Genomic DNA, 144,179 nt, shown 5'->3' with positions numbered 1-144,179 from the left:
TAATTTTAAAAAGCATAAACATGAATTATCCATTAAAAATAACCTAGCTTTAAAAAAATAAGGTTAGTATCATGGGGTTATAAGGGATTTATTCATGTGTTGACTCACAGAGACACTAGTAATTAAGGGATTTTTCATGCCTTTTGTGCAGGTTTATAGGGTTGTTAAGTGGAAATTAATGGAAAACTTCCCGTCTCCCTTAATTTTTCATTAAATTATAAAGTAAGGAGTCAAGATTAAGGGGGTGTTTAAGGAGGTTTCGATGAGCTCTCCTCCATTAATAACTCCCTTAATTCATTTTAGGGGGATCTTGCATGAATTAAGGGGTGAATTCATGTAAATGAATGAAAACGTAAGGTTATTTTAACGAATTACTCGTTTGTAGAGACCAGAGATCAGTGGTGTGTTGGCAACATGATGCTGCAACATTATAATGGTCTAAGTAGTGGCTCTTCAGAATGAATAAAGGCCCAAGGTTTTACTCCACAGGGCCAATATTGGGCTATTCTAGCATATAAATCGACCTAGATGTCACCAATTCATATTCCATCGCACATGAAAGCTCCAATTACTTGACCCTGTTAGCCAGCAGCTTCTTTATGTGCAGGGCTATGGGTCACAGAGCACTAACAAAGCTTGGCTCACTGACCGAATTATAACGGAGCTCGCCACCCGTGCTTAGCATGTTGCTGAGTATCACTTGCCATTCATTTGGACGCAGTGTCCGAGTGTATAGCTCCTTGCCTGGCTCAACTGTGCCCGCTGCACTAGCTTGAGGGTCGGGGGAATGACATGTCATTTTTGTTCCGAGCTATACAAAGTGGAAAACATGGTCCCTCTGTGTCCTCCTCCCTGACCTTACTGTTCTGTTCTCTGCTGTACAAATGCATGACACATCTTGTTGGAAGCATAATTAGTACTAACAACAAGGCAAGGTATTTTGTCGGATTGCCTGTATTCATTAAGGCTTATTGTGTGTGTTATGCACCAAAAGCAAGTCCCCAAATAAAAGAAGACAATGGGTTGATATTGGGATTTAGACCCATGACAGTATGGTTTATTTAGTCCACATTTAAGCCACGGACCCCCGTTTGATGAGATTTTGTCTCTCTGACCCAAATCTGAGAATATTTTTATTGTCAGATATGATTTTGTCCAGAATTCCATGACTATCTGTATTGTAGGTAGAGAGATAACAGAGAAATTATGATCAAAACAGTCACTCTTCTACATTCTCTAATTGTGTTCACTTCTTGTAAATGAACTGGAAAAAATGAAATGGATTTTCTTTTGTGTTTTGAAATAAACACAAAAGAGCAACTTGGAACTTGTGATATTGTAACTGTTGGTGAAAGACAACAGACAAATTTTGGAACAGTGTACCCATCTCCTACTTGCTTCACACAGATATCATTTTATTTTCTAATAAGAATATGGACAGTGTTACAGAATGAAGCTCATTGAAAGTGCGCCATGGAAAGCAGTTTGTCTGTTTGTTGTGTGTGTGGTTGGAACAAGCTTATGTGGTTGCCAATGAATGTACTGCATCTAAAGTCATTTTATTTGCCAAGTCATTTCATTCCTTTTTCAAATGTGGCAGCTAGCGTGAACTGCTCACTTGTCATCCATGCTTGTGCATATGCTGTTTCTCATGCTTGAATGGCTTAGGTTACAGTTGTTTATTATACATATACAAATATTATATATATTTGTACACTCACTAGGAATGATCATTATCAGTGGTCTTTTAGAAGAATTATGCATGCCTGTTTTTTTGCAGGTGATAGGATATAGGCTATTTTATGCTTAATGGATATAGGCTATTTTATGCTTAACCTGGACCTCCTCTGTGCACTTTTGCAAACACCAGTGTCATAACTCTCGAGACCAGTGTCCCATATTCGTATGCAGTGAAATTAAGCTGATAATAAATAAACAATACTCATATCAAATTCAGTAATTATTTTATACACAGAAAAAAAAAAACATTACACACAAAAAATCCTATTCTCTGCAATGCAATGTCATTTTTTGTCTCTCTGGAGGTGGAGGGTTAACACTGTTATTCATGTTCATCTGTATGTGTAGATGTGAGCATGTGTAGATGCACGTATATATATATATATATATGGATGTATGTGAATGTGAGCATACAAGTCTATGTGCACATGCATGACTGTGCGTGTGCATGTATACAGTCATATACTGTATATTTATACACTTATGTAATGAATCTGGCTTCTATCTTCTTTTTTTTATTATAATCAAATCACTGCCTCTGCTGCCTCCAGTGAGAACTCTGTGCAAAGCTGATGATCTTGGCTTCATCGGCAATCATCCAATTCAGATATTTAAACCACACTTAGTTGTAGGCCTGCACTGGATCAATACATCAGTGTGTCAGACTCTCTTGGTTGTATTTCTGCCTTGTAGTTAATGACAGGCAGTGAGAGCCTTTGTCAAACTGGAACATGTGGGAGTTTCAAACAGCTTGGAATGAACTTATTTCTAAATGTCAGTTTGAGCCCAAATAAGAGAAATCACATCAGACCTGACAGCTCAGCCTAATTTATGGCTTCATTGCATTTTAGAAAGTTATATCATCAGCTGTATTCTTTTATATGGTAAATAGGTAATTCAATAATTAGGAAAACTCTCTTTAGATAAGAATTCATCAATAAATTGTTTGGGTAATTACTGACAGTCCAATGATGATTTTACTAAAATGATTTCCTTTTAGTCACTGTGGATGCTCTAAACTAGTGATTCTGAACCTTTTTCTTATCAAGGACCCCTAGTTTAGTCCACATTAGGGCCACAGACCCCCCCACAGATGCAAATCTGAGAAGATTTGTATTGTCAGATATGATTTTGTCCAGAATTCCATGACTATCTGTATTGTAGGTAGAGAGATAACAGAGAAACTATGATCAAAACAGTCATTCTTCTACATTCTCTAATTTTGTTAAATTTGTGTAAATGAAATAATGCTGAAGTTTAACAATTCATCAATTCGCTGGGGACCCCCTGGAACCCCCTCAAGGACCCCTGGTGGTCCTCGGACCCCACGTTGAGAAACACTGCTCTATACTAAAGCCTCATATTGAGTGGAAAATAGATTAATGATATTGTACGTAATAACTGATATAGCTAAAAGGTCCGCATACAAGTATTGGTCTCGAACTTGGTCTCGGTCTTGTCTTGCTCTCAACTGAGATGGTCTTGACTACAACACTGGCAAAAAAGCTCTGTCTGTTATGTTGTCCGTACACATCTGCACCATATCACTGACCAAATTCATCTCTTTTTGGCTGTATAGCAGAATACATGTAATTGGAGTATAATCTTAAATTCCTCTCGAGGGGGCCCAGTGATTAAATTCTCACAAGACAGGCCAGATGTAGAGCTGACGCACGCCGGTTTTCAAATCGCAATCGCACAAGCAGAGGCCATGTCGAGGTCACGCATGCTTTGAAATCAAAACAATGTGCACGGCAAGCAGAGGATGATTGGATCGTGTGCTCGTTAACCTATGCAGATGGAGAGTTTAGCCGTGCTCGGTCATGCCCTTTAATGTTCTCACTTTTTTACCACACTGCACGGTACCTGATAAGTCTCACTTAGACGGGCTAGTACACGATTTCACCTGAACTACTGGGGCAATGTTTTTGCGAAGCCTCGTTTGAATTGTGCATTGGCTTTCTAAACAGGCAAGACTCGCAACTGTAAGCCCCTCAAAGTACATCCATATTAAAGATTGATGGAAACAGGTAGCTGTCTAACATCAATTAAGATAGTATTGCTTGAGGTGTATTGACGAGATGTAGTCACAATTCAATATCTTGCCTTTCCAATTACATAGGGTGATTTGTGAGCAGAGGCATCCCCCAAGAACACGGGAGCGTATCTATGTTCCTAGGGTCCTATGTTCCCCAGGTCTACATATGTGCTCTCCCAGGGTCCTATGTTCCCAGGGTCCTATGTTCTCAGGGTCCTATGTTTAACCCTAACCCTAACCCTAACCCTAACTAACCATATTAAGCGAATACAGAGCTGGGGAACATCTTTCTCAGGTTCCCATTATGTCCTATATAGAGCTGGGTAACATAGGACCCTGGTAACATAGGACCTTGGGATCATAGGACCCTGGGAGAGCACATATGTAGAACTGGGGAACATAGGACCCTGGGAACATAGGACCCTTTGTCATGTTCCCATTATGTGCCATATAAATCTGGGGAACATAGGACCCTGGGAACATAGGAACGACTCCAAGAACACACTAGATGTGTGTGTACACCTTGGCTCGACTTTCCTTGAAATGACTTCACTGCAGTGTCAAGGCGGGCCTGGCTAGATTAGAAAGATTAGAGAGGGAAGAGTTTATAGATTGAGTGACAGGGCAAACACTGGGATGGTACAGAGCCCGGACTGGACTGACAGAAAATTGGCAGCGAATCTGATGTTGATGGAATTAACGAGATCGGTCAGGGGGGCAAAATTGGGCTTGGCGAGCCGGTATGAAGGGGCTGAAAATAGTTTGACAGATATGGGAGAGAGATGGGGATGGAGATGGTGAGAATCATTTGGCAAAACAGACAGACTACTAGGACATATGCTCTCAAGTTACTGTTAGAGATATCAAGAGAAGCTTTATGTCATGACTTGAGATAATGACTGCTCATTATCCATAAGCCATTTTGACATGGTTATGGACAGTCACTGAGGCTTCAACATTAAGTCAAGGACCCATTTAGGATGGCATGTTAGCTCTCTTAGAGTTGGTCCAGGTTGCAACATATGTGCAAAATATTATGGGGTAAAATATTATGGGATTATGAGGTTGTGTAATCACGTCCAAAGGTCTATGAGGACTTCGTACATCAGGAGAGGATGCGCTCTTCCTTGTGGACATATGTCACAAACAAGTACCATTCCTCTATTACAACTCACCTTGCATATACACCCATGGTGCCTTGATACTGAAGAAGTTATCTTCCTTTGGTACAGTCGCATTAAGTCACATCCTGTAATAACCATGCCTCACACATAGTACAAGTAGGTTCCCCCTCTGTCGTTGACCAGTGTGTCTTTGCGTTCTGCTTGTAAGCATTACTCATTGGCTAACTGCCAAGCTAGCATGTCTGCTGGCAAAAGCAGAACTAGCCATGCCAGCATGCCACTAGCATTCACTGTGAGAACTGTCAGCGCGGATGCAAATGGCCTCCAGAAGAGACGAGCGCAGTGTCTGCTCCATGTGTCTCGCCCTCAGCTCATGTTAAGCAGGCTGTAGCTGACCTCTCGGCCTGTCCCCCACTGAGCTGCAATTAGGAAAACCCTGCAGAAGAGACAGTTGCATCGTCTGCGATTTGGTCCCCTGCTAGCGGAACCCTGTTGAAAAAAAGAAACCTGTTTGTGCGGAGTGAATTTTAACCGCGGTAAGAACCTATTTTTAGCACTACAAATGATACGTTTAGGGAGGATAGGACGCTGTCAATCAAGCTTTCACATCATCCCTTTCACCTTTGTACCGACATGGATCAGAGTTTCTCCAGGTCAGTGTGCAAGCATGCCAGGGGTAGCAGCGGTAGACATAGGTAGACATAGGAAAAGCAAACAAAGTCTTGTAGGGCCCAATAAAATAATAATAAAAAAAAAATCTCTCATTTTACAAATTTTAGCCATCAAAAAAGTATGTGTGTAAAACAAGGCAATCCCAGTTGTCAGTGGTTTCATCCACTACAAAGCAGAACTTTTTGCTAAGGACTTTGGTCATATGTGTGTCAAAGGCCGGGGACTCCTCCTTGTTTGCGAGGAAAGGACACATTCATTCACTCTGCATGCTCGCTTATTCCTACTCAGGGTCAGGAGGAATAGAAGCAGCTCTGTGTGTGACAGACTGACACCCAAACAAACCCCACCCCCTCAAGTTATTTTTAGTTGAACATGTTTTCTCCACGATTACATGCGTACTAATAAAACACCTGACTAATACTGAAAAGATTTAGAAGGAAAAAATATGAATGTCAAATGCATTACTCATGCCCGAAGTGGTAAATGTGCTTTGGATTCAGGAACATCCAGCAGAAGAATCTTTCTTGTTCAAATATTTCCTTAACTGCCCTAGGCCAGAGAAAATAGATGGGAATAAGTGAACTGTGTGGTTCTAATTTAAATGTTATGAGTTCATTGTTGAGAAATGCCGTCATTGGAGTGATAACATTGCTTTTAATTTAATGGGATTTATTTTTCTGTTTCAGTATGATGTTTGTAATGATCTTAGGGTTGTGGGATGCAGCTAAACAGCATTATTATCAACAATTTTCAAAGTCAAAAATGTTGTAGATTAAAAGGACTAGAACAAACAAATCAACAATCAGGTATAATATAATAAGGGAAGAATTGTTCTGCTGACTCCATTAACATCCATAGCTTGTAATTCAGTCATTCAGCAATATTATCAAGTCAAGTTTATTTATATGGCCTTTTCTTCACAAAGCTTGTCTCAAAAGACTTTACAGATAGCAAGCCTACTTAGCTCTAACTAATTAACAATCGATCACACACACACACAGCCGTACTAAGCACAACCCACACACTCGGAGCAGACATTTAGCCACACACACACTCATACAGACAGCAGACAGACAGTCAGTGTAAAGATGCGGACAGACCCAGAGGCAGCCCTGGATTCCCAATGGCTAGTACCTATATCAATGCTGTCTAAACTAAAGAGTCTGTGTCTGGCCTGAACTAGACAGAGATAGGGTTGGTCAGCAAAATCAGATTGATTCATTCATTTTGACACATCGCCCTTAAAATAATATAAATTTGAGTCGTATTACCAAATAATTATGCTACATACACTACAGAGAAGCCCCTGGTGTATTTGCAGTGCTATAATATACTGTATGTGGTAGATATTTTTGTATCTTGTGTAAGCTGTTCTAAGTTTGGAATGGTAACATTGTAATATGTATGCACTGTTTAGTTGAAATCCTGTGTACATATCAGGTGGTCAAATAATAATTGAGGGACCACTGGAAGTTGCCAAATGTGATACACTGTGGTTTAGCAGCCCCACGAGGATTGTATGAGTGTGTATATTTTTTTTTGCAAATTTACATTTCCCTGAGGTGGGAAAAGAGAGACAACAAAATTAAATCCTCCTGTTTTTCATGTTGTAAATGAACGGTGAATATTTAGTATAGATCAGAATTAATCCTGAAATGCTAAAGACAGACAAACAACAGCATAATCCTCATTTCCCTCTGAATGACTGCAAATTAACCCAGTTTTCTTCAATTTCATGTGCCTCAGTAATATTTGCTAAATATATATATATTTTTATATTTCTTCATGCTGTGATGCTATGTTGCAAATCATTTTCTATTCTGTTAAGTATCTCTCTTGTATAATGTAAAATGCCACCTTTACAATGTTGTCTGCAGCCTTTTTATATATTCTTAAGAAAATATGTACTTTTTAAACATAAATTGAAAAATGCATGGATTGCTGACACATGGCAGGCTAGAAGCTGGATTCCCTTAGGTTCCCTTAGTAATTCTTTTATTATTTTTCTTTGAGAGTCATAGAGATCTTCATAACATACAGTGTGCGAACTGTATTTCCATGCTGCAGGGGGCACAGTACTTTACCATTTTCTGATGAGAAAAGAAAATTTATGACGGCTACAGCAGAAGAACCTGCATGTTCAAATGAAAAAATTCAATTGCAGCATCATACCCCGGAGATACAATGTTACATTTTCAATTGCTTAATAAATCAATTTTATTGCCTGCTGTTAGAATAACTAGTGCTGGATACCTTTATTCTGTTTTAGGCTCAGAAAAATTGATGATATATTCATACTTGGGTGTACGTTTGATGTCATGTTCATTTTAAGAACTAAATAAGATTGCTGTTCTTTTTTTTTTTTGGCGGTGTTGGCAGCTCAGTCTGACACTTTGCTAAGGCCACCACTGAACACAAGATGAAGTAAAAACTCCCCAGAGGAACTATTTTGAGCCTTTAAATCCATTTCTTGTTACATAGAAAGTATTTTGCTGTCAATATGTGAGATGGACTTCAGAATCATTTGTTCATTTCTTCAAGATAGAACTTTAATAACCCCAGAAATCTTCAATGGGGTATTGAGTTGTTACAATAAGCAGTGAATGCTATTATTATGGGTCGGTTTTACCATACACATTTATACAAATGTGTTCTTAACACTTAAATGGAGCCACATTTTTACTGAAGTAACATTTTAATTATCATCCAACTGATTTTCATTAATGTTTTAACCCAATGCAAATTATTTATTTTATATATTCATGCCACTGGTCATCCAATAACAAGCATACTTTATTTATTTATTTATTACATTTTTTAATTTGTAGTTATGATACATTTATTTGTCCTGGATAAATTAATATTGAGCCTGCCAGTCTGTGCATGGGTGCAGATACTGCATAGATTACTACCACAGTCAGTATTATTTGTGGTCTAAGATGCACAGTGAGCTGCCTATGAGTAAAATATGTGGCACAATATTTGCAGCCTTAGGCTTTGGTAAAGTATAGGCTAATGCTTTCCATTCAATTATTTAATGATACTGTTGTACAAGTCATCATAGAAAAAACACATATACTGACATACTGTATATCATACGCATTCCATTTGTCTGTAAACAGGATATCTCAAAAAGTTCTCAACAGATTTGCACAAAATTTTGTGGAAAGATTGGTCATGGGGCAAGGAATAATTGATTAACTTGTCATACCAATTGGCCAAAGGGGGGTGTGGTGGTGGGCGTGGCCTCTCACAAAAAGACACAACATACCAACGATTCACGTCACACCATCAAACTCTGTGGCCTATCAGCAGACAGAAGAAGAGGCAAACCCTCCATTGTTGGCCCAATCAAACAACATGGGGGCACTGGAGAGCTCATTTCCAGTTTAGACATAACTGCCCTCTTAATTTTTCCTAAACTTGGTCCAGTGGTAGAAGGGCAACACTAATGACCACTGAACAGATATAGTGCCGATTGGCCATGTGGTGTTGTAACAATTGGCTAAAATGCTCCATGAACCATAAAAAACACAACATAATTGTAGATGATACCTGAAAATGCTCTGTCTCCATTTCATGAAAATATATGTATTACCTTTTTAAATGCCACAAAATATTGCAGAAAACCTCTTTTTCTAACTGCAGATTTTTGACAGGTGATCCACAGAATTCGTTTTTTTTTTCTGTGGAACGTTGGAGGGACTAATTATATCGCAATGATAAATATTACTGACGGAAGTTTCTTTCTTTACTTTTGCAGGGAACATCAACATTAAAACAACTTGATGGAGAAAACTAGAAGAGTCCCTTTAAGATGACACGCACAGACCCGCCTGACATACTGGTATCAACTGTGCATCAAGATATAAAAGTGATCCCCACTTCTTCGCACTACAAGTCCTTGCAACCCTCCAAACAATGTGATTCCCCAACTTACAGCACACTGGAGGACAATCAAAGTAACGTCAATAAGAGGCACTGCCGCACCTTTGACTATAAGTCACTGGAGTACCCAAAATCTCACAAATACTCAATGGAGTCCCCATACAGGAGGGCTGATAGGCATGCAGCCAATCCAGATGTTGCCTGGAATGCCTTGGGCCGCCAGCAGAGATACCGCTTTTCTGCTCCAGACATTTTCAGCCATAGGATGACTCCTCAACCAATGGGTGCAGATATGGCCAGTGAGGTAGTTGTTCCTGAACAAAAGAGAAGGACCAGGTCAAAAAGTGCCCCTCGGGTCCAGACCAGTCTCACTCCTGTGTCATTTGAAGGGTCCTCGTCTATGGGGAGGAGGGGCAGGGAGGCCCAAAGGGCACCAAGGGACCCTCACTGGAGACCAGAGGTGTCACCGCGTAGGGAGTCCTCCTATGTGGCAACTAGGGCTCATATGCATGAAGTACATCCCATTAAGTTGCAGCCTCAAATGAGTGATACCAGCAGATATTCACCCCTCTATGTTGCAGACAATTCGGAGGATGGAGGGCTGGACAAACCAGCCACTAGCCCTCATGTCAGGTGTCGGGTGGACATCAAACCTGATGAGGCAGCATTACAACATTCTGGACGGAAACAGGCAACACCTCAAGTGGACATACCCTGGCAGAGGTACCACAGTGGGGGAAGTAGGAGCCTTACGGTGCCACGCTATTTCTCCTACTCTAGAACACCAACTCCCACTGACTCATTTGGTGCCGAGTGCAGGCAAGCATACCAGTATTCCCGCAGCATGCCAAATAGTTACCCACAACCCATGGAGATTCCTTTGCAAAGAATGCCTTCACCGGGTGATTACTATGGTAGGGAACGTAGAGCTCATTCCAGTCCTAATGTGCCAACCAAGTTCTTTTATGCAGATGACCCAGGGAGATATGTTACTACAGCCCCTCCTCAACCAAGTTCGTACTTTCATGATGATCGTTACATGCCAGGGCAAACCATTACACCCAAAGTACAATATGTGCAGGATCCAAGGACTCGCATGGTGCATGCTGTAGCAACCAGACCCTATTTTACTGAGATGGAGCCTTACCCATACACGGTACAGGCTGCATATCCTAAACCCTACACAGCAAATGAGCCAGGGCCGTACATCATCCAGACACCCCCAACAAGAACATTTTATGGAGATGATCCAAGGACTTATCAAATCCAGACTGCCCCGCCAAGGATTTTCTATCCCAGTGACATGTATGCAGTGCCACCAGAGCATCATATCCCCGCAAGGGCATATTACACAGAGGGACGAAGACATGCTCGAGTTGTTCAGCCACAAACAGATGACTGGTATGGCTCAGATGCATCTGGATATTCCACCAATCCTGCCTCTTATGTATCCCAAGTCACTCCAACCAGAGTTAGGCAAGAGCCAGTGTTGACACCCTGGTATGCCAACCCATGTATGGAATCTCAAAGAATCAGCACAGATTCCAAACCTTACTCAAGGTCTTGGGACAATATTCTCAACTCTCGTGTAGAGAGGGAACAGCCTCTTCCTGTTCAGCGGGGTCAGAGCTATGACAACCTTCTTGACCCTAGGAAGCCTGCAGCAACAGCCACAGATGACAAGCCACAACCAGTGGTAGTCAATCTCTCGAGTTCACCAAGACGCTATGCAGCCTTATCCATGTCTGATAACTCCTTGATTGACAAAAGCCCAACAGAGACATCAAAGAGCACTACCAATAAACTGTGGTTTGTCACTCCCGAGATAACAATCACTGATAATGACATTCGACCAGGTAACCTTAGCAAGTCTGAAGGACGGTCTGCCAGTTGGGACATTCTGGACTCTAGAAGCACTGGGGCTCCAGAAACCTCTCAGCATGACACCATGTCTTGCTTTGCCAGCTCAACCAAAGAGAAGACACATGACAGCGCCTCTCTACAGCAAAGCCTTGAACAACTTGATGAACTTCTAGCAGACCTTGTGACTGACTACAAGCCACCCAGTAGAAGGGCAAGTGAGGATATATTGGATCAACTGAAGAAGTTAATTGATGAGGAAGAGGCAGCATCCCTGTCCAGAAAGAGCTCAAAGGTAGTGTCAGAGGAACCAGCTCCTCTTGACAAGCAGCCCACCTCAATAAGAATGAATCCTGATGCTTTCCGAGATATGGATGGGAGCAGTGATGCAATGAAGAGTGCAGATGAGTGCTCCCCAGACCAGAGCCCAGATGAAGATGATACAATGATGTGTTCGAACAACAAATGCCGGAGGACAGAGACCTTGTTTAATGCTTGCCTGTACTTTAAATCTTGCCACAGCTGCTACACCTACTACTGCTCCCGTAACTGTCGCAGGGAGGACTGGGACATTCACAAAGAGAGCTGCCTGTATGGAAGAATTGGCAGTATATGCCGTCATATCATCAAGCACTGCCGGGAGACAGTTGAAGTCCACAAAGCCTTCTCCCGCATTGCCAAAGTGGGCTTCCTTTCCCGGGGAAGAGGAGTGCTCTTCCTTGGTTTCCCAAACCCCGGGGCATCAAGTAACTTTCTGCAGTATGGCCTGGATAGTCTCCTGATGTCCCCAACATACCTATCCCTTCGAGAGCTGGAGAGCTTCAAGGACAACCTAGGGGAGTATTGCAAGGAGCTACAGGAGGCTGGTAAGGAGTATGACCCAAACGAATGTTTCCTCTTGAATGTATCCATTGCTGTCGGTGATCAATTGCCTGACGGGCCGTCACCAAGGAACCAAGCTCCAACTGTCAGGAAATATGCCAAGGTAGCACTGGCTTCCTTTAGCCCTGAGAGAAAGGTTCACAAAAAAGAGAGCGACATGGAAACTTTGATCCTCACACCACCCCCAGGCACTGCGGATATCGACAAAGAGGGGGAGGAAGGCAGGAAGGCCAGGGAAATCTGTTTTATCAATATACAACGGGAGTTAAGGATTCGAGGGGTTTTCCTACGCCATGAATACCCACAGGTGTATCAGCAGCTCTGTGAGTTTGTGGAAAGTAACAGAAGGTTCACACCCACAACTATTTATCCTATAGACAAGAGGACAGGTAAGCAGTTCATGTGCATGATCATGGCTGCCTCTGAGCCTAGAACACTGGACTGGGTAGGCACCCCCCATCTCCTTGATGACATTATTTAAGTGCACCTTTTGTTGTAAATATATATGTATAGAAATACATATATATTGTTATACATATTTATATATCAATCCGATTATAAACATTTGTAGATAAGTATTTTGTTATCAAAAAGATATATATTCATGTCTGCGTGGTCAGTGTTATTCAATATTAGAATATTGCCTGTCAGATGCAGAATGAGTACAGTATATTGTTTATTTATTTTCATCTTTTGAACATTTATGTACTTTTTCCACCACATGAGTCATTTCTCTGTAGCCTGGTCATTTCCTGTTACAACACTCGCATTCTTTTTGGCGGGGATTGTCTAAGCTCACATTTTGGTATTTTGATTTGTTTTGAAATTACTAGCAAATACATCCTTTGAAACTTAGATATTTAAAATGAGATGTTGAGTCCATTCCTGTGAGTGAGTACAAAGTGACTATTTTTCATAAGTGATTTTAATGGCATATCATGCAGAAAATATTAAACAGCTATTATTTTCTTAGCTACATGAATACTTTCTATGCAAAAAATGCTTAATGGGTTAAGTACCACATTCCTGTAAAACGAGCTGTTTCTGTTATATATTATATTATATTATATTATATTATATTATATTATATTATATTACATTACATTATATTATATTATATTATATTATATTATATTATATTATATTATATTATAATAAACAAATATTTAAAGAAAGATTTTCTTGAAATTGAGATAAGATGTTAAAACAACTGGTGGCGACGTAGATGCTGTAAGAAACTGAAAAGTGAAAAAAGGACACGTGCTAATTGAATCGTCAAAAAATAGGCCTTAATAGGCCTAAATAAGTCTTACTGCTGCATAGGTAGGAATACTGTACTGTAGGTTACGTTTTTCCTCTTAACTGATTCTAATGTCGTGCGTTGGGGACAGAACTAATTCAATAGTGCTTTAATGTTGCTTGGCAGAATTACTGGAGCAATACTGGACTTGAAGACAAACTCCACAATGAATATTGAAATGGTGCCAGTTATCAGCCACACAGTAGGTGTTGGCCTGTACTGTTCAGTTTGAAACACTGTGAATAGTGAGAGTCAGATTTTCACCTATTACAAAAACAAAAGCTGGTACGAAACCAAGAAACCATGCAATTTCCTATAAAGCTGAAGTTGATGAGTTGTATTTTTAGATATATTTACAAATTATAATATATGAATTAGCAGCTGAAGTTATTGTCCTTAGAACAAGGTGAGCCAGAGTTGGCACAGTAGCTATATGGTACATAAATGCTTGAAGAAGACATTAGTTGTGTATTTGTGCTGCACTAGGTTTATTACATGTGTGATTTATATTGTCCTTTTTGATTTAAGAAAATCAGAACCTTTAAAATGCTAATCAGTTGCAAAAGCTAAAACCATTTATCAATGCAACTTAGCCATGTTGCCTCATTCTTTGTTATTTACTTAGTCTAACTGGAATATATTGTATGTTTGAAAACCCTAATATCCTGACAAGTTCAAAATATTTTGACTGACCCCCTTGACAAATGACTCCGTTAACATATCTGGATGATGTGGAAGATGCATTTGTCAGCCAGTCTTCAGTAAAGGTTGAGTAAGCTGTTTTTCCTTCAGTCATAAATCATTCTTCTCTGTTCCAACATTTTTACCTTGTAATATCAGGTTTCCATAGAACTTTGTCCTATGGAACCTGAAGCACACATATTTCAAAATCTATTTCATTGAGATATACTTGTTTGGCTGACTGGATGTACTGTACAGATTAAATGAAAAGTTGTTGGCTGCATGTGATTCTATTTTCTATGCTCTGATCTAATTTTATCATGACATTGATGATAATGACTTGCTTGATGATTTGTGAAAGTAATTGAAAACTAGTATACTATGTAAGAAAAACTAAAGAAAAAAGTGATATTTTCCATTTTTGTCAGCCATTCAAGTTAAAACAAGATGTGACAAAGGCAATGAAGAAGACCTCACTAAAAAGTCTAGAAAATCCTGTTATTGTATTTTTTATACTTTCAACAACATATGTGTCTGAGTGTGTCTATTTATAAACCATATCTAATAAATGGAATGGGAACTCTGGCTGGTGCTCTCTGCCTGGTTTTTAGTTGGACATGCAACAACTGTGTGTGTGTGTGTGTTAGAGAGAGAGAGAGAGAGAGAGAGAGAGACTCAAATAAGCAATGAACCCCTTTCAGTTCACGCTTCTGCTAGCCAAACAGGATTTGGACAAACGCACCAGGGTCCTCATCCAAAATATTAACAGGCAAAGCAGGCCAAAACAAGCCAGCCCAATCCTTACCCTTGAAATTCAGCTCATCCAGTAAAGCCATTGTTGATATGCTGCAGTTAGGATAGATAAAAGGACATGGTAGACGTAGGTAGAGGTGCCTGTGGATGGGGTAAGCTCGGTACAGGACATCAGTGCCCTTTAGTTACTTCAGGAGAGCAGCTGAACTGCAGGGACGGTCTATACAAGGGGAATGAATAGTGCAGTGTGTGTGTGTGTGTGTGTGTGGACATAGAATGTAGGTCATGGCGGGTGAAAGGATCCGAGGCAGAAAAGGCAAAGTAGACCAGGCCTCATTCTTTTGGCTGGGCATCACACTGGTCCTTTTAACACATTTTGACAGTCTTGGCAGTCTGAAAGTGGACTGGCTCGATGTTTTTTTTTTTTTCTTCAAACAGCTTCCCTTCCCCCATACATTCAACTTTCCATTGCTGCTGGAATGGAATGAATGGATGAGTCCTACAATGAAGTTAACCCATCCATAGCAAGAGTGTCTCTCTACATTGGGTTCCATAAGCATTGTAGGAGTTAATCCATTTGAGGAAAAAAATCACCTGAAATCGTTAAAAGTACCATGATTTTATCAGCCAAATGCTTAATAAAAATATATATATATATACTTTTTTTTTTGTTATTGATCATGTATGTGTTATTGATCATTGTGTGATGCCAAAACAACAAAAGTGCATTGCTCACTCTATGCTCCATATTCAAATCATAACCCATATATTCCTCAACATTTGACTACAGAACATGACGTTTCCCTTCTGCTGTCATTCACAGCTACTCCAACTCAAAGTTGATCATTTCAGGAAATGTTTTGCTGTTGACCTATTCACAAACACCTACAGCATTTTCAGGAAAAATCTTGTTGCTGCAGCATTTATTATGTGATACAAATAAATAGATAAATTAATACCCAGTATCTCTTGGGGCAATAATCCCTATTTTTTCAATATCAGGACAATACACCTCACATTTTCCTTGGCACTCACCCCTTGATATTTGCCTCACAATACATAGGAACTGAATAGGTAAGTAAGTCCAGTATGAAGTGAAGAATGAAAAAAGAGGCATGGAGACAGATTGAGAGAGGGAATATTTCTGGGAATTAGGGGATATTTTGTGGTTCATAAACAGTTACCTTACCATAGAATAAAAACACAGTCAAACAATATTAAACAATTTACTAATATTTATTGTTCAGTGGTATTGATTGGATGCTTCAAGGCTATAGGAAAAGCAATGTTAATTTAAGTAGTATTCCTCTTTGCTAAAATCTTTCTCATATATGTGTGTGTGTTTTATATTATTCAACTCCACCACCTAAATGCAAAAAAAGTGAAATTAAGATTAAATGCATACATACAGTATGTGTGTGTATATACTATATATGGCTGGACTCGATTCTGTGCACTATAAATAAGCTCTAGGTGGTGCCAATGAGCATCATTGAACTACCTGCCTGCAACAGTATACTGTTATTGTGTACAACATAAAGACATAGAGCTACCTATAGAGTCCTGTATTGTTTCAAATATTTTGTATGATGATAAAATTATGCTTTTAGTTGTAATAATCAATTCACACAGGTGTAATTGTATCAAGCATCCAGTTATATCAAACATACAGAAACACAGTTTATTTACTAGATGCATATATTCATATTCTTATATGTGTATACAGCATCCTATATACCAGCGGTTCTCAACGTGGGGTCCGGGGACCACCAGGGGTCCTTGAGGGGGTTCCAGGGGGTCCCCAGCAAATTGATGAATTGTTAAACTTCACCATAATTTAATTTACAAGTGAACACAGTTAGAGAATGTAGAATAATGACTGTTTTGATCATAGTTTCTCTGTTATCTCTCTACATACAATCCAGATAGTCATGGAATTCTGGACAAAATCATATCCAACAATAAAAATAAAAATATTAGATGAAAAAGGTTGAGAATCACTGCTATATACAATTTAGTTTCAAATAGAAATAAACACTTGAGATGACTTTGCTGTAACCCAGGATCATTATAAAAGCTCCTCAAAGTTTCACACCCTCACAAAATGCTAATCTCAGCCCAGACACATGGCAAAGCCATTTCGAGAAATTTAAAGCAGTCTTACTGTTCCTGCAATCAACCAAACTGTCGTCTGTGATGTTCTCACAATGGAACTCCTACGACAAGGTGACTTGTTACTGCTGGGTTTGAGGCAATGATTGGACTAACCACTTGTAAAAAGAAGGGGATCCAACCCATACCAACAAACTCTTGTCATTTCCATCACTCATTGTGTGAGAGACATTATCTCTGTTTTTCTTCCACCTCCCTTGTGGCAGTCATATTAGCCTTGAGGGCCAGAGTTGATTACTTGACATCATTAGAAGAAGCATTCTAAGTCAGTCCACTGACTATGGATCAAGAGCTGTCAGTTCAGGCTCGGTGTTAATTATGAAGGTGAGCTACTGACACATTAAACCATGTGTTATTATGCCTTTGACTATCCTGGCATGTGTTGGCTTGGAGTAATGTTATTGACCACAAGATGGCAGGCTTGCGTTTTGTGAAAAGCTGCAGGCCTGCCTCTAAGAATATGGTATAAAACAAAACAAAAAAAAGTCACCAAAAGGTTCTTGTTTCCACGGTATCCATCACTGTGTCTGGATAGGCCAGTTTGAAAAATAGAAATTAAATTTAAGAAAAGGGAGTTGCATATTTGTCATATAATGTAGTACAATGAAGGTAACATAATATCATACATCTGTTTTTATTTTCAAGCAAGAATGTACAAAATATACCTTGAAAACCTTCATAAAAAGCAAGTGAACACTAATAGCTCTTTTTTGGCTTTATATCTGACTTATATCCGTCTGACTCCTTGTGACCATGCTAAAGATATAATATGAGACAATAATATAAGACATCAATCCTGTTTATCTTACTGAGTACAGACTTGCTTTCATGATGGTCATGACTTAGATTCAGTTTCTCTAATTTACAGAAATGCTGCAAAGGCTTTGAAAATAAGCCACAGTCATTAACATGAAATCCTTTGGTTAATTGAAAGGCAGTGACAACGACTCTCGGTAGGTGGTGTGCTTTGGGAGCGACCCAGAGAGCCAAATTGCTAGAAATACCATTAATATTTCTTAATTTGCAACAGCTGAATCAATTACCTGATGTCATTTAATTTAATAGTGGTGACAAATAGGGCTGCATCACAATTCATCAATGAGGCGCCCACTGCTGCTGAAGCTTGGATTCATTACAAGTGTGTGTGGCTATTTTTTTACTGACAACATGTGAATCAAAATTGACATTGACAGTGCAGCGCATATGCTCCATACTGGCACATAATACATATCAAAGCTAAGCACTGTGACTTAAAGAATGTGTATCAGAAAACATGACATGTCATATGCAAAGTGTTTGGAGTGAGTCTGTGAAGTGTATATTGTAGTCCATAAGCCAGAGAGTCAGTCATGCCCACTTGGTATTAAAGTGGATTTTATATTAAAGTTATGCTTTCAGAGTAACATATTCCATCCAAGACTAATACTTATACACCACAGAGAATTATAGTGAAATCTTACTACACTGTAAAAATCCATTAAATTCAAATTAATTCAAATGCAAGACAATAGGCTACAGCTGAGGATTTAAAGAGCATTTCAAAGGAATACACCATACGTTTAATGAATTAATGGATCAAACTTAAATCAGCCATATACAATCTGTGATATTTCTATCACAACAAATTATGGAGGGTATTATTAACTGCAACAAAGGGTCAAGTAACAATGACAAAAGCCTTTTTTTTTTTTTTTTTTTTTTAGAATAAAGGTTATCACACCTTGGGAATAAACTTTTACTTTCTAACGGTGAGAGTTGGAGAGTTGTACAACTTGAGAGAAGAAGCCTGAAGACTGAAGAATACCTGTAGTGTCAGCCATAGGATGGCTCCAGGGTATAATATGTGATATTAAAGAGTTAAAAACAGACGCCACTTAGCTGTATGCTGTTTCTGCTTAATTTCTTATCTTTAAATTGTATAGGAAGCAGGTGTATGGTATTAACTGTCTGAGTCTGAATATCTAGTTCTATATGTTTGTTTTTGTTTTTCCATAATTTAAAAGAAATGTACTCATTGAAAAACACCCCTCTTCTTGCTACAATAAAAAATATTTTAATCTTGAGTCATAGCTGCCATTCCCACCCCCCTATTCTGTCAGGCTATAGTACAGAAATAATATCTGCAATACAAAATATAATGCATTTGTTTGTGTGTACCTATCTCAAGGAACATTAGAACAAACTGTTTGTTATGAAGGCCTTTGCAGCAATATTCTGAAATTGACCCACTGGAGCGTTAGAGGTCACCAGTCAAATTCTGTTGAACTCATATGAAAATTTGAAAATATGACTGGCAGACAGATAAGATTCTATGCTTTACAGCTATATATGACTTCGCCATATTGTTGTGGTTTAACTTCTTGTATACCCACCATATTTGTAAAATTGTGGGGGGAAAAATGAAATAAATGGTAATAATGGAGAGATAAAAAAATGAGTGACAGCACATAGAGTTACGTTCCAATACAATCATGCATTTTCCAGCACCAGGGACATACTCTAGACTTTAACCAGTAGACAAAGTGTTGATAGAGAGAAACCCGTGGAATAATAAACACCAGACTGGGGCCTCAGAAAGAAGAGAAAACAAACGTTTAATTTTCTTGTCCTGTTGTATCTCACTATATCTTTATGTTCCCTCCAGTCTCCTGACTTGTCATCATGCATAAGGCCTATGGCAAAGGTGTTTGACAGATACTTTAGCTTTCAAAGCCTGGCTCATAGGTAGTGACAAAGATGGGAGACACACAAGTTTAAAGAAAGACTAAACTTACTTACACCAAAGGAACTACTCACAAAAACTAAAATGTATGCGTACGATAAGTCAGTCTGATCAGTAATGAAGTAATGTGTGCTATGGGGGTTGTGATGCAAGACCAAAAACACAATGAAACAAAGCCACAGTGTGAGAATGCGTGCAGGTAGAGGAGGTCTCGCTTGTGCGTTCTTGTGTCCTCCATGACGCGTTTTTCGTAATACCTAACCGCTGAAGCACGATTCTAAATCAAAAGAACGACAGAACGGAGGACTGATAGAAAACCCAGAGGTTTCCGTGTCAACCTCAAAATATCGAGGATGCATCGGATGGAGACTTGACCAACGAGAACAAACTGAATGCCCCAAGATTCATTGCGACAATGGCGAGCAGCGCTGCAGTCTACAGTACAGAGCCAGTTAACAGGTAGGAAAATGAACAGCTGTGTGTCTTAATTAATCAGTGTGCGATGTGAAGCACACAGTCCATCTCAAACTGTCAGGAAGCTTCTCTGTACTTACTTTCTTCAGAAGATCGTTCGCCCCAAGACAACGTGGCAAGAACGTTCTCCACAAGGACACAAGTATCCACTTGGGAGTTCTTGGATTTGATAATCGGCCTGACTGTGCCTTTTTAAACCTGAGGACACGCCGGGCCCAGGTGTGTCTCATGCCACTAATGACCCCGTCTGCTCTGCCCGCCGGGCCCCTGCAAGAAGCAAAGACGACACAAGACAGGACACCAGGGGACAGAGCGGAGTTCGTCACAAGACGTCCCTTCGCATAAGAGAAACTTGTGGGGGGAATGTTAACTAAGGATGTTACCGGTCTGTATGTATGTCAGTACGTTACATAAGGTTCTTATTGTTGTCATCTGATAGTTGTAACAGCCCAATATACTATAGTCAATTTGACAAACATCATGGCAGACCAACAAAAACACAAAAAAAGACGTTTAGGTGCACCGATGATCATCTTTCCCTACGAATCCCTGCATCATCGAGATTCCCAGCCAACGTAACATTAAGTTGGCATAACAACCAATGCCACTCAAAACAAAAGCTTTCATTAAAGACTGTAGCATTGTTAACGGAATAATACCATGATCCGATAGAAGCCGAGGGAGTGTATTGCTTAGGTACACTGTTGTTAGAGATAGGTGAATCTTGATCTCTTTCTGTCCTCCTCTGCCCTCGGGGTGTTGCCTGTGTTTGCACTCCTATGCCACTGCACCACTGCATGCTCACTGAACCATAATCTCACTGGAGAGACTGCATGTTTCCTGCAGATTCTGCCCATCTCAGCCTCTCGGTAATAGCGGTGTGTGTTCAGTTTGGCGGAGGAGTAGAAACAAACAGTCCTTCATTAAGTGTTGCTGATAAAGCCTCCAAAAATGTAATATATCAAAAGTGAAATACATACAAAGAATGATTAAGCTAATGACCAAGCAAATGACCTATTGGGAAAAAATAGACCTTGTCATTCAAATGATGTGTTGTAGCAATGCATATTGAGGTGATCTTGGGTCTTGGTGTTCCACAGGAAACTCAGTATTTTCAAACGCAATCAGCGACGTTTCAATAGTGGACAGTAGCCAGCTGTATTGCTTGCTATAGCATTAACTGAAAACTATTACTGTTTTCTTCCCAAGGGGTTTCCCTCAAGTTTCAACTTTGACCCACCTGTAACCTTGTTTGCTTTCAAGTCCCAGCAATTGTTAAGTGCCCCATCATGACCAATTGATGTAATGCATACTTTCAGGATTTATAGGTTACATGAACAATTTAAAATATATTTACGAGACAAATTTCCATAATTTTTCCAAAAGATAAGGGCAATTTTGTATTTCCCAACACCTTCTCAGGTTTCAAGTTTTAATTTTCAAATTCCATTCCTAACCCTAACCCATTTAATAAGGCGGTAATAAATTTATGGTGTTTTTCACTTTTTTTTTTTTTTGCCTTGTGTGTTGGCTTTATTTACAAAAACTGTAAATGGAGTGTATATTACTTTATTATGTACCTGCATTTGTTTATATCAGTTAGACTTTCTCTACCTTTTTTTCTTCATAACTGGGCTGTGATCTCCATTCTCTCTAGTTAATATACTTTGTTATGTTTACAGTGTTTTTCTTCTCTTTTCTGATGTCTCTACATGTTTTTTTTCTGTCATTTCTGTGTGTTTTTATGTTGTATTGTTATTTTTGTTAAGTAAATAAAAAAATAAAAAAATAAAAAATAAATAAATAAATTGAAAGCCTGGCCTGGTTCACTCTGTTGTTTTACATGCTCCTTTACAGCATCCAAACCAAGTGAATCTCTAATCTAACTCATCCCTACAATATTCCAAGCTTATAAATCACTCAATTTCCAAGACACACGCCTTCTATTTGGCTGGAACAGTAGACAAACTGCGACTTCATCAAGTTTGCAAGGTGGGGAGGGAGTACTTTCATAGGGAGGGGATGTAGGACAGAGCTACTGTCACAGCTGCTTCTGACGTCACTGAATCACGGACCTTGCCGGGCTTATTTTCCTAGGTGGTAACTGACAGAGCACTTCATGTTTAGAGCTCCCCAGAGTCCCGTTCATTAAACATCACTTACACGCCACCACTGCTGAGAAAAGCGTGAGGAAAAACTCACACCTCGTTATGGCTCCCTGCAGCCACAGAGTCCAAAATAGTTCTGAGTAAGCATGACAGAAATAACAATAGATTTGACAGGAGAATGGGAGAGATGGGAGAATTTTCAGATGGTGGATTTATATTTTGAAGTGTGTTTTTTCTATGTTGGGTATGCAAACCTAACCTACATAACATTACAGTGCAGGAGGAAGAGGGAATTCAGTCACATCCTCAGAATGTCTTGGTGATTACATATCTATAATACTTAAGGTCTGTACTGTTTCTCCTGATTTTAACTCAAGCACATGATCAAAAACAAGTGAGAAAGATACGTGATATGTCATTGTATTAACATCAACAAAATGTTACAAAAATGTCATACATGTCTGATGGGAGACAGCCTGAACAAATATTAAGATCTGTTTGAAAGACAGTGCTTTCATTTCCTTTTCCATACTCACAAAATAGAATGCAGATAATCAGGGATGGGAATTTTGACTATTTTCACTGACCAAGCATACCCTGTTGCTATACATTTTATGCAGGGGGGGGGCTACAAAGCTAATAGTCCAGACACCAACAACCCCAGGGTGCTCAAGGCGTGCGCTGGGCAGCTTGCAGGAGGGTTCCAGCACCTCTTCAACCTCTCTCTGAGGCTGAAGAAAGTGCCCCGGCTGTGGAAGACCTCCTGCATTGTCCCGGTGCCCAAGAAAGGACGTCCCAGCGCTCTCAGCGACTACAGGCCAGTCGCTCTTACCTCACACATCATGAAGACCTTTGAGAGACTGGTTCTGCAGCACCTCAGGCCCCTGGTGGGCCGCTCCCTGGACCCCCCGCAGTGCACGTACCAGGCCCACATCGGAGTGGAGGACGCCATCATCTACCTGCTCCACAGAGCTTACTCACACCTGGAGAGGCCAGGGGGCGCCGTGAGAATCATGTTCTTTGACTTCCTCCAGTGCCTTCAACACCATCCGGCCTCTCCTGCTGGCGGAGACGCTCTCGGAGATGCAGATAGATCAAGACCTTGCGTCCTGGATCACGGACTGCAGTACGTCCGGCTGCACCCCAAGGAACCGTACTGTCACCATTCGTTTTCACCCTCTACACCTCGGACTTCCGCTTCAACTCTGGATCGCGCCACCTACAGAAGTTCTCTGATGACTCCTCCACAGTCGGCTGCATCACGGAGGACAATGAGGACGAATACAGAGACATGATTTGGTGGATTAGGTCTGCTGCTTTGGGGGGTTATGTTCTCCCTGACTACAGTCTAATGCGTGTGCAGCAGTGAGCCATAAAAGCAAATCTATTCCACCAAAACCAAAATATGTCATTAACCATTTATAAACGTATTAATATCAATACCTGAGTTGTCCTGACTGAACTGCAACTAGGTAAAGCAAGAAGAGGACACCCAGCAAATATCCAAGATGGGAGAAGAACCTCACCTCTGCCTACATTTATTACTTTTATAATGCTAGCATTGTACGGATTGGTCAACAATAAACAACAAATTGGGTTCTCCATGTCTTGGCACAACATAACGATCTCGTTCCCATCCATTAGTAAGCCCTGGCCATGACATATGATTTCATTCTAATAGGTACTTTTGATGTTATTGGATGACACTTTGCTTACGAAGTGATAATTGGTTGATTTTGAATGGTTTGATGTGAAGGAGGGGCGTTTCTTGAAGAAGAGGAATCTTTGCTCAAGATCCATCCAATTCAGAGGCATCTGTTTTTCCATCTGTTTACATTTTGGCTCCACTCCTTCCAGACCCTTTTTGGTCCGCTAGACTAGGTGGGACACCTTTCTTTGTCTCTCTCCATATTACTATTTTGTTATTAGATTTGACATTCATTGCCTTTACTGCCTGAGCACACTTAAATAAATGTCCTTATCTACAGTGAAAGCAATTTTGTAATAGTTTTATCTCCCATCTGAGGGGACTGTGCTTCTCCTTGAAGATGTAGCAGTAAATGTAGACTTGCTGCTTACATACTAATCCAGCAACCACACCAAAAATTGTTGCATTTTATTCTGGAGGTAACACAAGTCAGTGGGTCATCATAAGTTCTCTGAATAAACTACTTTCTTCAACAAAAAGATGGATAGTAAGGCATATGTATTCCATGACTTTTTTAAGTGTATCCATGGTAATCTGTCCCTGAAGAATGGTTTGCAGCTTTTAAAATGTTCTCTAATTGGCGGCTGGGTGGGGGAAAGTTGGCTTTGTCCTCCTCCTTGAGACTTGCTAGTGCCATAATATAGGTTTATTTCTTGCCATGATCTTCAAATGGCTGAAGAGGATTGTGCTGTTAAATGTCTTTTTTTTTTTTGTCTCCCACTCCGATATTCCAGTTTCATACTGCGTTTTTATTGCCTTTCTGTAAAACTATTCAACCAGTAACTTTCCTCAAGACACTTATACACAAGCAGTGAAATTTGACTCATTGCTGAATGTTTTTCACTGAGTGGTAATATCTATAAGGTTATTGAACTGAATAAATGTCTGTATTGTTGCAGAAATTGAGCCACTGCAATTTGTCTCACATCGATTTGCCATTATTTTGGGGAAAAATTGCTTTATTTAAACTGCTGACAAGAGCGAGCCAAATAGAGAACTGTGTGGAACACATGGCCTTGGCATGTGCAGACCCCCAGTTCCCATTAGAAAACTGAAATTATAAACATGGCTGAAAACAATATGTACATAATGGAGGAAGCGCATGAGAACCAACTAACTGAAGTGGTCTGAATTAGTTCACTGACCACCAACAATACAAAGCACATGCTGGTAAAGACACTCATTATTGTTTTCAGTTTAGCACAGAAGCGATCAAAATAAGTTACTACTTGCTACTTATGTCGTAACATGGGAGATACACTGAAGTTGGGAATTGCAAGGTTACCAGTGGCCATAATAAACTCTATGTGCACAAGAGTAAGCAATTGGTAAGAGGTTATAATCTCAATAAAACTAAACAAATACCAAGACCAAGACTTCTATCAACTCTCCTCCATCATATTTGGGTTGAGACCTTGTGTATAGCAAGACTTGAAGTGCCGTACGTTTGACAGATTAGTCGACTGAAATATGATAAAATATTATGTTACACAGAGGGGAATACATCAGTTTTCTTAAGTATATGCCTACAACCCAACTGTATCTTCTAATCACAGAAAATGATTTCTTCAAGCCAAACTGGTCTTTCATCATGGACATCATGTACATGACAAAAATAGCATATTCATGAAAATTGGTAGAGGCTGGAAGTGGGGTCAAAGTCATATGCACAATTTTATCAATCAACTTTTGTATTTTTCTTTTGTAAGATATTTTGGCATTTTGCTTTATTTGATAGTTGACAGTAGAAGACGACAAGAAACGTGGGAGAGACAGTGGGAGAACAAAACATTTTTTTACCTGCCAAGCATAATTTTACCAGTGAAAATAATTAATATTCATTTTTCATAGCACATCATTTTTTCATGTCAACCTACCTGTTTTCAATGCTATTTCATGTACAAAATCAGGTACTGTGTGAAACATTCAATAAAGTGACAAGAACAGATTTGGATGGGAATAGTTTCAACTAACATTAGGTTCATTAACCATCCAGGCATCTAACTATTTAGATGCTACCGCTTTGCTTAGAGCAACGTAACAGGCAGCCAATCAGCAGCCTGTTTGATAAAAAAAAAGCCATTGTTTTGCTTTGATTTGATTGGCTCATGGTCAGAGTGTGTACAGTGGTCAGAAGGGACATCAAACCTTCGAAAAATTGTACCAGTATTTGCAATCTCTTATCCGTTTTTCTTATATGTTGCTCTCTTAAAAGTTTTCATTCCTAGTATTAATATTTTGTTTAAAATCCTTAAAAATCTGTCATCATCATACGCTCCAAAACTATAGTCTATACTCAGACTGTTAAATCAGTAATCTTCAAGGGTTTTCCATCTGTTTTTAAAAATCCTTGCAACACCATTGCAGCAGAGCAGGTATCAGGGTGTGACTCTCCCAGGTAATGAATTACTATGACCAATTTTTTGTCATTATTTCAAATCCTGCATGTAAATTTGGCATGTACAAACAAAAATGCGCGGGTGTTCCCTTTACATCGCTGTTGTATAGTCTGAAAACATCTTGATGCATACTTAAGGACAGAAAGAAACGGGGATTCAGTACGCAGATTTGATTTATATTCATTTGTCTCTTGTCGTTGTCACATATGACCATGTTGTTCGAGCTATACATATCCATCCTACAGAAAAAGGAGCTTCAATTCATAGGCAGTGGAAACTGACAGTGACGTTACAGCCGAAACCCTCAGTCCAACAATTCTTTTGTCTCTTTTAGAAAAAGGAACATTTAGTCCGTTTCGCGACGTGTCTTCACATTCTGAAAAAAAATGACAAATGGCTGGAGAGAATGTTTTTGCTCGTAGGAGTTTCCGAGGCTAGTACCACCTTGCTCAGCTGACACCGAGAAGCGTCTTCCTCTTCCGTTTCCTCCCGTCGCTCTGTCTCTTTCTGCCATTCCCTCGTTCCTGACTTCCCGTGTCAGTCTTCATCCCTCGTTCCTATTTCGTTTGGCCCCCGAATCCCTTCCGCTCGGACCGGTGTCTCTGGAAGAGACCCGTCAGGCCTCGTCTGTGTGTGCCTGTCCGTCCGTTGCGGATAAACAGCGGCTGAAGGGCTTTGAGTCTCTCTTACTGGCCGCTCTTCTTTTCCTTCTGGAAGCTGAAGCTGGTCCGGCGGCTCAGTTTCCGTTGCTTCTGGGCGAAGTAATCGGCCCGCGAGGTGCTGGCCCGCGACTCCAGGATATAGTTTACCTGAAAGGTGAAAATGGAGAAAACGTCAGTTTCGCTCATAGAATGTTCTAAAATGTACACTTTGATCCATTCATCCTTCCCTCTGACACTCACAGGCCTCCACAATAGATATACTGAAAAAAAATTGGGTTTTTACAGGATCACAATTAAATCACATTTTCTTGATTTGCGATCAGTGAAATCTTCAGGGTTTCTTGTAATGCCCTTGTCATTTTTAGGGGAAGATAGCTTCACCCATCTTGTCACATCCAGTAGGTGTCGCTCAACACGACCATATAATATTTAAATAAGAAACCTGGAGATAAAGCGACCCAGGAACAAGCTCATAAAAGGCAGAATTATGAGCTGGGAGAGTGGAGGTGATGATGACATGGATAATGTTAAGGGATCCATAACGTCGTCGGAGGTGGGCAACTGTGATTTGTGTTTCCATATCCTTTATGGTGATGTAATGGGAGTATGGAGAACAAAAGCTTACTCAGACAAGAGAGGTGTACATTAAGCGAATGTTAAACTTGTGATGATGTAATCGTAACTCAGATTTTGCCCTCTCGCTCTGAATGGGACCCTAGGATTCGACTGTTGGCCCGGAGACATGGGAGTCATCGGGGGAGGCCGGGGCAGTTATTACCCTGCCAGTTCCTGGGTCACACTTGGACTACGTTTCCCAGATTCCCAGAGAACACAATACCAGCTTCCTCTGTAAGCACATGTAAGCGCATTTAATTAGGGGTAAACTAGGGGTAAATGAAGGACTGCATGATAATATGGTCGAACTCTTACCACGGGTCAATAGGAAAGTGTGTTCTTCTGTAGCCTTTACTTGGTGTGTAGGTTGTGCATTAAGTGCTTGTGAAAAACAATTTATTTCCAGTGCTTGCTATGTGTGCGGTACAGGGCGCAGCAATAACTTACCTTAAGCACAATTTCATTGACGGTAGCAGCATCAGATTCAAAGTAGAGAGGCTTGTAGTCATGGTTGCTAAGATAGGTGACCTTAAATATTGCATGACCTGTAAGACAAGGAAGAGAAGTTTGTTAAATGAGAGAGGAATAGACATAACCTATTCACACAAAAATGAAACGTCATGTCCTTTTGGCGGACAAGGACTCATATACACCCATATTCTCCACTTTCCAGTGTTATATTTTATGTCTTGAGGTCCATTCAAAGCTGTGTGTGTGGTGTCATGAACCAAAAACACTCTCAATCCATTTCTCCACGTTCATTTTCCAGCATCTCTCTGAGCCTTACCAAGAACAGGCCGTTTCTGTCGCCGTGTCTTTAAGGCTCATTAATATTAACGACCCCTCTGTTCCGATCGGCTAACCGTTTCAAGAGTGAAACGTGAGACGCCGCGGCCAGGCGGCTACAGGTAGGGAAAACTCTCCGGTAATAAACAATGACAACCGCTCAACCGCTTTGAAAAAAACACTTTGTTAGTCTGTTATTTCTTACAAAAATGATAATGAGCGAACCTTTGTGACGCCACAAAGTTACGGAAGTCCAAACGGCTCGTTTAGAGGCTCGCTTTTCTAATATGGATTGTGTGGATTTAGTTGGCGACCGTGTGTTTTGATACTTTCACCATGTTTAGATAGACCATCCAACTCCTTTATCACCACAGAGGCAAGAGGAATCCTGTTTTACACCATATGGGACTTAATGACAAAGGCTTGGCCACACATTGTAGGCACTGTATAGTACATGCAAAGCTCAAAAACATTTTCAAATCACTAAATCTTAGTATTGACATACTAACCAAACACATCTTACTTCTCTAATGGCTTAAAATAAACACATAAATAACCTTTCAACCTCTCCCTTATTCTTTTCCTAGCACTTCCCTAATTTATCCTTCATGGTCATTCAGGGTCACAGGAATAGTTTGTTGTGTCTACTGTCATGGCAGTATAACTCCTGCACTCCTCACTATTGGTTGCTTGCATTGTTGGTGTTTTTTGAGAAGTTGTGAGAAGTTGGGCTCATCACATTAAATGCAAACGTGAACTTACTGTACAACACCGGCAGCTCTATCTAGAAATAAGGGAAGACTCTCTTAAGCTCATTAGTATGTTAATGCACTCACTCTACTGGAACTAAGTGAGTTGAGGAGCCAAGGGGTCATTAAAGAGAAACGACCCTTGGAAGTAAAGAAACAAGAATGAAAGAGCAAATGGAGACGCCTTTAAAATTCTTCCACAAGCATGTTGACACGATCCACCAAATGTAGAATATCACAGGCCTTTTTTTTTTTTTTTTCAATTTTTCTAATTTTCTATTTTTGATTTTTCTTCTAAATTTCCTTTCTTTTCTTTTCTCCTTTCTCTCTTGTACCCATTTCATATTTCATATCTAACCTTATGCTCTGGACAAGCCATTCATTTTTGTTAATGCATTGCACTGAGATATAAATTAACCAGGGGGCTCGATAAACCAGTGAAGGCTAACATATGCAAATTTGATAATCCCCAAGAGAATTCCATCACTCATATATCACTGAGTCCAATTGGCTACAATCTGTTACAGGGATTTACGTGGTCAGTATTAATTCATTTTTCTGCTTATGCACTGCACCCCAAGAATCATGCATATTGGGCAATACAATCTGGAAAGACAACACGTCAAATCTAAGGGAAAACAGATACTGCTAATGGACTCCCAACAGAAAATGGCTTTTAATTATATAAAATCATATAAGTATATACTGTATATGCACACACGCAAACACACAGTAGTAGCTGGGCTCCCATGGTATATACGGTATAACAACACCATGACCATATCATAATTATAAGTACTTCCTTAGAGACTTTCCAAACACTGCTGAAAATCATGGTGGAACCCTCTACACACTTCTCCATTTCAGTATTCCCCTACAATGGATTGTTAGCAAGATCAGGACCTTATACTTTGAGAAACCCCTTAAGTGGAAATCATTTTTCAGTGATACAATATTATTTTTCCCAGGTTTTTTTTGGAGGGTATTTTATGTTATTTCTTCCAAATGACAGCAAATTTCAAGGCTATAATAATAATAACCATTATTATTATTAACAGCCTAGATATTTGATCTTATTATTACAAGCATTGAAAGAAAATTGCTTAATTTGCTCATTCCTGCTATTTCCAGAAAGAATGGGCTGATTGTGGAAAAGGGAACCCACTTTTGTTTTTTTCTATCCTACCACCAGTAGATTATAGGTTTATAAGTTTAAAAGCTTGTACAATTGCGTTCTCTTTGTCCTTCGATATCGCGGGAAATATTGTGATATTCACGAAATATCGCTATCGTATATCGATAGCGTCGATAGCGTCAAAACATTTACAAAACCTGTACAATAACCGCTTACTGACACTCGTTCTCTCCGGCGGTGCTTGCGGGAGTGGTGCCTGCCTCAGAGTCCACCCAGCCAAAATGACCGAGAATAATTCCTGCAGCTAGCCCACTCCCCACCTATCTCTTGCTTTTTCCTCTGCAAAAATCTCTAGAGAGGTCCCGGGGGGGGGGGGGGGGGGGGGGGTTAGCAGTGGTGGGACCTCATTTTTTTTTTGAGGAGTGGCGGATGAATACATTAGAAGAGCGATAAACACATCTGATGATGCACAGATCGCGACTACCCCCCCCTTCTCTCACTGTCTGCACTTCATCAATCATGACTTTGTGTGATTTGAGAGGCGAGCCATGTTAAGTGCCATATCCACTCAGAGCGGAGGAGAGGACTGGCTGAGGGAGGTGTGCAGGATCAACAGAGCTGCGAAGAGAAAAGCCACTTGATGCGTTAAGGGACAGGAATTTGTTAAGATTAGGTAAAATGTCAATTTGATTGGGCGAGGTGAATCCTCTGGATTATCACCTGAGAGGAGGGCGCTATAATAAGAGAAAGACTGCGGTGCGATACTTAATATGAAAATAGCTTTACATGACAAAAAAGGCAAACTGAATCTTCACTGCATCTGATTGTATTCATGGCATCATGGGTTCTGTCACTTTTTAAATGCAAAAATGTAATCCAGTTCTCCAATGACAGGGCCTTTTAAACACCAAAGAAGCAACAGAGATCATCACCTACAGTTAACACTTCCTTGTCAGTAGTGTTTGGTTTGGTTGCTTTGGTTTTGGGGAAAGCGATTGAGGGGTTGTGTATGGAGTGACTGTTTGTTTGGTGATTGAAAGAACCAAGCCAAAACAGCGGTGTGGCATGAAACTAAATTTGGGAACGAATGAGATGTTCGGGTCTTTCATAGGCACATATGCTTCCCATTTAAAACGAACATTCCCACCCACTCACCCCAGCTTACCAATGAGAAAGTGAGCACTTGCCGAGTTCAGGTTTCAGTGTAATCATGTATAATCACAAGGCTCTCTGTCTACCCTCACCCTCCCCCTGTTCAAATTCAGAGAAATGTCCACTTCAGTCACCCCGATATGCATAACAAAATATAGGGTAGCAAAATGTGTCATCGTGCAGGCCTTGACCTTATAAAAACACAAGCTCAGCCGTGTCACTTTTACTTAAATGCGACATAGTCGTGGCACAGGTTTATTTATCAGACTGAAAAAAAAACTCTGAGCCATGTAAATCTGAACATTTGTGCTCAACTTAAGTCTTGTAATTTTCAGGAGGCGGTGCCAAACCAACAAGAACTCATGACCTTTTCATCAACTATAACTTTTGACATATTTTGACTAACTACAATCATAGTGTTAAGAGAAGTTTTTTTTCTGAAAGTAGTCTAAACAGCCTGCCAACTTTCCAATCTGTAAGCACAATACAGTCTACCTTATTTCCAAGGTCAATTCCAACTACACTGAACAAGCCCATGGGTCGCTTTTATCCCAGAAACAATACTCCTATAGACTAAAATGAAAAATTTAGCAAAATGGCTGCCTTAAACACAGGCTCATTATAGGTACACTCTGGATTCAAATTCAATTTATGAACTTGTTTGGAATCATAACATTAATATGGAAGAATTTGGAGATATAAAGTCAGAATTGTGAGAAAAAGTCAGAATTCTGAGAAATAGTCAGAATTGTGAGATAAAAAGTCAAAAGTGGGAGAAAAAAAAGTCAGAATTCTGAGAAAAAAAGTCAGAATTCTGAGATTAAGTCAGAATTCTGAGAAAAAAAGTCAGAATTGTGAGATTAAGTCAGAATTCTGAGAAATAAAGTCACAATTTCGAGAAAAAAAACTCAAAATTCAGTCGTTTTTCATTTTATTGAGTGGCGGGAATGGGCTTCCATACATTAATCCTCATGCCGCCCTCCATGAAAAGTCATGTAGAACCAGTCACTGGGCTAACTAACACACTCTTATGCTGTACAGGGTGTATGTTTGTATGCAAACTTACACATGCATTGAGTAGTGGAGTGGAGGCATGGGGTGGTGAAGGAACAACCTCTGATTTTTTCTAACAGCAAACTGTATCTCTCCTTTGAACATGGTGCTGAAACAACATTGTGTGAGGGTGGGAGTTTTTCATGTAACAATCTTTAAAGAAACACCTATGTGAGCTTTTATCTACACATGTAAGTTGTTGCTTCACAAATTGTTAAGTCATCCATTTGATTTTTCGGCTTCATGGAAGAGTCTGCAGGTTTTCATTCCAACCAAACACACGCAGCAGTTCCTCCTCTCTGGTTGAAGATGTGCTAATCAATGATATTATATTATTACAGCAGCTTCTACTGTTCTATAACACAACACAGAGGCGGTTTGCCCAATCGTCTGTGCGTATATATATGTGGAAATGTTTGGATGGTCCACTTACTAGGGCTCCTCTCCTCGACGAGGTCGCAGGCACAGAGGTGGTCCGAATCGATGGAGATGGGCTTCTGACGGATCCAGAACTTCGTGCTGGCTTTCTGGTTGGTGACCGGGTCGATCTCCACTTTCTCTCCGGAGACGCCTGCGGGAAAGACGTGTGTCAGTTCATGGACCGGAATGGATTTCATACATGTGACAATCAAAATTGGATTATAAGAAAAAAAAAAAAAAAACACCCACAAGTGCAATTACAACTATCGCTTTTAACCGTACAGTTCACAGACACAATTACAGATGCATGGTCCCCTTTTTACACTGCATAATAACATCATATTCATAAAAAACGATGATGGCTCTTTGGTGTTACTGGCCCTTTTCAGCTCAAATCCTTTGTTTTTGGTGCTTGGGCCACACCACTGTTCTTCACCCTACTGGTACTAGATCTTTTGGGTTGATACACAGTCCTTAACACAGTATGCTCACTAGATGTGTGTGTATTTAACTGCATTTCTGTAAATATATGATTGTGAGAATGAAAGCATAAATGCACTATAAACAGATTAATTTGTCATATGAACATAGTCCTGGTGCCTGAGGTGACATTTATTTTTTCATTCATTCATTCATCATTCGTCTATCCATCTGTCTATTTTCCAGTACTGAAGTCTGACTTAACACTTCTCTGATGAACAACATAATTACAAATAAACTGCTCATAAAAATCATTTAGTGTTGTTTTTTTTATTACTGCTTCTTTCAAAAGCACAGTTTTGTTTTCAATTTGGTAGTTGCTGTTTAGTTTCCCATTTTGTCTTTTTAAATGGCAAAAAATAGCACCTTAAAATTCCCTGAAACAGGGTGACTCGACAGAATGGGGACACCTCAAGCTATTTCAATGCCACCGCTAGTGACAGGTTTGTGTTTACATTGTAGGATACCTCTCTCTCTTTTGATTTGCTTATCAGGCCAGCCATTTGTGTTGTGTGCACTTTGATGCCCTTCATAAAGGTAGCAGAGTTACGGATTACAGAGTCAGACTGTGTGTGTGTGTGTGTGTCATATAGGTGTGTGTGTAAGGAGAGAGAGAAAACACCACACACACTCTATCCTCTACACACACACACACAAGTGCCGGTCTGTGACAGGTATGTCAGCTGTCAATCACACCGCTGAATGTGAGGCATTGCAAACAAAGAGTGATGAGATAAACCCAGGTGTCAATCAAATGATGTCCCCCATTTCCCATGGGGAGTTAGACTGAGCCAGCCAGCCTGCCGCATGGAAGTCTGGGAGATGGCGAGGAGCACTGCTACTTTGACTGAGAAAATGACCTGGGGTTATAGATATCATTGTTAACTAAGTTAACCTAGTCTCCAAAAGTTTTTTAATAATTTTTTTAATTTATATATATAGATATATTTCTATTTTTTTTTTTAATGTTTTTATTTGAACAGTTCCCTAGAGGCTACATTGTCATGCTTAAAATATATTCTGTGCTATACTTAGTCTTAGTAATATTGTATGTACATATACTTCTTAAAATTTCATTCTGCTGATCTTTTAATTTCTTTTTAATCTTTATATTTTTGTACTTTGTCTTGTTTTTCATGTGTACAAATGTGCTCTCTCTGTGTTAATGATTTATGATTTTACTGTTTTTTTTTATGTAAAATTCTGCTGTTTTCAGTACATCTTACTGCAAGCATGAATTAATAAAGTCAAGTCAAGTCAAGTCAAGAGATGTATTTAAGAGCACTGAAATTATGGCCGATCAGTCCTAAAAATTTCCAGTGCTTTACAAATGTAAAACATGTAATTTTGCATGCTACCTGACAAACATTGTCACGGCAATGACATGTAGATGGATGGGAGACAATTCCTCATCTGAACTATGCGTCCTATGTGTATCTTACCAACGGCTAAGCTAGAACATCAGACTAAAGAGAGAGAATTCTGTAATGGCTTTTACATTACAAATCGCTCCAGAAAGGGAATTGAGCCACCAGTCCCCAAAGGTCCTATTCTCACTTCAGGTCTATACATCACTGCTGCTGATGCAATATGGACTCGGTCACTTGTATTGATGATAATGGTTATTAAATTGCCCCTCTTTTTTTTTAAACGCGGCCACATGGAATCGGTTTGCTATAACAAGACTTAATCCAGTTGTGTGACGGAGGCCCTGCTTAATGCAATGTGAGGGGCCAGAATGAGCATTGCATCACTGGTTATTAGAAAAATTTACAAAAAACACTGACTTCAACGAAGAGGATTGGCCTTCACTGTTTGTTTGTAACTGCCCTCCAAAACGGTTAACCCGTTCTGTTTGAGGCGGGGTGGGTGTGGGTCAAGATACCAAAGCAAACCTCAGTCTGTAAATGAGAACATGTCCAGTTCTGGACATGTTCTCAATAACCACCCCTGTAATTTGGCCCATTCTTTTCCCAAGCTGCAGTTAACAAGCTTTATTAAACTGGCAGCACAGCATGACTTTTTTTTTTTTCCATTTGCATCCATTAGGGTCTACGCCTATTCCCCATATCAGGGCGGTTGGAGGTAGATTCTAGTTATTAGCATATGGGGGTAAAGTCTAAGCTGTATTTTTGGAATTATTCAAGCAGCAGTGGGTTTATGGCTTTTAAGAAAAGTGGCTGAAATTACAATGCCTGGTAAACGCCCATCAATCTAAACCGTGAGGACTAACCCTAGACCGAGGAACGTTAGGCGCGGTGAAGGAGGATGAAAGTGTGGGGGTGGAAGAGGAATACGTCCCGCTCTTGACTATGGAGGAAATGCCTCCCGACACCCTCAGTCCCTGCCGTTCATCTGTCTCGGCTGACCTGCCCTTGCTGACCTTTTCATATCTGACAGACTCCAGACACACACACACACACTGCCCGTCAAAAGTATCAATGAAACTCCAGTGTCCCCTTGAGGAGCAGTAGCAAATAACATTACTACACTATTACATATCTCGAGTCGCTAGGGACATTAGAACAAAATCGTTTTTAACCATTTTGGCACTTCATTAGTGGGAAATTATTGAAAACAAAAAATTTGAGGACTAGCAGGGGGGTGGGGGCCAGAGTCTGAAATGAACTTTTTTCTGTACCAGCCAGAAAAAAGAGTTACTGAGGCATAGAGGGTTTCAAAAGTGGGGGGACTTGGTGGGAGTGGCAGGTAGAAATTTTCATTTACCTGCCACTCCCACCAAGTCCCCCCACTTCTGAAACCCTCCATGCCTCAGTAACTCTTTTTTTTAATCTTCCCTGTACCACAGCTTCTTCACTCTTCACTCTTTTAGTTTAATTATTCCTGGAAAATGTCGGAACATATTGGCTACATGCACACTGCCGGTGCCAACCGAATTCATGAATGAGAGTGAATTCGCATATGTATGGTACAGCCGCACAAAACCCCTCATAGGTTTGTCAGCGCGACTTAACGGCACTTTACTACTGCTTTTACCCCCTCTCTATTCACTACCCACTGGATTTAATCTGACATGGCTGACGCAACTGGCAAGATGTTCACTGGCTGACAAAGCCTCTGAAACTCCAGGAGGCCGCTATCTCAAACCAACACCAGGAACTGTGACTGGGTGTGTACGTCCCCTTACTTCTCAGATGAGCATAAAAAAAATAGAATTCTGGCTCTCTGTTCAGTAATATGGGATTTGTGACTTTTTTTTTTTTTGGCATATGTGAAAACGTGATGCTATGTTCTGTGTAAAAACGATGGAACAGTGAATGAGATTTTCGACTCATAGGCAAGGAGATTAGTCAGTACGATCAAGTCCAAAAGTTCTTATATGTTCTTATATAGTTCATATGATCTACATGTCTCAGCGACTTCAGATACAGACTCAGGACACACACACAAACACACACACACACACACTGACACTAACACACTCGTCCCATTCACTACTACACTCTCACTCCCCCTACAATTTCATTTTCTACATCAGGGCAGTTTTCATGCTCTGCATCTTACTATCCACCATATTTTCTTGTCTTTTTCTGTTATGGTCTGTCATCCCTTACATTCTATTATCCAACTCAGTCGGGTCTTTGCTTGTCAGCCTGATTTTTTGTTGTGTATTTATTTATCTATCTACATATCGATATATCCATCTGTCTATCTAACTACCTATTTGTTTTTGTATAGTTGTGCATAAGACCCTTTTTCAGTCTCACCTGCACATGTTTATTAAATCATTATATTTTTCAATTTTGATGTGTCATAGCTGTGCAATTAAACAAAACTAAACCAAACTGTTTTGTGCTTAGTGTTCATCATTTTAAAAATAGACTTTTTTCACTGACCTAGCTGGACGTCTGTGGTGAAACGCAGCTTGTGAATCATGCTGATCTTGAATGACTTATAGTGGTGGCTACTCAGCATGTCCTGGACTGTGGTGATGTCAATAGGAGGGTCCTCTTCTGAGCTCTCCTCGCCCCTGGAGCCTGGAGAGAGAGAGAGAGAACAACCAAAGCTAAAAGTAAAAGAAAGATGAGGATTACATCCACAAACATTGAAAAGGATGTGATTTTCTGTTTTCAGCACAGCCCTTCATTGAGAAATCAAAATATTAGTCTAGAAAAACAGTTTTTATTTTCAACCAATGCCAGTGCGCTTGGAGTGTTTTCTATTCTAGTCACAGACAAACACATGAAAACCTGCAGCCCAAACTATCCTTATCATAGGTGAGCAGAGGTGTGACCAAGTCAACTTTGCTCGAGTCCCAAGTCGGTCTCAAGTCTTGAGGCACAAGTCCCGAGTCTAAATGTAGAACAGCAAGTCAAGAGTCCAGAGTCCAGTATCAATTTAATATATTTTCAATGCAATATCATTTTAATAGGATATAAAAACCCTCACTAAATTCAATCATTCCATACAAATTCAGAAAAAATAATTTAAATTCAGTCGTCTGCTGGAACAAATCTCATCACTTTCAATCTAAGTCATTTACACAAACACAAGATCTCAAGTCAAGACTTTAGAAACCTTTTCAAGTCATCAGAGTACAAGTCAGAGTCAAGTCCCAAGTCACCAGAACCCAAGTCAAGTCAAGTCTCAAGTCTTCTCTTCATGCATCAAGTCTCAAGCTAGTCTCAAGTCAAGTCTCTCTTGAGTCCCCACCTCTGTAGGTGAGAAATAACTGCTCAAACAGTTATATCTACAGCTCCTCTCGGGTTATCAAGTGAAGCTGGCCGAGGGTATCCAGCTGTGGAATCTGATTCATAAATTGAGAATATATGGCGGTGCTGGTGGAGCGGTGCTGACCCGCTGAGATTATACTTACTGTTTTCCCTGACCAGGCAAAACTCCAGGGTGCTCTGGCTTTCCAATGTACAGTCCAGGTCTACCGCCACGTTGGGCTCGGTCTGCCTCTCCAGACGATACATGGGACCTGAGGGGAAAACGAGGCGGTCAGAAGACGGAAACGCCCGGTGTCTCTACTAACAGCTACGCCCGTCTCGGTTAAAGGTTATGGATTTGGCACGGAGACCGCTCTGAGTGTTCTTGTTTTTGTTGCATTGCTCTGTCTTAAACTGTTGCTAAGAAATATTGGTGGATAGACATATAGAAACAGACAAACAAGACATGACAAACACTTTTTATCTCCATTTAAACAGGATCTAACACAGGTTACATTAAATTATCCAATTTTTCAATGAGGAACCAACGTGTTAGAAAAGATAGATAGATGTGACAAGCATTAAAAACTGCATTTTTTAGTTTTTCAGTATAGGTTAAAAATGCTCTAAAAATGCTATTTTTTCAATGACAATCATGATATAGAGGAGAAAAACCTGGTAAAAGTGGCAACTAACTGTCTGCCTTATTAACCTTGCAGAAATGCAATGCGTTCACAGAACAGTTTTGTTGGGCATTTTGTTCTCTGTTCATTTGAAATTTATACCTTCTACTCGTGTTTCCATCGCACAAAGAGGTGAACAGGAAGACAACATTCATCAGATGAGCAGCCACAGAAGAGGAAAGGAGTGGAATCCAGATTTAGTGTGCGCCCCCACACACACACACACACACACACACACACAAAATGCTCTTTGGCTCCTGTCACACTCATCAAGCCCAAGGTCACCTGGGTCATTATTCCTCTCCTCCACCTCAACCCAATCCTATCCCATCCCATCCACGAGCTCCTTTGACGCAGACAAACAAAAGCTTGTATTCAGCCCCGTCTCCCTCCCTCTGTCCGTTATTAGATTCCCAACCCTCCTTCCTTCTTCCCTTTCTTCCCTGTGACTCCCAGCTCCTGTAATGTGGACCTAGTTTTGGGTGACCTCTTTGGCTCTGTGATACAGCATAATGCAATTATATCCCCTCAACAATGAAATAAAAAATACACAACAACTGAAAAACAAAAAAAAAAAACTACCCAAGGAGCCAGCCAAGGGAATTGGCATCAGTTGGCTTTTTTTTATATTATAGTAATGCCTTTACTCTTGTTCGCTGCCATGGAGTTCAGCTCAGGAGGCTACAGGCTTACTGTAAGGGCGTACATGGGTAAGAAATGTGACCTCCGGCAATGGTGCAGCCTTGAGATGATGCATAAGAAATGTATACCATCTCTAAGCCCAAATTGCACTTATGTTGGTGATTCCTCGAGGAGTCAAAGGAGTAGCAGTCAAATGTAACCATTAAATTAAGCAGGAACCAGCGGTATGTACCAGTAATCTAATCCAGCTTGTCCTTCTGGATTGATACATGTTCTGAGAGACCATGCATGGGGTAGACAACTTGTTTGCACTACCTGCGATCTCATACAACGCAATGTTCTGATGACGTAAGGTGGTCCGAAAGTCTATCCAACAGATCAAAGAAGGGAGGGTTGGTAGAGTGAAAAGTCTGAGTCCTTTCTTCACCACAAAAAGGGAAGAGAAGGGGAGAAGCATATCTATAAGAAAGCAGCCGGTCAAAGTAGGGCAAAGACTTTGGGCAATATTTACCCTTTAACTAAAATGTCAGCCCGAGTCGGGCCGAGCCAGCAGCCGCCACGAGGATGAAAAGAGTATGCCTCTGAGCGCTCCAGGAGATCCTCGTCCAAGAAAGGTAAACAAGCGCGACAAACGACATGCTAAAGCCAAAGCTTTACTGTGCGTGGATGGACAGGAGGACGCGAGCCTGACTGTGATCGTCACCTGCCTGAGAAATGCCAATCCGCTACCTGGCTTCATGTCCATTTCCTCGTCTCTTCCAAGGAACGCTGCGAACCGTGATGGTCGTTTGGCAGAGGGGAGGAAGTTGTTGGGAAGGAGGTAAGGATGGGGGGGGGGGTGGAAGAGGGTGAAAGAGTGTGACTAATGGCAGACACGGAAAGTGACCTTTTCGGAGACCTGCCTCGCGCGGCGATCCGTGGCGAGTGGGTGAACCTCGGAAAAGGACAATTCGTGACCTCCAGGATTCAAACGGGCTACGGTCCTGCTGACTAAAAACCACATGGAGAAGGAGAGAAACCGTGTGTCTGCCTGTATGTGTGTGTGTGTGTGTGTATATCTACATGCTTGAGCAAAAAAGTTGGCTAAAACATGACTTGGTTAGTGTATGAACATGAAGAGGTTTCAAAGAGCCCCTAAAGTCTGGAGCAAAACAATATTCACTTTCACTATTGCATTGTAGCTAGGCTTGGGCGATATCCAAAAATTTAATATTGCGATACTGTCCCGTCAAAATATCGCAATACACAATATTATCACAGGGGTTGTTGTTTATGTTTTTTTTGTTTGTTTTTTTGGGGAGGGGATTTTATTTTATTTCTTCCAAATTAGAGCACATTTCTAGGCTATAATAAGTATTATTAACAGCCCAGAAATTGATCTTACTATTCAAGCATTGGAGGAAACAATGGCCATTTGGTATAATTTGCTCATTCCTGCTATTTCCAGAAAAATGGTCTGATTGTGGAAAAGGGAACCCACTTGAATTAAAAAGACACATTTTTCACTTAAACTTGATTTTTTTTGTTTTTTTACTGTCCTACCACGAGTAGATTACAGGGTTATAGGTGCAGGAAATATTGCAATATTCACGAAATATGGCGATATGCGATAATATCGACCCAAGCTTAATTGTAGCCACAACTGTCTGACTACCTACAACCAGACCACAGCACAGGTTTCCACTGGAATTCAATATCCCCTTCTCTGCATTTAAACTACTTATTTAAGTACCCTATGAGAACTAAATGCAAAAATACTGTAAAAACAATCACACACACACACACACACACACACACGCACACCTACCTCCTCCTCTAAGCTCTGGCACCTCATTTGCAGTTCAAACACACCCCATCATCTGAGGCCCAGCCGTCACCACCTACCCAAATGTCACCACAGTTTGCCCGATAATGTGCACAAGCACTATTCAGCACCCGCTTATCTACTGGCACAGACCGAGTCATTTTATATTCCGCCGCAACCTTCCCAGACATCATATTTCACAGCCTTTTAAAGTCAGCCGTGTCTGCTCTTTTCATTCCTTCTCGCCGGGGCGCGCCACAAAATTAGCACCATTGCTGCGTGGTGTTGCCTTAAGAATTTTCAGAATTATAGCCTGTGATATTTCTGTGCGTTTTCAAGTGTTTTTCGAAATGCCCTTATGCGCCGGAGACATCTGATTATGAATGCGTTTGGAGGAAGGGAGCGGGGAGGAGGGCTGTCAGCGATAAGCGCTCGGCTCTTAAGGAGAAAGAGGTCGTCACCTTGCAGAGGACAAAAAGATGATTTTCATACATAAAATAACCATATAGCTACAACCAAAATGGAGTCTGTTCCAGTGAGTAAATCTTGTTTGGTAGTTGTGCAGATTTTTCCTATTTTTTAACAAATAATTTCTCCATGGTGGCATAAGTGGGACTAATTGGACGATTTAAAAATTGCTTGTGTTTATGCCCATGTATGAGAAATAGCACAAAGGTTTGTGAATACAAAGGATTCTGGATAAATACGTCACGTTGGTAGATAATGAAAGCTGAAATTGCCAATACAAGCTGTATTTTGAGTCAAGCTCAGCTCCATTGATCCTATTCTGAGAGTAAATCACTGGACTCTGCCGGCGAGGAGGTAGAAATCGTCACTCGACCACAGCCAGATCGTGAGACCTTGAACTCTTATTGTAAAAAGAAAGTGTGCGTGTGAGAGAAGGAGAGAATGAGAAGACTGGAAAAGAGTCTCACTCTAGTGAGTAAATAAATGATCAATACTTATCTAAATGTAAATGAGAAAGCTCTTTCTTGTTTGGGTGTGTGTGTGTGTGTGAGGGGGTGGGGGGGGGGGTTAGGTTATCAACTGGGCAATTTGCCACAGACATTGGGCCACAACCTAATCACCATCTTTCAGATATGGGTCCTGCACTAGATATAGAAATAAATCCCCAAAACGCCACCTGGACTCACCACCAGACGAGGCCAGGGGCAGGTCGGCCATGCTTGGCTGAACTCGCAGGTTTCTCCCTCAGATTTTGTAGGGGTTTTTGTCTACTATACGTGTTGGTTAACGGCATCAGAACAGAGGGGGTCAATTGGATAAAAATGTCTGAGACTCATTCATTATGAAATTTAATCAAACTGACGCTAAATGCGACTTTTATGAATTCAACAATCGCAATTGCCTCATAGATTGAGCTGTTGTGGCAAACTGAAACAGCCGTAAAGCTCTCAGACTGAAATGACAGCTGATTCCATTTGAGCGCTGAATTACTGGGGCACACTGAATCCCGGTTGTCACAATAAAGGATGGAAGACAAAGTAGCAAATGTTTGTTTCCAGCTTACAAAGCCTCTGGTAAAATAGACTACAGTTTCGTACTCTTAAACCTTTGCTTCCTTTGTAAAGAAACACTTCAAAACAAGAACACACGTATGTAGAGAGGTGATATAGTTGACATCCTAAGTCAGTCAGTACAGGATACCTTTAGTCGAACGTTAGTGCACAACGTTCAAGAAAATCATCCCAGAGCTGTTTTGCGAGGCAAGCCACTCACGACCCTAAGGCAATCTCTCTCTCTCTCTCTCTCTCTCTCTCTCTCTCAAAGTGGCTTCATCTGACCTACAAGCAATTTTCAAGGTCTTTGGTGTGTCCAAGTATGGTTTTGTGTACACTGAGATCATTGCTATTTTAACCATTATCCATTATTACCATTAATCACAAACACATTGCTCGGTCAGTGTTATATTACCTATGCATACACGTCCTAACTAGAAAAAAAAACAAAAAATAAAGGAAACTTGCATTCAAAAGGCATTTAGAAAGCAAAACACTTCTTAACCATTTTTGCACTGTGCCTGTTTGTTTCTGACTATAACCTGGGACACCGCCACTCCCAATGTATTATTACCATACGATTCTTATGCTGTGGGAACAACAATTTACCACTGCTGTAAACAGGACAATCCTTAGTAAAACCTGGCGGGACAGCTGCTCTCCAATTCAAAACGGCACTGAGCCAGCATGAACACATTAGGCTAGTCAGCCTTACTGTCACCAACACTGTCATCTGTTAGCAAACTGCAAATATGGCCTGACAGTACGTTTGTTAATATAGCTAGCTGGACATTTCAGTGTCCCCAAAACAATGTCAACAAAAGATTTCTCAATAGATCGTAAGCTAGGTAGTTTTGTGCCAAAAGTAACCACGAGTGTGATGATTCTGTGTTGGGGAGAGACAAAGCGAAATATAAAAACGTCTGGATAGAGTTCTTAGACTGTTAATCTAAGATGGCACCACTACAAGAATCCTTTTTCAATCTTTTCAATTGTCAAACTCTCCAGTTCTCATCTCAAATTACAGTTGAACTGACATTTTTGCACACGTAAAGGCAAATTCAGGCAACCTTGCGGGGATAATTCAATAGGGGTCGAAATGACCCCCATTGCTAGAATATGGATGCTAAATGAGGAGGTATTCTGCCTCAGGAGACCAGTCACATCATTTTAAAAGGCAGTTGTAGGCAGTGTGTGGGTTTTCTCGAGGTGAAATGAGTTCAAGTTTGTTTTCTTTCAATCAAATGAACAACTGCGAATGGATTGGTGAATAATTGTGTATCAGGTGGTCAAGGCAAGAATGATCCTTGGACGTAGGTGTGTTGCACATTGTCTTCATTGTGAAATGGGCTTTGGAGTGATATGGCAGAAATGGTCATTAAGACATTTTGAGTTACTGGGTCGAGGGCATGAGTTCAGTTTCGTTTCAGAGCTTTCCTAGAGTCAGTACACTTACCCTATTTGGAGCTAACGTAACAAAAAAGTAAAAGGAAGGCAAAAAAAAAAGTAAAAAGTGAACAGTAAAAGAAGTGAAATCTTGACAGCATAACAAGTGGTTGGTGCCCGCCCCTCTACATCTGTTTCCCTTTATGCCACCAGGATTAGTCATCCTCCTCCTTTCAGAGAAGCAAAGCCAGCACGGTCATCACCATTACAACCCCTGGCTGCCTCAAACGCCCTCCAAGTGCGCCTCTGAACGGAAAATCGGACCAGCATCTGGAATAGCTGAGAGGGGAGGGACAAGTTATGTCGCTTGTCATCTCTGAGTTGCAGGAGGTGGGAATAAAATGCTTAATTTCTGTGTTTGTTGACTTAATGACTTTCAAAAGGCTGTTTCTATGGGGTGGAGTGTGTGTATGCCTGTGTGTATGTGTGTTACTCTCTTAGTTGCAATAGAGTTGTGTCGCCTACACAAGGAATAGGAACATAATCTTAAGTGTAATGACCTTATCTACTAAAGGACATTGTAAAACTTGGGCCTACTTTGCGAGTACAAAGTAGGTTGCTACATACAAGCACTGTACTATTTTTTCCAGAGAGAAATGCTTAAAAAGTAGATGCAGTCATTTTATTCATCCCATTTAGTAAACATGTCCCAACTACCAGAGCCTTATTCAAATTTCATGCTGTTAAATGGAACTGCTTTCAGTAGCTGGAGGGTGTACATGCCATCACATTCCTAAAGGCTTTTAGCACAAATTGCATTTATAATGGAAGGACCTGAACCTAACACATACTTTTCTTCCTCGCTGTGTTTGATTGAGTGGACAACTACTGCATCACGGGAGATCATTCTTTTTGTTCCTTTTGTATTTTTAACATCTAATAGTCAGGTGAGTTGATCCATATTCACTCACTGCCCTCACATGAAAACCTCCTAAGTACAGTTTTAACTGCTTCTATGTTTTTACTTGAATTGAGAGGCTACATGGTACTTAATGGATTGAACAACTTTAATAACCAATTGCAAAACTAGAAATAACCGCCTCGGTTGTATGCCTCCGCCAATAAACTTTGTTTTATCATTGCAAGGACAGTCTTTATTTATTGAACATATATAATTAATGTGATTATTAGGTCAACTTAAAGGATTTTGGTGTCTGCAAAAGTAAGTGACAGCACTTCCACCGTTTTTGTAGAATGACCCAAGATCATTTTCTCAGCTACAGTGGTAAGCAAAACTTTATGATGTCACAGTGAAGTTGACCTTTGAACTTTTGGATATAAAATGTCATCACTTCATCATTTTATCCTATTAGACATTTGTGTGAAATTTTGTCATAATTAGCGTATGAATTCTTGAGTTATGGGCAAAAACGTCTTTTGTGAGGTCACAGTGAGCTTGACCTTTGACCACCAATTTCTGATCAGTTCATCCTTGAGTCCAAGTGGACGTTTGTGCCAACTTTGAAGAAATTCCCTCAAGGCGTTCTTGAGATATCGCGTTCATGAGAATGGGACGGACGGACGGACGGAGAAAAAAGTGGACGTCAATCTGAAATAGAGGGATGCAAGCTTTGCATCAGACATTGGCAATATTCAAAAAGATTATTTAAATAAAATAATGATGATTACTACTAATAATCCCAACAAATACAACAGACGCAAAGGTTTTCACTGGTGAAATGAAGCGTTCAGTGCAAGATCACTACAGCTACCACAAAGACGTATGGTGGTGTCAATCCCCACTGCCAGCTGGCCGTACCCATGGGACCTCTGCATTGTGGGATCCAGCCGGAGTATAACCTTGGGGAGAAGGGGAAGGGGGCAGACAATGGGAGAAGACGCCCGCGCCCGCCTCTCTTTATCCGAGACCCTATCATCACCTCAATCACCGGGGCATATTCATTATGTAGATGCCCCTCTCCCTCGTTATGTTCTTTGCGGATCATTGGCTCCCAGCGTCTCGTGAGTAATTCCTCCTAAGAGTTGTTGTTTTCCTCCTCGCGCGTGAAGTCGGGATGCTGGGGGGGGGCCCCCCTCATCGCTAGTTGACATGATCTCTTTCCAGGGCCTTATCTCTGCGCTGGAAGGTGTGTGTGTGTGTGTGTGCGCGTCTCAAGAGTTTCAACCCTACTTTATCAGTGTCCTGGCGTGAGACTCAATCCGTTACGTCCGATTTTTTTTGTATTAAAACCTCAGAGCGCTATCAGATCGTCGGTCCGTTCGGGCGTGACAAATTAAACGGCATATGGCGGCGGTGCTATCGGGGATCGTGGCCCTGATGGCTTTTCTGCCATCGCCCACAGCTGATAGGGGGTGGGGGGGGGGGGGGGGGGGGGGAATGTGCTTTGTGAGAGACTTTCTGCACAATTGGGGGTGTATACACAGACAACTAAGGTCACGCAAAGGCCCATGGACGCACACAAAATGCACTCATTGATTACGATAAATATCTAGGACAACTGATTGACCCGTCCGTGACTTCGGAGTTCACGCCGTTGTCCTTACCCGAGCCTTTTTGCGAGCCTTTCCTCTTCTTGAGCGCCTTCTGGAGAATCTCCTTCATCGTTACCTTCAGGCTGTCCACCGGGATTAGAGAGAAGCCATGAGCAGCGTTTCTGTCACGGGAGAAAGAAAGAGGGACGAGGGAAAGAGAGGGAGGACGAGGGAGAGGGAGAACAAGATGAGAAAGGACAATGCCGGAAAGGACAAGAAATGAGGGACGGATCCATTACTTCCAAAGACAAAGAGAGAATATACTGTATAAGATGACAATAAAACCCATCCTCTGTGGCTCAGTGAAATGAATATCTGATGAGTCTATTAAAATTGACTGTGAGACCATATTTTTTTTTATCCTAAATGCATGCATTGCATTTATCACAATGTCAACATACAACTCACTCTCATTTATAAACCCCACGTGGGACACACTATTTTGGACCCTTAAACCATAGAGCCTCCATTTATGCAACCATTAAAGCTGGTGTAGGTTTATTGGAGTTTTTAGAAACTGTTTCACTGATTGCAATAGGTCCCACCAACTTTTAATCATGACTAGAGATGTAACAATATACTGGTATTGATGCATACTGCAATTTTAAAAATCCACTCTGCACTGAGGGCAAGGAGGAGTGCATAGGTAAAAGAAAACACAGGTAGGCAGTATGATGTTTCTAAATTGTATAATGCCTATTTAGAGGGGCACAGGATTATGGTGGGCCAGATACAGAGTAAGCAACACACCAAAAAGAACTAAGCAGTTAAATGATGAATGGTAACAAAGTCTAAGGTATTTAAAGAGTAACAAAACCCCAACCCAAATCTGTGTAAAGCCTGACATCTAATAGTAAAAAGCATGCTACTGAAATGGCCATCTGCTATTAGCTGATCTTTGGTGCCAGGTGACATCACCATCTGTTGTACTCTATTAAAAAGGTGACATCACCTGGCGCAAAAGATCAGCTCCTAATGATGAATTTGTTTTAACTGTCGTTGAGTGCTTTGAGTGTGGTTTACTTTGCCAGAACAATTCTGATCATGTAAGAGAATTGTTAATCGCAAAAAGCTATATAAAACTGACTCTCAAATCCTTTCTTGTGTAAATTTTCTAGCACTCATTGCATTGTCTCAATGTAAAAAAAACATGGTTTTGGTCAATCCCTCCCCAGAGGATGGCCTCGGAGACAACCACCAATTTCATTCCAGGCATTTCTTGCCCAATGAGAGAAGTCGGAGAGAGAGGGATGATGATGCAATGCAAGGTGCAAGTGTTCAAATAATTATAATGGCAGCCATATGCCAAGACCAATTACTAAGATTACCACTGAAAATATATGGAAGATTCTGGGATAAATTATGCAATTCCCACAACATTACAGAGATATGATTGATGATGGGATTTGTTATGCTGGTTGTCCATTATGTTGCCCATACTCTGTGTCACCATTGTACAATACTGAATGAACACCTAAAGTCAGTGGTAGTTCTTATGTAGAAGACAACTTTCTTCGGACTTTTCTAAAGTTGCAGCAAGAAAAATGACAACAGAAAGATCAACAGCTCCAGGCCGCAAATAAAGGGAGAAAACAGTCCATTCGTCCATGTTTCAAGCAGGATTAGTGTGTGTGTGTCTACTTCAATTTCCAGGCTTCGCTGTCTTTGGAAGGTCAATTGCTTCTGACAGCATCAGTGGCCAGCCTTCACATTGGCTTTGTATGTGCGGCCAAAAAGAAGCGCTACCACTGACCAGCCTTAGGGTCGCGCCGGGAGTCTCTCGGTCCTTCTCTTTCTTTTCATCACTCCTTGCCACTTTCCCTTCTTGGAGGAGGGCAGCTGGCTTTTGACATGTCACATCCGAGAACCCATATGCAAGATCTCTCGTTTTCATTCTTTTCAATCTCGTCTATTGCAGCTCCTCTCTTATTCCATTCTTTTATCTTGGAATCAGTTAATGAGCTCAAAGATATCTGTCACTGCCACTCGAGGCGTGTCTAGGAGTTGATTACCCTCTTGACTGTCTCAAAAAGCCTAATGCCTAATGCCTCAGGCTAAAAATCCCAGTACACCCATATACAGTAATGTATTCAAAATTGAAAGAAAATGACTCATCTTACAGAGAACCAGCCATCTCTGCCCTCTTCAATCGACAACTATTGAGAAACTGTTATTACACGGTATTTGCACGTACCAGCAAATTGAATTTAATGCTTTTTCATGCCACTTTTAAGACCTTTTAATGACACTCTGAGCCCTAACTGGTTATACCATTAAGGCTACACAAAAGCAGTATGTGAAAGCAAAACCAAGCTCAGTCATCAACAACCACTTTAGTGCTTTACCAATGGGAGGGCCATTGTAGCAATGAAAAATAATGGAGTGGGAACAAATCACTTGCACTGATGCCCATAGTGTAAAGCTTAAATGATTTCTTACAAACTGCACAGTAGGCTTTTTGGTCGTTTACCTCAAGGGCGCAAACCATTACTGAAAATATTTATCTTCAAAATAGATGGAAAATCTTCTCATCACTGGATTAGCTAGCTAGCTCCTGTACATCTGTATGTCTACACTGACTTTCCCGCTCGTTTCTCACACTTGTCTCACTCGAAAGTTCCAAAGCAGCCAGTAATGATGCACCAATTTTGTTCTGGCCTGAATCAATAGGTCAGAATTATAAGGTTCCACATAGCCTACAGTATACCAACACAGACACATGCAAATTACTGGCTATGATAAATCTGAATGAATTAATATACAGATGTTTTTAGGAATTCAAATAAATCATTAGGTTGAGTATAAAACCTACTGATAGGTAGGCTGATATCCTACTGATATAGGATCAGTAATATGCACTCTTTAGTAACATCTAATGGTAGACATAGGAACTACAACAACATTGGCAAACGTGTCCTCCTCCACTAGCGATGCTATGCTATCGGCTAACCCAGAGGTCTAGCAGCTCAAGCTGTCCAACAAATGTAAGGCCAACTCGGTCTGCGACTTGTGCATCAGTCTAGACGTTTTCAGAATCCTAAGCTACCTCCACCATTGAAATGCTGTAGCATGTTCCCTCTGGTTTTGGAGTGAGCTGTATTATTGCAGACTTTGTCGGGCTTTTTAGGCTTTGCTGCAGTTCGTGCTTCCATGGTTTGTGTAAATGAGACTAATTTCCGCAACATTTATTTAATGTTTTTTTATATTTGTGCTGCAGTCCATCCAACTGAGGATAAATGTGTTTATTCAGAGCTGAATCATTTCTCTATCATTTTGTTGAGAGAGACTAGTACATGGGTGTACATAGGTACAACGCTGCCTCTCCCTTTTGTTGCCTTTTTGCCACTTACTGTACTGAGGCCAGGAAAGGACTGAATCGGGAGGGAGCAAATGGAGAGACAGCTGTTTTTCTAAGGCTACAGCATGCAAGAGCAGAGATTCGGTGCTAAGCACTAACTAACTGGCCTACCCTCCAGATGGAGAGCTTTAAGAGCTCTGGAGGGGGAATTGCTGAGTAAAGAAAGCAACGGGTGGTAGGCCAGCGCAAAATGCTAATCTCCTGTTGTGGATGTCTGCAAAGTGGAACTGAAGGGAAGCTGCAATTTAGGTTGTTAAACATGCAGGAGTGCATGCAAGCTGAGAGGGGGAACAAGCAGAGAGTTTTCACTCAGAGCTATTTCCAGGCACCATCAAGAACAGCAAAGCTGCTTCAGGGTTGATGCCTCTGTGTTGCCTGGTGCAGGCTAAGTGTAAGGCTCCTACATTGAGAAAAAATGTTGGATTGGACCTAGGTAGACCATTAGTGTGAGAGTGTACCTGTGAAATACAACCACCAATGCTGATATAAGTGAAGATCTGGGTTAGGCACCCTAGACATCCGATAGATCAAACTCTTGCCGAATCTGGTAGGAAGAACATGGAAAACATTCTCCGACAAAAGGTATGCCTTCATTGTGAGTATTTGTTCTTCTTTAAATGCATTTAAACCTCAGATTCTGAAATGACAGAAGATATAGGTTTATCGACAGCCAACGTTGCTACTCCATCACCGCCATTGTTGTTTACTATTCTGCTACGCTGCATCTTGCTTACATCACCCCAAAGCCGTTCTTATCTGGCAGAGGAGGCCCTTCCAAACTTGATTAGCAATTAAAATGAAAAGGAAATTCTTAAAAAGCTCTCTCTGACAAATTAGAGTCCAGTTGTCGTGCACCAGCATGGCAAATGACTTCGGAAATGGATAGGCAAATCAAATAACTAGCAGAAATTTGTCAATTTGAGCTAACTTCTACTCTCAGATATCAACATGTCTTTTGAATTAGTGGAAAATCTCGGCTTGCATCAAAGGAAACTTAGTTCTATACTGTTACGACTTCAAAAATGGAAAAAGTTGAATATAATGGGATAAATGCACTGTGGAGAAAAAAAATCTCCAAGTAAAGTTTCTGCTGGTGATTTTGGTGCAGTGAGAGAGCATCATTTCAAATGAGCTCCAGCACTAGGAGACAGAGGAAAAGATGACCACTTTTTTCTTTTGGCTGAGGTTGCTCCGTTTCTGTTGGCCAAGTTAGTTTTGGAGGCATACAGATGGAAGTCGACAAACAAATACATATACACCAACAACACCCCAGCTGTAGGTTGAGGTTATTCCCCTCAATTCAAACCATGAATTGATATGGCTATTCATATGATGATGACACGCCCTTCTATGTCAATATTTTCTTTAAATATTAAATGTAAGAAATGTATGAAGAAAGATTTTCACTATCCACACTTCTTCAAATATGTGCATTGAAAATGAATACAAACTAAGCCTGACCACAAACTAAAACAAACAACAACAACAAATGCAGGAAATTTCTCACCTAAATCCTCAACCCTGATTTGAAGCCTCTGAAATCAACAATTTACTTAATTGTCCCAGAAACCGCATTATTTTACTTCATCCATTAGCTTACTATGTATCAAAATGTTTCTTGAAGTACAAGAGAAAATAAAGGTCATTTCCAGGCAAAGTCTCCTGCCAAAAAGGAAACTGATACTAACCCCACAATCAAACTATCCCTACTACTGACATCAGGCTTTGAATTACCAAATTATAGTGATGAATATTAAAGAAAAGCCAGGGGAGTATCAGCAGAAGAGGCAGTGGATCACATGGGGACCTGAGGGGGAAGCTGGTTCCTTTGGATTTACAACTGATGACAGAGCCATTTCTCATAGGCCGGGCAAAGTCCCTTTTTCATTATTGGCCATGTGCTTTATTACACACTGTACATTGCTGGAAGAAGTGCCTGAGAGAAGAAATGGACATTAAACATGGGCACTTTAAAATTGAAAACAGAGCCATAATTGCGCGGCGCGAGTAAATTAAGTCAGAATCTGATTGCTCGTCACATATTGGATGGACCCTTTCATTTGAATACTGTGTACCAAGTGCTTGACATACAGAATGATAAAGGAAATAACATGGTTTCATCACTGCAGTGTGGTCATGTCTGGCACGTTTTCATGCACAAATGTTATGAGCAATGACAGTTGAAATCTAGAAATCAATTCTATCAGATAAGAATATCTGATTAAATGTATTTTCCTCCAAAATTCTAATATGGAGTGTATGTGTTGTTCAGTTGTTGCATGAATTTAAGCTGTAATAACTCTTATAGTACATGTGCTTTAGAGATGAAACAGTTCACAACTCACAATTCAGTACACATCTTGTATTAATTGGTTCTACTTTGGTTCATTTTTGGCACTGTAAATTTAGAGGTATAAAACATTATGGTATAAAACACTTTTTGGGATGTGACATCAAGTTCGGGCTGTAAATTCAACCATCTAAATTAACTTAGGCGACAACATTATGATTTTGGAGATATATCTTGTAAGACAGAAAAACCCATGTCTATATTTCATGCAGATATATCAGTAAAGTTATTTGGGGACAGAATGCTGGAATACATTTATCTTATTGCTAGTTTAAGTGCTTAATTTTAGAATCTATTCACATAACCTTCTGGAAACTAAATTCTCTTAAAATCTGTGTGCTTGCTTTTGTTGCTTGCTTTCTATGATTGATACATTTCTGTAGCTTAGTAAAGCCAGATGCCATGAAGTTAACTTCTTGAGTGGTTCAAAAGTTAGTCTGAACAGCATGTTTACACCTGGCTCCATGAGAACTCAATTCATCACATTGACTTTGTGCGTTAAAGAGAACAGGCCTGAAATTAATCATTACTGAGTAGGCAAAAGTTAGAGCAGCCAGGGGAGGCTGGGATTGGAAAATATGAGCAGATGTACAAAAACACCTTACAGTCTCATCAGACAGAGTCAGCACCAGCAACCTTGACCTGGTATTGTGGTCCAACATGCAGTGGCCTGTTTATTTTGTAGAGCACATTGGCCTCAACACAACAACAACAGAACAGTCAACACTTCATTCTGAAATGTTGACTGTTTTGTAAAAGAAAAAGTAGGTTGATTAATTAATGCAATCATTATTGGAGAATCAATGCTCTCCAATGGTGGTTAGATGGTATTACTCACATCCTCACAAATAGGGACTGTTTGGAGGCGAGACCCGGTGAGGAGTATTTCTCAACCAGCGCCAGCGTACTGAAGCCAAACTTGTGGATTGGCTCATTGGAGTCCAGGGGCGGGAAGTCGGTGTCCACCTCGCCGTCGTCCTCCGCAATGTGGAGGCAGTAGGCGTTCACGTTCTCGCTGTGGAAAGGGGTGAAGGGAGGGGATGGGGGGAGGAGGAGGGGGAAAAAGACAGAACAATACAGAATGATGAGAAATGGGATACGACAGAGAAATCGGGGAAAAAAAGTATGAAAAAAGTATGAAAAAAGTATGAAAAGAGAAAGAGAGTGAGTGATTAATGAGCTTGTCTGCAAACAGAGTGATAGTAAACTGATCGTCAATGAAAGTAAATGAAGCTTTGTGGGCCCACAGAGATTTCCTACCTCTGAAAATTCTTTCTTATGGATTCACAGAGAGAAAGAAAGAGATTTGCTTGAACATCAGCGCATGTATGCAACCACAGCAAAAGATGGGTGTGTGAGAGTGTAATGAAGCTGAAAAGTGAGTGGCAAGTAGCTAGCTATTGCTCAATAAAAAAAAAGGATAAAAGTAAATCTAAAAAGAAGGAAACTCGGACTCCATTGCAAAAGCCTAAATAAAATTTAAGAATTAAAAAAATACATATTTAAAAGCATTTTGCACGTTAATTTATTTTGTAACCTGCTATCACCACACTACAATACAGTGATAGATGGTAGATGAGCCACCTTAGCTAACAGGGTCAAAATTCCCCTCATTTATACTCATTTGGGGTGTCGCTTTGTTCCCAGAAGGCCTGGAAGGGTGTGTGTCTTTGAAGCCCGATCATGACAAGTAGGGAAATATTCAAGTAGTGGCTAGACCTAAAACAAACGTATGCAAATCTAGTTATGGTACGGGGTGCTTGGCAGAACTGACTACTTGCTTAATGCCAGTGGTACATTACTTCTGACTGGTGGAGCTGACTACAGCTCTTGCCTCGCATCCAAAATACTATCAGTGTAACAGAAACGGAACAGTAGAACAGCTGTTTGAAAATGGGGATGAAAACTTGCTTCGGGCTGCACTTCAGGAACAAACAACAGAGATCGCATCCATTTCTTAGGCATATCAGTGGTTGTTCTTTACCTATCAGTAACTAACCGCTTTCCTCTGTGTGTGTGTGTGTGTGTGTGTGTGTGTATTAAAGTACTCCAAAGAATTGTGCATCCTCATTGTTATGCAGCTCAGGTCCTGCTTCTGCTTCCCAACTGTCTGCTACCACTGACTGGTTGCTTTATTGTTCCTGTATTTGAAGACTTCCTTTCTCTCTCTGTCTCCTTTTGTCTTTTTTTTTCTCCCTGAACTTTATATACTTTCGGTACGACTGTAGTAAATACTGCTGTTGCATCCCGGAAACCAAGTAGTTGCATTCTTCTGCAGTGGAAAGAGTGAGCTATGGAGACTTTTTTTTTTAATCAAGTGGTATAAGATAAACAACTGTGTGGGAATGTTGGTGGTCACCAGAGGAAGAAAATGGGGACAAAAGTGGAATGTGCTCTAGTCAAGAGTGCCCGTTCCTAAAGTAAAAAAGTTTTATTCAGTTTTATACAGATTTAAGTAAGCTTTGATCAACTTACCATTCTGTCATGAGAAGACTGGTAGCAGTTTCACCTCTGTGTGTCTATTAATTATTAATAGGGATGCACAGATCAATCAACCTGTGATCGAAAGTGGCCGATATTCACTCTAAATATGAGATAGAGGATTTTGATATTTCTTATGACACAAAACCAAACCAACCAAAATAACAAAACAATATAATTTAGAATAGCTCTATGCTAAGCCTATTTCTGGGGAAAAAAAATCAAGGACTGTCTTGAGGGAATAGTTCATCCAAAAATTATTCATTATCGCTCATTATTTATTCTAAATGCCGGAGAATATAATATGGCGGAAATTGACTACACTCTGTGCACATGATTTTACTTGATCCAAGGAATCTATTGGAAAAAACATATTTTGATTCTAAGTCAGTTGGTGAAGAAGAAGAAGAAGAAGAAGAAGAAGAAGAAGAAGAAGAAGAATCAATAGGGTCCTGATAACAGGAATCCCACACAAAACGTGTGTATTCCCTTGAATGTTGGTGTTTAATCATTTCTGTTTGTGTGTGCCTGTATCTATGTGACTGTATGCATTGTGTGTGTACTCACTTGAGTTTGGGTTCTCGTCCTTCACCGGTATACTGCCAACAAATGAGCCCAATGAGATCATGGACACGGGCGTTGGCAATGGTCACCACCATCATTGGATGCAGTTTCTCCTGGGCCATCTGCATTGAGAGGTAGACGTCTATCTTTTTGGTGGCGGTTGTACCTATGTGGCCCTGAGGAAGAGATGGAGGAGACAGTGAGTACGTTTACATGGTCATCAATACCCTGGGGATTACTGGGAGTACTGGGAGTAATCAGCTTAAGGAAATATCTTGATTCCTGCGTTTACATGGTAAACGCAATTTCTCAAATAAACTGGTTTACATGGATTCATTTAATAACTAGAACAGCACTCGGCAGACCTCCGCCAAGGTTTGTGCTATTATTGCTTGTTCGTGAGTCGGATCCGGATCCGCTCCAAAATGTAATGGGTTCTTCCTTGGCCCATGCTACACCCTTCCACCAAGTTTCATGAAAATCGGGCCAGTAGTTTTTCCGTAATCCTGCTAACAGACAAACAAACAGACAAACAAACAAACAAACGGCACCGAAAACATAACCTTGGCGGAGGTAATCAGTCCACATCATCACTCCACTGCATTGCAGCATGTTGTTTGCTTTGTAATTACAACATCCAGGCTACTGCATCTGGAGACTGACGTGCAGTTTGAAAAAGCCGAAAGAAATCTAAAGTGTTTACATCCCCTAATAAATGGAAAGAAAGAGCAGAAATCTAGGTGTGTTAACCGGGTTACGCTTACTCTGATTATGACCTTACCCTATAAAGACAATGAGATAAAAGCTCTCTTATATGACAGTTCCAATATAGTATTGCCTTAATCAGGAAAAGATCAAACTATTAGTGTGCATATAAACATGATAAAACAAGGGAAAGCAACTGTGTGTGAATGAGTGATAGAAAGAAATATATCAGTGTTTTAGCGAACGCAATGTATAATATATAGAAGATTTCTAAAATACACAAACCACTTGAATGCAAACTTGAAAAGCACCTGTGTAAACATTTGTGTATTTTTTTTTTCTGTAAAGCTAATATCTTACTTGGTTTTGAGACTGAAAAAGATCCCTTAAACCGCCATCGCTATGAGTAAAGAGTTGCTAAGAAGAATTTTTCAGAGTTTGGCTCTAGTCAAATTTGCCCATTAGCGTACTATTATTCTCGAGTACATTATAACTGGTTAGGAATTCTTGAGATGCGAAGAAGAAGTGTAAACTATGGCATGGAAGTCCAGAACACATCATCTTCCACCCACTAGCGTATGTTTAGGGCTCTGAGATAGCTTACTACAAGATATTTAAAAATAGCATTTGATTTAAAATATACTTCCTTTGTGTTGATTCTACATTAGTGATTTAGTGATGTATATGGTGATTCTACGTTTAAATATCTATGATTACAAGCTTCAATCTTAAGAAGAAAATTAGTTCTTTTTTTTTTTTTTATCGATTCACAGCCCTAGGATTTATCTACATGGATGTGGAGGGATGGATATAATGTATGGCAGACATCACTAAAAGTAATATTGATAAAAAGAGGATGGCAGAGGTTAGCAAAGTAAAGAACACAATGATCAAATCACCACACCAATCAAAATTTTGAACAACCGAGGGAAAGTCAGGTTGTTTTGTCTGTATCATTTGGATTATTAACAAATACTTTGGTTCCTTTGTGTCTGTAGTCCTTGTGTCTTTACTAGTTCATATGCATACAAGGTTTGAGCATAAGGCCCTGAAAGAGTATAGAAAGTAAAAGCAGGAACTAAAAGGGAAATAGGTCTCTGGCACTAACCTAGAAATGATGCACAATGACAAATCTGCCATGTAAACGGCAACACCTGTCAGGGAATGAAGGAGGAGGCTATTTGTGATGCGCAAGACCAGGTAGGACTTTTAGGGGTCCGGGGTGTGAGGAGGACCTAGGGCTAAATTTAATACATGGCAGCAGCATGGTTCAATAAGCCAAGGCCTGGAAATTAATTTGGCCCCAGGAGATTTTTCACCCAGGTTTCAAAGGAAGGAGGAGAAGACAGAACACGAGGCAAAGATGTCATCTTTCTTGCTTCTCAACAGTAGCCACCAACAAAGAGAACAGAAATACCAGGGATAGGACAAATAGGTCCTGCCCTTAAATTTAAATACAGATAATTCAAGATGATATGGTCAAAAAGACAATTAACACCTTCATAAAGTCATTCCTCAGCCATGGTGGCTCTAGAATGATTTCAGAGTGATTTTTTTTTGGTATGGGAACTCTGAAATACTGAAGAGACGGGAGAGGGGATGAGTATAGGGTAAAGTTGACAAAACATTTCTACGCAGACAATTCAAATAAAGTTTAAACATTTACTGTATCTGTAAGGGCCAGAGATCTTCCATTCAAAACAGACTTCCTCTACCTCAAATAATAAATACTACAATGCTACGGGTGTTTCCCTCTAGATTCAACCCACAAGTTAACTAAATGAATTAACTACCGTCTGACTGGTGATCTTAAGCCCTATTCGCACGGGACTAGTACTACCTGGGGACCTCATGTGATTTAGAAATAACCCCCCCATGTCTGTGTTTCGTGCGGCGCATTCGCACGGGATAAGCGAAGTCTGTATTTTACTCAAATTTGCTGACATTATCCCCCGGATATGATGTCAAGGCTGCATAATAATTAGCCATGTGCTTCTGTTTGCTTGAGAAACGATGGAAGATTTAGTGTGAACAATGGACAGATAAAAAAAGATAAATTTGCCTCAGAGTAGATTAATTTCATTATAATTATTATTTTCGGCTGGCTGATGGAGGACAGAGGCAGATTTCCATTTGGCCAATAATATTGCCATTTATTTACAATTCATTCCGATGTGCTGGAGAGTGGGTCTCCATGCTGTGTAGCGAGATGAGCCTCCTGAATTTGCACCCAAAACGCTGCCAAAACTTTCATTTATAATTGCCAACGCAGCCGCCGTAATTCTCGACCGGAAAAGAGGCAGAAAAAAGGCGCGGAGAAAACAAAAAACCTTGACCCCAAAAAAAAATATGACCCCAAATCACCAAGATGCCGATTCGCACGGGACTAATATTATCACATGACCTCTTATCTGTGTTTGGCGAAATATGGTAGGTAATTTGCGGTGGAATTTTTACTTTACAAATTATGGACATGGCAGATTCACACGGGATTAAGATCACAGACGACCTCTGCAATTATTACAAATTACTAGAGGTCCCCAGGTAATACTAGTCCCGTGCGAATAGGGCTTTACAATGTAGACTCTCTCAGGATGACGACAACATGTAATTTACTACTACTACTCTGGGTCTCTCATTTGAAAGTGACAGTCATAAGTGTTCTTTTACAGCTCTGTGGGGTCCTCCATATATATATGCAATGCTCCTGCTGTTAGTGCTATAGATACTGTACATTTAAGCCGACTCAGCGTTGCAGAGGGCTTCGGGGTGGTTGAATCATTTTCGGTGACTGCCAACGCTCACAAAAGGAAATTTCTATATTCCTCCTGGGTGGTAAGATTTTTCTTGGCGAGGACACGTTCACTAGTGACTAGGAGGCTACTTGTGAAGGAGAAGGGCATGAATGGATGGAGAAAGTACATCAATCAAATCAGTGACTATTTACTGTACAGATATGACTTGATTCATGGAATAGCTGTCATCTTGCTGCCATCCTGCCAATGATCCTAACAGTAGCGTAGTTGCACCCCTTCATTCAGGAGTGCATCAGTGCTCTTAAGTACTGGACAGATAAATTCCCCCATCTGACTGGTGATGCTTTTGGTTAGGCGCCTTTGATTGATCACTGTGTCGTCCAAATTGGGAGACTACCAAAGACCACCCACCCCTACAATACAAAATGCCTTAGTAAGAAAGCTGAACACACATTATATTGATTTGTACCATTATGTATCGTATTTCCAGATAAAGGGACCATCTCAAAAATGTCATTAGGAATGCTTACGTTTGTTTCACCTTCTAATTCTAGGGAGTGGAGAACCACAACATCATGCAACAAGCCATTATTCTGACACTTCAATGAGACAGGATACAAATGGAGAACATAAATTTTGAATTTAACAATGTGTGCAATGATGTTCACAGATGCGCTTTAATTTGTCAAAGTCTTTCTCTGTCCCTTTCCTTTTAATAATCATTTCTCAGAAGATGAACAAACAAATCAGAACTAAAATCAACATCATGCTCGATTGTAGAACTCCAGGAAAGTGAGTAAAAAATGTAATGATACAGTTGGGAGAAAGACTTCATAGTCGTTTCATTCGTAGATGAATTTACTCTTGAGTGAACATTTCTAGAGAGAAATCTACCTCCAGGAAATGCTACCGAAGGAAGAAAGAAAACAGGGAGGGAGGGGGATCCCATCAGTCTCTGCTTTACCTGTCTGCACATTTATCTTAAAATGTACTCTAATTATATCAACGCCCTCCTTGATGCACCCCCCCAAGTGAGATTTGATTACTTTTTTTGATTACTACAGACTACAATGTACCTCCCAACACCCTCCATTAAGAACTGCAGTCTAAATGCTTTTATCTTAAAACACAGAAGGTTTGCAGCATTGGATGAACAGAAGAATAGAATCTAAAGTCAAAACACAGATGTGTTGATTTGAAACACGGATTTCCTTTGCTACACAAAAATGTAAACTATAGAAATGCTTTCGAATCAAATACGGTCAAAACCAAGGCAGACACAAATTAACAATTGGAGCAAAGTCTGGAATAGCTCACCTTGCCGTCAAATTTGGAGTATTCATTGAAGGGGTTGTTCAGCTGCTGGGGACACTGCTCGAGCCGGAGGGAAAGGGTAGATTTGGTACCTGTGGTCCGTGGCCTGTCTTTGAAGTCCCGCTTTTCAAACAGAGACCCAAGGTCCTCCACTGAACAGGAAGCATGAGGACAAGAACAATATGCGGCAAACACTTTTTTATTATCAAGTTCATTTACTGTTGAAATATCAAGCTACTGACAGTTTCCATTAAACTCACAGAAGTCCTTTGAAAACCTTTTCTGGGCCTACTAGGCTTGTTGTGTCTACCAATTGGGCATCTTCCTCAATATTTTTGTCTTTCAGTAATTAATGATTTATTAATACTCAGAACATAAGGGCTATAAGAAAGCATGACAGACTCTAGACATCTGCTCATTATGGAAGATTAAGGTGAATGACGGAAAATGATCAAGCCCTAGGATTTCTGTCCCAGAAAGGCTGCATGAATTCATTACATGCAGATAAAGTAATCAAACAAATAGATAGCCTACAGATCAATGAAGATGTCATATGTTACCTATTACACCATCTGTTGTTACAAAATATTAATACATTTGTTGATCACAGAAAAGCATAGTTAATGTTAACACAAGGTTAACTTCAGGATAACTTAAACATTTATTAAGCCAGTGATTCTGAAATTACCATAGAAAATTAAGTTAAATCTCCTTCACTTTAACACCATGTGGAAAAGCGAAACAAGGTCTTTTCATACAAAGTAGTGGTGGGTTAGGCATACAGCCTTTATTCTTTTAAATAATGCATCGGGAAAAAACTGGCAAGCAACATTACCTGATTGCGAGGATGACCTCTCCTTCCACTGAATGTTTTTGCATTTGATTTGGTTCTGGCGTTCTTTCCTTAGCCTTTCAAGTCTTTGTGCTGGAAAAGACGAAACAAAGATTAATTTCCTGCCACACTCCAACAACCCAAACAATGGCAATGCTTCTTAACAATAAAAGGGTATAGTGACTTGTATATGGTGACTAATGAAAATATAATTGGTTAACATTAGGTACAATAAATTCGCTAGTAAATCACACCATCAAAATACCATTTTATTGCTGTCCGTTGTACATTGCTGTCCAAAAGCATTCACTTTCTCCCAAGGGCTCATGAGAGCAACAATAGGAGAAAAGTTTATTTGCAGTACATTTCACACAAAGAGCAAAGGGCTGGATGGGCAAGTAAACACTCGCTACCATCATGTCAAGATTGTTGCAATGCACACACAGCGGACTGACATGACCCACCCAATAAAGACACAATCACTCACTCAAAACATGTACACACCAATAAAGGTCCACATCAAATGAAAGCATTCATGGTTTTCTTGCTTGCCCTTCATATCTTACCGGCAACCCGAGCTTTCTCGCGCCTGTCTTGTTGGAGTCCTGATGAGACAGCCGCTACACATCAGTTCTCAAAGAAAAAGACTTGCAGCTTTTTTACCCGTAACCAAAACCACGACCAGCACTCCCCCAAACTTACAAAAGCCAAGGGAGCCAAAAGGAGATATGTTCATGACATGATACCGACCTTTGGACTCCCTCCATCACCAAAACACCAAATTTACCATCAAAATTGACTACCCACACATGTGACTTATAATTGTTTCACACTCTTTTTCATTCAAAGTCACTTAACCCTGCTCCCCTTTGACTTGCCACACTTTATTGAAGACACACACAACCTGATTGAAATATAGCATACTCATTTGATGACTGATTTGATGATTTTACATTGATTAACCTTCAGACTTAAGTCTGGGCTTGCAGAAAACCTTCAGGTTACTAAGCCTATGTTATGAAAAACCTATATACAGGTATGCACACATACAAGGAATTTGACTTCGGTTAAAAGCCCCAGCTCCCGTTTCTTACATTCATACATACATAACATTAACACCTACCCCACACATATATACTTCCATACCACGCTAAGACATGTGCACACATAACAAACAAAACATAATTTGTGCCTAGTCTAAAGGATGCACCAATACTGGCGGCACACAGATATTAGGTATTAGAGAATTTCCTCAAACAAATCACAAGCAAAGCAACTTGATTTGCTGGCTTTGTCACACAATCAATTTTACACCTCATTAATGGAGACAAATTGATAAATTTTAGTCAATTTTGTCCAATGACAAAACAAAAAAAAGGATAAAACATACACTTTGTATTGACAGTGTAAAAGTGACATCAGTGTATCCTTCTATGATTTTATTTAACCAAGGGGTTAAAGCAAAACAAAACAAAAATTCTCACGCCTGAAACTTTTGTCAAGTATTAACTGCAATTCAAGCCATCATTTCAAGTCTTTGAAACAAAAATAAATCATCTACAAAGATTGTTCAGCAAATTCAAGACTTTTTCAAGCTTTAAGGTACATAAAGATTTTCAAGCACCTCACTGTTTTACTAAATTACCATTAAATGTGCACTTTTCATTCATAATAAGATTGCGAGTTCTTCAACATCACATTCATTGTACTGCACCGAAATTATCAAAAACATTAGAAACATCAGTGGCATATATTTAGATATTTTTGTACCAGAGTAAATTTCAAGCTAAGTTTTGTGGAGTATATGATATTGATTTGGCACTGACTATAACCTTGCTTTGACATAAATTATGAGTCAACACCAGGGGACAGTAAGTAAAAATACTTCTTTTAGAAGAAAATTCTTTTGTAGAGAGCTTCTGAGAGAGCAGACACAGGCTACTGTTATTGTAACAAACGTTTACACAAATGTAAAAGAGTGCACAAGAATTATTTTTACACTACCCAGTAAAGCTGCACAGTTATGGCTAAAACAATGACCCAGATTATTTAGCTACATATTGTATTTCAAATTATTAATCCCATTTTATAACTAAGCAAGGACACAAATATGGTCAAAAACTAAGATAATGAAAATAAGAGACAAGTGCATAACAGACAAATGGGGTGGGGCCAGAGCTGTGTGTGTGTGTGTGTGTGTGTGTGTGTGTGTGTGTAGAGAGCGGCAGGCAAACCAGGACAGTCTGCGGAAGTGCTAAGTGAGTAGCAGACTGGATGTACATAGACAAAGGAATGCAAAGCAAAATGTGGCATATTAAGAGGATTTTAACATGACATGCCTCAATAGACTAGTTCATTATGAATTGTTAAAAATTCTTTAAATCATTATTTATGATTGGCTCTGGATGGTGGCTGATAACATTTGCCCGTACGAGTCACAGTATGTGTTAGATGGCCGTGTTAAGTCTAACAGTGGGGTAGATTTGGTGGATCTAAACATTAAGAGGTAGCGGGGGAAAGTACCCAAATTAACACTAGTAGTATGGCATTTAATGTATGCAGCTGTACTATGCACAATATCAATTAAGATTGACTATTTTGCTTTATTCAGAGTCTTTATGATGCTAGTGTACTACCATTTTTTTTTATAGTGATGTCATGGTTACTGTTATGGCCAACTCTGCTGTTCTGCAGGCTTCCATAAAACAAAGCATTATGATGAATTTTCAAAGTAAACTTGCAAAGTAGCCTAATCTACAAATTATGGCCAGACAGGTTACAGAATTGACCCATTCTTCCCACTGTGCTTTCTAGCAAATTACACCCTGCTACCATCAGCATAGAAGACTGAACTTACAACTGTGTAGCCGTAGCCTAGGAGCGCATCCCCCAGCAACAAGCCATTCTAATAATGCCCATTGATGACAGTGAAGAGTGATATTGAAACCCGTGATGGATAATAAATTGATAAATAAATAAAATAAAGCTCTTAGCTGCTAAGACCACCAGAGAAGATGAATAACGCCTGCAAGGACAGTTAAGTTGCAGTGTAATTTGCCCAAAAAGTGTGATAATGTCGCAGGATGACTGTCCAATGAATGAATCAGCCCATGTGACCTTTGTTTACAACTCTTGGCTAATTTGTAATAAGGCAGTGTGTGAACCCTAAACAAGCTATATGCCAAGTGCAACAATGTATCTTTTTCTGGCATGCTTCAGACCAAAGAATACAAACTCTAGGTGTGATCACACCTGCCATGTTTAGAGCGGTTGAATCAAATTCTGGAGCGTTTACCCCCCTGGTGTGGTTCGTTTTAGGTTAGAAAATCATTCAGACTAAACACTACACCGTGTGTAAAGTGATTTGTTGCTGTCAGGGACATTGTACAGACATTTTTCCATCTGCTCAGTTGACAATCTGCATATAAGCTTTAGCCTAGCTCACTCATCTTCCTTGTAAACAATACATTATTTACCACCCGGAACCATTCATATTGATCGCTCTCCTCGAAACTAAGAACACCATAGAACGATCACTGGCACTGTCCAAGATCAGCTTTTTGGGGTTGGTACCAGGTGTAGCTGGCTGTGCAGTGATTCAAGTTTGTAATTCGTCATTAAGTCCAACAGAACTCATTATAACCAAGGCATTCAAATGTGGCAGATGACCCTAAAACATTTATCCACCAAAGACAAATTTTACCACCGGCATTTGGTGCCTGGTGGGTGGTAAATTCTGAACCTGATCACCGCCATCAGTGTATTGTGATACAGGGCTCCGTATATTGCGGTGTATTAATCCCCTGAGTAGGTTTGTTTTTCTTTTTACCTGCTACATTCCTGACCAATGAAGAAAAGACATGTGGCTTTTGTTTGCAAGCAGTATTTTGCTTGGTTCAGAGCAGTGTAAAAGCAAATCGGACCAATTGAAAAAAAAAAAAAACAATGTGTCAACATCACGCTGGTGATGCAAATGGACTAAGCAAATGGATTATTAGGTGAGAAAGCGCCCTCACAGTATTCTTGTTATTATGCATCTATATCTAGTTATTTAATTAGGTTGTAGGCTCTAATATATTAGGCACAGCTGCCATGTGATGTCATGTTACATCTTTTGATTAGATTAGCCATAGGTTATAGGTCCGTTTCCAATATGCAGCCTATTACATTTGTTGTCCCTCCTAACTATTTCATCAGCCTGTTTAAGGCTTAAAGCCATCAGCAACAATATCATTCAAAATGGGATATGATACCAGGAGTCCAGCTTGTGTGATAGTCTCATTCAAATTGGTAGCCGCATTTCACACAAACGTCTTTACATTTATTGACTGTCAAGTGGCAATTTTCATTTTTGCATAATGAGTTGGGCCTGCTGTCTCTGCAAAAAAACATAACGTGAAGGCAGACTGCATGGAAGGCACAACACCTTCTGTTCAATCCAAACAGTGCCGTTCTGTGCCGTCTCCTGTCTCAGTGAAATAATCACATCAGTATTTCGGTAATTATGAGAGAAATTTGTTTCCGTGAATTTCAATGCCACTCATGGTCTCAGTGTGTAAATGCATAGTGTGCTACTGAGCACAGACAGGCACGTTCACTCTCCTATGTACCCTATCGACCAGTCAGCTTCTTTTTTTTTGGGCAGACAGCAGAGTGCAGCAAGTTGTCTTCACCACTCTCACCATCCCATGCCCATCTCTGCTCCTCCCCATAGACAATGAATAGAACCTGTTCACTTTGCTGCTATTGGCCACTGTTAATTAAAATTAAGCGTGGGAACAGAGTCCAACACCTTTGCCACAGCTACTGACTTGAATTCAGCTTCATTTGCTTGCTTGATTTTCAAAAGGGCATTGGCATACAATAGGCACATCAATCATTATTAATGTGATCTGAGCTGGAGTCACCTCATAGCGATTATTGACATTAATGACTCAAGTGAATTGTCATCTAACACCATGCTTTCCACCTGTGCAGCAACAACCTGTTGCGTTGCTGCTGCATTCTCCAACACCACCCCGATTTGCCTTGTGCCTCGCTAAACCACTGACCCAGATTTGACACACAAACCCCCACAGACAAACAGCAGAACACGCTTTCTAGCCTGGCCCCCCCCCTCCTCCACCATGGGAAGAAGGGGCGGTCCGCCTTGGTAGAAAGCTTGTCCTGCAAAAACCCTGCCAGACCCTGAGGATCGGCCTACCTGTGTTGGAGCGCCGGCGGATGCCAAAGTCCCAGCTGGAGGTGATGTCCATGGACTGGGAGAGGTCGCAGCCATGATTGTCGCCCACGCTGCTGCCCCCCTCGCTCAGGGAGCCCGACCCCATTGACCCGCAGCTGCTGCCGGGCACCAACGCCAGCTGGCACTTCTCCAGGTCCACGTCTTGGTCGATTAGTACCATCTCACACATGCCCGTGTCGTCGCTGGTCACGTGAGACTGGCGGATGTGGGCCAAAATGATGGCCGGGTTGTCCAAGAAAGCCATTTCTTTTTTAGAGTTTGGCTTGTATAGCTTTGGATGGTTCTTCTTCCAGTCTCCCCCTCAGTCTCTCCCTTTCTTCCCCCTTCCACTCTTTCTGTAAGAGTGTTAAATCCGTGGGTTGATGACGAGGAGTGGAGAGCAGGCGTCCTTTTCTTCTCCTTCTGTGGGTTATTTCCTCTGCTCCATGATAGGAAATGTGTGCTTGCCTGTTTGGGGAGAGTTAAGAGTCATTACATGGTGCAGGCTGGCAACTGACGTCAAAGGTTGGAGTCTCTATAAACCATGTAGTATCACAGGGTTAGGGTTTAAACCCTAACATAAAATTACATTGTATATTACACTGTAACATTGTAACATATACTTAAGTCAAACAACCTGTAACATATCTCCCACCAGGGTACTACATAAGGTGTCTATCATTACAGCAACAGCTGCCAGTCAGTGAGGTTAGTAGGTTAATGTAATGCAACTAGACTATTTTCAACTACAGCAGGCATTCTAAATTCAATGTATTACTATTGCTGATATATCAATATTCAAATATTATTAACTGTGGAAACAAAATTGTGATAATCCATTATGTTTAATCATGTATACATAATTACAGTTAATGTTAGCATGTCAGTGTATGTTTCCATCACTGACTAAATCATGAGTGCTTGTGGCATTGCAGTCTGGATTCTTTGTATTTCATTTTGCAATATTCCATCCTTATGTAACCACATCTGTGACCCCCTCTCTTTGAACAGTAAAATAGTTATTCAAAGCACACTGAGGGAGTATATTTTTGGCTTGCTTGTTTTTTTTCAAATGAGTTGTGTTATGTAAACGTAAATATATAGGCCTACACCTCATGTTGTTGCTTTGCCAATCGCAAGCAAAACTGAAACAACACTAATAGTGATGTTGGCTGTGGGAAGAGTGGCAAAAAAAGGACTTCCTCTGACAACATATTTGTCTATCTTAGAATAAAGTATCAAAAGTTGGAACTGAATGACTGATTTTTTTTTTGGTACTTGATAGCAGCTTGACAGCATCCACTCAGTACATAAAAAACACAGAATTATAACACATAACCCTAATAATAAGTATTAGAATTTAGATACATTTCAAATTTATCAGCCACAAAAGTTTTTTGCAAATCAATCTTTGAACTTTGGATGGGTGAGGCAAAATGTCATGCTTCCCATAGCTGCATTGGTTGAATTCAATGTTTCCAATATTTTATTCAGCCATAATCTGTATAATCTGTAGGTGAAGCAGCCATACTTACAATATTGGCCTTGACACTGAATGTATAATACAATGGCATTATCACACAATCTGAAATCTCTACTGGGCGCTAATTATTGGGAGGGAAGAGCATATTCCTATATTGCATTATATCCCACATATCTGCACCCTCCAACGGATTAGATATGTTGTTGGTAACACAGGTGCAGCTGACAGTAGTGTAGTGGAAGGTGCCCACTTGATAACACCAATGATTTGCCTACACTCACTCACCCTGAAAGCTAGAGTAGGTAGCTGGTGAATGTCCTGTCTCATGGTGCTGTAGATTTATGACAGTGTAGCCTTATGTTTTCTATGGTACTCATTTGTATGCTAGTGTATCATTCTGTTAAACTCTGAATGGGCCTCTATATGATTGCTCATCGTGGATTTTGGCACAAGGGATAGTAACATCATATCCTGTGTATTGCTAAATGTCATTGAACCATATTCTTGTGGGCATATTCATTGTGATTTGGCCAGGTTTTCAGTGATTCGGATTCATTTGGTTGTGTTGTGAATAGACTCACTCACTTTAAAGAGATGCTATTTGGAGCTATCATAAAATCCAAGACTGTTAGGAGAATCATTCTGCACACAAAACCATCTTTGGACACTTGTATTGACCAATAAACACATGCATCATAGTAAAAACCAAACAAACAAAACCTGTTTGACTGCTCTGTGTATTTACACTGTGAACACAAAGCTGTTGACAATTTCAACATGAAGATTGGAGCTGCAAGCAAGGGCAAATCAATGCTATCCTATGAAGCTACGTTAGCCTAACTGAGCAACTAGCATCTCAAATGGAGGCTGGTGCAGCTAACTACTAGGCTAGGACTTCATCTTAGCAAACTAACGCCAGCTGGCCAACCAGTTCATGTTAAAACCATCTTTTACAGTTTCCATGGCTTCATTGCTTAGTTGAAAGTAAGTTAAGCTCACAGAAGGCTTCTCCTCCTGAAGCTAGCCGTAGCTACTGCTAAACTATCTGAGCAGTGAGGTGTCAAGTTCTTCAAATGCATGCTTTGTCACTTGCGCCAGTTAATGTTAACACAGTCGCCAATTCCATGATAAAGTGGCTGACATTTGGTGCCTGTGCTGAATGGCATTACACATCTTCACCCAACAGTCTGTTAACGTTAGTTCACTAGGTAGCGTAACGTTAGCTCACGTACTGAGCTAAATTTGAACCTGGCTACCTGACTCACCACACAGATTATAAACTTAACGTTTAGCTACTTGCTGAAAATAACCTCGCAGCAAGGAAGTTACTTAGCACTGCAATTAAACAAATTCCATTATTGTTATTTCATTTCATTAAGTTTCTCCACTCATTAGAAATGGCTCTGGTCGCAAAAAACTAGTGTAGACCCCTTGGCTAACGTCACTGATGCTGCCTATGGTTGGGCCTGATTGTAGTGCTAGCTAGCTAGCTAGCTGTGGTTAGCTGCTATCATAGCTTGGATAGTTAGTAGACGTTATTTAGAAGACTGTATCCCACCTTTACGCATCCGTCGAGCAAAATAAATATCCACACAACTCCATATTATCTGTGCATTCTCCCAGTAGTGACAATGACCAGTGAGCATAATGCACGACGCCAAAATCACAATAAAACAGCAGGACCATGTAGCTATGTAGCTGTGTTTCCTCTATTGACAGATGCAGTTCCTGTTGAAGTCTCTATACAGACACTATTGTTTGACTGACATCCAGATGCACCAATGATAGTTCAAATTAATATGAACGCTAATCAGGAGACTGATAGTAAGGAATACCAAATAAATACAATGGAAAGAGAAGCCTGCACCTTTGGGTAAAATCATTTAAAGAAGAGAGAAATGCCTTTCTGTATCCAGTTAAGTTTATTTACACAGTAATAAAACACAAATCTTGTCAGTGAATTTTTGGTTGGAAATAATGACAAAATGAACCCTACAGAGATCAAAAGACATAGCGACTAAGTGTTCCAGTGCAGAATGAAGAAATTAATTTAATTAATTTATTAAAAAGTGTGATATCTAAAAGTTCAACAAAGAATGAATATAGAAAAATACAACAATACCAATTATTTACATGAGAATACAAACAAAAACATATAAGCTAATAATTATAAAACATCACTTTTACCATCAATTGTTGACACAGCTTCCATGGTCTCCGCCCCCTAAATGTCACATACTGTCAACTGGGGTGTCACATGAAAATTCCCACATCCCATTATTGTATCCCTACGGAAGAGGATTAGGGCCACATGTTAAAAAATAAAAGTTTTGAGTTTAAAGTCAAAATTCTGAGAGTTCTGAGAGTCAGAATTCTGAGTTTAAAGTCAGAATTCTGAGGGTAAATCAAGCTATAAGAGGGAGTCGGGAGTTAAATGACATTTCTGATGATCCTCTGATTTTGGTGATGATGCCTGGAGAATTTGTAACTGTATTGAAAACATGTTGAACATGGCTTTTCCATCTATGATAATTCTCTAGAATCTAGTTGATGAAACTATAGATGAAAAGCATAAAATATAATTTTCTTCTTTTTTGTTTTCTTTTTGTTCTTTTTTGTCCATCCTACTTTCATACAACTCACAGATTATGATGGGTACAAAATTTGTCTCCAGTAATAAACCTCAAGGTACAATAATAAACTGCATCAAGTTGTTTTAGGGTAGAATGGGTCACATGTGAGTACAGGATATCTCCATAATCAATTATGGACATGACCGTTAATTGTACAATGGCACAAATGTACAAAAGTTTCTGAGCCAGTTGCTCCACATGAGTTTTGAAAGACAAGCTGCTTTCTAGCCAAATTCCCAGCTATTTTTAAGATTGGACAAGTTCACTTTTGGTACCATTTTAAGTGTACAGATAGCAGGAAGAGGAATACCAGCAGTATGGGTTCTTATGAATAAAACACATTTAGTCTTATCAGTGTTTAAAACAAGTTTGAGATTGAGAAAAACAGATTGTAATCTAGTCATGGCCTGGGTTGGAGTAGAGCCAGATGCATACAAGATGGTGTAATCCACATAAAAATGAACATTATAATTATGGGTCAGAGAAATAATGTTATTAATATAGATTGTAAATAATAGCGGACCCAAAATAAACCCATGTGGAACCCCTTTACAAATTTCAAGGGAGGTTGATTTGATATCGTCAGTAACAATAGCTTGTGTTCTGTCAGATAAAATATGAATAAGAGCAGCCATGAGCGAGATCATCCGATCCAAAAGAATGCAACTAGTAAAATGCTGTGATCAGCAGTATCAAAAGCCTTTGACAGATCAACAAAGAGTGTGGCACAATGTTGATTTCTAACCAGAGAGTTAATATCATTTAAAACAAGGGCGGTTGCTGTTACTATACTATGTCCTGGTCTAAACCCTGATTGCTGTGGCTGGATAATACACTTATCCTCTAAATAAGCACGAAGTTGAAAATTAACCAGTAACTCTAGGATTTTGGCCAGTCAAGAGAGCTTCTATATTGGACAATAATTGTTTAAATTGTTAACGTCACCACCTTGCGGAGGGACAACCTGAGCTGCTTTCCTGGCTTTCCATACAGCTAGAATCTTAGCAGAATGTGTGGTTAAAGACGTGAGTAATAGATGTGGCAATTAAAGATGCAGAAGACAAGGGTCAAGCATCTATACTTGCCAGTGCATTATAAACTTTTATATAAGTGACTAAAAGAGAATTTGCTGCTCATAGAAAGAGACAGAGCAGGTAACGCTACCACTGCTGGTTCAGAGGAGGAATTAGTTGGGATTATATCAGCAAGCAACCTGTCAAATAAATGATGATTAAAAGCTTCAGCCATATCAAGTGTGAACAGGGGACCTCAGAGGCTGCTGGCACTGCTGGATGCAGGAGAGATAGAAGGGAAGGGTCCAGGGAAGGTTGAGGAGCTGAAAGATGTTCTCTGGCCACCATGGAGTTGGTGGACATGGGGACAGCTGGGCTGGACAAGGGAAGGGGGTGGTTTTGGGAGGGCTGGACCTCAAGACCCTTGGCTGTTGGGGAGAATATAAGTGGTGGACCTCAAGCCCTGGGGTAGTGGCAGCACTGGGCTAGACATAGGGGTTTTGAAGGGGTCCGTGTAGCATTGAAATAGCTGGACCTTGTTTTTGGCACGACTAAATGGAATCCCTCGCTGGCGGAGTTCGCTTTGCAGTTTGACCACTGTCCATTTGGGGATAACAAGGGGAATGGGACTGAGACTGAAGGTTGGAGCAGCCTCTGTGGAGCTTGCAAGGCCTGAGGCATAACTCCATTGCAGGTTGTGAAGCTGGGGTTTGACTGTGGGAGCAAAGTCTACAGGGGAGCTGGACGGCCTCGGACTGGCGGGGCAGGTTGTGAAGCTCGGTCGGAAGTGTTAATGGAGTTCCGGGAATCTCATTGGGGAACTTGTCGTCAGAAGCATGGATTTGCAATGGATCCATAGTGCATTCAGGTTTAATGCTCGAGCGTAGTAAACTTTACAGTGTTTACACTGGTCGGCATGACACTTTGTTTGCAAAGTAGGGTCATGTTGGTTTGTTGGAACATATATGCTGTTAGATCGATGATCAGAGGGATAGGAATCAGGTGGGTGAGCAATTACTGTGGGCAGTTGTTGCTGTTTTTAATGAGTGGCCGACGATTGGAGTGCATGTCCTCTCGATTTTCAGTTTTAAAATCATTATCATCCTTTTCTAAAACATCACCAAAAATGAGTTATTGTTTTTTGTTTTTTTCCAGAGGAAGAATTTGCAGCAGCATGCCAACTGGACCCCCATTACATTTTTAGGGGAAGGGTGACCTTTTTCAGATTCATGCCGATGCATTTAACAGAGGTCTGCGGGCCCTTCTCCCTTTTTATCTGCCTGCCCTCTGTATCTCTGTCTGCATGACATTACATGCATTAGCAAGCGTGCCATACGCAGGTGTGACGGCCCTCTGATTATCTGCCAGGGCCTATGTTTTGTTCTTGTTTGTGTCCAAGCAGATGTGGGCAGAGCCTGGAGAACCATTAACATGAGCCAAGACACCTGGCCTGGGTTTCCTTTCCTCTACTCATGCCTTGTCCACACTAATCCGGGTAAATCTGAAAATGCCGTTTTCGTGTCGTTTGCGTTTCCGTCCACACTACCGTTTCCATGCCGCTTTCTAAAAGTTTCCCGCCCACGCTAATATGCCAAAAATATAGGAAAATGGTGAAATCCACCCTATTGGGCATGCACAAGCCTCCGACCCCTGACGTTTATGTCGTTACCACTGTTTACGAAAGTGTTGTCATGGTTGCAGTAGCAGAGCCTTAAGCGCCAACAAGATGTCAAAATCACGACAAAAGATGGACCAAAGCGAGCCAGACGTCTTTGTCTGGACAGACGACAAAGTTGAGCTGCTTTTGAAAGTAACGAATGACTACAAGACCGCCAAAGCCATGGAAAATATAGACTGGGAGTCTTTTGGGAGTGTGACTACCGCCTGAGATCACGTGACAATCCCACGTCAGCATTTTTTGAAAAGCTCCGAAACCGATGTTTTCAAATTTAACCACTTTGGAGAGCATTTTCAGACAGCTCCATTTTCGGTGGTCGAAAACTACATCTTAGTGTGGATGGAAGAAATAAAGATGTGTTTTCAAATTTACCTGGTTTAGTGTGGACAAGGCCTAAGTTTTCAGGATATTTTCGTGGCCTCAATCAAACGCTACAAACGCTACAAACTCGTCCAGCTGCATCCGATCTTGGTGAGTAGTTTCTATTCTGGTTTTCATGGTGGTCATGTGCCAAATAACCCCCATGTTAAAACTAAGTTAATAATTCCCCCCAAATTGTGTATGTGTCTCCGTTTTTGTTGTGGACAAGAGCTGGGCCATAACACAGGGAAGCCTGACTATGCTTCACATTGCACAATTGGGGATGTTCAATTCCAACTGAGGCTCCATTTGCCAGGCGCGTCATTTTGCCCACACACTGCATAGATGGTGCTTTAACAGGAGTATATTTAAAGGAATAGTTCACACAAAAATGAAAATTCAGTCATTACTCACCCCCGTGCCAGTTGAAACTCTGGTGAAGTTTGTTAGTCCATAAAACACTCCCGGAACTTCCAGCACGACTCCGTAGCAGCCTTCTCCAAAACAACTGAAGTCTTAGAGGACCCATCTTTAGAAAATTAAAAATAACCATAAAAACCATTAAAATAACCATAAAATGACTCCATACAGCTTGTGCAGCATAATCCAAGTCTTCTGATGCCAAACGATCGCTCTGTTTGCGGAAAAAAATATTTTTATTTTATCCATTATTTCATGAAAATCAAATCTTTCTCCACTGTATTTTGTCAGGATTCTTCTCCTTCTTTTTCTGCCCTAAAAAGATCTGTACGTCAGAGACTGTAAATCCAACCTATAGCAAGAAAATTTGGTAAATAGGTTTCAGATCTCCTACACTCAACTCAGGCAACAGAAATTACACCGATCGGCCATATGGTGGTGCTATAACAAGCAACATTTTGGCCAATAACTCTTAAACTGCTCTAGAATCCAAAAAATATTTTCCCTCAGATTCCTTTGTTAACACAAATCCATTGCACATACAAATTTTCATTTCTGCCATTTTGAAATGTATTTTTCGCTGTTTCTCCTGAAAACTTGATCCAGTCTCAGCATACATGTTTTTCCGAGATTACAGCTATTACACAGAGTTTTGAAAATCCAAACCGTTTGGCCTTGGTGAACAAATGACTCGCAAAGACGTGCAAACAAGACGTGAGGCATAATTCCTACAAGTTTGATGCTAGAGCAAAGCACACTTCACTAGATACATATTTGGGATGTACCCCAATGTGTGATAGACCACATTTGGTCACGCTCCATAGCACCACCATCAGGTCAACCTTGCAATAGCAGCTATTACTTCGGCACACACTTTTATGTAAAGTTCGATCTGTTTTTAATTGTATTGCTGTTTGTTTGTGTGTTTTTAGTTTACCTCATATATTACCTTTTATTCCTATTTTCTATTATTGCTGCTTTTGGGTTTTATTGTATGTAAAGCACTTTGTAAACATTGTTTTTAGAAAAGTGCTATACAAATAAAGTTATTATTATTATTATTTTTTTTCTCCACCAGATTTTACACACAGTGGCCCAAAGTTGACAGCACTATTGTCAGCGGTTGCCCAGGTGAAAGCCAGTGACAATCAACATGTTAATGAGAATTTACATATTCAATATTCACACGTGTCAATGTATCCACACTACTTGATGTATCAGAGCAGCAAGCTATATTTTCAGGGAAAGGTGGCAGGCGCAGAAAACCACAAAACTATTTGGAATGTTCTGCCCACTTCTAAACAGGAGGATGTCATTATGCATAATGCCACGATTTCCGATTGGATCCGTGACACACAAATGAAGTTGACGGTGATGCACAAACAGGAGGGAGGCAGATTTCCTGAATGCTTAACGCTAGATCCGTCCATACATCCAAACTTCACACACCTGTTTGCAAGGGGCCCCAGAATATGTCAGACCACATTTACACAGTCATGCTGACTCTGAGTAGCATCACCCTCAGGACAAATTGGCAATTTTTCAAATGGCAGACCCCCCAAATTGATCTGCATTAGACCATGGGCCCCATTTAATAAGACTGAAGATTTTGTCCTATATGAAACCCCATCTGAGAAGATTTTTGTTGTTAAATATGATATATGTTACAGACTTATATAACTGTATACTGTAGGTGAGTTGATACTAACAGGGTGGAGAGTGAAACCTATGAGCAATTTAGTCATCCTTATGCAAACTCTCATTGTGAGTGAAGTAATACTGAAATTAAATTGACCCTCTGGAATTCCCTCAAGGACCCCTGGGTGTCCCTGGACCCCACATTGGGAACTACTGGCCTAGACAGAACAGACTATGAGCAGTAGTAGATGTGCTGGATTTTGTTTATATTGTTTGCATTATGATAATCACCAACTCTAGGTCATTGTTTACCCCCTTTTATTTACCACAATGTCACTGGTCATGTTACTTCCCCAAACACAACAACATTTTGGCATTTTCTTGTCTTGGCTTTCTACCTGTACGTTTTTGTAAATACACTTTGAGATTTGGTCTGTACTGCTCTCTCATTCAGGCCCACTAAGATATAAAATATACTATATATTATAGTGCAATGATCAAAATATCAATTTATCAGTTAGAAAAAAAATACTTTTCAGTTGTGACTTAAAATATGTTACATAATTTACTAATTATATTTCCCCTTTTGGGGTTCTGATTACAGAAATACTAATCATGAATCTCTCTCTCTCTCTCTCTCTCTCTCTCTCTCTCAATTCAATTCAATTCAATGTGCTTTATTGGCATGAAAGTTCACAGACAATATTGCCAAAGCATCAAGATGAATATCAATCTCTCGCTCTCTCTCCCTCTCTGCCTCTCTCTCTCCACTTAGCCTACATGTAGTTTTTATAATGATATAGAGCAGTGATTCTCAACCTTTTTCATATCAAGGACCCCTAATTTAGCCCACATTAGGGCCACGGACCCCCATTTGATGAGATTTTGTCTCTCAAACCCAAATCTGAGAATATTTTTATTGTTAGATATGATTTTGTCCAGAATTCCATGACTATCTGTATTGTAGGTAGAGAGATAACAGAGAAACTATGATCAATACAATCATTCTTCTACATTCTCTAATTGTGTTCTTGTAAATGAAATAATGCTGAGGTTTAACAATTCATCAATTTGCTGGGGACCCCCCGGAACCCCCTCAGGGACCACTGGTGGTCCCCGGACCCCACTTTGAGAACCACTGATATAGAGCAAATATCAAGCAAAAAAAATCACAAAAATGTATTTGAAAATCACATAAAAAAAATAATCAGAAAATTCATGTTTATAAGAAGGTATGGAAATGTTGGTGGCAAATGATATTATATGCAGGAACTTTGCCATAGCTTAGGGTTTAACGAATTGTTGCGCCAGATGCACGTGGATATTTTATCCAATTAACCTACACGCAGACCTACTATGTCTTCTGCAAAATCGACTGTCTGCTATTATAGGCGAATAGGTGTGCTATGACCAGGGAGTGCGCAGGGTGTCCTACTTATGATCCTTCAAAGGGGGTGGAGCTCATTTTCATCCACATTTCTTATTTTTGAGCGCCCCTCTCTCGCTCTCAGTTCCTCGCATCCTTGCTGTGCTGACTGTCAAATACAGAGTTTAACGATCAGGCAGCAGTTTGATGCATATTTCATATTTAAGAACACAGGAATGACGCTGTAAGGTTGCTCTGTGATGCGTGATCATAAAGGTCTGTCCATTTAAGCAATTATTGAAACTTTTATAAGTCATCATCAACATCATCATTCTCAGTGTTGCTCCAGGCACTTGCGCTGCAACTTCTACACCCCCCCCCCCCCCCGTCATCTACATTGCCTGGTCAGAGGATTTTGTCATTGCATTGTTGCTGCTGCTGCTGGTTCAATGGGATCCTGGAAGTTTGAAGCCAGACTGGAGCGAGGATAATAGCCTACCGAGACGTGGGGAATATCGGTAGCCCCGGTTGACAACAACAACAGTCGGTCGCGGACGCAACGCAACGCAGCGAGGAGCGAAATCTCCGCTTCCATGTGTCATGTAGACTACCAGAGGTGGATCTTTTGCGTGGCGGAGACAGCGGAGGAAAACAGCCGCTATCCTCGTTGCTTGCGCTGGAGTTGAAAAGTACAAAACGGAACACATCTCCAGAAGATTTTTTTTTTTTTTAGTCGGACACAGCCTCGACCTCATTCTACCTATCGTTTTTATTTCCCTCACCTCGATTCTATTCCTCCTCCTCTCCTGCATATACTCTCTGTCGGACTATAATTGCGGACGTAAACGAGTGGAAATCCGATATTTTCCCCCCCCCCCGAAAACGGAGCGCATTGATTGTGCTGCGGCATGGACCTGGAGGAGCAAGGCCGGATGATGCAGGCTCTGAGCGGGGTGACTCTGGCTGGACACCCGGCGCAGGGAGGCATGGGACTACCGCTGCCGCACATCGGACACGACGGCGCCGCCGACGGGGACGGGAGGAAGCAAGACATTGGGGATATTCTCCATCAGATCATGACCATCACTGACCAGAGTCTGGACGAAGCGCAGGCAAAGTTCGTCCTCTTTTTTTAATCATTATAGTCGATGAATGCGAACATAGTTGAATTAAACAGATACAGACTAATTTAAGATGTGTGTTAGCTTCAATACAACAACAGCTTTGCAACAGCTTTCTCTTATATGGAAACTTTTGAAATTGTGGACATTTTCTCATCACTATATAAATAGTGATAGTAGCCGAAAGGAACATATGCAATTGTAGACTAGGTTTCATCGGTTGACTCATTCAGTTCAGGACCCTGTAGCTATAAACTTCCACAAAATCAACTTGACTTGAAAAATCCTCCTTAGTTTCTAGTTAATGCCTCTTTTTAAGGCTTTATCCCATGGTATTATGAGTGGAATATATAGGCTATTCATTTGCTCCTCAGTCGGGTAGGCTATGTCTTGTTAAAAAATGGTAGTCTCTTTAAATACATCAGCTTTTCGGATATTATTCTCATACTATCTGTCCATGTTTGCTGTGGTAGGAAACATGGACTGAACTGTCACAGGATGAAACCTGCGCTCTTCAGCGTCCTCTGCGAAATCAAGGAAAAAACAGGTGAGAGCTTCATTGTGTCTCTCTGGGTTCTATAGCCTAAACAAGAGCTAGGCTACAACCTCTTCCATCCTCTATCTTTCCATTTTTCACACTTGTGGACATAAAAATGTGTCCAATATCTAAGGGAAATGATTCACTCGATGCTATTAAAGCGGAAACACAGAAAACAAATGCTGCTTTCGCCTCTTAAGGCTACTAGCTTGTATAATATAGGCTACAGACCACATTATTATGTATTACAAGTAATAAGTAATGATATATTACTTAATACAGTAAGCTATTGAGTGCGTTGGTCCATAACAAACGTGTTAAATTGTTTATCTCGTGGAAAGTTGACTAGCCTACCTTTGATGTTTTTTTTGTGGTTCTCCCTCACCTCACGTAGAATAGCAGTTGACTGTTTTCCAGTTTCCCGCCGATAGCCCAACTTTCACGCGCACCTTATGCACAGGTGATGGAACGCTTGTTGTGGCGCGAGAAGGTTACCATGGTTACCGTGGCGTTTGCGCAGGCATTTTCATCTTCACTGCTTTATTTTTTTTATTTTTTTTAAGTAATTTTAAATAGCTTATTAACCCCCAAATAGTTTTTTGGCAGCTTTTTCACAATAAAAAAATGTGAAATTTGAAATCATGAAATCAAGAAAAATCATTGGGGTACATATAGGCTACCCCAACTTTTCATAAAAGGGGACAAAGTGGTCTGTAGCATGTCACTTGGAAGTACTGAATAATTGTTCATTATGTTATTGAGATTTGTGGGTAGCCTAGCCTACTTATGAGCAAAGTGTCTGTCTATGTGTTGTGGACTTGTCTATGAGTTCTGTAATTGACTCGCATTTGTATTTGAAGACACTTGAAACTTCTGCTGGTAAAGCTCTATAGGCTGTGTGTGTCGCCTACATGGGGGTTATCATGGAGGTTTTATTTTTATTAATTTTTTTCCCCAAACAATAGTTCAGGGAATCTTGATGAAAACGTATAAACACCAAAACAAAAATTTTAACCACATACTAAGAGAAAAAAACCCAACCTATTATCATGAAATAATCCATATAAAAAGAAAAAAAAAATCTACTTTTCGTGAAATACAAACTGTTTACAGTAGGGAGTCTTTTTAGGCCACTTTTATGGAAAAAAATGGACTGAAAACAGTTCCAAAGTGTTTCACAGGCAATAAACCACAATCATAAACGTCAACAAGATAAACAATAAAAACCCCAGACATGAGTCACAGTTTAGAATAAAACAGCCGAATACAAGAAGAATAAAAGAGATATACTGTAGGTAGATGCTGAACCGAGTCAAGCCCTGAAAGTAGTAAGTAAAATCTTAAATCTAAAACTAACAAGAAACTATTGTACAAAAGCTAAATAGTGTTAAATAAAAATTGTCTAGAGATGGGTTCAGGGTCAATAACAAGGACCAGAGATACCAATGCAGCTCCTCAGTCCATCAGTTCTTTTAAAGATCAGAAAATTGCTTTGATATTTACTCTGGTTTTATAAGGCTAGCGTTGTATACAAAGCATGTACAGGACCTTGAAAACATATCATCACTTTAAATTTTATGTTTACCAGCTTTCCCCATGAAAGTAGGAAAAGTCATGAAGTATCAAGCTGAAAAAATAATGTTAGTCGTGTATTTAGAGACGTGAAATGTTGAATGAAATGAGGGTTAAGCTGCTGAAGGTACAATGAAGCCCATATGGAAAAGAGAAAACTTCACTTAGATCCATCCAATTTTCATATTTATATGCAACAAAGCAGGTGATACTTAAAAAAAATGCAACACCAAAACCATATGAAGGGTCAGAGATGTTGCCAATAAACTGTATTTACCAGATGATGTGTATCAGTAGTGAAATGTCTGTGTCTTTCTCTTAGTGTGTCCGAAAAAGAGATACAGACATGATAGTTATACTTATTTATCTTTTAGTTTTATATTTTATCTCATGCTCCGTTTGAATGTTTGATTTAAATTGTGTTTACTGTGTGAGCACAAAGATGCGTAGTATGTTTCAGCCAGGCTTGGATGTTAACTGTGATTGGACTGTTTCTTCCAGCACCCACCAACTCCAGCAGGGAGGGTGCTGAACACTGTGTGGAAATACACAATATACATGAGTTATGGTTGCATACAGTATGTATGGGAATATATTGCTGCTGGTGGGATTCCATGGACACACCAGATGAATTGCTGAAGCTATAGTGGGAACGATATTTTCCCCTTGATGTGACCAAATTTTTTATTTTACAAGACTGTTTCTTTGCAAAAATTTTTTTTGAAAGATACAGTAAGTGCCTCATCGCTGTGCATGTGGAAAGGTTTAAATCCAGAAGTGCACACACACACACACACACACACACACACACACACACACACACACACATCGCCTCCTTGTTTGAGGCTGCAGTCTCGGAGTGAGCAGGAGCAATTGGTTGTGAAGTGTTTGCCTGGTAACCATGTAAACAAATGTTAAAAAGTGTTTAGGGACCGGAGAGACAGAGGCAGGTTAGAGTAAGGGGTGTGTGTGTGTGTGTGTGTGTGTGTGTGTGTGTTGCTGAGGGTTGTGTAGTAGAGAGAGAAAACAGAAAGACACACAGTCTATGACATGAAGCGACCTGCCTCCTCTCTACTGAATACCAAGGACTCACCATTTACGCATTTTACTTTTTGTTCATATTTTCCTCTTTCGTTTTTATATGAGGAGGTTGTGTTTAATTCATGTGCAGCATATTTATTGTTTATCTTACTGGCTTTAATTCATTTTTTGTTTAATTGTTTGTAAAGCAGTTTGGAACACTGTTTTGAAAAGTGCTACATGAATAAAATATATTTTGGAAATCATAGGTACTATTAAATCAAAATGAACCAATGACTTCTCTACAGTGCTACTGGCAATAAAGCACATTTTTGTATGAGAAGACAACTAAGTAAAAAGCCACAAAAGAAATCTCAGTGCCATGTTTCAGATTTGCTGTTTAATTTATTACTATAATAATTAATTTATACAGCACTTTTAGAAACACAGTTACAAAGTGCTTTATAGTCAAATAAAAGAAAGTCCAAAGGCAATAATAACTACTAACAGAGAAAAAGTAAAATAACAACAATGAGATGGAACAATAAAAGGCAAAACAGAATAAAAGCAACATAAAAATTGGCAGAAACAGCATAAAAAAACATAAAACAAGGCAAAACAGTATGTAAAAAAAAAAGGAAGAGTAAGTCATTGGGTTACAGTCATCAACTAGAAAGTCTACAAATCAGGTTTAGAGACTAATAACATGTTTTATCTAAAAGTATACAGCTATAAAAACATTTAGTAGTAGTATTTATTATCATAATGCCTAATTGACTCATTAATTGTTACATTTATAGACCATCATCAGGTGTTAATTATGGTTCAGAGGAAAAGAATGCCACCACCAAATCAGTGGTTGTGAACTCAATTTCGACGTTGAAAATGGAGAGAAGTGATTTTTTTCTTTCAAATATTCGGAGGAATGTTGGAATACTTCATCCACCGTAATTCACAGGCTGTAATTAGGAGTTTGTTCTGTTGCATGTGTCCTCCTCAGAGACTCATTTCAGCAGAGGGGTCAGAGGTCAGGGGCAGTGTTCCTGGACCAAGGACACGTTGACAGGGATGGACAGGTTGTCTGTGGCAAAGGACCAAACATGTGACCTTCCAGTTACACAGGAGGGTCTCTTGAGTCCATCGGGCCACCTTAATGTCCCGTGTCATGTCAGTCACAGAGCTGCAGCACTGAAACAGGCGAGGGTTCAGTGTCTCACTCAAGGACACTTCCTCAAGGCAATCAGTTGGGGATGATGGGGATTGAATATCGCGATACTGTTCCGCCAATATATCGCGATATACAATATTATCGCGGGGGGAGGAGGTGGTTTCCAGTTTTTTTTTTTTTTATTTCTTCCAAATTACATTGAATTTCTAAGCTATAATATTAATATTTTTTGATCTTACATTGGAGCATTGGAGGAAACTGTGGCCATTTGGTATAATTTGCTCATTTCTGCTATTTCCAGAAAAACGGGCTGATTGTGAAAAAGGGAACCCACTTGAATTAAATACACAAATTTTTCACTTCAAGTATGATTATTATTATTTTTTTTTTACTATTGTACCATTAGTAGATTATAGGTTTATAAGTTTAAAAGCTTGTACAACTGTGATCTAAGCCAGTGGTTCTCAACGTGGGGTCCGGGGACCACCAGGGGTCCTTGGGGTGGTTCCAGGGGGTCCCCAGCAAATTGATGAATTGTTAAACTTCAGCATTATTTCATTTACAAGAAGTGAACACAATTAGAGAATGTAGAAGAATGACTGTTTTGATCATAGTTTCACTGTTATCTCTCTAGCTACAATACAGATAGTCATGGACTTCTGGACAAAATCATATCTAACAATAAAAATATTCTCAGATTTGGGTCTGAGAGATAAAATCTTGTCAAATGGGGGTCCGTGGCTTTAATGTGGACTAAATTAGCGGTCTTTGATATAAAAAAGGTTGAGAATCACTGATCAAAGCAACACATGGTGCCATGGTTGGCGATATTCGATATCACGCTAATCACGAAATATCGCAATATTCGTTAATATCAAAGTATCGACCCAAGCCTAGTGTGTAGCCTACATAGATGTGATTGGTGGGGCAGAAAAATGATGGAGGTGGTTTCCTATGTGTTTTGGCAGATTCCTATAATAGAGCCTTGGGCATATTTGCAGTTGTCCCAGATATCTTCACATCAGTGTGCTAATTACAGTGGTGTTACTGTAGGAAAGTGAACTCAGTGTGACTTTAATATTTTTCCACTAATTCAAGAGGTACAGAACAACTTGCACAGCACTGCAATGTTCTGCATTCAGCTGAGACCTATATGCTTACTTTTATAGCACTCTAACCCAGTATAACCAACTATTATTACTTTCTCCAGCTGCAGGGGCAACATCAGAAAATTTGCAGTACGCCAAACACATAGACTCATAAAGACATTCCATAGACGTTTGCGTTGGACTCAATCAACTGCGAGCCTAGATTGTAATAAAGCCAAGTGAGGGCAATTGAAATCATTAAGTTGATTTACCGGCCAACTCGGATCGAGGAGGTAAGCAGTTCTTAAGCCTGTGGGGGACATTCAGTCTCAGGGCAATCAAACAGAGAGCTAATGAGATGAATAAATCTGTCTACATGTCCAGTGTGCCGATAACAACAACAATATCTAAATGTAAGAAAAAAAAACAAAAAAAACAACCTATATGTTGGTGTCATCATCAATATTTAACAGATATCCTGTCAGAGGGTTTGCAACCACTGTCTGGTTCTTTGACAACTGTTAAAGACGGACCTTATGAGCCAGTGGGTTGGAAAATAGACTAGAGTGTGAACATTATCAGCGAGAATCCCTGATGTGATTTCTGTTGCTCCTTGAAGCATAGCATGAGCCGCCTTCCACTGTGGCTCCGGCTCGTCGTGTTATGGCTGGGGAGGCAGCGGAGCATGGCCTCTTGTTCGCCGGACAACTTGTAATTTCTCCTTCCATTCATGGCGTAAGCTCTGGCACAGGCAATTGGCTCGAGATTGTTATGCGCCGGTTTAGGATACGGCGCTGACCTCCATCTGTCTCGTGGCCGCCTCCAGGTTTTTGCGAATTAATAAAGCATAAAAAAAAAACCACACTTGAGTATGTTGTTTCAGACAAAGCACCTCATCCTCTGTGATTGTTGAAATTGTAAATGTGTTTTGGAAATGTTTTTTGTTTTTTTTCTTCCCCCGCGCATAAGCTATGCTAATGAGTCTTCGTGGCAACTAGTGTAGCAATTAGCATCCTGCAGCTATGTTTTGTAGCAGGTTTATTGCAAAAACATTCCCTGCTGCATGTTTAGCTTGTTGATGCGGAGTCATTTCTATGTTCCCAGGGTCCTATGTTCCCCAGATTTATATGGCACATAATGGGAACATGACAAAGGGTCCTATGTTCCCAGGGTCCTATGTTCCCCAGTTCTACATATGTGCTCTACCAGGGTCCTATGTTCCCAGGGTCCTATGTTCCCAAGGTCCTATGTTCCCAGGGTCCTATGTTACCAGGGTCCTATGTTCCCAAGGTCCTATGTTACCAGGGGTTCTATGTTCCCCAGCTCTATATAGCACATAATGGGAACCTGAAAAAGATGTTCCCCAGCTCTGTATTCACTAAATATGGTTAGATAGGGTTAGGGTTATGGTTAAACATAGGACCCTGGGAACATAGATACGCTCCCGGTAATGCAGCTCAACAGGGATGGTGGAATTTTGTTGTGGGGGTGGTGGTGGCTAGGAGTGACTGGCAATCAAGTCAAAGATGCAGAATTAATTAGTGAAAATGGTTACACACTAGTTGGATGCTAACAAAATGCTCTCTTGAGTTAAGAACAGGCCTAAGGCTGTCTGTGTTTTTGCTAATTATAAATTGGGGTTAAATGGGGGGATCGCAACGTATCTCTTCAAGTTGTATGGATTTTCTTCCTTTCTTGAGAGTATGGCGCTTAAAAAAAGAACACTGTAATCATTAATTCATTAATGACAGACAGAGGTGGGCACTCGAGTCACATGACTTCGACTCAGTCACAATTTTAATTGGTTGAGACTTGACTTGATGCATGAAGAGAATACTTGAGACTTGACTTGACTTGGGTTCTGGTGTCTTGGGACTTGACTTTGACTTGTACTGACTTGTACATCAAACTCATGATGCTCTTACCAAGTTTTTATCCTATTAAAACCATATTGCATTGAAAAGTCCTAGATATTTAGTTTTCTTTAAGATATTAAATTGATACTGGACTATTGATTTGTTCTGACTTGACTTGATGTTCTACATTTAGACTTGAGACTTGACATTAATGACATGGACTTGACTTGGACTTGACTTGCTAATCTACATTTAGACTTGGGACTTGGCTTGTGACTTGTGCATCAAGACTTGAGACTGACTTGGGACTCGAGTGAAGCTGACTTGGTCCCACCTACAAGGTCAAAACTGATTGTGAAGTAGTATTCATGAAGTAGTAGATTGAAGTAGTATTCATTCAAAGCTTCATTTAAAAAAAAACACACTTAACCACATGGCAATGTTTTGGTTCGTACATATGACTTAACATTCCTCACATTGTCCCGTTGTTCACCTAAAGTGTCATGTGACGCATCGTTGGCACGGCGGCGGGACGAGCCACTGCCAACAGAGCTCTATCAATGTCAAAGTCCTCTTAGAGCGCGGGGGGGGGGCATCAGGCTTGATGTATTCCCCCTGCCGGAGCGCTTGTAGCACACGCAGGAATCCCACCGTAAAAACAGCCCACCCCCTCCCCCCGAGGTTAACTAAATTGCGCTCGAGTATTGCCGTATTAAATTTTCATTTCTGAAAAGCAAATGTTCCGCCCGGCGTCAGTGCCACTTTCAATATTTTACACAGCCCCACCCTCCACTCCTGTGACACGCGTATATGCATTAAGTACCATTTGTGATGTGTTGTCATCCATAATTTTGTCACCGCGGATAAAAGCTTCCGAGTGCAGCCACCCGACGCCGTTTCAAGCCCCGTATATTTTATGGAGGAGAATTATCACGTGAACTTTTCTCGAATCTGCGTTGTGCCCGTTTCCCATTTCCTCCCTCTTGATGATGAATTAAGGAATGATTTGATCTCCGTCCCGATCTTGCGACATCATAACACATACAGCTGCATGTCATTTTCTCTTGGCTCTTTCTATTAAGACCGTTTTCTGTCCACATCTTCTAAATCTTTGACTTTTATTCATGTTATTCATAATCCTTGGTCTTGAAAATGCACTTATATGAATTTATTTGATATCCTGTGACATGTAACAGCACTTTGAGTTGGGGCGAATGTTTTGTTGTGGCAGTTAATTCGAAAAAGGGCAAAGGGCTTGATAAGCAGAGAGGTATAAAAGCAGTTGCAGTGATAAAAGTACAGTAGAAGAAGCTGCTATTTATAGGCTCTATGTTTGTATTTATTATCAAATATCAAATGTAATGTCATATTATAAACTACAGAAGTCTAATATTTTGACTTTGTGTACCAACTCTTATTTGAGGGAAGATATCACTTTTTTCCTAACTTTTATATCAGTGTCATAAAAATGACAGCCATTTTTGTGGCAAGACATTGTAATTCACTCTCTGTCTAAAATTCCTTGGTTTTTCATAATATTGAAATACTTCTAGAGGGTATAACTAAGTGAAATGCTACAAGGCACAGAAAGATGACCATTTCATACATATAACAGATAGAAAATATTGTTGTTCCAATTTGAATACTGCAATTTTGATTCATTAAAACACCGTAGCCATAATTTGTTCAGATTGAGCACTGATTGTGGTATCAATAATTAAACAACTGTTTAGTTTGGTTTAAAAATGTAATAAAATAAATGCATTTGTTCCATGTATGGGTGCACAAACTTGTAGTGCTTACCTTCATGAAAAGAAAAAAGCGAGGCTAGATCTATTGCTGTCCATAAGGAACATAAATGATCCCCGCTATAAGCCCTGTGTACACTAGGCATCTCTTTTTTAAGCTGTATGTGGTGAGTGCTTGTCGTGGCCACTGCTGTTGCTATGAGACTATTCAAGATATTTTTGCCTTTTGCTAAAAGTCTACATGCTTTCAACTCAGTGTTCGCTCTGACAGTGGTGTGTCTGGGCCATTTTGACTGGGGGGGGGGGGCCGAGGTGGGGCACAGACTCAATTTAATGGCATTTAGGAAGGATGTAGGCAGGTTCCACTGCTGTGTGGGTGTTGTATTGAAAGGATGTGTTTTAATCGCTTTTTGGATTCAACTGTTGGAGATTGTGTTTGCCTTCTGTGTTTATAGCTGACCTATTGGACAGCAGTGGTCCCAGCTATCTGGAGGACACAGAACACAAGGCTACGGAAGAGGATTAGGGCCATGTGAAAAATTGATTTGAGTTCTGAGATGAATCTCAGAATTCTGAGAATAAAGTCAGGAAAGTCAGATTCCTGACTTTTTGACTAAACTCAGAATCCCGACTTTAATCTCAGAATTCTGAGTTTATATCCTCTAACACAGTGGTTCTCAACGTGGGGTCCGGGGACCACCAGGGGTCGTTGAGGGCATCCCAGGGGGTCCCCAGCAAATTGATGAATTGTTAAACTTCATTATTTCATTTACAAGAACAATTATAGGATGTAGGAGACTGACTATTTTGATCATAGTGTCACTGTTATCTCTCTCCCTACAATACAGATAGTCATGGAGTTCTGGACAAAATCATATCCAACAATAAAAATATTCTCAGATTTGGGTCCGAGGGACAAAATCGCATCAAATGGGGGTCCGTGGCCGTAATATGGACTAAATTAGGTCCTTGATATGAAAAAGGTTGAGAATCACTGATTTAGAACATCTACTGCTCGGTGCTCTGAAAACTAAAACATATTCATTTCTCAGCGCTGTTGGGGAATGTGCAAGAACTGGACATTTCCATTGAAAATCACATAAGGAAAAGGAATCCAGCACTGTAAAGAGAGTTTCCTCATGGATACACAACCCCGAGGCGTTTCTGGAATTCCTCCTTTCATCACTCCAGCCATCCCCGTCCCTGTGTAATCTTTGAACAACATGTCACCACCTTTCAGCGCTAAACTGAAGGGGGGAAAAACAGCTGCGCGAAAAAAGCCGGCAAACCGCATGAAAATTTAATCGGTATTTTCTACCATTTTAATAAGACAAATAATTCTCATTGGCTGGCCCGGGCTGAGATTTTCTTATATTTAATTCATCATAACCGCCGCGCTCTTGGAATGCGAGGCTCAGTGCACTTCGCTACGCCATCTGCCAAAAGGCAAGCGTACAAACTTAAAAGGGCCATGTAAAAGCTGTCCAGAGAAGATCTAAGGGCCTCTAGCTGTGGAAATCAAGCCGCTGCAGGGCTTTTGAAAAATAGCTGGAGGGCTTATTTTATTTGAGGATGTTTATAAGAAGCTACTTATGCATCACCACCAAAGCCAAATCCCTCATCCAATTCAAATACGTGCCTCAGAGGAAAAACATCAGACCTGATGTGAGTGTGGATATCGGTAGCTTGGCATTTATGGTATATCAATATGAAAACAGACTTTTTAAAAAGTGCATTTAAAATATCTTAAGATTCATGAAGTTTGGATTCGATTTTTTTCGGCTTCAATTTACCTTTAATCTTCAGTTCGCTCCCTTTGTATTCGGGGTGTGAATGTTCTCAATTATAGACCTACAGTACTGTGCAAAAGTCTGTCAAATGTCAAAGAAATCCATAAAGTGAAGATGCTTTCAAAACTAATGAAATGAAAAGTTTCTGAATATCAAAAATTTACAATAAACAGCAGTCTACTGACACACTAATGCAGAAAACAAATAAACATCTAAGACTTCTAAGAAATTTATATAAAAAATCTAGGGTGCCTAAGACTTTTGCACAGTACTGGATATTTTATATTTAATGCCCCATTACGGCATATTTTTTTTACATTCATTGTTGCACACATACATTTTTTGTCTTTTGTTTACGTAACATGTCATTGCATCTCTATGTGCGTTTATGTTTTGCATTACAATGATTCAACGGGGAGGCAAATTGAACTTGACTTTAAGAGAATGTCATAGTCTTACTCAAAATTCTTCCCACATACGAATATTAGGGGAGACATTGCTATAATATAATATATTGCCTAAATTCTCACATAACTCTGTCAAAGAGATTCATGCCTGCAAACAATTTCATTGGTCTCAGCTGAGGAAGATGTGGTTTGTGGACTTAACATCAAATCATTTCTCTTTCTTTACAGTTTTATCTTCATGGCTGCTCATTTCAATTGATATTTAATTGGATGCCACCCATTTTTTGTCTATTACCAGGTTAATTAAATACTAAGCCTCAAAATATACATGAAATGTCATTTCAAATAGATATAAACAACTTTAAAATTATGACACCTAATCTTAAAAAAAGTAAAACTCAGTGGATCAATGTTAAAGTTACTGACTAACCAAAGACCTTTTCTTATAAAAATAGTGGCACCTTAGACACTGTAAGCAGTTGTATTATTTAAATATTGAGCGTTGAAAAACAGGTACCATTTTTTTTTCTCAAAATTACAGTATATAGTGTTGTGGATTGAAATATTTAAGTGCTCAGTCAGGCATGGATTGTGATATTTCTGATATATTTTGTTTGAATATGATGGAAAATATAGACAAAAAGATTAAAAGGAGGGAAAATGAAAGTGTAATGAATTCAGTGTTCTCACATTGAATGCGATAAAATTATTTCCATACATCGTGTGGGAAGTTGGAGAGGACACAGAAAAAAAAAATGGATTTCACACCGTACTTCTCATTTTCTAATCTCGGCTTATCAATTTTATCTTTATCACCCTTTTTTATAACCATGAAATAAAGGTGTTAAACTGAACAACTCTAAAGCTGTTATGAACTGCTCAACTAAGGGTGTGGCAGAGAGTCTCTTTAGGAATGGGTAAAAAAGTTACAGCCACGTAACAACAATACAGAAATGTTTTTCCCCTTTGGTTTTGACGTGCTTTTGTCAAGTAATGTCAAACGCGGTACGTACAAAGGAGCGAGCGGACAGCTATAAAGCGAACTCTACCACACTTGACGGAGGTTTAAAATGAATCTTACTCCTCTGGACATAATTGCCGGACAAGAATCTCTACATCGTACACCTCTGTCATGAGCCAGTATCTCGACTCGAAGTTTCATCAGGCTGTAAACAATATCCGCTTTGAAGGCAGAACTCTTTCGTTGACGTAGAAACGGACGCTTTAGCGAGAGCGGCGAGGAGCAGTTTGAGATTTCAGCTGTGCACATTAACTTGTGAAGAGTGTCGAGGCCCACAGATGGACTGTGGGTAGACAGATAGTCAGCTGAGACAGAATGAGACAGTACCGCCTCCAGTTCATCAGGGCAAAAGAACAGAAGAGCTGAAGAGCGATTCTCCTCAGCCTCGATAGGCGAAATGAACATTGTTAAGGCGGGGAAAGGAGTCTGTCAGTCTCTCCCACCCACTAGGTCTAGTGAGCTCCGGCACACTCTGACGCCTGACGCTGGGAGTCAGTGGCAATACATCAATGTCAGGGCCCTAACGGAGCTAGCCACCCATGTCAACTCCCTGAGCAACCAGCATACCTTTGTTAGTTATCCCTGCATCAGAGAGGGCTCTTAGCGCGCTCATATGCCTTGCTGGCACAACAGTGGGCCACACCGGCGAAGGGGAGGTCTACGAAACGAGCTCAGAGTGTCAGGAGGGTAGAGTCACTGTACGATTACATCTGGGTTTGCGTTTCACCTTGAAACAAGCAAATAGTAAACATGTTGTCCCCCACCAGTGATGTAGTTCCACCCTTGGGTCAGTCAGTGATTGCTGAGTGTACTTGAAATATGAGTGAAATTGTATAATCATTTTCGTATGGGACAATGAAAGGACAGATTGACCATATATTTCTGTTGCCTACTCTCCTCAGAATTAGGCTTACAAGTTATATCTTGAAATGTAGTAACTGTAATTGTCCTGTTTTTACTCAATACAGTACAAAATATAAGAACTACAATACGCAATATATACAATCCGTACATTACACAATGTACACTACAATACAATTTATAATACAATATACAATATAACATACAACACCAGGAGCGTGAGTGTTATGAATAATATAAATGCTAAATGATAAGTGGTATTGCACAGTAGGTAAGTGGTAATATGATATAAGTAGTCAACACTGATGGCACAGTGGTAGTGCAGTGATGAGTGCAATAACAGTACAACAGTCCAACAACTGTACAATAACTACAGTGTCTTGTGGTTAGAGGTTTGCCCAAAAATTCTCCATTGACTCTCACTTCAACACATCAACCCAGTCTGATGTCTCCAAGTGTGTAGCGTGTGTAGACTATTATGTTACCTATGATAACTTTAACTGTATTGCTTTACCACTGAGTCCCCATTCATTGTCCCCCACATTGTATGATAACTTTAACTGTATGACCTGCTTTACCACTGAGTCCCCATTCATTGTCAATGCCGCCCCCTAGCGGCACAAAGTCAACATTACAGTGTGACTAACGAACGAATGAACGAAAGAACGAACGGGTGGAGACCGATCCATAGTCCCCCCTTTGGTGGAGGACAATTAGAGCAGGGTTGCAGTCAAGACCATCGTAGTTGTAGTCCAAGTCAATTCCAAGACCAGGTCTAGTTGAGTTTGAGTCAAGACCAGATCCAAAGTGAGTCCAAACAAAGTCAAGAGCGAGACCAGGGCAAATCGAGTCCCATTCAGGACCAAGAGCAAAATAGGCAAGAAACAGTGTACATGTCTTTCCAAATGTGAAACTAATGATTAAGGAGTTTACCACCTAAAGTACCACCTGATCTGGCCTGATCTGGAGTATTTGGTCTCAGTGAGGTATTTTTTTAACGTGACTGTCTCTTTACAAAGGCGTCTGGAGAGAGGCTGACGTCTTGCGAACCCAAAACACATTTCGCTTCATCTTCAAAACCAGGCCACTATCGCAGCTTCGTGAGGCATTGCTATGACAAGAAAAAGAGACAGCAAGACAAAGAGAATGTGGGAGGTAAAGAAAGAGAGACACATGCGTAGCGTGAAAAAAGGAGGGAAAAGAACCCCCCCTCCCTCAAAAGAAATCGTGAGGGCACAGACCTACAGAGGCAATTACATCTTAATGGGGGTCATTTAGAATGGAATTGGCAGGGTTTAATGGACAGGAGAGGTGAGAGTGAAAGGAAATTTGGGCTGTAAAGGATGTAAGATTAAGAGAATGCTGCCATCCTGCCACAGTGAGCTCTGTAGAGGATTGCACAGAAATGATCTTACTATCATTTATTTTGTCATCTTGATTTGTGCTTTCTCATTACCTGAATGTCTATAAATATTATGCACACAAAGCCAAATGTTGATCTTGCCAAAGTATTGCATTGCGACCAAACTCCGTCCATAGACCAAGATGTTTACTTTGCATCCATGGTGAGAAATGCATTGAGAATTCTATGTCCATGCTCCCTCTGTCATTCTACCGATGCACGTCATCAGAGGGGGAATCAGGGGAAAAAGTCAGGTCTCTTTCCTGCCATAACATCGGAGAGCGACAGAGAGAGGGAGAAAGAGACGGAGGAAGAAATCGATGGCGCAATCTTCTTCCCTTGCCTCTGTGCACCATAATTGAAATGGAAAATCAAATGAACAGCGAGCAGATAATTGTTTTATCAATATTCCCCTGTGTGCCCTACAAGGGTCAGCATGGCATGATCACAAGGCGGGTAGATATGACAAAGACAAAATATGAAACTGTGCAGCTTGCCTATAATAAATCAGAGCTGACAACAAAGAGTGACCAGCATGTTGTGACCAGAGGACATCCACACTGACCGGGACCCCTCCCCCCTCATAGATCCACAGGTCTGACATGGCAGCTCCCACAGTCACTGTACACCACTGAGGACAAGGTGGTATAGGTGTTAGTATTTAGTACTGAGGATGGGAAAATAGGAACATTACTGTAATAAAAACTATACAACTTTGTATTTGACATTATTATTTGCACTTTGTCGCTTTCTTAAGTGAAACACTTGTATGGAATTAAAGGATTTTCTAAAATGTCCGCAGTACCCAGTATGCTTAAAAGTGAGACAATTTACTGGTATTTTTTTTAAATTAATTTTGTTATATATGAATTATGTATAGCTGAAAATTATAACTGTATGCCACTACTACTGATACTCCTGCTAAACTAGTACTACTACTACTACTATTATAAAATGTGATATAGCCTATTATTGGTCACATACTACAGAAAAGGATTAGGGCCCCATGTGAAAAATTAGACTCAGGATTCTGAGTTTAAAGTCAGAATTCTGAGATTAAAGTCGTAATTCTGAGAAAAAAAATCATAAATCTGACTTTATTCTGAGAATAATACGTATAATACCACATAATGCCACATAATATGGCATAGTACCACATAGTTCTGTATAGTACTACATAATATTGCATAGTACTGAATAGTACTGCATAGTGCTGCATAGTACCACATAATACTGCATAATACTGCATAATACTACATGCTACTATAGAACTGCATAGTCCTGCATAATACCGCATAATACCACATACTATTGTAGAACTGCACAGTACCGGCAATTCCAATAATAAAAAGTGAAAAATTCCAAAAGTGCAGGAAATTTAGGTCAGGTTTGCATACAAACACAAATTTTCTTCTGTGCCACATTTTATAAAGAATATATATAACACCTGCCGCTGTTTACATGGCCTGAGTTTCTCACCCCCACTTTAAAAGTATTCCTAGCAGAAATTTTTCACAGTTTTTTCTGTAATCAGAATACATCATTTTTTATGTAACATATTGGAATGCAGTTTCTTTTTGGGGGGGATTTATAATAAAAACGGCGTTAAAAGTATTTCATAACTACCCAACCTTGCCTCTATAATCTATCCCCTCACCCAGTGTATCTTTTTATTCATCCACCTATCCTTCTGTGCCCTGAAAAAAAGAACAAGCCAACATTCCGTATAAGCGATAGCAGGCTGGAGGGTTAACTTCACATATCCCAGTCTTGTTCTCAACTAATTACTGCGTGGGATTCGGTAGATTCAACTCCCTACCCTTTGCAAGGCGACATGTAGGGCAACAGAAGTGTGACAATGTTTAATCTGCTCTGTTTACTGCTTGCTTGATGTGTTTGCCTTGCCCTGTTGTGAATTGGCAGCAGGGAGACATAGGGCTACGGTGGCAATGTTTCCAAGGCTTTCTGATAGATAACACCTACTGCCATGGCCAGAGAAAATAAAGGGGATTGTTTGTTTGTGTTTTGCTCAGGCTGAATCTTCTGAAGATAACATGTTTGAAAGGCACTGCATATCTGAATTTCTATATGCAGTAACTCAGATATGTAGTTACTGCATATAATAAAAGCTACTGTCATCTTTAAGTGGATCAGTTTGTACTAGCCATTAGTGATTGTAATGCATCCCTTATTGCATACCACACCATTGGTAAAGGATGTCAGTAATTTTTTGTTGTAAATATTATTTGTGAGTATGTAGTTGTTTAGATTGTAGAACGTGGTTTAGATATTATTTTTATACACACATACTGTGTATGATAAAATACACACAAATATATAGGTAACACTTTACAATAACGGTACATACACTAAGTTAAGGGTTAGTTAATGCTTAATAAGCATTAACTAACCCTTAATTAACAGGTAACTAATGTGTAATTTACTAATGGTGTTCATGTTAACTAAGGTATTCATTTATACATTATTTAATAGTTTATAAAGATGACTATTAAATAATGTATAAATTAATACCTTAGTTAACATGAACACCATTAGTAAATGATTACCAGACACATTAGTTAACTGTTAATTAAGGGTTAGTTAATGCTTATTAAGCATTAACTAACCCTTAACTTAGTGACCCTTATTGTAAAGTGTTACCATTATTTTTTGTTGTAGATATTATTTGTGAGTATGTAGTTGTTTAGATTATAGAATTTGTTTTAGATATTATTTTTATGCACATATACTGTGTATGATAAAATACACACAAATATATACAGTAAATATGAGCGAGGCAAGTGCACACACACATTCATTAATTTCTCTTTCTCTCACTCACCTGCACACATACACACACACACACACATACACACACCATAGTTAAGTACTACCAACTGTTTCAGCCCCCCCCTTCCCCCACCACACCATTGTCACGCTCATGGAAATTTATTACCGTCATTACGGGGGTCAAGTAGGAACCACCGGCTTGATTGATAGCTGCGGGGGGAACTGAGGTTGGACAGCTTTGATTTGGGTTGGGCAGGGTGCCACTAAATCGCTCCCTCCTGATGTGCGCGTGTTTGTTTTCACATGCCGACTCATACTCAGGTTGACACGTCTAATTGTGACACACACCCCTCTGAAAAAGAAGTCAAATCGTCCCACCGTTCTCCCTTTTTTTTAAGCGTGTCTCCAAGTGACGGATACATCGTACAGTAGGATTCTCGTCTCTTGGGAGTTCACTGGGGAAGCTTGTAACCCGACGGCTGACAGCGAGGAGAGTGGAGAGAGTGGAATATATTTCCAAGAGAGGGAAGTATTTTTCCATGAGGGGGGGTTAGTTGTGCAATAAGGCAGGAAGGGGGGGGCATAGAGTGAGGCCAAAATGACGACGAGCATCTCTGGAAAGGATCAAATGAAAACCCCTTTTGAGTCGAAGTGAGAATAGAGTATCGCACTGTCTACCAGAGAAGCTGTTCTCTCATGAGGTGATGAAAGCCTCTAAGATACATAAAAAGCTCTTTGGCAAGCAGCCCATGTTTTTAGGGTGCATTTCAGTGATATCCATTTCTGTTGTGCCATGGCTGATACTCACCAAAGATGCCATGCCAAGAAACGTCCACGTTATTCTCAGAAGTTGTATTGATTTCATAAGAAAGCCAGCTCACTCAAATCACTTGATTTATTCTGCATTAGCTCAGTTACAGAGTTGTGCCCTCTTTGTATTGACTACCAAGCTTTTAAGGACAGACTATATTTTTCTGGGTAAACGCTATAGGCATGATTATCTGACAGAGAACGTCTCTGTGTAGCACTGGATTCCCAGCTCGGAGTCTCATTGGCTGAGAGGGGGCTTGTTGTTTCAACCGGGAGCCGTGCCTGTATCGAAGCCGGGGTCTTTCATCTCCACTGGGAAAACAATGTGTCCTTTCAGGTCACGCCAAGAAAAGCAGCAGCTTCAAGGTGAGTTGGTCGCATGTGCCGTCTCCCATAGAGGGCTTCTAGGCTTTGATCCCCCAGCACTGAAGGCAGGGTTGGTCGGTCCACCACCACAACATGCCATGGGTATGAGGCTAAGTGTAGGTTTGAGATGTGGAAAAACCCACACTGACGAAAGCAGTCGAGTGCAAATAGGTTTAAAGAGTAACTAAACCCCAAACCCAAATCTGTGGTGAAGCCTGACATCTAATGGTGAAAAGTAGGGTACTGAACTTCTGCTATTGGCTGGTCATTGTGCCAGGTGATGTCACCTTCCATAGAGTACAACAGGTGGTGACATAACCTGGCACAAAGACCAGCCAATAGCAGAAGGCCAGTTCAGTACCCTACTTTTCACCATTGGATGTCAGGCTTCACCACAGATTTGGGTTTGGGGTTTACTCTTTAAGAGTTTTTGGAGGTAAAACAGTCATCTAGCACTGATTTTGTACCTCCTGTCCTCCCTCTTTCACTCCCTACACTCTAACTTACCTTTGGTGTTATCTAAGGAAATCAGGACCAAGGAGTATGAGATCTTTAAGTGGCATTCACTTCAATCAAACTGTAACATGGGTCATGACCAGGCATGCAATTTAGTATAGATTATTATAGATTTAGTAGAGATTTAGGTGATCCCCTTTAAAGGAACAATCAGTAATATTGACTCTTTAGTAACATCTAATGGCAGCCATAGGAACTACAACAACATTGGGAAATGCGTGTCCTCCACTAGTCTCAGCCAAAGCCCCCAGCTCCGCCCCAACCTCTCTCACCCCTCCCACCCCCCTGAGCTACGGTAGCTCAGGGGGGTGGGAGTATGAAGTGGCGTTTTCACAACAGACACCACCCAGTAGCGTTACAGCTTCGAAATGTCAAGTGAAGAGGTAACATATCACATTGCAGACTGTTTAGAACATCCCACAGAGTTACAGAAACATTATACAGCAAGTCAAAAAAGATGGAATCAATAGCTAGCGATGCTATGCTATCGGCTAAACCAGAGGTCTAGCAGCTCAAGCCAACCAACTTCAGCCAATACCTTTTAGCCACTTACTAGTAACAGGTTATCTGTTACCATATTGCTTAACCTAGATGTATTTATTCTCAGCGAAGCCGTGGCGAGCTAACATTTACATGTTGCATCAACAAGAAACCTTAGCTAGTTAGCTTGTGTGGCTAACGGTTGCTTACCAGTCCAACAAATGTAAGGCCAACTCTGCATTGTTCTTGAGGTTTTTCAGAGTCCTAAGCTACCTCCACCTTTGAAAAGCTGCAGTAATGTTCACTCAGGTTTGTCTTCAGCTTTGTCATTGGCCTTTTTGACTTAAGAACGAGGCTTTTTAAACTTTGTTGCAGTTTTGCGGTTTCTTGCAAAGCACATTGTTTGGTCGCTGTACGTTCTTCCATGGTTTTGCAAATGAAAATGAAGTTCTTGAGTACGGACCAGACTGCTGGTTTAGAAAGCTTGAAATCCCAGCAGCCATTGAGGTAACAGTGGAGTGACTGACATTGATCAACAACACATGCAAACTCCCACTGATGTATTATGGTCATTCTGTGCAATGAGCCGGTAAAATATTACTGATTGTTCCATTAAGTAGAATCAAATTACATCATGCCGTGACAGATAAGCAGTTCTGGGCTGGTGACTCAGTTGACTCAGATCAGTTTCAGCAGGTGGCAATGAGAGATTCTACATTTTTGTATGTGTGAGGTTTTTGGCGTTTGCATAATATTTGGTATGTAAATTGTACTTTAAGGATTACACCTGCATCTGACACAGTGGCCCTCCTGAGTTCCACACTATTTCAACACTGTAACAATGCAGACCTCAGATCAGTCGAGTGACTTGGAGTCCACTAAAACAGCACGCTGTCAATCTAGGACGCAGTTCTGCACCGTCTCCTACTCTCAAGCGACTCATCTTCCATCTTTCACTCTCTCTCTGTCTTCCCTCTCACCGTTTTGTTCAGTCTCTCCTTAATGGGGGGGAAGAGAGGCATCACAGTCTGGCAGTCGAGAGAGAGAGAGCAGATTTCACTCTAGCACATCTCAATCCTTTCCTTTGAGCAGGACGTGGCAGGAAGCAGGTAATCATTCTCCCACACAAGTCTTTGTCAGGAAATAGCAAAGGTGTCGAAAAGCCAACTGAAATGTATTTAGGAATCTTTTGCTGTTAACCTGGGCAGATTTTATATAGGAACAGATTGGATGCTGACCAAAATTTCCGCCTCTGATATTTTCCTCCCTGAATATTCCATAACTAGGTCTTTCTCTCTGGGTAACCATTCCTCTTTCTTCTCCGTTCCGCCTCCGCTCTAACGAATATTGTACGTCTTTATGAGCAGCACAGTCAAACGCATGCCGGCAACTCCCATTTACACCAATTAACATATAAAGCCTAATTGCCCTGATCCAGGGAGTGAAGTCCATAAATGTAGGGAGACTGTGTAGTTGCTCGGTAACACATAGGTGGGGAGGGGGTGGGATGTGAGGGGGGCAGCAGATGGAAATGGCAGTATTAGTGCCTGTACTTGAAAGAATAGTTGTCTGTGTGTGTGTGTCTGTGTCTGTTTGTGAAATAATGATTTTTTATGTGCAAATTAAAAAGTGGATGCTCAGTTGGTGGCTGTAGTTGAGCCATTGACGATCAAATCAAATCACATTTTGTCTGTACAACACATTTCAGTGTAACCCAAAGTGCTATACAAACATGAAAAAACAGCCAATAACAGGAACAAGATAACCAACATAAAGGGACACAAGAACAGGAGAAGTAAGGGTTAAAAAGTATAAAAAGTATAAATCTAGATATATAAACGAGTTTAGTTAAAAAACAAAAACAACTTCAAATCAGAAACAAACAGAGCATTCTGTGGCAAGTGAGGAAGCCCAACATCTCATGAGCAATCCTGTCCCTTTTTAATGATCATTTCAGTCAGGAGAACTCACATATATATTAATAAGTTTATAAATGGTTATGACATAACAATACGTTTGGTGTTGGGTGGGATAGATTTGCCTGTATGGCTCGCTGCTGCACATGAATTAGACCTTAGTCAGGGAGTACAAACCCTCCATATAGTACATAAAAGAGTAGTGCAAGAGCAGTCTTGCACTACTACAGTGTTGGCACAACCCTCTGTACAGGCCTTACACACTTTGGCAGTTGGCAACGGGAAAGTAGTTTCACTTTATTTCATGCATCTCATTCTGTTATTTAATGCATCTTATTCATTCATGATGGTGCTCTCGACCAATGCACTACTGATCACTCAATCCACTTCCCTCTACACCTGCGGCCATACTTTGTAGTATGATATGATGTAGAGTCTACTGTCTATAGCATGTCTTGCACTGTCTATTTGCACCATATTTGAGGTCCTGTTGTACAATGTGTCAGTGTGTATTTTGAGACTTCTACATCGTCAGTATGCCTGTGCACCATTATCACTAGGACGAACCCCTGTACATTTATTGTACTTAGTGATTGAAAATTTGGTAACACCGTACTTTACAATGGCCTTATCCCAGTGCGTTAAACTGTGTATAAACCCATGGAAGTACACAATATTACTGTGTAGGTACTTGATGAAAATTTCCCTAATACATAATGTACTTACAACAGTGTACCAACACAATGTAAACTACTAAGTACTTACAAAAGTGTTCCAGCACCGAGCGATTTATGTGAGACTTTGTTGCTATTCATTCACACTGAGCAGTACTTTGCCATATGAAAATGTTGTAGACTGTTAGGATCTGTAATGAAGGATTGGGATATGGCCTTATTTCAGTCTACAGTAAGGCATAGGGAATCGGAGTTTAGTTGAAGATGATGGAACAGAACTTCCCAGTGTGTTCACACCTTTACAAGGCAGCTTTGAAGAGACACTTACCCCCTGACTCGCTACAAGCTTATGTGTGAATAATTAACGCCAATTAATCCTTAATTACTGTGATTAAGCGAGTCACAGGAAATTAAGCCGCAGCTGGAGGAAGCCTCCACCCCCTTACCTTGCTTGGTTCCTGGCCCCTCCCTGCAACACCCACCAAACCCCCACCTCCTCCCTGCCTTCCATTCCTCCGTCACTTCCTCGCATGGAAAACTGAAGACTGGGCAAAGCGGGAGCGTGCCAATGCTCTGTTCAGTGCCAACCGTCAGAGCTGTGAGCAACAGCAGCGCCAGCTAATATGTAATTGGCACTGGGTATCAGTAGGGTAAACGTTGCCTCAAAGCAATATTCCACTTAGTTTTAACATGGGGATTATTCGGCACTTGACCACCATGAAAACCAGAATATAAACTACTGACCAAGATTGGATGCAGCTGGACGAGTTTGTAGTGTTAGGATTTTTACTTCTACAGTCTATAACCTATGGCTTTAAACATGTGAGACTTAAGAACACAGAAAAAATAAAGGTGCTGAAAATGGTTCTTCGGAGCGATGCCATAGAAGAAACATTTCTGGTTCCACAAAGAACCCGAGTTCTTTAAAGCAGTGGTTCTCAACGTGGGGTCCGGGGACCACCAGGGGTCCTTGAGGGGGTTCCAGGGGGTCCCCAGTAAATTAATTAATTGTTATTTTTACCATTATTTCATTTACAAGAAGTTAATACAATTACAGAATGTAGAGGAATGACTATTTTGATCATAGTTTCACTGTTATCTCTCTACCTACAATACAGATAGTCATGGAATTCTGGACAAAATCATATCTGACATTAAAAATATTCTCAGATTTGGGTTCAAGAGACAAAATCTCATCAAATGGGGGTCCGTGGCTCTAATGTGGACTAAATTAGGGGTCCTTGATATGAAAATGGTTGAGAATCACTGCTTTAAAGGACCATTTCTGCTCTCCTTTGCTTGGACACCTGCATTGTGTTTTTGTTTAAAAAATGTGCAATTTGCAATTGCACAATATATACTATGGAGGGGTTTGGTTGTTGGTTGTATGGTTATTTTCCACATTTATGCCATCACCCACCATCCAATAACTAAGAATTAAAAACCGTATACGGTCCATAAAAGGTTCTTGAACGGTTCTTTGTGGTTCTTCTATGGCATCACCCCGAAGAACCATTTTCTTGGAACCATCAGTTCCAGTTCACACCTTTATTTTTCTGTGTGAAGGAAAACAGTCAGAAGCCACCAACAGCTCTCCCAGGCATCTGAGCGAGCAGCGTTTAAACAGTAAAGACTGCCAACTGCCCATTAACACCTAGTTTACCATCCCACTGGTGCCATAACACACCTTTATTGTAGGCGGAGGAGTGTGCCATTCCATTTTATGACGGCTGTTCGGGCAGATGAAGAGTTCTGCTATGTCATGCGAGCGAGTGACATAATACACAGAGAATGTGCCGAGACGAGGGTGTTGAACCGTGAATGAGCTGTGCCACGTTCTGTGATGCTTATATGAATACCTACAATACATGTATGTGCACCAGCATTCTTTTTCATGTCAGATGAAATTGAAAGGGTTTTTTTCTCCTGCAGAGCTTGACCCAGAGCTAGAAAAACACATAGTCAGCATATTTCCTCTTTCTCCAGCCAGGAGACTTCTTTCCGCTAAGCAGCAGAAATAAGCAGAGGAGAGCAGGATCTCACGGTGTGCCCTCTGCTAGAATAGGGCAGCGAGGATAAAGGTGTAAATGTTTTTGACTAGTCGATGCTGGAACATGGAGTATTGAAGGGAGATGAAGGGATTTATTTGGTGAAAAATGGAAAGCAGGTGTGCCTTCTTGCATAGTCTGGTTGGTTGCTCTGCCAGAAACTACAAACTAGGGCTGCAGCTAACGATTATTTTCATTGTCGATTAATCTGTCGATTATTTTCTCGATTAATCCATTAGTTGTTTGGTCTATAAAATGTCAGAAAATGGTGAAAAATGTGGATCAGTGTTTCCCAAAGCCCAAGATGACGTCCTCAAATGTCTTGTTTTGTCCACAACCCAAAGATATTCAGTTTACTGTCATAGAGGAGTAAAGAAACCAGAAAATATTCACATTTAAGAAGCTGGAATCAGAGAATTTTGACTTATTTTTCTAAAAAAATTACTCAAACCGATTAATCGATTATCAAAATAGTTGCCGATTAATTTAATAGTTGACAACTAATGGATTAATCGATTAATCGTTGCAGCTCTACCACAAACTGGCTTCAAACAAATATCGGAATGGCGGCACTCAAAAACAAAAATAAGGCAAGACCTAACCTCGATTTTATCATATTTTTATTGACGGCCACATCAGGCTGTATTTTGTCATAACCCTTAGTCAGAGCTTGGTCAGAGCGTCTTGCACATGATACCCAAGTTTTTATAATGCTGGTGAAAACGTGCTAAAAAGGCAGAATAGGTTTGGTAAATCATATTTATATTATATTCTGCCATTGGGTTTGTTGCAATACTCTTGTAACACTACTTTACAGTATATAAATCAAAGTAATTAATTTGGATTCAATGGAGTTGAATGGACCTATAAAGTTAGTATGGACCTATAAAAGTCTCACAGTGGAAATGATCATAAGCAAAACAAAATTCCCTTTCATTAAAATGGGGAATTATGGTAGAGAAAGGGTTATTTAATGCATCTGCAGCTGTTACATGCTTCAAATCCATCACTGCCTTGGTGTGTAGACTAGATTAGACTATGAGTAAGTGTCAGGCTTGATCTACTTTTTTGAAGCATAGGCTAAAAGTAGGCCCACTTATTGCTTTAAAGAAACAATGTAGCAGGAATTTGACTATTACAACGATAAAAGCATGGCATAATGACCAACTCACACTCCCTGGACATTATTTTCACATTGTGATAAAATCGTATATTCCAGTAAAATATGGAAACAATATCATAATATGATAAAAAAAAAAAAAAGTGCAACATCTATAAAACTCACAACTTCCCATGCAGTTTCTTCAAAGTGTACATTTCTGTGACACCAACCCATGTCATACATATTTCATCTGAACTAGCTAATGGGGAAAAGCATTGAAGGAGCTTCTAGCTTGGTGACTTTCAATCTTGCCAACAAGAAAGCTGGGAGCATATTCGGCTATAGATAGCCTGATACCTCCTACACACAGAACATCATTTTTGTCGACTCTAGTATTAATTTATTTTAAAATAACAGCATAAAGGGCACAAATACTTAAGAGACCATGCGAGGCACCTTAACATTTAAGGAAAGGAAAGCCCTTAAGGGGCTTTGTGCAACCCATCAGCAATAATATAATGATGACTTAAGGATCTTTCCTCATCTGCAAATAATAATAATAATTATAATAACTTCATTTATATAGCACCTTTAAAAACAGAGTTTACAAAGTGCTTTGACAGACAAAATAAAAGAAGAACACTCAAATTATGAATTTAAAAGGCAATAAAACAATAATAAACAGGGATTATAGGATCATAGGAGGACAGAGGTGGAAAAGAGCAAACATTCAAGTAAATAGTGGTATAATTGTAGGATGAACACCAAAATAAATAAAATAATAGAATAAAAGTAAGATCAAGTTAAGATAGAGTTAAGATAAAAGATGTAAAAAGACAATAGAAAGATGATAAAAAGATGATAAAAAGCCGATAAAGACACAATAAAAAGCCAATAAAAGACGATAAATAAATATTGTCGACGATAAATGAATCAAACATGCTGTAAACCAAAAATTATGACTTTGTGTTGGGCTCATACTCATCAAACCATAACCTTCCAACTCTGACATGCTTGTATCTTCCATCTTCAAACTTTGCATCTTGTCATTTATTGGTTTATGCTTATTAAATACTTATAAATGTCAGATATAGGGGAGCCTCAAGAAAGCGATGTGACACATATTGATCCGAGTCGGCGTTCCGAAAACATTATTTAAACTGTCTTTCTGTCAGACCCTTATTTCTATGTATCTGTCTCCTATAATATATTCTTTTCATTACGCGTTTTCTAATAGCAATTACCAGTTCCACATCAATTATTGATTCGTCTCGCAGAGGAGCAAAGGAGTAATCCCATATGTCAGCCGTGCATCAGATCTCATTTTCCAAAATCACACCTCCAGTTTTCAATCGCTAATTTATTTCAAGAAACAAAAACGAAGCGGCGTCGACTCATAATCGGCGTGTCACACTGTATTACCTAGCGTGCCTATGAAACAATGTTATATGACTAATTTTCTCACGCGGGCCCACTAATGCCGGGGTATCAGCGAGCGTGAAGAAAAAAAAAAAAAAAAAAAAAAAAAGACATCCTACACAGCGCATCAGGGGTGCTCGGGAGAGATAAAAACGTGTCTATGTGTTGCTTTATGGCATGAAATATGCATTTAGGTGGCTCGTTTCAGCTTCAATCGGAGCCGCTTGGCAAAGAAACCCACCGCCTCCCACAGCCTCCCGTTCAATATACAATTCCACAATTCTCACTCTCACTCCCCCCCCCCCTCTCCCTCCATGCCATCGCGCCGCGGCAAAGTCAGCATCAAGTGTTGTGCTGAACAGATTAAATTATACTTGGAAATGGGTACTCCGGTGATTTAAAAGGTGTATTTGTTTCTCCGCTGTGCCAATAATGGGCTCTCATGCCCCAAAAAAAGGTGCTCCGTGTCAATTATGCAGTTGATTCCTTTCTATATTTATTCATGTTTCTGCCCCCTAATACCCCCCCCCCCCCCCCCCCCCCCCTTATTCCCACGTCCCTCCCTCCTGCTCTCCTCTCCCTCCCTTCAATCTGTTTTGTCTCACCAAAAGACAGGATACACCTCAGCTCCCTGGTGACCGCCTTTAATATACACATACTGGAGTCTTGCAGGCGCCCCAGTTCATCAAGCAGTGTGTGTGTGTGTGTGTGTGTGTGTGCTCATGTACTGCAAGGGGGGATGGAGTGGTAGTGGTGGTGGTGAAATAGGAAACCTTATTAATGGCACCTTCAATCTGTTGAAAAAATATGTGCATTACCATCACTGACCACCAGAAATCATTCATCTAATACAGCTAGTTTCAGCATACCAAGCTAAAAGCTTAAAGCAATATCCCACTTAGTTTTAACATGGGGGTTATTTGGCTCTTGACCACCATGAAAACCAGAATATAAACTAATCATCAAGATCAGATGCAGCTGGATGAGTTTGTAGTGTTAGGATTTTTACTTCCCATTCATTTGAATGAGGCCAGAAAATAGACTGAAAACTGACATTTAACACGTTGGTGAACAGATTCAACTGATTTTCAACTGACTGTTGGTCCAACGTTTTAGAACGTAATTTCGCCAAATAGCCTTTTTATTGAGAGAAGAGAACATATGGATGGATACCATTTAGGAGAGATCCTAAGTTCCAGTTCCTGTTTGGGAGACGGGATCTACTTTTATTTTTAAATACCAATTCTAGTGTAAACCAAGAGTAGAAATGAAAAATGAGGACGGACCCAGGGTGCTTTGCTGTCTTAAAGGCGGGATATGTCGTAAACACATATGATTTGCGCACTAGCTAATGTATCTAGTAGTATCAGTGGCAAGTGGCAAACTGCATGTCAACACTAACATTGGTTGCTCTGCTAATGTAATTGCTGGTTAGTTAGCTAGCTAACCAGCGAAACTTGCATGGACCTAAGTGTGACCTAAGTGTGCAGAAGCTTTTCTCTTCCACTTTAGTTAGCTAGCTAACAAAGCCAAAAAACAACAGTGTGTTCAGATTACCTGGGGTGACTTTCAAGCTACAACTCAGAGTGTTTTGGAGTAGAGGATATAGGGCTAAAGACAAGACAGTTTACTGTGTCACAGTAACCTACATTTGGAACCAAATTATCCTTATCAGATTTCACTTCCTCCAATGGACGTCCATGATGGCACCAGACTTGGTTGCTAGGAGATTTGTAATGCAACTGCTCTATAAGAGTCCTTACATGGATACAGAGGCTCCAGCCCCCTCATCCATATATCCTCCCCATCTTCTGCTAAAGTCGATCCACAAGTGATACGAACTTTAGCTCATGCATGGCCAGTGTTACCTTATTACATTTTATTTTAGATCATTAAAGGCTTATTTCCTTCCTGTTTTTGAGGTAAATTTGTGCATTTTGATTGTGAATTGCACGCATGTTGTGAGAAAACCTTTGGGGCAGGAATTTCACGTTTGAAGCTACATATATATTTCTCACAGTCAGAATCTGCATTGATGAATCTTTGATCTTTTTAGTATGTTAACAGTGAACACTTTATAAACAGAAGAAAACTCTGTGTGTGTGTGGGGACTGGATAATAAATATATTTCTGTGCATTATGTCTTTCTCCCACCTCTCTGTAACTGTGTCCATGTTTTTGTCTGTTTGTGTGCGGTATAAGGGCCTGCCTCATTTTCTGAGAGTGTGTGTGTGTGTGTGTGTTTGCATGAATTGTAACCAGGTTGTAGGCTACACTGGCTGTCTGCGTGTTTTAGAAGATAATCACTGTCCAGTTGTGCCTGCATCCCCAACCTGCACCCATGAATATTTGCTATTGATCTGCATTTAGCAAGGACATCTGCCTGCAAAAAATGAAAAGATGCAGTGGCCATGGGTAAAGGTAATAGTGAGCTGGAATTATCTTATAGATTACTCTCCTTCATAGAGCTCATAGAGGCTGGGCTCATGTGTTCTTCACCAACTTTTTATGGTGATTTGTGACTTTACTTATGTTTGTACATGATGATTGAGACTCGCTTGTGACTCAAAGTGCGACGACTCGAAATGACTCACAAATTGCAATATTTTCTGCCAATGTAAGCCCATCGCTATAATACCAACTTTCAAATCCTGTCCAAGAGTTTACTGAGATTATTATCTACCTATGGCAGATTCTTACTAAAGATCAGTCAGAAGTACACAACATATAATCCAAGAGAACTTCACTTTTGTTCAAGGCACTGAACAGAAGGTGCTAGCGGACTGGATGTGGGTTAAGTGGCCCAGAGAAGTTCTACATTTTGGAGACATTTTGACATTTATTTTGGCTTCATGTCTTTTGTCCTTTGATTTGTGGATCTGTTTTGGAGAGATTGTACCGAGTGGTTACGCCAAGTGGCCAAAACCATGGGTGAATTTTGAAGCCAATAAGGAAGTGGCTGAAAGCTGCAGTTCCTCCAACGTCCGCTAGAGGGCCGGCTCCAAAAATATAAATCCCGCCCAACTCCATTCATGTCTATGGGACCGCAGCTCAACTTCTCACTCAAAATATAAAGTCAATAAATTTTTTTGACAAGAGATTATCGTCTCAGCAGCTAATTTCACTTCTTCTAATGTGTGTCCATATGGCGATTTTCAAAATAAGTGCGTCATTAACGGGATATAACAGTTATAAAGCGGGGTAGTTTTCCGAGTGATTGACAGGTCATGACAGGCCCTTCAGAAACCTATGGGTGACGTCACACTCATTACGTCCATCTTTTTTTACAATCTATGGGTTACGCAGTGTAGTTGACATGGTCTTTTAGAGGCCAATCATATTCAATATCGTGAGAGATCTTGATATCCACGAAATATCGCGATATTCGATAATATCGAATATCGGCCCAAGCCTAATCTGCACAATGCAAGATTTCCATTAATTCCAGAGTTAATGTTACGTCAGCAATATTTAATGGTCTGTCATAATGGTAAAACAATAGTACAGTTTGTTAACACTTGTGTACATTAGTAAGCAAGCCTAAAACAGAGCACTGTACATGCCTACATATTGATCTCACAATGATAGGTGTTCATTTCATTCAGGAAAAGTTAATGGGTGAGTGAAACAATTTGCATCACGCCACTGGATTGGCTGCAATTTGGTTTGAATACTGTACACAGTAGATGATTCAACCCTGTGTCAGTCTTTTGAATGAAATCCTTTGCTGTTTATTCCATTGAAGAATGTGAGTTGAGGGTTAGGCCTGCCTCATTCTTTTATCCAGTGGTGGAAGAAGTACTCTGATCCTTTACTTAAGTAAAAGTACCAATACAGCAATGTAAAAATACTCCATTACAAGTAAAAGTCCTGCATGAAAAATCCTACTTAAGTAAAAGTACATAAGTATTAGCAGCAAAATGTAGTTAAAGTATTAAAGTAAAAGTAGTGGTTTGGTCCCTCTGACTGATATTTTATTATATATGACATCATTAGATTATTAATACTGAAGCATCAGTGTGTAAGCAGCATGTTACTGTTGTAGCTGCTGGAGGTGGAGCTAGTTTGAACTACTTTATATACAGTTAGCTAGTTTAGTCCAGTGGTTCCCAACCTAGGGGTCGGGCCCCTCCAAAGGGTCACCAGATAAATCTGAGGGGTCGTGAGATGATTAATGGGAGAGGAAAGAAGAAAAAACAAAGTTTTGATACACAAATCTGTTTTCAGTTTTTGGACTTTTTGTCTAATCTTTGATTTTTGCTGAAATATTGGATCATTTGAACATTTATTGAAATGAAACCATGTGAGGTTTAGAGGGAAAAATCACTATTTGGTGGAGCTGTTAACAACTCATAGACATCTGAAATGTGACCCGACTACACACTGCTTTTTGGAAGACGTCAAAAGCCAAAAAGGTTGGAAACCACTGGTTTCATCTTTAACAATGTGTTGTATTTTAAAAGCTTGTTATATTATCCATTGTGTCAAATCTCCATCTGAAAAGTAACTAAAGCTGTCAAATAAATGTAGTGGAGTAAAAAGTACAATATTTCCCTCTGAAATGTAGTGGAGTGGAAGTATAAAGTAGCATCAAATGAAAATACTCAAGTAAAGTACAAGTATCTCAAAATTGTAGTTAAGTATAGTACTTGAGTAAATGTACTTAGTTACTGTCCATCACTGCTCTTATCAAATTTTTTATCAAAATGTAGCCGAAAAAGTGATCGCTACTCATATATGAAGTATTTGGACTTCAGCTGGACTGGCTCAGCTTTTCTTCTCTGCTTCATATAAATGGTAAAATGCCCAAGAAGAGAGACACATCAAGGGCATTATTATTATCATCATAATGCTTGAGAGAGCCCATTCAGCTGACAGTTGTGCGGTTGCCTTACTGATCTTTAAACTGTGTCATCACCTCACCATTACCACATCAGAGAGAGGAGAACAGGCTCCTCAGAGTGTTTTTGATTAATACTGCAGTCAAAGAGCTGGTTGGAAATGGAGGGCTAAAGCATTCCCTTTGGCTTGCGTTATGGCAGTGGTTCTCAACGTGGGGTCCGGGGACCACCAGGGGTCCTTGAGGGGGTTCCAGGGGGTCCCCAGTAAATTAATGAATTGTTGATTTTAACATTATTTCATTTACAAGAACTTAACACAATTAGAAAATGCAGAGGAATGACTGTTTTGATCATAGTTTCACTGTTATCTCTCTACCTACAATACAGATAGTCATGAGATTCTGGACAAAATCATATCTGACAAAACAAAAATATTCTCAGATTTGGGTTCAAGAGACAAAATCTCAAAATCTTCGACCCGTAACCCGCTTCTAGTGACACGCTTCTATATGTTGGGTTTGGTATAGGACGTCCTATTTGGCGGGGCAAAGCTGTCTAGCATCAGGATTGGCTGTCAATTGACCAATCAGAGCCCATGTTCCCACTGCACATCTCTCTCCACATCGAGTGGCAGAAAAACTGAAACAGAGAAATGACTGATCCTCTGGTTTGAAAGCAGTTTATTTCCATCCAGTTCATTTAATTTAAGCAGCTGAGGCTATGTGGAGAGGTTGGCTAACTGTTGCTTTGAGTCTATAGTCCAACTCGCTACTTGGCTAGTATTCAAGGGGAGCTTGTGTGTGTGTGTGTGTGTGTGTGTGTGTGTGTGAGAGAGAGAGAGAGAGAGACAGAGACAGAGAGAATTTGTCGTTGAGTGGATAAAGGTGTGGGGTTAGGTTGAATCCTCTTGGTGAGGAGGATGGATGATCAACATAGGTAACTTAAGAGACATGAATGGTGGCACAAATATATATAATATCCAGTATATAATTGGATAATTGTATAATATAATATTAATTGTAATGAATATTAATAATAGCACCATCATATAATAGTGTCATGTTAAAGCATAGGCATGCACTGTCTACATTCTCAGGATTGCACCATTTTGACAAAACAAGAGAACCCCCTAGAGAGAGAGAGAGAGAGAGAGAGAGAGAGAGAGAGAGAGAGAGAGAAAGAAAGAAAGAAAGAAAGAAAGAAAGAAAGAAGGAAAGAAAGAGAAGCATAAATATAGAAAGAAAGAAAGACAGAAAAGCACAAATATAGAAAGAAAGAAAGAAAGAAAGAAAGAAAGAAAGAAAGAAAGGCACAAATATAAAAAGAAAGAATGGAAAGCACAAATATAGAAAGAAAGAAAGAAAGAAAAGCACAAATATAGAAAGAAAGCAAGAAAAGCACACATATAGAAAGAATGAAAGAAAGAAAGAAAGAAAGAAAAGCACAAATATAAAAAGAAAGAATGGAAAGCACAAATATAGAAAGAAAGAAAGAATGAAAGAAAAGCACAAATATAGAAAGAAAGAAAGAAAGCAAGAAAGCCACAAATATAGAAAGAAAAGCACAAATATACCAAGAAAGAAAGAAAGAAACAAACAAAGAAACAAAGAAAGAAGAGCACATATAGCACCATAAGGAAAGGGAGCTACAGATAAAGAAAGCGAGGGAAACAGACGGGGGATAGAGACAGATAAAGAAAGCGAGGGAAGCAGACGGAGGACAGACACAGTAAGCAGGCTTTGTGTGTTAGAGCTCCTCCTTCCCTTCAGATCAGCTGCAGTCTGCTGTCTGGTAATTGGTTTGCTGTAGGTTTGGCAGAGGTTTGTTTCAGAGGCCCGCGGCCACGGAGAAGCTTGCAACTGTAGCCAGATTCTCCTTTATTATGGCAATGTGTGTGTGTGTGTGTGTGTGTGTGTGTGTGGCCGACTGTGTACGTATAGGCAGTTATGCTCAGACCAAATCCTGGCCTGTGTCTGCAGATGGGAACATTAAGTAAGGCTTCATCCAGCAGTGTGTGTGTGTGTGTGTGTGTGTGTGTGTTTGTGTGGGGTGTGTGTGCGTGTGGGGTGTGTGTGCGTGTGTCCATTGAGGCATGCCTCTGCTGAATTCTATTCAAATTCATATGCAAATTCAGAACACACACACACACGTACACACATATACAATACTAATCCACTGCTAAACCCATCCAATAATTCCATTCACATAGGGCTGGGTGATAATTCAATATTATCGTTTATTGTCTTTCAGTGGAATCATATCGTGATGATATGAAGATATTTTGATATCGTGACACATTTCTGCTGTCTGAATTGATGATGGCAAGCAAATTTTACTTAAAAACTCTCATAAAATGAGGTATGGTAGGAATATTATTATGAATATTTCTGTTTTGTTTGACACCACACCTAACATTACCATTCGGTTCAATGAGATGAACATTCATTTGATTATTTAACGTGATTTTGCATACATGAACCATATCGTGATATGTATTGATATCGAGAAAAATCCTTATGATTATCATGATATTGATTTCAACCATATCGCCCAGCCCTACATTCACATACTTACATACATTTCACATGCAGAATGCCAGTAACAGTAACCAGTGCTGTGCCCTCCTCCTTTAGAATTATTCATACAGTCTTATATACAAATGTGTAGCAGCATGCCGTGTGTGTGTGTGTGGTATGAAATTGAATCCTTCATGTATGTATGCACCCTCCTCTCTGCATCAAGACTCACTCTGTAGCGTGTGACCTGGTTGGATTCACTCTTTGCCTCCTAATTAGGGCACTTCTAAGTGCAGGGAGAGCCTCTGGTGCACAAAGGAGAGTCACTGGGTCGCCTTGAAGATACCCCCAAAGTGCTGAATTTGCACCATTTGCCTGCCGTGTGAAAGTAGAGTCTAGATATCCTTGTTCAAAAAAAGAAAAAAAGGAGGGTGTCAACGAATGGAAATGAAAGGTAAAAGAGGGAAAATAACACGAGAGACTCTCAATCATGAAGAGGTAGATGTCCTGAGATGATGGTAGAAGGCTGCTGCTGTATGATGCAGTGGTACAATATCAGATTCATTCATTCACCTTCCATTCTCTATGAAGAATGTGGCTAAAATTATTTAATATTAACATGTATGTAGGGCTGAACAATTAATCAAATTTTTTATCAAAATTGCAATATGGCCTACTGCAGTTTTCAAATCGCAGGAGGCGCAATATTTGTTAAAGGTGAAAACTTAAGAAAACATCTTTGTTTGGTACAGATCCCCGCAAAAATCACACTGTAATCATTTTAAAGTTTTTCAATGAAAGTGAGAATAATGATGTAAAAATGATCATTCCCTCTACTATCGCAAATCATATCGCAATTGCAATATCAGTCAAAATAATCGCAATTAGATATTTTTTTCAAAATCGTTCAGCCCTACATGTACGTACTGCTTAAATGTTCAGAACTAGGACCTAATGAAGCCTTTCTTTAGTGTACATTATTACCCATGGCAGCCTTAAGGGAGGGGGGAGCGTTTGATTTCACGCGGCTAGGAGACGCCTATGATGGAAGAGCCGGAAAAACCTTTGTGAAACAGAACCCCCCCCCCCCCCCCCCGCCCCCGGTGAACTGGCTCAGAAGGGCTGGCGAGAGGAGTGGAAGTGACAGCTGGACTGAGGTGGAACGGCACATCGGGTCTCCTTGTTACAGTTAATATACCTGACATGAAAATCAGCCCCTGGGCAGCAGCGGTGCTACCTGGGAAAAAGGAGGTGGAAAGCAGAGTGGGGTGGGGGGAGGGTTGGATAACGTTGGCTAATACAGTGGTTCTCAACGTGGGGTCCGGGGACCACCAGGGGTCCTTGAGGGGGTTCCATGGGGTCCCCAGCAAACTGATGCATTGTTAAACTTCATCATTATTTCATTTACAAGAACTAGAGAATGTAGAAGAATGACTATTTTGATCATAGTTTCACTGTTATCTCTCTACCTACAATACAGATAGTCATGGAATTCTGGACAAAATCATATCTAACAATAAAAATACTCTCAGATATTCTCAGAAATCTTATCAAATGCAGAGAGAGCATTGTATGTTTGTGAACCATCATTTTTGTTTTTTCTTTGGAGATAGGATGACTTACTGCAAATAAGCAACGTTGGATCAGTGCCACAGATACATGCAATCTGCCACACACACACACACGTCCATTTAGACCAACAGATACATGCAGACTAACAGGTGGACAGAAGGCAGATATTCCCATGACCTCAACACACACCTGATGGCGAGCCAAATGTTCCTCACATAAAATCCAAACGGACGGTGTGAGGGATTCAGAGTGCTGGGTCTGAACGGAGCTCATTTTGAGCCGGCGTCCACAAAGATTTTCTCTCACTTGTCTGAAAGAGATGACAAACGACCTCGCTAAAGACAAATGTTTTCCAGCGTGCCTCCAGGCTCCATCATAAACACTGCTTCTTCACTGTGTGTGGGTGTGAGTTGTACCCATGTGCCATTTTGGTGTTGTATTTACAACTTGGTACACACATTTTAACATTTTATCTAAGAGAGACTGTAATGTGCGCATGTACTTTTGAGAGGCTGGTCCTGGAGTACCTCAGATACCTGGTGAAGGACTCCCTGGTAGGGCTGGGCGATATGGTTGAAATCAATATCATGATAATCATAAGGATTTTTCTCGATATCAATATATATCACTATACGGTTCATGTATGCAAAATCACGTTAAATAATCAAATGAATGTTCATCTCATTGAACCGAATGGTAATGTTAGGTGTGATGTCAAACAAAATCAAATCAAATAATATTCCTACCATACCCAATTTTATGAGAGTTTTTAAGTAAAATTTGCTTGTCATCATCAATTTAGACAGTAGAAATGTGTGACATGATATAAAAATATCTTCATATCATCACGATATGATTCCACTGAAAGATGATAAACGATAATATTGAGTTATTGCCCAGCCCTACTCCCTGGACTCCCTGGACTCCCTGGACTGTCTCCAATTTGTGTATTATTTCCACCTAGGCTTGAATGATGCCATCATATAACTGCTCCACAGGGATTACTCCCATCTAAATCACCCTGGTGGCAATCAGCGTACTTTCAACACCATCCAGCACCTCCTTCTTGAGGAGGAGTTCAGAGTGAGGCAGGTGGACAATGTTCGGGATGAGTAGAAGGCAACACGCACACCACTTGCTTTGTCTCTTTTGTGGTGCAGGGAATCAATTACCCCGAAGATCCAATTCCAAAGAAAAAAAGTCAATTCCCGCACACACTGATCACCTCTGCATTGCTTTATTAAAAAGAGTCGACGTTTCTCAAGACATGGGACAATGGTGGACAATGTTCAACATTCTGCAGAGGACCATGGCGGGTTGGCGTAGGCCCCCAGGGAACTGTGCTGACTTCGGATACAGCTCTGGGCCATGCCACCTCCAGAAGTTCTCTGATGACTCCTCTGTTGTGGGGTGTATCAGTGAGGGCAGTGTGGTGGAGTTTATAGGAGTCTGGTGGAGAACTTCATCACGTGGTAAAAGGAGAGCATCAGTAAAATGAAAGAGCTGGTAGTGGATTTCCTACTGAGTTCTGTCACCATCCAGGGTGAGAAGGTAGCGATGGTGAAGTCTTACAAGTACTTTAGGTTGCATACCAACAACCAACTGGACTGGACTGATACATGGAGGGCAGAGACTGTTCTTCAGGAGGCTCAAGTCATTCAATATGTGTGACTGATGGTATGTTTTCACAGGGGCATCATTTCACGTGAGGGATTGCTCTGCTTCCCAGTATTGGACGCTTGATAGGCGTGCTTCCATATTGGTTCCTTGTTGCACCTGATTGGACGAACGCTGTCACTCACTGGGCCGTCTGCCCCCGGATTTCAAACTGGAAAAACATGGCGGCTCATTTGCAAACTTTCTCTTATATTACGAAAATAGTTCACCGAAATGTGTTTCTGAAAACATTTAAGCCATGCAGTTGCTGAATGTGTCGTCATTTTAGATCGACAACGGTTAGTTTAAAAGTTAGTACATGAGTTTCGGGAGTTTCCAGAGGCGGCAAGTCGTGCTGGATGCCCCTGATTTGCATAAAGTAGCCTAGATCTCAACTTTATGCAGATGTGGAGCAGCTAACGTGACACACCATCTCTCGAAATGCACGGCTAGAAAATGAATGGGAAGCATGGAAATCACGGATCCTGTGGTACCATGACTCCTCTGCATCTTCTACCAATCAGTACCAATCATTTATGGCCAGTACTCTTTGTAGTAGTAAGAAAGGGAAGCAGAATGTAAGTAGGGGATGCCAGCAGGCTTTGCAAACTGGTACAAAAGGTGAGTTCTGTCATAGGGCTGAGCCTGGACAGGAGGCCGTGGCAGACATGACGACATGGTCCAAACTAAACTTAACTTAACTAAACAATACCGCCTCTGGCTGTACCTCTGGCTCACCCCCCCCCAAAGTGTACTAAGGAGCATTTCAGGCACTCGTTTGGCAGTCTGCCGTCTGACTGTCCAAATCCTTCCTGCTGCAACAGCCAACTAGGAAGGTGCTAAAGCCTGGATGCTGTGCACTGTTTAAACTCTGAACTGCTGTCTCTGCTCCCATGCTGTGGATCTCTCTGTACAACTGCCCTGCATTCATGTATATGACCTGTACATACAGTATGTCTGTGCACATCTGTGTATAAGAGCATATCCACTCTGCAAATCTAATAATATGGAGTACCAATGATGCTCTGTCAACGAAGATAGTGTATTATCCTCATTATGCTCTATTGTTATGTTATCTACTTGCTTTAATTAAGAGCCTCTCTTTGACTCCACTCACTTATTGATCCTGTTAACATCATAGTGTAACCGCTGTCTGTGTTTGTTTGCCAGGTCTCAGTATCCGCGGTACACAGGAAGAAGACCCCCCGGACCCCCAGCTGATGAGACTAGATAACATGCTGCTGGCAGAGGGGGTTGCCGGACCAGAGAAAGGCGGTGGATCTGCAGCGGCCGCAGCAGCAGCGGCAGCAGTGGGCGGTGGAGCTGATAATTCCATCGAACACTCGGACTATAGAGCCAAGCTGACACAGATCAGACAGATCTATCACACAGAACTAGAGAAATATGAACAGGTGAGGCACTCGTTCTTTAGGTGCTGGTGACACTTGAATTTTTACATTTTTTAAAGATGTTTTAGATATTTGTATTGTGCTTGAAAGACTTGTATGTTACTGAGCCTGCAGTCAAATGGATTTTTACAAAATATTTAGATGGAATGGATATTTCTTTTGCAGTGCAGCTCATTAAATTTGCTAAGGGGACACTTTGAACTGTTGTCCATAAGCCCATATGTTGAAGGAAGGAACAGCTTTTGCAGTGAAAAGTGAATGCACCTTGCTTTCTGTTGTGTTCCAAAATTTTAATAACCAAAATACAAACAAAGTGTTTTACTAAGCCTTGAAAAGAGTTTAAGTGGTCCCCAAATGACCAAGATGTCTGAACTAATTAAACTTCCTTCACTTTAAAAACATGTCACATTTATTCATCGTTAACCACAATAGTACATCATCTGCAAATTATTATTAACCAGGGCTGAACGATTTTGAGAAAACATCTAATTGCGATTATTTTGTCTGATATTGCAATTGCGATATGATTTGTGATATTAGAGGGAATGATCATTTTTGCATCATTATTCTCATTTTCATTGAAAAACGTATTAAAATGATTATGGTGTGATTTTTGCGGGGATCTGTACCAAACAAAGATGTTTTCTTAAGTCTGTAGAATATGATGTGTAGGCCAGGACATCTCTGCAGCACCACAATATTTCATTTAAAATGGTATTTTGACACATTTCGCCTTTAACAAATATTGCGCCTCCTGCGATTTGAAAATTGCAGTAGGCCATACTTTGCGATTTCGATAAAATTTTGATTAATTGTTCAGCCCTATTATTAACTCTAATTTCAGGACAGGTTTGTTGTGAAATGGAACATACAGTGGGTCCATCCAAGTTTGGTTTTCAAGGTCATCATTTGTGTTTTCATCAGGCATGCAACGAGTTCACCACCCACGTAATGAACCTGTTGAGGGAGCAGTCACGCACGCGGCCCATCTCGCCGAAAGAGATCGAGCGCATGGTGGGCATCATCCACCGCAAGTTCAGCTCCATCCAGATGCAGCTCAAACAGAGCACCTGCGAGGCCGTCATGATCCTGCGCTCCAGGTTCCTGGATGCTAGGTGAGTGTGGAGCATTGAGTATTGCTGCCAAATTAAAAAAAAAAAAGCAGACATTTCGGAATTAAAAAAAAAAACATTTGCATTTTCAGATTTCTACCAATGTAGGCTGTTTTTTTTCAAATGCACAATACGTTTTTCAATTTACTCAGCAGATAAATGGCCGTGTGAACTTTCTATTGAAGTAAAAACACCAAAATCTCTAAAAAAAAAATAAAATAACTGCAGTGATATTGTCTACAATGCCAGTGGCATTGTAGACAATATCACTGCAGTTATTATTTTTTTTAAACTCTAATGAGTTTCAAGTATAGTAGGTTTAAACTGTACCCCATTGAAGAAAATGGCGGGTTACATGTTTGTATTCTAAAATAGAGAGGCTTTATAACACTATTCCCTGCTCTTAGGATGTCTTCAGTAAATAAAGGAACTGCTATGGAATCCTGTTTGCCAATATATGCATATAACAGTTTCACTTCACTGTAGGCAGTTGTGTGTCCAGTGGACTGTTGGTGAGTCCACCAAGATTAAAGCTCATTTAATTTAAGAGATCATTATGAACACTGTGACTTTATGGTTGATTCACCACAGGGGTGGAAGGATTTGTCGTAAGTTTGGGCCAAGTTTAACTGAGCAGAGCCCCACTTGTCGGTGGATCATGAAGGACAGATAAAGAGGATACACACAGCAAGTTTGACACTGAGAATGTATCGTGTCACAAAACACAAATTTGTTTAATCATTTGATAATTTGTTCAGTTGTAGCTTGAAAGGGAGACGATATTGATTAGTGTGAAGGTATTTCTCCAAAGTCATATTGCACTGGCAGGCGAAATGTGGTCGAAGACGTAATTTCAACGCATTTAACGTTTCATTTAAAATGTCATAAATATGGACCTATACAGGCTGTGTGCTGCCAACAAGAAGCTTCCAGGACATGGTAATGGGAGCACTTCTATACATTCATCTAAAATAAGAAATTGCGCTTACTGCTGTAACGCGCATGCTCAAGTACTGAGGTGGTACAGCTTCAACTACAACTGACACTGACATAGTTAAGTGGTGTATATGCTAAGGGTTATATACTAACATATTTAATGCAATATGCAGTGTGCTCCGGTAGCCTACTGGTTAAGCTGTAAACCTCATAACTGCAATGTCTGCGGTTTGAGTCCGGCTGTGGACTTTTGTTGCATGTCGCCCTCCATCTCTCTCTCTCTCCCTTTATTTATCCTGTCTTTGATCGTTGAACGTTCACATTTAGACCATATTTCACCGGTCTAATATCCCGGTGAAATATGGTCTAAATGTGAACGTTCAATCAACGTCTTCAAATAGTCGGTGAAAAAACGTTCACTTTTGAACCCGCTTTGAACGTCTTTTCACCGGTGACCATAGTCATTTTATAAACATCTTTTCAACAGAAAAATGCTCACTGGGTAGTAATTGGTTATAGTACTTTTAAATTATGACTTGTGGAGCTATTCTTGCCTTGTTGAATACCTTGTGGTTGAAACCCACTGGCTCTAAGCCATGACAATAAAGGTGTTTTAAATTTCAGGCTTTTAGTCTGGATTTAGTGCTTTGGACATTGTCCATACAGCTCAATAGTTGACTTTTCTCAATGGAGGTTTTCAATCTTAGAGCTAGCATTTCAGTTTTCAATACAAATTATGACTGTAATCCATGCATGTCACTTATTATCGTGGCACAAAAGCAACTTTGTCTATCTCAGCGGAATTCTAGCACAGAGAGTGTTCTACTCTAAAATGTGCTTTGACACCTATTTATACACTTTCCTTTGCATATTAATTACCCTTTTGTTATCTCTGACTTTGTCCTCTCTCAGACGGAAAAGGCGGAACTTCAGCAAACAGGCCACAGAGATCCTGAACGAGTACTTTTACTCCCACCTCAGCAACCCTTACCCCAGTGAGGAGGCCAAAGAGGAGCTCGCTAAGAAGTGTAGCATCACTGTTTCCCAGGTGGGTAAAAAAAATACCTGCAACCAACATATTGTCTTGTCAGAAGAAACAGAACAATGAGAACCAACAATAGAGACTTAATTTAGCAAGCGAATTGTAGGTAAGATGAGGTGGTGGTAGCCCAAGTGGGTTTTGTGACCTGTAGGGTGCTGGTTCAGATCCCCACCACCGTGAGGAAAGCAATGACCTCTCCTGCCTAAACAGCTGCCACTGAGCTGGCACCTGATCAAGACACTTAAAGGAATAGTTCACCCAAAACATGAAAATTCTGTCATCATCTACTCACCCTCATGCCAAATGAAACACAGGTGAAATTTGTTAGTCCATATAACACACAGGGAGGTTGCCAGCACAACTTGGTAGCAGCCTTCTCCAAAACAACTGAAGTCAATGGGGACCTGTTCTTTAGAGCTCCAAAACAAAAACAGCCAAACAATCCCACTGTGAAAAGAAAGACCTATACACCATGATTTGTTAAGATTTGCACTAAATGATGGTGTAAATATACTGTAGGTCTTTTTGGAACTCTGAAGAACTGGTCCCCACTGACTTCAGTTGTTTTGGAGAAGGCTGCTATGGAGTTGTGCTGCCAACCTCCCTGTGTGTTATATGGACAAACTTCACCTCTTTATGAATGGAAAGCTTGCTGAACACGCGTACTCAGCAACGCTTGCCTGAATAAACATCTTTTCAAAAAAAAAGGTACATAATCGGCCTACTCGCCTGTTATTCATTTTTTGGGATTTATTTCGGTGGAAGCTTGTGGTCAGGGAGGGAGCGGAATGCATCACGAATGCATCATCGCGCCTCCTCCTCCTCCCCCGCACACTGTTCACCTGTCGCGTGTGTGTGTGTGTGTGTGTGTGTGTCCTCCCAGTGTGTCAGACCCGCTCAGCCTCATGCACACTGTGACACCGAGACACCAACTGGAGCGTGAGTTGCTGGATCGTAGGCAAGTGCTAACGCGCTGACAAAAGCCAGGGGGATTTTGTATAGGCATCTGCGTAGGTGGCCGCCATTCCTCAGCTCCCACCAACACACACTTGGGTATAGGATAAGGTTGTGTTTTTTTGTCACCCTACGTTGCTCCCCGAGCATGCCTGCTTACCCCCTCTCTGTGCTCTATAATCCTCTGTTCTGTGTTTCAAACAAGATATTTGAATTTAACCTGGTAGCTCCAGTGTGCTAAACCAGTGATTCTCAACCTTTTTCATATCAAGAACCCCTAATTCAGTCCACATTAGAGCCACAGACCCCTACTTGATGAGATGTTGCCTCTTGAACCCAAATCTGAGAATATTCTTATTGTCAGATATGATTTTGTCCAGAATTCCATGACTGTCTGTATTGTAGGTAGAGAGATAACAGAGAAACTATGATCAAAACAGTCATTCTTCTACATTCTCTCATTGTGTTAACTTCTTGTGAATGAAATAATGGTGAAGTTTAACGATTAATACATTTGCTTGGGACCCCCTGGAGTCCCCGGACCCCACGTTGAGAACCACTATGCTAAACCACTTCCAAGTCGGTTTTGAATGAGGATTACCTCCGTTTACACTGTACAGTTCATTTAAGGGGCTCTCATAATATGTCTTAAAATTAGCATAGGCTTGTCCACGCGGCATGTCTCTCATTGTCAACTCATGAAGCATCGAATGTGACGTGTTGTGTCTGTTATGTTGGGGTGGGGGGGTGTGCGTGTGGAGTATTAGGCCTGCACAGTCCAGCACTGTAAAAAAGCCCATTCTTTTTTGCCCTCAGGGCGGGGGGAGCAGCATCACAGTGTCACAGGTATGTCCCAATTCTCTCTCCTCATCTGCTGTCTATCATTATGTCTGCCTAGTTAATGTGAAATCCCTGTGTTTTTCCTCAAAGTCAGTTAATATTCAGTGCAAATGATTGGACAGCCACAGCCACAGACAGTCCCCAGTCTCACACATGGTGAATGTACACACAAACACACACAGATATTCACACACACACATGCACACTCTCTCCTGTTGTATCCGGTAATAATCCAATGGGAGTTTTTGCCGCACCTACTCTTGCAGCAGAAGTCAAATAATGGCACTTAAGTTGTCTAGGTGCTAGGCTAAGCAAAAAAAAGGACATGTGGTGAAAGAGGGATCGCCATAAACAAGGGTGAAAAAATGTATATGCGGAAACAGCTGTGGCATCTCTCTGCTCTGTGATACTGGCAGAGTGCTGACACATGTCATGCTATTAAGCCCCCACACCCCACGTTACTGAAACCAAGTTTGCTGAGAACCGGGAGCACATCCAAAATCGTGAGCTTGTCAAATCAGGGGAAGTGTAAGGTCCAGCAAGGCTAATGACTGTAATAACTGGGCAAGCAGTGAAACAGAAAACATGACTTTATAGCAGTGATTCTCAACCTTTTTCGTATCAACCTAATTTAGTACAAATTAGATCCACAGACCCCCATTTGAATCTTTTGTCTCTCAGACCCAAATCTGAGAATATTTGTATAGCCTACTGTTAGATATGATTTTGTCCAGAATCCCATGACTATCTGTATTGTAGGTAGAGAGATAACAGAGAAACTATGATCAAAACAGTCATTCTTCTAGATTCTCTTATTGTATATAAATGAAATAATGGTGAAGTTTCATGAACAATTCATCAATTTGCTGGGGACCCCCTGGTGGTCCCTGGACCCCACATTGAGAACCACTGCTTTATAGTATGTTTCCCATCGTTACAGTTTCTAAGTATTTAATTGGTTATTATTTTGATGACCTGAAATGTAAATTTTAATCATGACCTCTGGCTCTTTAAACACACACAAAAAGTAGTTGGAGTTTTGTTGTTTACTACTAGCTTTGCATCAATAAAATGGCCTTGCTGTTTGACTGATACAAAGGCAAACACTTGGATCTAATTAATTGCTTGTTACGTTTTTTTCAGATAAATATTTTGTTTTTACAGACATGCTGGCTGAAATATTGCTTTACAATATCTTAGCCTAGTCTTTAACAAATTAGCTTGCTAGCTAAGTGTTACCAGCTTAAAAGCCTGGATAACAACTGATCATGTGGTCAATCTTTTTTTTTTTTTTTCTGATTATTCTTGACAAGAAATTGTGCTTGTGGGAAAACCTTTGGCAAATAATATGTTTAATCAACATAGCAAAGTTGTCATTTTCTTTCAGATGTATTATAACACAACACAATCTCATAAAATTTTGTCAAATGAACACCAACTGTGTAAGGCAGCTTACATGTTGTGGACACAAAATATGTGAACATTGCCTTCCTCCGCCACACATTGGATGATGTAACAATAGCATGAATTGGACACACCATTTTCACGTGTTTGCCACATCAAAAGGTTAGTTAACAGTTATGTCTAGGAAAGTAAAACAACTTTGGTTAAAGGATAAGTTTGGCGATTTTGGACGGAGTCATTCCTATGTTCCCAGGGTCCTATGTTCCCCAGATTTATATGGCACATAATGGGAACGTGACAAAGGGTCCTATGTTCCCAGGGTCCTATGTTCCCCAGTTTTAGGGTTAGGGTTAGGGTTTAGGGTTAGGATTAGAGACCTTCAAAATCAAATAAAATGATAACCATTGGTTTTGTTGTGTTTATATAGCTGTGAAACGGGTCAAATTTGACCTGAACACAATAGGAGGGTTAATGTGTGTTAACAGAATATTGAACTGGGGAACATAGGACCCTGGGAACTTAGGACCCTGGGAACATAGATACACTCCCATTTTGGACCTATATATAAACTCTCTCATAGTACTTGAACCCTCAGAGAATATCGGCTCCTGAGTCAGCTGTTGGTTTAATGGCGAGCTCCGCCGCTACCCTCATACAGGGTTTGTCAAAATATCTCCAAAAAAAGCCAGTCTGTGAAAACGATATGGCGATCAAGTGACATATATATTCACAGCCCGGAAAGCAGCAGCACCGCACCATTTCCACTCAGTGTCTCTACCCAACTATGTGCAATTGTTGCTATGCTATGACCATCCGCAAAACTAGATCACGCTGCCAGTAAAGCACCTTCACCCTACAGCAGTCTGTGCTGCAGCAGAGAAAAATTGTTCTGTGATTTCCTGATTAGTGAAAGTGTGGTGGAAGGTCGAATTGTGTCATGAAGCTAATTTAAATTTATGTCCTTTGCAACTTTTCCGTTTACTCTCAACTCCCCTGTGGAGCCTACAAATGGCTTTTTTGGAGATATTTTGACAAACCCCATTTGGACTCATTGTTAGCAGCAAGAGGCAGTGAAGCGCTCTGTTTCAACCGACAACTGTCCAAGTACTACAGGTATGTAAGAGACGAATTATGCTTAGGTCAAAATCGATGAACTTATCCTTTAAGGTTAGGTTCAGGTAAATTTCATGATTTGGTTAAGGTTAGAGAAAAGTTTTGGTAAATTTCAGGGGAAATTTCACTCGCAGTAGAAATCTTGGCATGTGTTGGGAATTCAGCCCGGGTCGTCAGAATTGAAGGTAAATGTATCCACCCATCCATCTCCCCGACCACAACACCATATTACATATTTCTCAGTGCATGTATTTGTATTTTAAGACTCATTGTGCCCATTTCATGACTCGTGATTCATGATTTCATGTGATTCCACAATGGAAACTTTCAAGTTCTTTAACTACCTGAAAGTGATGGGACAGATTTGTTTCTAAATTTTCTGATACAGTTATAGAAACATAGAAGAAAAGTCATCTAATCCTTGGACATTTGTCAAATTCCCTCAAATTCTCAAATTCCCCAGTTAGACAGTATCTAAAATGTCAAGACACAACCATCAGACACGGCATAACCTGGAATTGAGGGTATGAGAGTATGCACTTTAGTGCAGTTATGTGGTTTCTCTCAGTGAGTTGGTGAGAGAGGCTATAGCCTAGTTGTCAGGTCCTAACATGACACAATACATCCTGTCTTCCATCGCCAAACCTCATATCTCTCTAATTCTCTATCTCTCTTTCTCCTCCCTTTCTCTGTCACATTGGCCTTGGATATGTACAGTGTAACAGCTCAATGTTTTCTTCTATTTAAAAGTACAGCTGACAGATAAATATGGAGCATCACTGAATAGTGAGACTTTTGTGAGGTTGTCAAAAGAAAAACATATTTTGAGTAACATCTATCATGAAACAATTAAATTATATCCCATTATATATAAATACAACTTAAATATAATGGGATATTTAAAGGTCCCATATGGTGTAAAACAGGATTCCCCTTGCCTCTGTGGTGATAAAGGAGTTGGATGGTCTATCTAAACATGGTGAAAGTATCAAAACGCACGGTCGCCAACTAAATCCACACAATCCATATTAGAAAAGCGAGCCTCTAAACGAGCCGTTTGGACTTCCGTAACTTTGTGGCGTCACAAAGGTTCGCTCATTAGCATTTTTGTAAGAAATAATAGACTAACAAAGTGTTTTTTTCAAAGCGGTTGAGCGGTTGTCATTGTTTATTACCGGAGAGTTTTCCCTACCTGTAGCTGCCTGGCCGCGGCGTCTCACGTTTCACTCTTGAAACAAATCAGAACAGAGGGTCATTAATATTAATGAGACTTAAAGACACAGCGACGGAAACAGCCTGTTCTTGGTAAGGCTCACTCTCAATGGATTGAGAGTGTTTTTGGTACATGACACCACACACACAGCTTTGAATGGACCTCAAGACAGAAAATATAACACTGGAAAGTGTAAAATATGGGACCTTTAAGAAAATGTAAATACGACATTTTTATACTCATAAATATTGCGTTCAGTAACAGCAAATAAAACCGAACCAAAATTGCCATAATAATCCAGTATTATATAGTATTTCCCCATGTTGTCACGTTTTCTTTGTTAATGAGCTGTTGACCCTTGATTTAGTGAAGAGAAAAGGAGACATTTTGGAAAAGACAGTGGAGGCAATTTAATTCGAGAGAGAATTGTTGGGTAAATGTCACTGCACACACACAAAGACCACCGCCCCTACACACACACACACACACACACACGCATAGTGACCAATGACCTTTAAGCTGTCGTATTCCGTTATTGTCCATCCTTGGTTGCTCTTTACAAGCCCTGTGCAGATGACCTGGATTACTCCTGGTCATAAACACCACCCTACCTTTAACCATAGCGCTCCCCTTTCACACACAAACAGCTCCAGTATAATGTTGATTTGGTTGGTAACGCTTCATTTTCCGGGTCCACAATTTCCAAATAATTTACTAGAAAGGAACTGTTAATTTCTTAGGAAGTTTCCTGGAAAGAACCATGAAATGATGTAGTAGTTATACAGAAAATGTCAGCAGTCTGGTGGAGTCGATAAGATACTGAACATTTCTAAAAGAGTTTCCTGGAAAGAACTGCAAAACTATAAACTATTTACTGGAAAATAATAGGCAGAGGTCAATTATCAGACGTCATTATTCATATTCATTAATTAATTTTAGTTAAAGAGTAACTGAACTCCAAACCCAAATCTTCGGTGAAGCCTGACATCTAATGGTGAAAAGTAGGGTACTGCACTGACCATCTGCTATTGGATGATCTTTGGTGCCAGGTGATGTCACCACCTGTTGTACTCTACAGAAGGTGACATCACCTGGCACCAAAGACCAGCCAATAGCAGATTGCCAGTGCAGTACCCTCACACATCACCAGTAGATGTCAGGCTTTACACAGATTTTGGTTTGGTGTTAAGTTACTCTTTAATTTCAAATTTTCTGTATAACTGCTACATAATTTCATGGTTCTGTCTTGGAAACAACAGAAGAAATTGGAGGAACTTGGCAACTACCAGCTAACATTGAACTCTTTCTCTATTTTCCCTATAGTTAGTACATCATTTTATGCTTCTTTCCAGGAAACTTCCTAAGAAATTAACAGTTCTTTTCTAGGAAATTATTAGGAAATTGCGGGCCCGGAAAATAAAGCGTTACCAATTCGGTTGTATCTTTTAGGTGCTGTTGGATATGTTGTATCTTACTCATTATTAACCCAACTCTAAGCATCACAGATGTATAAAGGAATGCTCTGTTAAAAATGCTATGATTTACTGACCATAAGTTACTCTGTCTTGTTACATTTGCAATAACAGCACAATACATTTACAATACCAGTAAAAGGATGAAATGATTTGGAACCTCAGTCATACCACTTTAAAAATAAAGTGATTTCTACAAACATACTCTATGGAGGATATGTATGTATTATCAATTTGTGTAGTTTCCATTAACAGCATGGCTGTGAAACACCAACCAGCAATTTCTCCATACAGCCTTGTTAACATGCCTGCTTTGGTTGAGTCACATTTCCTGGCAGCAGTGAGCAACTTTTAGTATCTTGTGTGACCTTAAGAAAAGGCCTTTTGGAGGCAGTGGCTGATGCGAACATGCATGCTTGTACATTTGCATACATACTCACATGGCACACAACAGTGTACAATTTTCGGCCATGTCACTGGAAAGATTTTCTGGTAGCACATTTTAACTATTAATACGTTGCTTATTAACATACATATTAGTAGTGTATTGGTTCATTATTAGTCATTACAAACCACTTAATAGCGCCTTATTCTGCACACATTGTATTCTACAAGTATAGCATAAGATATTAACTATGGGTTTTCCCTCAATAGCCTCCCAATTAGTGCTTATAGCTGTCAGTAATGACGTTTTGCTGGTTTCTCATGTTTGTTAAATGGATAAAAACATTTCCTGTGCAATTTTGGGAAGGAAACCGATATCTTTTGTTAGTGTATTGTAAACCATTAGAAATCTTTCATATGAATTTAAGTTATTCAGAAAGCCATATTAAGAATATGTATTCTTGTGAGACTAGCACCTTATAAACCCCATAGTGAACAAAGAGCCCAAAAGGCTGGTGAAGGAAAATGGAGTATACTTGTAAAATATGATATGTTATGAGGTCTTAATAAGTGGTTTGTACTGACTAATAATGTACAAATACACTACTAATATGCATTTTAATAAGCAACTTATAATAGTTCATATGTGCTCCCTAAAGTGTTTTTCTATATGGTTTCATGAGACTTAGAATGTAGAAAAGTAATAAAGGGGGCTAAGAAGTATGATTGAAATAACAAACGATTTGATTGGTCGGACAAAACACACAGTCGGATCTGCTGTCGCAAAAATGCTGGGATGAAAACCGCCGGGATGGATCATATCTGAGGCAATTTCTCTGTCTTTTTCTTCTTTCTCTCTGCTCCCTCCTCCTACCCCTGAACACCAGGTGTCCAACTGGTTTGGCAACAAGAGGATCCGGTATAAGAAGAACATCGGCAAGTTCCAGGAAGAGGCCAACCTCTATGCAGCCAAGACAGCCGTGACGGCGGCCCACGCGGTAGCAGCCGCCGTCCAGAACAGCCGGGCCAGCTCTCCCACCACACCCAACTCAGGTAGGTAGGGGCCATTATCCTCATGTAGAACTTGGCTTATTCAACACAACCCAACTGGACACGTCGGGCTCAGGTTAGCTCAAGCTAGATTTCTCATTGAATTGCTTGAGTGTGGGTCAGGCTTCGGTTGAAAATAAGAAGGAATTTGGGGATTTACTTGAGTTTGTGCTCAAAAAAAGCTGGATCCCCTGGACTCTATCTTGAATTTTTCATGTTTGGATCAGGCAAGGCTCAAATTTACACCCATAAAACTCTGATGTATTGAGATGTGTGCACTGTAATACACAGTAGAAGTACACAAATTCCTTACTCAAGTAAAAGTGCAAATACTCATCTAAAAATATACTCTGGTAGAAGTTGAAGTACCGTTTCCAATCCTTTACTAAAATCAAAGTATAAAAGTACATGGTCTTAAATTTACTTATTTTTACTTTACTTTAAAGTATAAAAGTAAAACTTGTTCTCCAAAAGTCATTTCTAATGTTTTAAACTGGTTTTCTGTTGAGCGTTCCTCTGAATCCCAGATGAGAAAGAGTCTGCAGCTCAAATCACTAACGTTAATTCTCTCTCTCTTGTTGCTTCTCTCTTCTTCGTGTTGCTTCTCTCTCTCCTTTTCCCTAATTTTTGGTGTCGCTTTGCTGAACAAGCAGCCAATCACATCTGGCTCTTGATCAGCTGCTTCAGGGATGGAAATCAGTTGATGATTTCCCGAGATTAACGAGTCTGTTTTGAAAATGTAGTGAGTAGAAAGTACAGATTTTTCTTTTGGAATGTAGTGAGTAAAAGCCAAAAGTCTTCAGTGAAACAAAAACGAAGTAAAACGAGTAAAACAGACAGACGAGTAAAATTAACATTCACGCAGATAACACATTCATAGGAATTTCATAATGAATTTAACATGAAATTATTGTGCAGATCTTCCCCAAACATTAACAATATTGACAACAAACCATTGTCTTGTATGTCTTGTAAGTCATTGTTAACAATTTTAAGTTTCTCTATTTTTTGTTTTTCATGAAGTGGAACTCCACAAGTGTCAACTATTCATAAATGTATTATTTAAAGGCAAATTCCATTGAAAAATTAGATTTGCAGCTTTCTATATAGTTAATAACATACCATACATATGCCTTTTGGTGGACACTTGCATACATTTTTAGCAAGGGTGACCCAAGTGGGAAGTGGCTCTGCCTATTGAGTTACAGAACCATCAAGCCTATAAAGTGGCATGTTATTAATATTTTTTTCAGAAATGTTGAGCAAATGGTGAGTAAAACCTTATTTTAATCCTGTTAATAACAACACAGATTCTGGTTCACAATGATTGGATGAAATTTGAATTTCTTAAGTGTTCTTACGTCTTCTCAAAGCTATTCCACGTAAAATCTGAAGTGGAAAATGTGTGGTATAAATGGATATTTTTATTAAATAAGTGCTACAGTGATACAACATTCTTACTGTATGCATTATGCATTTCCAGAGGGTTTTAAACTTCCCACAGTAAAGTGGAAAGAATGCTACAACTTTTAATCTATTATTTCTTTTTGTCTAGAGGTCAACTAATTAGGGATCAACAAATTGTGTTTTTGCACAAATTAAGTTACAGGGAATGAAAACAATAAATTAGGCTGACATCATTTTTTACAATATCATGATATGAATGTTTTAAATGGATAAAATGGGTGATTAGTGATTGAACGTATGATTTTTTGTATGATTTTTTGTATGATTAGACATTGCTCTCTCCTCCTACTGACCTTGAGTCTTTTAAGAACGCTTATTCAAATCAAAGGCAAAAAGAGATGGAAAGAGCATTAAATCAGAGGAGGTAAAGGAGCAAAGTTGTCTGTGGGCGTGTTGAAGCTGAGATAGAGAGAGATGCACGTACTGGAAGGAGGAAAATGAATGAAAGAATGCTAACTGAAGACAGATATATGCCTACAAAGATACTAATTATATGTGAATGACTAGAATCACTGACAGATTGGATGAAACAATTGCCATTTTGTGTGCTTTCCTAATTGATCAAGAAATGTGATGTCACCAAAGCAAATCCATAAATGGAGGATTCAGTTAGTGCCTCCTTGACTTTTCAGTCCAAAACTGCCGTATGGAGCAGAGATTTGAAAAGCCTTCATCCAAATATCCAGAGACAGCTCAGCATCAGCATCAGGGAATTATGCAATTATCTATTTTCAGTGCCATAGACCATAATTAGCACTGATATATACTAATTACTGTTCATTTATGAAAGCTCTAATCAGCCCTGACTAACAAACGCATTAATCAGTCGACCTCTATTTTCAACACAAGTAGATAAGTTGGTGTTGTGTGTCTAGATTTACTTATTAGCAGGGTCATATGGGCTGCTAGGTGGATCTTACTGTTCAGCATCCGGATTAGACCCACATACACTACCAGTCAAAAGTTTGGGGACACCACATTTTTCTTTATTTTTACTATTTTTCACATTTTAGAATAATAGTAAAGACGTCAAAATTATGCAATAACACAAATGGAATTATGCGGTGAGCAAAAAAGTGTGAAACAAATCAAAACTATCGTATATTTTAGATTCTTTAAAGTAGCCGCCCTTTGCCTTGATGGAAAGACAAAGGCTTTGGAAAGAAATTCATACATAGGATCAACTTCACTATTTATATTTGTCTAAGAAACTAATTTCAAGCATTTAAGCAAAATGGCTTTAAGAGAATGAGAAACATAATACATTCAATCAGGTGGGTCCAAACTTTTGACGGACAGTGTATGCTCTTCTTTCTTTTTTTTACAGCTTTGGAAAGGTTTGCAAAGTTACAATGTTCTCTACCGTCATGTCACTTATTGTAAGACTAGACTACAGGGATTTTGAAGCGGTGCCGTTCCTCTCTCTCCCCACCCAGGCTTCCAGATGAAAGACGAGGAGTTCCAACTGGATACTGCTGAGAGCAAAAACTCCATATTAACCAACATGTTCACTGGTACTGGCCCTTTACCACGTAGAATATCCTAGATGTTGTCGTCCTACTCATGTAAAACCCATCCATCTCATTGGTCCATAGTGATTCCATTGTGAGCATTTCATTTTGTTTTCATTTGGGAGATGGTTGTCTGTGTTGTGAGGCTTCATGGATCGTCCAATGAGCAAGTTTTACTGTGGGTGGCTCTGTGATCATACTGATCTATGCATCTTTTCCTCAAAATCCAATTGGATCTTGTCCAAAGCATGAACTATTCAGTATTTAATTTACTATTTAATGCATAGTTGGATTTGATTTCTACGGATCTAAGAGGATTAGGGCCACATGTGAAAAATGTATTTGAGTTCTGAGTTTAAAGTTAGAATTCTGAGATTAAATCAGAATTCTTAGTTTTGACTTTTTTCTCAGAATTTCCTCAGAATTCTAACTTTAAACTCAGAATTCTGACTTTAATCTCAGAATTCTAACTTTAAACTCAGAATTTTGACTTTATTCTCAGAATTTTGACTTTAATCTCAGAATTCTCACTTAATTGTCAGAATTCTGACTTTAAACGCAGAACTCAAGTAAATTCTTCACATGTGGCCCTCATCAGATTCCGTAGATTTCACAGGCCCAGCTCTATCAGCAGTGCATGTACTGCTGTTCATTCCTATTTCAAATGAGTTCACACAGTTTTGCTGCTCTCTGAGGTTTGATTTGACTTCACGGTCGAAGAAAAAAAGAGGGATGTTATTTTTTTGTAGGCGAATTAAAACTATTTTAATAGCATGCCTAACATGACAGGCCACCAAAAGCAGTCTCACTTTCTCCCCGCTCCTAGATTTCTTTTCAAATATTTTCTTTTCTTCTGAAAAATAATGTCAAAGCTATTTCACCACTAATGTGATTACATTAGGCAACATAAAAAATGACATGGAATTTACTTCCTTTCATTTACAGAAGTTGCAAATATTTTCCAGTTATTTAGGCCCATAACTTGATAATTTATTTCATAACTTATGAGGACTAAGAACTAGACTGCTAAGCCAGTAATTTCCCTATAAGAATGCTCTGTAGTCTCCACTGCAAATCAACTTGTTTGAAGAATTTAGTAGAATCAAGAGTCATTTTCTTGACAGCAGTGCAGTGATCTGCCTTATTCTGACTGGTTTCAACAGACTGACATTCTAGAAAACTCCTGAAACAAGTGAAGCTGCATTGGAAACAAGTGGAGTTATCTCTCCTCACTGGCAGCATTTTTTTCTTGATTTAAGAAAAATAAGATTTGAAGGCTGAATATGAGACTAAATGACTTGTTAAGATGGAGTTTCTGGGCCTTATTTTCCTAGTTTTTGCCATCATGACGATTGATTTTTTTTTTCAAAATTTCCTCCTCACTGTAGAGCTTGACACAGCTTCAGTTAGCTGGGAGCGCCGTCGGATTTTTCACATCAGTGCTAAATGAACCTAGGGAAAAGACTGATTCAGTTAGTTAGTATATCTGTTTGTGTGTGTGTGTGTGTGTGTGTGTGCATATGTGTGTGTGTTTTCCTTCTCAGCATAGCCCTTCTGCTCAGACGCTTCCATCTCTCCCTCTCCAGGTTCCTCTGCTTCTTTTAGCCTCCCAAACTCGGGGGACATGTTCATGAGCATGCAGAGTCTTAATGGGGCCTCTTACCAGGGGGCTCCAGTCGGAGCCAATGTGCAAACCCAGGTAGGATCCCCGATAACAGCGAGGGCCAGGGAGTCAGATCATGCACAAGGGCCAACTTTATCATATTACTAGAATCGTTGTAGAATCTTGTAAAGTGCGTAGTTCTGAATTAAGATGATAATTAAAGATCTTAATTTAGCCCTTCATACATATAAAGGTGTTTTTGAGATGTGTGAGGTGTGTCTGTCAGTGATGTCCAGCAGTAGGTGTTTTTTTTGTAAGCTTTTGGCTCTGACTCAAGCTCTTCTTGGCCTGGGAATCCCCATTCTTGTGTCCTTATGTCACCTTTCATCAAATCTTGCAGTTTATGTCATTTATTTTTTTTTTACCTCTCAATTTCACTGGATTAGTTCTACCTGTCCAGTGTCATGACTGTATCATGATGTGTATCTATATGTGTGTCACGTACTATACCTTGTTCATCTCGACCGCCATTTTTCAGTTGGGTTTACGACACTATAATTCTTGTTTTTTGTCACTGGTTCCTCTTTGTTTCTTTGTGTCATGTGTTATTTTACAGTGTCTCGGGTCAAGCCATGAAACTTTATTGGTTGTCAAAATTGTTATCCTAGCATATCCATGGCATATCTCCATAGAGGTGACATACAACTGTCAAGGCTGCAAGCGCTTTAAACAGAGGTTGTATGAAGAGAAGACTTGAGACTTGACTTGACTTGACTTGGGTTCTGGTGACTTGGGACTTGACTTTGACTGACTTGAAAAGGTTTCTAAAGTCTTGACTTGAGATCTTGTGTTTGTGTAAATGACTTTGATTGAAAGTGATGAGATTTGTTCCAGCAGACGACTGAATTTAAATTCTGTTTTCTGAATTTGTATGGAATGATTGAATTTATTGAAGTTGAAACTGATTCTAGAAATCAAACTCATGATGCTCTTACCAAGTTTTTATCCTATTAAAACCATATTGCATTGAAAAGTCCTAGATATTTAGTTTTCTTTAAGATATTAAATTGATACTGGACTCTTGATTTGTTCTGACTTGACTTGCTGTTCTACATTTAGACTTGAGACTTGACATTAATGACATGGACTTGATGTGGACTTGACTTGGACTGGACATGGACTGGACTTGGTAATGTACATTTAAACTTGAGACTTGACATTAATGACTTGGACTTGACTTGGTAATCTACATTTAGTCTCGGGACTTGACTTGAGACTTGTGCCTCAAGACTTGAGACTTGACTTGAGACTCGAGCGAAGTTGACTTGGTCACACCTCTGGCTTTAAAAATAAAACTTTGATATTCACTTTCTGAATATCATTTCAAATGTAAATATCTAAACTGGGTGACTAGTAAATATGTATATAATCAAAATGACCATGCAGTGTTAGGCCTTAGAGCAGCGAAATCTATAATATTTTTGGCCCATGTTTCACCTCCTCCATATTCCTGTGTATTTGTTCTATCGAGTTTGTTGTTGTCATGTTTGTTTTCCATTCAGGATGGGGGAGTGGGGTCGCTGATGAGTGTTTTACAACTGATTTTAAGGCTTTTACTGATCACTCTTAGGCCTTTTTTTTTAATCTACACTGAAAACTAAGGGGGACTGGTTGTTTTTACAGGGTTGCTTTCATTTAATATTGTCATGGAGAAGCTTTCAATTTGTATTTTTCGAATATTTGTCTTCCATTTCATTCATATTATTCCCACAGTTCTTTTCTCATGCTGTTTTTTTTTTTCTCTTCTTAAACTGCTTTTCTTGGATTTTTAAAAAGCATCATATAACTTTCTTTCTTCCCTTTCCTTCTTTTCTGCCGTTTCTCTCCACTTCTTCCTCGCTTGGTCTTTATCTCTTCTTGTTCTCTCTCACTCTCTCTTTCTCTCTCTCCCTCCATCCTACCTCCAGGGGGATACTACACGCCATGCTATCAGTCAGACCGTAGGATACAGTGACGGTCTCCGGCATGCCCTGTATAGCCCGCATGGCCTCAACGTAAGTACGCGTAACCATGGCGATGAATGACAGCGCCGCGTCATTGTCTGTAATGACGAGGCCGAAAGATGACGAGCGGGATAATGGCAGTGGTGATGATGATGACAGAGGCTGATGGGAGGTTGGAAGGAGAATGGCAGTGTGTGTGGGTGTTTCTGCGCACACACACACACACACACTCACACTTAACAGATTCTAACACGCACACTCAACACTCTAACAGATTGTAACAAACACAATACTGATTCTAACATACACACACATACATGCACACACACACACACACACACACACGCTTAACACTAATACAGATTCTAACAAACACAATAAAGATTGTAACACACACATGCATGCATGCACACACACACACACACACACACTCAACACTAACAGATTCTAACAAACACAATAAAGATTCTAACAAACAGTGCAGATTCTAACACACACACACTCTTAACACACTCCTAACACTAACAGATTCTAACAAACACAATACAGATTCGAACATACACACACACACACATAGACACACACACACACACACACTCTTAACACTAACACAGATTCTAACGAACACAATACACATTCTAACACACACACACACACACACACACACACACACACTTAATACTAACAGATCCTAACAAACACAATACAGATTCTAACACACACACACACACACACTCGTAACACTAACACAGATTCTAACAATCACAATACACATTCTAACACGCACACACACACACACTTAATACTAAGATTCTAACAAAAACAATACAGATTCTAACACACACACACACACACACACACACTTGTAACACTAACACAGATTCTAACAAACACAATACATATTCTAACATACACACACACACACTCTCTTAATACTAACACAGATTCTAACAAACACAATACACATTCTAACAGGCACACACACACACTTAATACTAAGATTGTAACAAACACAATACAGATTCTAAAACACACACACACACACACTCGTAACACTAACAGATTCTAACAAACACAATACATATTCTAACATACACACACACACACACTCTCTTAATACTAACACAGATTCTAACAAACACAATACAGATTCCAACACACACACACACACACACTTAATACTAACAGATCCTAACAAACACAATACAGATTCTAACACACACACACACACACACACTCGTAACACTAACACAGATTCTAACAAACACAATACACATTCTAACACGCACACACACACACACACTTAATACTAAGATTGTAACAAACACAATACAGATTCTAACACACACACACACACACACTTAATACTAACAGATCCTAACAAACACAATACAGATTCTAACACACACACACACACACACACACACACACTCGTAACACTAACACAGATTCTAACAAACACAATACACATTCTAACACGCACACACACACACACACACTTAATACTAAGATTCTAACAAACACAATACAGATTCTAACACACACACACACACACACTCGTAACACTAACACAGATTCTAACAAACACAATACAGATTCTAACACACACACACACACACACTCGTAACACTAACAGATTCTAACAAACACAATACAGATTCTAACACACACACACACACACACACACACTTGTAACACTAACACAGATTCTAACAAACACAATACATATTCTAACATACACACACACACACACTCTCTTAATACTAACACAGATTCTAACAAACACAATACAGATTCTAACACACACACACGCACACACTCTTAACACTAACAGATTCTAACAATACAGATTCTAACACACACACTCAACACTAACACAGATTCTAACAAACACTCTTAACACTAACACAGATTACGTATAACACACACAATAACATTCTAAAACACACACACACACAACAATATAGACCTTATAATGCATTAATTTGGGAGAGGGCTAGTAGGGGTTGGCAAGATTGTAAAAATAATATTCTAAATAATATAAAATAGAGTAATCTCTGTTCAGCAGAGCCGACAGTGTGGTCAAACCACCGAGTAAATATACAACATAGTAAGATTAAGAATGGTTTAACTGTGATGACACACTCCAAAGAAGGTCAAGATAAATGTATGGCTTCATCCTAAGGTGCACATATAGACACACACACACACACACACACACACACACACACACCCTCCTGTCTATATCTATCAGACGTAGCAATTCAAATGAGAAAAAGAGCTTGCTTCATTCCATTTATCAAATGCATTTCATAATATCTCTGTAGAAACGCACTGTGTGAAAGGAAGGAAGGGCGTTCTGTGCTTGTGAATCTATGTTTTCATTTAACTTCTCTGAAATGCTTCTGAGAGCGTATTTGCAATCCGTCTTCTTATCACAGTAATGAAAGATGAAAGTGGAATTGCCTGGCAGCCTTGTACAGATGTGACTATCGTCTCTCCTGATGAGGCTTGATAAGGCGCCTCCTTAAAATGCTGCAGACAATCCAAAGCTACTATGGCAAAGATTCATTTATGGGTGGAAGATGAGCAGAGGCAAAATTGTGTCTGTATGTGCAGGAACATGACAAAAACCTTGCCTTGTACAGTAGAGGCTGTAAAATTGGTTTCAAGACTTTTTTGGGGTTGAATAATTATTCTAAGTCTTAACAATATAAAAGCTTACATACTGTAGGCAGAAGTGTCAGATATACACATCAAGATTCAGTGTTCACACTCAATAAAGATGAAAAAAGTTTCTCCAGAGTTATTATGACACAAAGCTGCATAGCAAAAATCACAAATTAAAGAAAAATAAGACGTTTAGCACACCTAAACGTCTTTTAGTGACAGGTGTGTAGGACAAAAACCAAAGAGGCAGTTATTGAAAAAGATATATAATGTTGCACACTGTCTACACTTGCATGGTTTTGGTCATACCTTCATTGGGCGAAGATGGTCATCTTTACCTGGTCATCTTTGGTCATAGGATCTTCATCGTGCAAAGATGGTCATCTTTACCTGGTCATCTTTGGTCATAGGACCTTCTTCAGGCAAAGACTTCTTCACCAGACATTTGTCTGGTAATCTTTGGTCATAGGACCTTCATCGGGCAAAGATGGTCATCTTTCCCTGGTCACTTTGGTCATAAGACCTTCATCGGGCAAAGATGGTCATCTTTACCTGGTCATCTTTGGTGATAAGACCTTCATCGGGCAAAGATGGTCATCTTTACCTGGTCATCTTTGGTGATAGGACCTTCATCCGGCAAAGACGGTCATCTTTGGTCATAGGACCTTCATCGAGCAAAGATGGTCATCTTTACCTGGCCATCTTTGGTCATAGGACCTTCATCGAGCAAAGATGGTCATCTTTACCTGGTCATCTTTGGTCATAAGACCTTCATCGGGCAAAGATGGTCATCTTTACCTGGTTATCTTTGGTCATAAGACCTTCATCGGGCAAAGAAGGTCATCTTTACCTGGTCATTTTTGGTCATAAGACCTTCATCGAGCAAAGATGGTCATCTTTACCTGGTCATTTTTGGTCATAGGACCTTCATCGGGCAAGATGGTCATCTTTACTTGGTCATCTTTGGTCATAGGACCTTCATCGGGCAAAGATGGTCATCTTTACCTGGTCATCTTTGGAAATAGGACCGTCATCATGCAAAGATGGTCATCTTTGCCTGGTCATCTTTGGTCATAGGACCTTCATCGGGCAAAGATGGTCATCTTTACCCGGTCATCCTAGATCATAGGATCTTCATCAGATGAAATGCTGTAATAAAGCACCATGCAAGTGTAGACTGTGTGCAGGATTATATTTCTTTTGCAAAAATCACAATTTACCAAAACAAGAATTCTTACAAGTCCCGCTATCACCACTCTGAGAAGCACCACTCCTTTCAGACTAGCCTTGCTTGTTATTGACCGAGATCTAAGTTGACATGCCAACAAACACCCTAATGTGAGAGGAAGAGAAAAATAAAGTCATGTAATTAGAGGCACAGCGACAGCAAGGTGTCATTTTGGTTTTGCTGAGCGCCCCGTCTTGCCCTGGGCAGTGGAGGCGATGTGCCAACCTCTAGCAGCTTCAAAGTGCATCGTTTTGCACTTTCTTTCACCGCCCTTCGCACACTCACCATTTCTTATTTAGGTCATGGCTCAGGGAGAGCAAGGAGGATGTGGATATGCCTTATCCAATGACACATACTCATAGAACACCCTGCACACTGATTTATGAAGCTAGGGGGAGGGAGATGTGTGTGACTTGAAGAGAGGGAGAGTGTATTAGGTATGAAAGATATGTTAAATGACAGCAGGGAGAGCTAGTCTGTCACATAGAAGCACAAGCCATGAGCCAAGTAACAGGAAGCTGGAGATCCTTACTCATCAAGAAGATGTGTATACTATCTTGAAATATTACATTTAAAATAAGCAAACCATACAGTGGCAAAAAGCAAAAAAGACATTTTACTGTATCATTAAAAGTTTGGGTTATATTAAGGAATATGCATTTGGTATTACAATGAATTCAAGAAATTGGCCACCAAAAATAAAAAAAAATGTTCACCTTGCCTTTCAGGGCTTCTGTAGTTATTTAAGTGCTGTCTTGACTTGCATGATAAATAGATGCAACACAGGCTCACTGCTGTAATTATAACTGCAACCTTTTAATTCTCTCTCTCTCTCTCTCTCTCTCTCTCTCTCTCTCTCTCCCCATCAGGTTAATGGGGGCTGGCATGACGCCCCCACACCTTCCTCAGTGACCTCCCCTACAGAGGGGCCGGGCAGTGTGCACTCTGATACCTCAAACTGATCTCCTCACCAACAAATCTCAGCACATCGTTATCATCGGCCAGAACCTTTCGTTTATGGGACTCAACCAAACAGATGTCCAGCTGAACCAATCACTGGCCTGGATAACCTTTACCAATCCCTTCCTACTCAATGTTGGGCATTTTAGGATTGGTGTTTCCTGGATCACATCCGCAGACATTGTTGGAACTATATTCTTGGAATATTTTGGCCAACATTGAATACACAGACTACAAAATGGATTTTCATCAGCTCGGGATTAAGGATTTATGAGAGAAGTCAATGCAGATCCAAAGTAGACTTTGTAAACCTTGCTTCTCTCATGTGTCCAAATGTGCCCATTTGCCAATGATTCTGTATTAACCAACTAAATCTGAAGCTATAAAAATCCTATGTGGTATTCAATGTATTGAGTTGCACTTTGTCCATAACACCATATACAGTATGTATTGGAAAGTTGATGGAAGTTCAAGACACATATTTGTCCAGCAGATGAATAATTTAGCAGGATGACTTTTAACTGGCCTCATGGTGAAAATTCACATACCCCATCTGAACTTGTGGACCATTTGACTTGATAAAGTACATTTGATGGCAGCTTTTGCTTGTGATCTTCAGCTGAATTTATACCTTTTTTGATTATTATTGGAAGGTCCCCAATCAGCACTGTGCATTCAAAAACATCTGCTAGATCTCCACACATGTTTATTTCTGTATGGAGTGTCAAACTTTTTTTTTTTTTTTTTTATCTTGTTTTCATCGGCTTTTTACCCCAAGATAGCACTCATGATCCAAAAACCACTGAGAAGATGCCTAAAATTGATGTCAAATCAAGAACTAGGCTGAAAGAATATTTAAAAATACTTGAAATATGTTTTGATTTGAGATGGTTGAGGACTCTAATCACATTTAACTCATAACCCTATCCAAACCTTGCTAACATCATCCCCATCAAACAAATTGATTCAATTACAATACTTGCATACTACCTCTTCTAAACTTTTTCACTACCATTTTCTTTTAGTCTTTTTTAAATATATTTTTTTTTATTGTATTACTTTAATGTATCTTGTAGTAATTATTGTGTTCATTCATGTAACCTCTTGTGTAATTTGAATTTGGTGAAAAGGGTTGCATTATTGCAACTTCACAAAAAAGCATACTGGTGATGTTTAACCAAGACATGGGCTTAGGTAAATTTAGCCACTTCACCAAACTTCAAGGCCCATACAGGATGTGTCTTATACTAGCTTTCAGTAGAGCTGGCAACAAAGATTTCAACATCCATAATTTTGGTCATTATGGAATCTAATGAAGGCTTTTATGTTGGTGAAAGTGGCTTATTTTATCTTGTCTGCCTTTAGCAACAGTGGCAGTTATGCCCATAGGAACTGTTGCAGGTGTGGTTTAATATCATTAGTGAACAGTGTAACTGTTGTAAATACTGAGGAACATTTTGAATGTCGCTGATTTTTGTTACCTCTTTAATATATGAATTAAAAACCTAGAGGTTTCAGTATCCACAAATGTATATTCAGACTCTGTTTGACAGGGTAGAGTACAACACCGTCTTTTCTTTCTTCCACTTCAATTGTTTTGTATTGTATTCCATTTTGATTACATCATGAGAAGAATATTTGTGGTTGTGGTCTGAAAGTACTAAATATGTTTTATCTTCATTTCTAACCTCACTACGTGGAGAACTTGATAACCAAAAGGAGTACTCTGTGGTAGTCAACATGTAGTTTCAAACACAAAAATAAACTTTTGCTTTGATGCTTTGATTAACTTTTTATTTATTAATTTTCTCCCGTCTATATCTGTCTCACGTAAATGTGAAAGTGGAGGAAAGGATTATTGCAGTACTTGCTTCGTTCTGGCACAATGTGTCTGCTTCGCTGATTTATTAAAGGAATAGTTCACCCAAAAATCAAAATTCTGTCATCATACACCCCCCCTCATGCCAAATGAAACACAGGTGAAATTTGTTAGTCCATATAACACACAGGGAGGTTGCCAGCACAACTTGGTAGCAGCCTTCTCCAAAACAACTGAAGTCAATGGGGACCTGTTCTTTAGAGTTCCAAAACAAAAACAGCCAAACAATCACACTGTGAATAGAAAGACCTATACACCATTATTTGTTGCAAGTCAAGCTGTAGTTAAGATTTGCACTAAATGATGGTGTAAATATACTGTAGGTCTTTTTGGAACTCTGAAGAACTGGTCCCCACTGACTTCAGTTGTTTTGGAGAAGGCTGCTATGGAGTTGTGCTGGCAGCCTCCCTGTGTGTTATATGGACAAACTTCACCTGAGTTTCAACTGGCATGAGGGGGAGGAGATGATGACAGAATTTTCATTTTTGGTTGAACTATTCCTTTAAATCAAGATTTCAGTTCTAAACATTAAAAACACGTCTAGCTGAAAGGAAATCAAATACCTGGCAGCAAAATCCCTTCTTTTACCACATCCTTCAATAGCAGTAGCAGCTTTAAAAAGGGCGGGTCTCTAGGTCAGTAGGTGAACGTTTCTCCACTCCTCAAACCCTCAAAAAACTGTTAAAAGCAACCAGTCATTCCCATTCAAATCAACATTCCAGGACGGTCGGAGCGGTGCATTTTTATGTGAACCGTTGGGCTAGCTTCTGTATAGATCGACTTATGGCAAGTCACTGAGGCAAGAGGTTTTACAAGGAGCTTCTCTTGCTGCCGTGGATTGCTAACATGCTAACGTTGACTAGAAGAGCTAGAGAGAGAAGTACAATCTTTGATAAAGCTACGTTAGCCTTCAGTTGAGTTTTGACAGTTTGCCAGACTCATCTGCACAGTTCTCAAGTTCTCAAGTGTTACAGACTTTACTTGCCTGATATCAGACAGAATTGTCAACTCGTTACACTCCATTTCCATCTTCAGTCTGACATTGCCTCCACTCTAACCGATTTCCGTGGGGAAGGGGGATTCAATTTTCCCCAATCAGTAGAGGCGAAGTAAAAACAAAGTATTTCAGATTTCAAAGTAATTGGTACTTTTAATGGATTTAGAGCAGCCTCGATAGCAGCGTCTATCTTGTCTATAGTGGTCGCCATTGTTGTTATTACTCCTCCTTGGTTCCGGCGCACAGCTTGACAACAGCTTGACAACGGCGTTAGTCCCGCCCATGGCGCTGATTGGCTAATCGTTAGTCCCCCCCTGGCGCTCATTGGACCGAACATTTTTCAACCAAGAAACCGCTGTTTCATGTCACGATGCCAGACCAGAATCAGTCAGCTCTGTGGAGTGGGCAGATTCAAAGGTCTGGACCCAGGCAAAGACTTTACAGCCTGAATGCCCGGACGTGCATTGTCACATATAGCAACTAACCCTTAAAATTCCAGAATCGCCATTTTATGCTGTACTAGCCAAATTTACCATAGCCAACAGTGGAAGGACCGTTCTATCCATTCAACTTCTGTGTTAATGATATTGGCACTGATCTTTGAACAGAGACAATAAGAGCAACAGACTGTACCTTAGTGGCCTGTGACAAGATGCGTTCTCATCTTTTATAGCCTACCTTTATTTATCTAGGGATGGGTTTTGCTGAGCATGTCTGCTTTCAGCAACAACTTGCTTCACATTCATACCGATACAAACATTAAAACCTGGGAAATGTCCGGTGAAAACACAAAATTTTATCGTTTACCACTGAACAGCAATTGTGGGTCAAGTGCATTGCGTAAGGCACATCAACGGTAGTTGGGGAGCATTATTCATTTACTTCCTTTTCCCAGATATTCTTGATATTACTGGGTAACCCTACTACGTACTATTTATTTCACTGTGATATTAATAACCAAGTGAATACCTAAAAACAACTCTGAAACACCTCCATAGATGTTTTCAGTTTTGGGTGCTGAGGGATGAGTGTCAGGTGTCCTAATGGGGCTGGTGGACAAGGGTGTATGGTGGGGTAGTAGTAACACCCAATACCTTCAATCTGAGAAAACACAGACTAACTACAACTGGTAGGTTAAGTAGAAATACCCACATCCAGATTTTCTCGTTAGCTTTCTTACAACCTCTGTTCTTTCTGCCTTTTCCAGAACCATGTCAAGATGTTAGATCCTGAAGCAGCAACATGATTACTCTATTAATGTATGACTGCAAAAAGTATGTAATTATGTAGCCTATCAATGTAAGGATATAGGCTCAAGAGGAAATACACCAAATGCACTGCCTGAAATATACAGAGATTTTTTTTCATTGTGTTATATTGTAAAATGCCCCATTGAGGATTTTTGGTGTGATTTGCTACCAGGAAGCATTTTGTTTAATTTTGTAAATTTCCTGATTGAGAAGGATATATTATGTATTCTATTATCAATATTCTTATCCGTTTCCTGGGTGGACATAGTGTCTACATTCACTACCCAACCTATAGTAAGCAGACCAGTAGTAACTAATGACTTCGTTATTGATATATTTTCTGACTATCGGGAGCAATTGCCTCCTAACCCATCATCA

At 40.1% G+C, this 144,179-nt stretch overlaps 3 protein-coding genes across 4 annotated transcripts; 2 read left to right on the top strand and 1 right to left on the bottom strand.

Annotated features, from left to right (window-relative positions):
* The first annotated feature begins 9,391 nt into the window (after positions 1-9,391).
* On the top strand, positions 9,392-12,685 carry ajm1 (apical junction component 1 homolog). The gene has a single exon (XM_071541404.1). The coding sequence runs from the start codon at positions 9,392-9,394 to the stop codon at positions 12,683-12,685; it is 3,294 nt and encodes a 1,097-aa protein (XP_071397505.1).
* A 13,991-nt stretch (positions 12,686-26,676) lies between these two features.
* mapkap1 (MAPK associated protein 1) lies at positions 26,677-69,595 on the bottom strand. 2 transcript variants are annotated; one of them, XM_071541401.1, is made up of 13 exons: positions 69,457-69,595; positions 66,398-66,883; positions 61,761-61,799; positions 61,198-61,287; positions 60,366-60,514; positions 55,591-55,763; positions 53,381-53,557; positions 46,847-46,956; positions 38,411-38,518; positions 37,431-37,571; positions 33,107-33,244; positions 28,246-28,343; positions 26,677-27,330 (listed from the first exon to the last, which is right to left on the bottom strand). In XM_071541401.1, exons 2-13 carry the CDS (start codon positions 66,678-66,680, stop codon positions 27,208-27,210), a joined length of 1,629 nt encoding a protein of 542 aa, XP_071397502.1. In that variant the 5' UTR covers positions 66,681-66,883; positions 69,457-69,595; the 3' UTR covers positions 26,677-27,207. The 2 variants fall into 2 exon arrangements, with proteins under 2 accessions (XP_071397502.1, XP_071397503.1); XM_071541402.1 differs by lacking the exon at positions 61,761-61,799.
* Positions 69,596-77,914: 8,319 nt separating this feature from the next.
* On the top strand, positions 77,915-141,409 carry LOC139662677 (pre-B-cell leukemia transcription factor 3-like). The gene is made up of 11 exons (XM_071541397.1): positions 77,915-78,123; positions 78,601-78,674; positions 116,475-116,716; positions 117,638-117,828; positions 119,674-119,809; positions 121,574-121,603; positions 128,071-128,236; positions 131,137-131,214; positions 132,798-132,910; positions 134,782-134,868; positions 139,585-141,409. The coding sequence occupies exons 1-11, from the start codon at positions 77,915-77,917 to the stop codon at positions 139,675-139,677; spliced, it is 1,419 nt and encodes a 472-aa protein (XP_071397498.1). The 3' UTR covers positions 139,678-141,409.
* Positions 141,410-144,179: the final 2,770 nt, after the last annotated feature.

This window comes from Centroberyx affinis, unplaced genomic scaffold (genome assembly GCF_046629955.1).
Source record: "Centroberyx affinis isolate AG114_WGS23_722 - 3 ecotype Tasmania unplaced genomic scaffold, CSIRO-AGI_Caff_v1 ptg003861l_1, whole genome shotgun sequence".
Classification (NCBI taxonomy): domain Eukaryota; kingdom Metazoa; phylum Chordata; class Actinopteri; order Beryciformes; family Berycidae; genus Centroberyx; species Centroberyx affinis.
Note: the sequence above shows the minus strand (reverse complement) of the source record. Positions and strands in the feature narration are given on the sequence as shown.

Coding starts and splice junctions, on each gene's coding strand:
- ajm1 (XM_071541404.1), top strand. CDS start 9,392: ATGACACGCACAGACCCGCCTGACATACTGGTATCAACTGTGCATCAA.
- mapkap1 (XM_071541401.1), bottom strand. CDS start 66,680: ATGGCTTTCTTGGACAACCCGGCCATCATTTTGGCCCACATCCGCCAG. Junction 46,957..53,380: donor CAGTCCCTATTTGTGAGGAT/GTGAGTAATACC, acceptor CTCCCGTGACAG/AAACGCTGCTCATGGCTTCT. Junction 38,519..46,846: donor AGGCTCGCAAAAAGGCTCGG/GTAAGGACAACG, acceptor TTTTCCCCTCAG/GTCCCATGTATCGTCTGGAG.
- LOC139662677 (XM_071541397.1), top strand. CDS start 77,915: ATGGACCTGGAGGAGCAAGGCCGGATGATGCAGGCTCTGAGCGGGGTG. Junction 117,829..119,673: donor TCCAGGTTCCTGGATGCTAG/GTGAGTGTGGAG, acceptor GTCCTCTCTCAG/ACGGAAAAGGCGGAACTTCA. Junction 131,215..132,797: donor ATTAACCAACATGTTCACTG/GTACTGGCCCTT, acceptor CTCCCTCTCCAG/GTTCCTCTGCTTCTTTTAGC.